Here is a 144179-nt window from a genome sequence, read left to right on the forward strand (position 1 = left end):
TTCGCTACTTTGCCATTGATTTCTGGTCACGTTTCAGAACTGGTTAATGTCCATTCGGTTACCACTTAAATACCGTGTCTGCTGCAGGCATCGCGCTCGAGAAGTATTTTCTTTGTTCGAACATAAGGTAGTACAGTTTATCATGAAATGATTATTTAACTCAAAAACAGTGTTCGGAGATACTAAACTGGTTACACTGTTTTAATCCGTTCCTCGTTCGTTTTTTAGAAACTTGCAACACAACGTTCTGCTGAATGCATCGTGCACTAGTATTGCTCAGCAACTCGAAACAAGGTATTATAGCAATTTCACTGTAGGGTATTTAGGACTGGCACAGTGTGATACACATCAAGTAGGCAATGTATCTTGTTTTTATTATAGAACATGGACTGAATACATCTCGGTCATGTATCCAGAGTAGCAGCGCTTAAAATCGATTCCACTGTATCTATTTGGATCGTGTGTCGTTTTGGTATGAGGTATAGGTATAAGGTATGACAGACATTCCCCCATTGGCAGGGGCGTAGCTAGAGCTTGTGGCGCCCGGGGCTACCCCTCAGATTGCCGCCCCTTGGGGGGATGGGGTGGTGCTGGGGAAAAAGGACGGTGAGCACTTGAAAGATGTCCGAGTCTCCGAGGAGACACGCATAGTATTGCTGCTAACAGTTACCTCGATCATCAAAGTTACATTTAGTTATTTATAAAGTTTTATATAGCGCGAACTTGAACCCGAAGGATATCAGAAAGCTTTACAATTTGAGGCTAAGGTAACAAATCATTAGAACAGAACATTAGTCTAACATGGGGAATCTAATGGGCATTGAGATGTTTGTTAGAAATGGGGGTCTCTAGTTGGCAATGGCTGGCCACTGTCCAAGTGGGGACCCTTCTTCCTAGGTCAGAGTAAGGGCGCTACACCCTTTGATAACCCCTGCTCAACCCTGTGGTAACATAGCACGAGCAGCTAGGCTTATCTCAGAGGCAGTGTGTAAAGCATTTATGATCATACACAGTAACACAGTGAAGAACACTACAAAGGGACACCACACAAGTAGTTATAAAAAATACGTATCAACGGCGGGGGGAACACATGGCGGCCGGCTAGTTAGCGGGTCGCGGATGTCCGGAGCAGTGGTGATGCCGGTGTAAAGGTTGCAGTCAGTTTCTTACAATTCCAGAAGGCGCACTTACTTTGGTGCACGTGAGGACTGTTGCGGCTCCAAAACGAGTTACCGGGCGATCCTGGAGGCCGTTTGTCGGCCGGTTGTTGGAGTCTCGCAGCGGATGGTGGAGAACTCGGCTCTGCAGGCTGCCGAGAGTGAGGGGGCGGAGTCGCGTCATTCGCCGGCCGGGAGCTGGGAGAGAGCGGCTCAAGGAGTTAGTAGGGGATGCCGAGTACTGGCAAAAATTGGAACGCCAACAAGCGGAGGTAGAGGACGAGGAGTGGAAGTCTTAACTACCACCCCCCCGCGCCTTCTTGCTGGGGAGAAAAGCTGGCGAGGAAGCTGAGCAGCAAGTCAAGTAGGTTGGTTTGAATACTGAAACTGAACAAGTAAGCAAAGGGCTGGAAGCAAGGGGTAAAACAAGATATCAACTGAGGAGTAATAGACTGGAGGGGCAGGACGGTCTGGTGGGTCTAAGTAAAATAGATAAAACTGAAGGGGATTTGAATTCTAACCCGATAAAGTTGCAGAAAGACACTAAAAAGAGTGTGGTAAAAGAAGAGGTTACCTCTAAGTCCACTTCTTATAAAACTAAGGATTCCCCATCGTGGAAAGAAAGAAAAAAGAGACAAAAAAAAAAGCTGGTCTTAAGCCTTCAATAACCCCTTCGCTTAATTCATATTTTAAGCCAGTCCCAAGAGTTTTGGTTTTGAAGCCTGATTCTACTTCTCAAACTCAACCTAGGGTTTGTGAGTGGGCTGAGTTGGCTGATCACTCACTGAGCTCTGTAGAAGAGGAACAGGAACAGGACTGGTCGACTCTCTCAACACCGAACCCCTTCCAGGTGCTTGTAACAGAGATGGAGTTAGATAAAGGGGAAATTATTAGTTTGGATGCGGAGGCATCCATTGAGCAGGGATTTCAATCCCCTTTACCAGACACACTAGCTGAAAGTTTAACTGTTGTCTCAGCTGAACTGGGAGATGATGTGAGAGAGGACATATCCACAAGGCAAGATGATACTATGATTAGTGGAAAAATGCTGATTTCCTCGGAAGAATCTGGATTAGGACAGCAAGATGGATCAGTAACGATAGATGTGTCTGTTATGGAGTTATTAAGGAAATTGGAACAAGATATTCATCTAGGATTCGAAGCCTCCAAAAGAAATCAGGAGCGCATAAGTGCCACATGTACATTATTAGAAGATAAGATCGACAAATTAAGCACACTTACAGGAGAGATGGAGTCAGAGATGAAAGTTGTACAAGGAAGAGTTTTGGATAATCGCAAAGAGATAGAGAAGTTATACGCCAAGGACAGAGAATTGGATGAAATAGTGGAAAGGTTGGAAAATATGCAAAGGCGCAATAATTTAAAAATTCTTAAAGTTCCAGAAGGAAAGGAGGGTGCGGATATAAAGAGTTTTGTAGTACAGCTACTGAAGAAGGAATTGCCATTAGTCGAAACAGAGGAAATGTTGATGCGAGATATTCAGCGAGTGCATCGCGATCCTTTTAGGTTGAACCCAGACCGCGCTAAGCCAAGAAAAATTTTGATTAATTTTGGGACATACTCGCTAAAAGAAAAAATGTTGTCACTTGCTCTTAAGAAAAAGTCTATAATGATAGACGGAACGACAGTGGATATCAGGTCAGATTTGTCTCCAGCTACAGCAAACAGGCAATGGGAATTAGGAAAACGATTGATACCTTTAAGAGAAATAGGAGCCACAGCCAGCTAAAATTTCCTGCTTTTTTAAAAGTAATGTGGCAAAACAAGATGTATACATTCCGCACAGTTGAAGATGTAGACGCCTTTCTGGATGTTACTCAGGATGGATAAGAGTAGAATACTGACTATGTATATATAAAATAGCAGCAAGAGACATCACCACTGCGACATCCACTGGCCTAGGCCATGGGAGTTATGTTTGGGTGTTCCGGGGAGGGAAAAGGGTGGGGGGTAGGTAAAGTAGGTTGTGTGGGGAGGGGAGGGGTAGGGGTGCTGGAGGGGTTGGGAGGGGGTGGGTCAAGGGAGAAAATAAGAAAAAATATTCCTCAAGAGCTGCCTTATTGTCAAATAAGTAGAAGGGAAATATGGGTAGTGCATTATGAGCAGGATTACTAATAAGGAGCTAAGGTTCCTTACATGGAATGTGAATGGTCTCCGGGTTAAATCGAGGAGATTATTAATTTTGAAATATCTAGAAGATTCACCAGCCCAGGTGATTATCCTACAAGAGACGCATTTAACTGAAAAGGAAAGTAAGGAGATATTTAGTACTCAAAAGTGGATTGCAAACGCTATTTTTACATCTCAAGATTTGGTTACAAAAGGGGTGGCTATTTTGATTAGGAAAGGAGCTGATCTAGTAGTTGAAAATAATTTAGTAGATAGTAGAGGAAGATGGGTGATCAGTAAGTTAAGACTGGCGGGTGAAGCGCTTGTTATAGTTGGTTATTATGGCCCGAATGTGGACGATCCAACAGTTTTAGAAAAAATTGAAGGGGAGTTGTTGGAATTTTCAGGTAAAATTATTATGGCTGGAGACTTCAATACAGTATTAGATCGCAAGCTGGATAGAACTGGTAATGATAGGGCAATAGTAAATAGCAAAATGACAGCAAAGGTAAGGTCAGTTATGGCACAGCAAGGGCTTTGTGATATTTGGAGATTTAAAGCTGCACAGCAGTCAGGATTTACTTTTTATAATAAAAAATACAAGCATAGTTCACGGATAGATTTTTTTTTGGTGGACACTAGGTTGAAAGAGCGGGTTACAAGTGTAGAACATATAGGGGCACATCTATCAGATCACTCTGCAGTGAGTCTAAACTTAAGTTTAGAATTAGAAGAAATGAGTTCTGTCTGGAGATTAGACCGAACAATTTTAGCAGATGAAGAATATCTAGAAGCTCTTAAAAAGGAGATACAAGTTTTTTTAGAGGTGAATGTGGGTTCAGCTAAGGAGGATACAGTATGGGAAACTTGCAAAGTGTTTATGAGAGGGAGAATGGGAGCTCAGGGTGCGAAGAAGCGAAGACTGTATCATAGCTTAGTTACCAATTTAGAAAAAGAGATTCGAAATTGTGAATCTAGTCGAACTGCCCAGGGTGGTAACATTTCAGAAGAGTCAGTTAAGAATAAGCTTTTAGATTTAAAGATTCAACTTACGGCAGTACTTGCTCAAAGAGTTGAAGAAAGATGGGAAGCTAGTCAGTTGGCACACTTTTCATATGGAGAGGGATGTGGCAAGTTATTAGCGTGGAAAGCCAAGAAAGACGTCATACGTAATCAAATTAAAGAGATTAAGAAATCGGGCACAGGTCAAGTTATAACAGAAAGGAAACAAATTGTAGAAGCGTTTCATGATTATTTTGTGAATGTGTACACAGAGGATCTTTGTCCAAATAAAGTTGAGATTGAGAGTTGGCTACCCTTAGTGAAATCACTTGCAGTGGATGATATGTTGGAGTTAAATAAAGAATCACTCAAAAAGAGGTGATGAAAGTGATCAAGGAGAGTAAAAAGGGGAAAGCCCCTGGGCCAGATGGCCTCCCAGCAGAAGTATACAAAGTTTTAGGAAACATAATTGTTCCCACATTATGTCATTTGTATAATACATTTTTTAGAGGGGAGGTAACAATTCCAAGATCATGGAACGAGGCAACTATTATTTTAATACTTAAATCAGGGAAATCTCCAAAGAGTTTGGATGCTTACAGGCCTATTTCACTCTTAAATTGTGATTATAAATTCTTCTCTAAAATCCTAGCGGACAGACTCGGTAAAATTATTCATAAACTGATCCATGAAGATCAAAGGGGTTTTATCAAGACGAGATACCTAAAAGAACTTACTTACTCATTGATAGGAATGATAGATTTAGCTTCCAATTATGAATACCCCTTGGCAGTGATCGCGTTAGACGCTGCCAAGGCCTTTGATCGAGTTAACTTTGCATACTTAAAATCACTCCTGCATTATCTCAACCTAGGAGACAAATTCACGCAATCTATTTTTGCTTTGTATCGTGCACCAACATCGCGAGTTCTGGTTAATGGGACTCTCACACTCCCTATTAGAGTAATGCGGGGCACCCGGCAAGGATGCCCTTTATCACCCTTGCTTTTTAATTTATATATAGAGCCTCTTGCCTGTAAAATTAGAGCTTCAGAAGAGATACCCCCTTTTGTTGTGATGAACTGGTCAAAGAAACTTGGATTATATGCAGATGATATTATTGTTTATTCTTCAAATTTGGTTGGTTCTTTGGAAAATCTAGTCAAGATAACAAAGGATTTTGGTAAGATCTCTGGTTACCAGTTAAACCAAGACAAAACTGAAATAATGACCTGGAATCTTAACACAGGAGGGGTAAAAACCACAGCAGAAATGAGATATCTTGGGGTTAGGATTACACAAAAAAATGAAGATTTGGCAAAAACTAACTTTGATAGGGTGAAAAAAGAAACTGTTGATACCCTAAAAGGATGGATGAATTTACCTCTTTCAATATATGAACGATCCAATCTTGTAAAAATGGTGATTGTACCTAAAATTACTTTTTTGTTCGAGACTATCCCGTTGGGTTTTAAAAAGGAATGGCTGGTTAAGTTACAGAGCACGATAACTTCATTTATTTGGGCGTCAAAGGCCTCTCGAATTTCATGGAAGAAAATAAGGAGGAGAGTAAATAAAGGAGGGTTGGCGGCCCCAGATATACAAATTTATGCATGGGCTTTCTGCTTAAAAAATTGTAGTATGTTGTTGGGTACCCTTCTTATTTCTCAGATTGGCGAACTGTTTGGAATATTGCTGAAAAGGTCAGGATATCATGATTTTAGTTTTTTGTATAAGTTTGCAGACCCTACATTTTTTAAAAAGGTGAGACTTAAGACTATGAGAGACTTGGCTGAGATATGGCATAAAATTAGAAAAATATCTAAATTGCCCTATTTTAGCTATATGGCCCCAATATGGGAGTCTCCTGGTGCTCCATCCTGGACAAAAGATGCGCTAGCTCTACATCTGAAAAAGGAACCTGCTTTGCAAAGGTGGAAAGATTTGTTCCAAGATGGCAAACTTATTTCATGGGGTTTTTGCCAGCAAATGTGGGGTCCAGTTTTTTCAAAATATAAATATCTACAGATCCAAAGCTGGGCAAATCATTTGGAAACACAGATCGGAACTGAAAATGACTTTGAGCTAAAGTTGGAGACGGGGATCTTTAAGAAGGAAGTTTGCTTTCTGGTATTGGCAAATACTAGAAATGGAAGATGGACCATTTGTTCTGCCAGAGACCCTGTGGATGGATAGCTTGCCAAGGATCGCGACAGAAAACCAATGACAAGTAACTATGTTCATGCTATATAGTATTGTTAAACCTGCAAACCTAAGGCGAAACCTTTTATTTACCATTCACAGGGCATATTGGTCTCCGTATAGACTTTCTAAATTTAAAGATGGAGGAATTGTTGGATGTCCAAAATGTAAAGCTCCAAATGTGGATGATTTGCATATGTTTGTGTCCTGCCCTAAAATCAAGTAATTCTGGATTGATGTAAGTAATTCTCTCTCCAAATCTCTGAACCAACGCATTGAGGTAAGCCCTGAATTAATTGTTACGGGGAGATATGATTTAGAAAACAGATTTTTGAATAACAATGTTAGACTTATGTTTTATGCTATGTTGCTAGCACGTCGAGAGATATGTAAACTATGGGTCTCACCACTTAGTCCTAGTTTAATGGATTGGATTTTAGCTATGAGGTGCATGGCTAAGCTTGATATGTTAAACCGTTCTAAGAGAAATAGAGGATTTTGGATACCCTTCCTGTTATGCTTTGGTTGAATTATTTTTATGTTAAAGTCCGATGATTAAGCCTGTGCCTGTCTCGCTGGTATATGGATTCTTTTCAGGACGATAAATAGAGATGGTGGAGGACACACATGTTGGGTCAGGTGGTCAAGAGGGGTAGTTCAGAGGAAGGCCAGACTCAAGAATATGTGTTGTCTATGCCCCATTACTCTAAACCAGCTTATGAGATAAAACAGCCCAGTGGTGGACCAAGATAGAAGTTATGGGTGGCAAGGTGGCAAATGAGGATTAAAAAAAAAAAAGAAAAAAAATACGTATCTTTATGCATAGACTTAACACAAGACCAATAACGGTAATGTCATCAGTCGGTGCGAGGTTCCCAATTTTAAATAAAGGTTTACAATTTGTGATGCTTCCAAAATTGCAAATTGGAAATTGGTATTAAGAAATGGCTATTTGGTAATGATGAGACTTTAGACCCTAATATCTGCAAATTCAGAAACAGTTATTTGCTAAAAATTGCTATTTTTAAAATTACCAAATGAAGTTTTCTAATTTTGGCTCTACCTCTTTTGATGATTTGCCTAATGTTTATAGAATAGTGTCGCTGCTGCACCACTCCAACTCATGTAAACAAATCAACAAATGCTCATCCCTAAACTTCGAGTACTTTCTGTACTCCCTCTCCAACAATACGAACATCTTCATTTTGAAGCATGTTCCTTAATACACACCTGAACCCTACGGGCTAGATTTTCTTAAGTACTCTCTCCCTTTACCAACTTTTAGTTTCAGTCAGTCTACACTTACATTTATTTCTGCACAGAGGGAGAAAACTGTGAGCCGTGGAGGGCATTGGAGTTTGTGTGCTGAAAACTGCTCAAAGAAACATGATCATACAAGGGTTGCCACAGAAAACAAAAAAGTAGATATTGGAAGTTTAAAATTCTACTTTGAAAAGCTTTTGGCCACACCACCTACTTGCTAACAGAAATTTTCATTTTCTCGCATACGTACTTCTTAAAATGTTATTAAATACTAGTCACAACCTTATATTGACTTCACTGATCATCACATTGCTGTGTCCTATGCCTCAAACAGCAAGATGTATTTTAACAATGCTGCAATTTGTTTAGTTGGCTAGAGAGTAAAACACACTTTTAAAAGGGAAAGGGTAAGGGGGATAGAGTGTTTCTTTTGACATGCCTAGTTCACACAATGAAATAAGGACTGTGTTAGAATACACGCACGACCTGATCCCCTGCATAGCACCGATTTAACTAGTAGAAAAGTAGTCAAAAATAGCTATCTTGATTGTATAGATAAACGGAAATAAAGTGACAGCGTACTACTTTTTTCTCTTGAAAAAATAGCAGAGACCAATTTGCCCTCCCTACATATTGAGCTACAAAATCATAGTGCTGTCAACAAAATCTTGAAAATCTAAAGCGTTTCAAGTAATAAAAAGATAATTAAAAAGTCGCAAAGGGTCGAGAATGCTTCATGGGCCAGTTTCAAAACCGTGGTGAAAGCAAGGCTGCATAACCAGAGCAAACAGCTCAGAGCCCACACGTATGACAAACAACTAAGACAGTGTGTGACAGTATTTAACTTTGCAGTCTAGAACTAGAGCGCCGCCGCCCGCCCTACCTACAGTCACTAGTGTGTGTCACTCACAGAGGCCGCCCCGGCCGCAACGGGCCTCGGCATATGACAGACTCAGTCAGTGCCGGCCGCCTCAGAAAAGGTGCCGCCTGGGGCGGATCGCCCCCCCCCCCCACCCCCCCCACCCCCTAGCTACGCGGCTGCCCATTGGTATGTAGCACCACTATAGTGCTCACAGTTATTTAATAGGACATTCATTTTGTTTCTAACACAGACTATTGACTGAATGCACTTTGGTCGTGTATAAAGAGCAGCATCATTTATAATCCATTTCATCCCACTGACTTGGATCGTTTGTCTCATCCAGTCTATTCTGCATTAACGCCTGGCATCTACATCGGATATGGGCACACACTCTATATGAATAGAACAGTTGCATGGAACAGGTATGGCATATTTTCGTCATCTTTCTGTATCATGAATAGGCATTTTATACATGCATAATAATCACGCTAATATTTTCATTCAGCTCATTGTTTGCTGACCTGGCCTTCACTCGCAGTGAGGAACGTGCAGTAGTGCTGATTTGTACTTCTTTACTCCTCCATATCAACTAGGTATGTGATAGTGATTATCAGTTTTGTTCTGTACCTACAGTATTCTATTCTATAGGCCATCCCCTTTAATATGGACGTAGCCTGTTGATACAGCTAAGATTCCAGATCCTCACTTTGTCGAATTCCTAGGCCTTTTCCCTTAGCATATTGTTCCATCAATTCAGGGATTCATTAACATCCTCACGGTAATTTTGCGATATTTCAGTCAGAATAATTAAGGTTTTTTTCTACCCCCAATATCCCAGTCCAGTAAGAGGTATCGTTTGAACTAAGTCTTTTCCCCACTTCCCTTCCCCCCCTTGCCTTGGTGTCTAAAATAATATGAGTGCAATGTAATTGTGCATCTTTCCACATGTATTGTCAGAGACAGTGATATGATATATGTTTTTTATTTTAGGAGTTTTCCCCTGATGAAGGGTACCTAAAGGTCCCGAAATGCATTGGGCAATGCCGAAGACTACATACGTGATGAAAAAAATGGAGACTTTATTATGAACTTTTCTGAACATGAACTGCTTCATGCATTTTGGTTACAGTATATATACTTGAGTATTGTGGTTAGTGATTGTCTTACAAATAGACGCTGATTCATACATGTTCACAATACTAAACAATGATTGATTGTGTATCATGAGAAAAATGGTATGGTTGTCTAATACAATTAACTTTACAGAATAAACAACTTGTTTTTCACTTATGTATCTAAATCTTGTTATATATATATATATATATATATATATTTTTGATCTAAGAATTGAACAATAGACAGGAAAATAGTTTTTTCTGCTGGGAACAGTGCGCACTACTGGTAGTTTCTTAACTACTGTCTTTTTAGTTTTTTACATTGTGTAGCCAACACAATTCTGTAGTGTAGCACCCCTTGAATAGTGTGCTTCAGGAGTGATTTATTATACAGAATACATGAGTGCACCTCTGCTCATCCTTTTTAGCTCCTATGATAACCCCATACTCCGGCCCCAAAGGTAGCTACAGATAAACATTTTGATTTATATAAAGTTACACTCACTGCTACCGGCTTATGTTCCACTTTGCAGGCAAAACGGAAAAGCCCCTCTATTATTCTACTAGTCCGTTTGGCCCTTACCATAACAAGATAATCCCAGTTTAATGTATTGTTAAAACATTACCTAAGTAAGTAAAACTGGGCACCTTCTTGATAGTTTTTCCCTTCACCATAAATTTTGTGTTTTTTTTCCCTTCACCATAAATTTTGTGGTTTTAGTTTTCATTGGGCCACAAACAATAACAAAGGATTTGCTAAAATGTACTTTGAGGCCCAAGGCTAAAGTAAAATCGGTGAAGGCGGTGGGGACTTTTTGTAGGCTTTTGGCAGTCAGGGTCATTAATACTGTATCGTCAGCATATGATAGCAGGGGGACCAGTTTGCCATTTATTTTTGGAAAATCCAGCTGCTGTTTAATCAGGAATACCTCTAGAGCATTTGTATATATAATAAATAGAAAGGGGGCCAGAATACAACCCTGGTGGACCCCATAGGAAACGTGCGAGGCTCCCTGTTGGACAACCATTTCAACTATCTGAGGAGAGACTGTATTTGTTAAGGGAGAAAAGGCAATATTATAAAAAAAATAGACCCACACCTATCGAGTCAAGATAACAAACATTACCCAGAGAATAAAACACCTAAGTGAAACAAAGACTATGATGTTCATGATGGAAATATGAAAGATTGTACACTGAACGCAACCTAGGAAAATTTGCGCTAAAACAGATTCCTGTGGGACATATAACCATTGTATCAAAGAAGGTCGTCTATGGGAAAATTATGATAAGTTACAGCATTGGTTCCACTTGAATCTTTCTAGGAAATACCAGGTTGTAGAGAACACTGTGCGATAATCTGGCGGGTCCTGAGGAAGGTGGCTTCTACTGTTATCTACTGCCATGAAAAGCGTCGACCATGTCTTTATCATATCATACACTTTGTAGTGACCCTGGCTTTGGGCCTTTAGACTAGAACCAACAAAACGCGGCAACTTGCACAGATAATTTATGGTGTGAATGTGTGTGAAGTATGCATGTATGGTTTGATTGTTAGTTGTTCTCTACCTAGTCATATTGTGTTTATTATATGAATTTGTGCATCAATTCTCATGTTGCCCAACTATGTACATAGGCAATGTTTTTTTGTAGTTTTTAAGAATAATAATGTATAAAAAGGAAAAAATAATTCAAATGACAAATAAAAAGAGAATGGAAATAAGTAACAGTTAAATTTGTGTTTTATTATGTCTGTGATAAAATGTAAGAGGTTAGAACCCTTAATTAAATAGAGCGGTCATGAGGGAGTGTATCATTTGAGTAGTTGTTACATGTTATTTCCTTCCCCTCTTCTCCCTGACCTATGAATTAGTACTTTAGAAGGGGTCCCATCACTTTCATAGGGCCCCCCTAGTAGAGGCAATCCGCCTGGTCTTCTCTCCTCCTGGTCCAAAGCGAACCGCTACAGATGTAGACTAAACTTACGTAGGAGGGTGATGAGGGGTTCGTCAAAACCCATTTCCCCCATCAACGTCCATAGCTTCCCCTACTAACAGTGTCAAAAGCACTGGACAGGTCCATGAAGGCCAGGTGAATCGAACCCCACATGGCCCTCATGTACTTGCCCATAATCAGGAACAAATTAAGACACTGTTCGTTTGTTCCCATCCCCCTTCTTAAACCATATTGAGTGTTGTCTATCACTCCCGAGGAATTTGTCCACGCCTCCAATTGTGCCAAAATCACCCTCCCCATTACTTTACAAGTGGCATCTATTAAAGAAATAGGCCTGAAGCATGTGGGCTCATACCTATTTCCTTTTAAAAAAAATTGGTACTATCATTGCTTCCTTCCATGAGGATGGTATATGGCCAACTATTACCGCTTTAAAAACATTAAGTAGTAGAGGTGCCCATAATTGAAGATTACTTTTAAGTAAATCTAGGGGAACCTCTTCTGGTCCTGGGGCTTTAAGTATTATGCCATTAGCTATCGCATCTTCAACCTCACTTAGAGAAAGGGACAGTTCATTGGCAGATTGTAAATTATTAACTGTCTCGTCCCTTTGTTCTTGTATTAGTATGTCCCGAGGATTTAACATTTTTAGAAAATGGGCATCCCAGGCTTCACCTGTTATGGTCGAATTCATGCTCCTGGCATCAGTAGAGAAGAGCGGCCGGTTTATAACCTCCCAAAAACTCTTGGAGTGCTTAAGGGAGCTGGCTCTCTCTAGGTCCTCCCAGGCTTTTCTTCTTAATTCGTTTTTTCCTGGAATTGATTGGCTTTTTTGTAAGACTGTCTCGCTAACTTTACCTAATCCATTTTCTAAGGGACCATTTACAAGGCTTTCCTGAGATCTCTGTGCGCCTTGAAGCACTCACCTTTAAACCATCTATTTTCTGGTAAGTCCCGCTTTCTAATTGGCTTATTTAAATTGTTGTCCACATTTGCACAAATTGATTCAAAAGACTGTATTACCATGTCTGCAGGAGAATCAAAAGTTAGGCAGGTCATAAAATTACTTTGATTTTCTTTTAGAATGGTCTCCTCAAACTGCTTTGAGTCTACCAAACTCCATTTCAGCCTTACCGCTTGATTACGGTTGTACTTTAACTGACGTTCATCCCCTCTCACCTATCAATTACGTTTCTTCCTTGCATAGTCTAACTCCTGTGAATGTTTGGCCTCAGTTGCATAGAATACAGAACTTAGGGCCCGATTCAGATCATAACAAACGGGTCCTCCACCACAACAGAGACAGACATCCCGTCCAATCAGATATCAATCCCATAGTATATATTGGGATTTATATTTCACCATTGTGACGGACGAAACCATCCATCCAGATCTAAATGGGGTCCTTAGTTTCTGGACACAAGAAAGGACAATGATCAATGGCTTGGTCGGTTGTTTATCTGTTACTGTGTCACCAATGTGTACACACACTGCTGTCTGTGTTGTTCCTAAATGTGTATAATGTGTATGCCTCTCACAGATGTTTATGAGAAACCAGAGTAGCTTACATGTACACTTGTGAAGGAGTAAGACATCATCCAAAACAGTCACTTGTAATAGGAATTATTATGTAGTAATGATTCCCAGCACATTGTGAATATGTATAGAACCTAAAATATTGCCATTGAATCTGAGGGCATTAGAAAATCTGTCTCACTTACTCACTCGTGTGTTAGTAAGAAACCAATTTACCAAGGTGACATCTGGAATATCCACTGTATCATGATTGCATTTTATGCTTTATCTTCTGTATTAGGGCTAAGACTAGATCATTCAGGATAGGAAAGGATCATCACACCTGACACATGAAGAACTAATGGCCTGTTAAGTATAAATGTCCCTCTTACATCCAAATAAACACTCATGAGTAACTAGTGTTTAGGTAGGCATGTGTCTGCTGAAACCTGTCAATTGGTAGTGAACACAAAGCAGGTGGTATCTTTTTTCAAATATTCTTGTACTAAACACTTCACTATACACATTGTGACAAAATTGCACCTTAAAAAAAACTCTTCTGTGTTGGGCATGCATAAATCTTCATGTACATTTCAAAAATAGTTGCTGTAACAAAATCTTGTTAGTGTGCATGTTCAACTCACACTACAACTTACCCCCTTGTTGTTGCAGTTGGGCTCTCAACTGCCCATCAAGCACAGCATAGGCCGCCACAAGAATGTGGGCCATTGGGGGTGGGGGGGTCAGTTTGTGGCCCACACACTTCCTACTCTGGGAGGAGTGGCTGAGCTGGACTTCAGCTGACTTTTGGGTCCAGAGATGGAGGTTTTCCCACCTTTTCCTGCAGTAAATGCAATGAATTCTGTGCCACTTGTAGACCCCCAGGGGCCTGGTGATGGCTTACCAGATGCATTGCTTCTGATGGGCATACCAGAAAAGGACTTCAAAATTTGGGTTTGTGACTTTTTGAATGTATACAATGATGTCACATAATTTCTCTACAGCATGACTTATAAGTTAACTACCTCATGTGCATCTTCCCATGCTGACCAAAACAAATAACTAAATGCAAACTTTTGAAGTGCCCTGTTAACTACCCTCATCCCATGTCACTTTCTACACACACAAGTCCAGCACAATGACAATATGTAGGGCAGAGTCACCTACATTTTCAGTGATGTGAGCTATTTCAGATCACTGCAAAAAATTGTGAGCTATTCACAGGCAAGCAACTTGCACTATGCAATGTCTGCCATGAATGTCAGTGAGTGTGAGCTCTTTGAGAATGTATGGGCTAACATTGTATGGATGACAGAGTCTGTGTGGCAAAAACTAGTGGCACAGGGCACACTTTTTCCCATATGTGGTACTGTTATATGGATGGCACAAACACACATTTGTATGTCTGTTTGTTTTGGGGGAATATGAAGGTCCTCTGTGCTGTAAATTTCCCCAAATCAAAAGAACATACAAATGTTAGTTTGTGTCAATCCTATAACAGTACAGGTGTTCCCTGTGCCACAAGACTTTACCATACAGACTCACTGTCTGCACTGTCTGACAACTGTCCACTTTTTCCCAGTGGCCAGTAATCGCTGTGCCATCAGTGTTAGTGTCAGTCCTTTTTTAGAAGTGAGATCTTTCTCCACACTTCAAAAATATCACATCTAACAAAGGACTGTGTCTTGCATTAGCATGTATGGCACAGTGACTACTGGACACTGGGAGTAAAGGGCCTGCAGTTTGGAAAGGAAACACTTCTGAATAGGAAGTGTTTCCTCCAGAAGTGAGGTAACTCTCCATTTCAAACATCCTCCATAACCTTAAAATACAGGGCCATTGCTCACACATACCTCTAACTTTTGTTGTAAAGGAACCAACTCTAATGACAGCAATACCTCTGCGTTTCAGTGCTTTGCATTTGTGACCCAACCCCAGCCTGGCCCAAGATTCTGACTGAGCACTGCTCATTGTCAGGCCCTGATTTGAGCAGCATGCTGATCATGATGTCACAAAAATACAGCCTACACTTTACTTTCTTGTGAAAAACTGACCTTTTACCCATTTAATGACTGATGTCAAAGATGTATGCCATTCTTGATGGGTCTTAGCGCTAACGAAAGCTACCAAACCATTGTTTTGAGACCCCTGATCTAGGCTGAGGGTCTTGTGGCGCTATACACATAGTAAACAATTTAATTTGGCAACTACAGAAAACATTTACATGTGCAGTTGTAGTCTATAGAATGAATTTTAATGATATACATGAAGTGACATCAATGCATTTCATATTTATTCAAAAGTTAACATGAATATATTGCTACATGTACAGCCAAAAATGTTACTTTGGCTTTGAACACACAACTCGGAATACTTAATAGGGCATTTTGCTTTTTATGGGAAAGTGCTTACAAATCCCCCACGATCATTGTCTTATGTAAGGAACTAATTATATGCCAAAGTATAACAGTTAGACAGAGTCACATACACATTTCAAACCTGTACCTGTTCCTCTGGTGGGCCATAGAGTTGGCCATACAGGAAACAAAACTCCTCCTGCCAGCTTCTCCAGCTCCTTAGGTGTGAAGACAGGGGCCCTTTCCCCATCTTGTGCCATATTAGCCCCAGAGGTCAGAAACAGCAGCAAAAGTAGAGGTCTGTATGGCTGCAGTTTTAGGAAGCAAGTTATTTTTTTCCAAACCTCTGCGTACATGTACACAATGGGCACGAATGACAGAAGTGATGGCCACAGCAGTTGTTTGCTTTCACACACATTAGCCTATGGATGTGTCCGTCATGGGGTAAAACACCCATTAGGTGCTCCAGTTCCACTGCGGACGTGCACATACAAATGTCCTGGCGTAGAGGTCAGGCAGCAGCTATTTTAGGACTACAAATAATTCTTTAGTGATGTCACCACCACTCAATAAGGTGGCTACCTTTTTTCCACATTTAAAAAATCGGAGGACTGTCATTTTTTTTAAACTACATTTGTGTGTTTGGCTTTAGTGTTGTGACATGCGAGAGTAGTGCAGTGTTAACACCTCCGTTGATGCTATTATAGGCGTTTTCTTTAAAAAAAGGATGTGTACATTATACATGACAAATGTATTATATTCAATGTTGAAAGACGTAAAGGACATTCAGATGTTAAGTGATAAACAAATATTTTTTACATTAAACAAATTAAGTAGAGAAACAAATATATGTTGTGCACACCATGACATAAGCGTGAATTAGCAAAATTGTACATGTGGAAAATGTCCTGAAAATTTCATAACTTTTTTCAATTGCAGACATTTGAACGATAGGAGTTAGGGACAGCCTCAAATGTACCACCCATTTCCAGACATGGCTACCATGGAGGAAAATGATATTATAAAAAAGTACAGAATAAATAGGCGAACTATGCTGGATTTGTGTCATCAGCTGAAACCTGATCTTCCGTTGCGTAACAGAAAAACCACAGCTATTACACTAATTGTCAAAGTAATGGCAGTTCTACATTTCATGGCCACAGGATCATTGCAATACACTGGATGTCACAACATATTTTCAGTGGTGTGCTACATGGTGTTCTTGTGTCACTGATGCGACACCTCAACAGCTTCATCAAGTTCCCATTACATGTGGATTTAGCTAATGTGAAGGGGGACTTCTATGCTTTGGGTCACCTGCCACATGTGATTGGAGCTATTGATGCCAAACATATTGCCTTACTGCCAACAAGCACCAGGGAACAAGTCTACCACAATTGGAAACACTTTCATTCACTCAATGTGCAAGTTGTCAGCTTACCTGATTTGTACATGTCAAGTGTCATGTCCATTTCTCTGGATCTGCCCATGATTCCTTTGTACTATGGAACAGCGGCATACCCCAGCAAATGTCCCAACTTGGACCTGAGAGGGCATGCTTGTTGGTAATTACAATCAGACATGACACTGTTTGGGTACTCACAAGGTGAGTCATCTGTAATTGTGAAACATATTTAGTCTATTTTATACATTTTCATTTTGGTGACTCAGTGTATCCTAACCAACCATGGTTGTTGGCACCGCTAAGGAATCCTAAAACACCAGAGAAAGTCTACTGCAATAAGGCCCATGGAAGAACACAAAGGACAGTTAAGCAGGCTTTTGGGCTCCCGAAGGCCATATTTCTCTGTCTGGACAAGACTGGTGAAGCCTTCCTGTACTCAACCAATAAGTTGTCCCAAATCCTCATGGCCTGCTGCATGTTCACAACATCACCTTGCGACACAATATCCCATACATTCCATAGGATTGAGAGAACACAGAGGCACCGGGTGCAGATTTTGAAATGGCAAAGAAGATGATAGTGGGAAGAGGAAGACGTTGACAAATTCTTCACCTTAGTGTAAGTATACATCTACATATCGAGACATTTCGCTTTTTGTTTTTGTTGCAGAGTTTTATTTAGTGCAAACTTGATCCGAATCGGGTGTCAGAGCACTTTACATAGCACCAGTTACGTTACAAGATTCGAGGTCGACCACCCTAGCCGTTAGGCCAACTCCTCTCCCCAAGCTTCAGACAACTTTTAAGCTAATGAGCAGTGCAGTCTGTACTGGGCATTTTAATGAGAGGGCACAGTTATGAAGTCCGGGCCCAAGATGTTTGTTCCTTAAAATGTTGACACATTGACTACTTGGTTCATTTCAAATGTTTCTCTTTGATTGTTCTTAGAAAATGTGACCTCAAAAGTACTAATTTGCAATGTGTCTAATGTGTTATGCAATTATTATGTAATTTCTTATTTCACATTTTTTTAGGATCCTCGCCATGTCATCTTCTTTTTGTCATTTCAGCATTTGGACATTTGCTGTTATAAGCAGCTGTTGCTAAGTACAAAGGAAAAATGGTTTGATCCTGTGCCACACAGACACAGACTTTGTGTGTACATATCTTGTACAGCGACAACATGCACAGTGATTGAATGGAAGTTTTTAAGACTGCACTGGACTTGTTTCCTGTTGAATGGTCGTACCAAGCCAATATATGCTAGTCAATGTGCTCTAACAACATGTGGTAGTCAACTCAAAGCATCACCATCAACCTTGGCAACATTTTATTTTTGTTTTCTTTTAGTAAGTGAGTGAATTTGTTGATCTGTATCGTCATTGATACAAGGACTTTATGTAGCACACCACTGAAAGTTAGTTGTGACAACTCACCAGACACTGCAACAGTGTACTGGAATGATCGGGTGACCACAAAATGTAGTACTGTCATCACCTTGGTGTCATAGCTGTGGTATTTCTGTTGTGTGGTAGAAGATCAAACTCCAGCTGATGACAAAAGTCTAGTATAGTTTGCCTATTCAATTTGTATTTTTTTTAATGTTCCTTTCCTCCATGGTGGCAAGGGGTGGAACTGGAAATGTAACAAAAGCATTGAGTATCCGTGTTATGTATGGGTTGTTATGTTTAAAAAAACATGTACAGAAAAACTGTTTTAAATGGAATGAAATACTGGTTGATGATTTTCTTGTATTTGCATTCAGTTGTCATGGTAGAAGTCCTTGCTATTCACTTATACATATACAAGCCTTTTGTTGTAAACATTTTGAAAAGTATGATGGAATGTAGTACAATAGCATTTATATGAAACAATAACTTCAACACCAGTCTTCTATTTTCTTTATTTGGTATTTTATTGCATAAATGGAATTGAGTCAAAAACTGCTATGAACCTTTTTTTTTATTTTGCATATTATTTTATTCTTTTTTTTTTTTTACATATTTTTAATAATGACATGAAGGCAGACTTAGAGTAAAATACAGATAAAAGAAAAACCGTCGTATAATAAAAAAGAAAAGCAGAGAACTAAAAAAAAAGAAGAAAAGAGGTATATTTTGGCAAGCAACACAAATTAAATCACTTAAATACAATGAATTCAATATGAATAGCCTTGTGTACAAAAAAAAGAAGAGAGCAACATGGAATAATATCCGATACAAGATATATAACTTCAATTTAACAAACAAACAAACAATTACATATGCATCTTCCTAGACAAATTCTGCCCATATTTTTTTCACTTTGCATAATGCTCTTAAGCCCCTGGATTTAGCTAGTGCACAGTCCATTTTATATGTATCTGTTATGATTGCCCACCACTCCGCCATCAAAGGTGAATCCTGTGTGATCCATACTCTGGCCACTGCGAGCCTGGTGCAGGCCAGTATAATGCTGATAAGCTATCTTAAGCGAGGATCGCACATTTGTGGGCCCAATAGTATATGTCTGGCAGTAAATGATATTGATCTGTTCAATTTGTGTGAGGCGGTCTTTTCCAAGTTTCTCCAAAATGTTAGTAATGCTGGGCAAGAATATATCATGTGATCGAGATCAGCAGCAAATAGACCACATTCAGGACATCTAGTCCTATCAATACTTGAGTTGTTAGATGTCCATTTTGAGATACGTGCAGGAGTGTAGTAGAGAAAACAGATAGTCTTGTATGACTGCAATCTTAAGCTAGATGAGTGAACTAATTTACAAACAGAATCAAATGCGGAGGAAATATCATCAAAACTGACATGAGACTCCAGCTTCTGACTAGAACATGGAGCTAGTTTCCTGCAGTCATCATCAGTCTGAAATTTAAAACTTCTATATGCAGAACTAATCAATGATTTATTCCTATCTACATGGATACACACACATATATACACAAATCCGACAATGTATTGATATTGAGACTGCAAATGAAATAGTCTCTACTTTGATAGTATTTTAAGCACATGCTCTCTGCAACTTTATAGAGCATACTAAGCCTCTCAAATGTTAAAAACCCATTACTATCGTACAGATCCCCCAGATTTTTAATACCCAGTTGAGTCCATAATCTCCCCCACCATCGTGAAAAATTCCTGCTAGAGCTGGATTATCCCACATAGGCAGTCCGGGATGGTATAACGACATTTGAAATTTACTTACAATAGCTCATTGGATCAAATGTGCGATACAAAAACATTTTGGATTCAGTTCCCAGCATAAATGTGTAGTAGAAAAATTGACCTTTATAAGGGAGTATTAAACTAGGGATACGACCTATAAAAGTCGACCAGAAATATGCTTTGAGATCAGGAAATTCAAGACCCCTTTATCGTAAGGTAATTTAAGTATATTAATTGCACACAAGCTTTATTATAGCCCCAAATAAAGCTGCTTAGTGTGCCATCTAAACGTTTAAAAAAATATTATTAATGCGAAATGGAATTGATCAAAATAAATAGATACATTTGGGGAGGATCTTCATTTTAATCTTGCCTATTAAACTCAGTGGGACTTTGTGCCATTTTTTTTAAAGCAATAGCTGTGTCTTTTAACAATATTTCATAATTCAGTTTAGCTATCTCTTCTGGACAAGCAGAAATGTTTATACCAAGCTAAGTAGCCATTTTACAAACTCCTTGGATTTGACCCTTTGGTTTATAGTTCATAATAATTTGCATCTTATTAGTGTTTAATTTGTATCCAGAGACTAAGCCAAATGACCCGTTTATTGCTTCTTCAATATTTGTCGACAAAACCGCAATATCGTCCTCGTATAACGTCATATTAAGAATATTTGGACCAGATATAAATGGTATTATACGCAATTTTTTTTGTATTGCAACTAAAAACGAATCTTTATTTTGGCAAATATTTTTGCATCAGTATTTATTAAAGAAATTGGTCGATAAGACACGCATTCATCTGATTTTTTTATCCTTCTTAAGAAAAAATATAATTTGCGTTATGTTCCATGATTCGAGGGCTTTCCCATCTTCTCCAATATATCTGACTACTTGACTGAGTGTAGGAACTAGTTCTTCAGTACATAATTTGTAAAGCTCAACCAGGATTGAATTCTCCCCTGACGCTTTACCAGAAGGTAAACTGGAAATTGCAGCTTTGATGTTTTCTTGGATAACTTCCATATTTAATATGTGTTCTTGATTGATATCGATTTGGTTTAGTTAATTATTCTGCAGATACATAAAAATATTATCGAAATCCGGTTGGTTTTCAGGGGTGTATAATTTCTTATAATATCTAGCAAACTGTTCTTATATTTTAGATGGGTTATTATATGTCTCATTGTTCGGACCATTAATGGCCTGGATTGTAGTTTTAGCCTTATTCTTAAGCATGGGCTGAAAATTCGTTCCGCTCGCGGAATTTGTGGATTTTCTGCGATTTTGCTATCTGCGAATCTCACGAAATCGTGGTAAAATCCGTGAATCAGCGGGACGATTTTCCAGCCAAGCACTTTCAGGGTTACAGCAGCAGGTGCAAAAGTTGAAGCTAATTTTTTGTAACCTTTTACAAAACGGTTACAAAGAAATTAACTTCAACTTGGGCACCTGCTGCTGTAAGCCTGAAAGTGCTTCCTGGCGCCTTGTTGCCTACTTGCAACTATTCTCTGACCCTGCTCTGACCCTTGAAGCAGGGTCCAAGAATAGTTACAAGTAGGCAATGAGGCACCTGTCACGAAAATTAAACCTCAACAGCAAGCACTGACAGATATAAAAGCAAGCATTTGCATTGCAATAGATCTCGCAATAGGAAAGTTGGAGCTATTGGTCTTGTAAATGACAATTTTTTTTATTTATGTGTTGGTTTTGAAAATAGCTAAATTAGTAGCTTTGTCATTTACAATGCCAATAGTTATAACTTTCGCAAATGAGACCCCTATAGCATTTGTAATGCAACATGTTTTGTATTTACGTGACTTAGATGTATTGATATTACAAATCACAATGGCTTTTAATTTTTTTGAATAATTAATACTTAAATAAAAGTGATTTTAATTTATAATGGCAATAGCTTAAACTTTTGTAAATAACGTTTGTGAAGATTATGTTCAGTGTATTTTATTGTGACGAAAATCCAAGAACAGAAGTGAAATATTAACATCTTTTTGTGACATTTGTAATAAAGCTTGAAACATTGAGAGAACATATTTGAACCAGTTGTTGTTGAATGGTTGTGCAGATTGATGCTGGGGTGGCGCTGAGTGGTGCTGTGGTGGTGCTGAGCGGCCCTCATCCTCCTGGACCTCTCAGCAGCGTTCGACACTGTCTGCCACCGCACCCTAGTGAAGCGCCTCAGCAACATCGGAATCCGAGAGAAAGCACTGGAGTGGATCATCTCGTTCCTCGCCGGAAGAACCCAGAGAGCCCGCCTCCCTCCGTTCAGAACCGAGGCCACCAAAGTCATCTGCGGCATACCACAAAGATCTTCACTCAGCCCAACCCTCTTCAACATCTACATGAGCCCCCTCGCAGCCATCGCACGCCAACACAACCTCAACATCATCTCCTACGCCGACGACACCCAGCTGATCCTCTCCCTCACCAACAACCCCAACACCACCAGAGCCAACCTACATGAAGGGATGAAAGACGTCACCGACTGGATGAGGAACAGCCGCCTTAAACTGAACTCCGACAAGACGGAAGTCCTCATCCTGGGATCATCATCCTCCGCCTGGGACGACTCCTGGTGGCCCCTGGCCCTGGGCACCGCTCCCAAACCAACGGACCATGCACGCAACCTGGGCTTCATCCTGGACTCCTCCCTGTCGATGACCTGACAAGTCAACGCTGTCTCATCTTCATGCTTCAACACCCTGCGCATGCTCCGCAAGATCTTCAGATGGATCCCCACTGAAACCAGGAAGACCATCACCAAGGCACTCGTCATCAGCCGACTGGACTACGGGAACACCCTCTACGCCGGAACCACAGCCAAACTTCAAAAAAGACTCGAACGCATCCAGAACGCCTCCGCACGACTCATCCTGGACATCCCCAGACACAGCCACATCACCGGACACCTGAGAGATCTGCACTGGCTCCCCGTCAGCAAGAGAATCACATTCAGACTCCTCACCCACGCACACAAGGCTCTCCACGACCTGGGCCCCAAGTACCTCAATGACCGCCTGACCTTCTACACTCCCACCCGCCAGCTACGATCGACCAGCCACGCCCTCGCCACCGTACCACGCATCCGCAAAGCCACCGCCGGAGGAAGATCCTTCTTCTACCTGGCAGCCAAGACTTGGAACTCCCTCCTCCCCACCTTCGGCGAACCCAAGACCATCTCTCTTTCAGGAAGCAGCTCAAGACCTGGCTGTTCGAGCAGTAACATACCCCTCTCCCCCAGCGCCTTGAGACCCTCCCGGATGAGTAGCGCGCTTTACAAATGCCATGATTGATTGATTGATTGCTGAGTGGTGCTGTGGTGATGCTGAGTGGTGCTGTGGTGATGCTGAGTGGTGCTGTGGTGATGCTGAGTGGTGCTGTGGTGATGCTGAGTGGTGCTGTGGTGGTGCTGAGTGATACTGGGATGGTGCTTAGTGATCCTGGGATGGTGCTGAGTGATGCTGGGATGGTGCTGAGTGATGCTGGGATGGTGCTGAGTGATGCTGGGATGGTGCTGAGTGATGCTGGGATGGTGCTGAGTGATGCTGGGATGGTGCTGAGTGATGCTGGGATGGTGCTGAGTGATGCTGGGATGATGCTGAGTGATGCTGGGATGGTGCTGAGTGATGCTGGGATGGTGCTGAGTGATGCTGGGATGGTGCTGAGTGATGCTGGGATGGTGCTGAGTGATGCTGGGATGGTGCTGAGTGATGCTGGGATGGTGCTGAGTGATGCTGGGATGGTGCTGAGTGATGCTGGGATGGTGCTGAGTGATGCTGGGATGGTGCTGAGTGATGCTGGGATGGTGCTGAGTGATGCTGGGATGGTGCTGAGTGATGCTGGGATGGTGCTGAGTGATGCTGGGATAGTGCTGAGTGATGCTGGGATGGTGCTGAGTGATGCTGGGATGGTGCTGAGTGATGCTGGGATGGTGCTGAGTGATGCTGGGATGGTGCTGAGTGATAATGTGGTGGTGCTGAGTGATAATGTGGTGGTGCTGAGTGATAATGTGGTGGTGCTGAGTGATAATGTGGTGGTGCTGAGTGATGCTGTGGTGGTGCTGAGTGATGCTGTGGTGGTGCTGAGTGATGCTGTGGTGGTGCAGAGTGATGCTGTGGTGGTGCTGAGTGATGCTGTGGTGGTGCTGAGTGATGCTGTGGTGGTGCTGAGTGATGCTGTGGTGGTGCTGAGTGATGCTGTGGTGGTGCTGAGTGATGCTGTGGTGGTGCTGAGTGATGCTGTGGTGGTGCTGAGTGATGCTGTGGTGGTGCTGAGTGATGCTGTGGTGGTGCTGAGTGATGCTGTGGTGGTGCTGAGTGATGCTGTGGTGGTGCTGAGTGATGCTGTGGTGGCGCTGAGTGGTGCTGTGGTGGCGCTGAGTGGTGCTGTGAAGGTGCTTAGTGATAATGTGGTGGTGCTGAGTGGTTCTGAGTGGTGCTGTGGTGGTGCTGTGGTGGTGCTGTGGTGGTGCTGTTGTGGTGCTGTGGTGGCGCTGAGTGGTGCTGTGGTGGCGCTGAGTGGTGCTGTGGTGGTGCTGAGTGGTGCTGTGAAGGTGCCTAGTGATAATGTTGTTTGGCTGAGTGTTATGTTAAATTAATTTATTGAGCGCACTAACACCATTAGGTTCCTTGGCGCTATACAGAGGGAGCAGGGAGGAGAGATAGAAAATAACATAACAGAGGATAACAACTAATTGTACGCTTCAGTGAAAAGGTGCGTTTTAAGGGAAGATATGAATCTGGAGTAGGGGGAGGACAACTTAAGAGAAAGGGGTAAGGAGTTCCAAAAAGACGGGGCTAAGAATTAAAACCTAAGGCCGCCGTGTTTCTCCCGCTTGAATCTAGGGACAGAAAGTAGAGCCATTTGAGATGACCGAAGGGTGCGGGAGGGAACATACTGATGAAGCAAAGAAGAGATGAAGGAGGGGCCGTGGCCAGTGAGGGATTTGGAAATGATGCAACCAAGCTTAAATTTACAGCGGGCAGAAACCGGAAGCCAGTGGAGACTTTTTAGAAGAGGTTGAACATGTTGATCTCTGGGCTGATGGTATATCAGGCGGGCAGCCTGATTTTGGATCAACTGGAGTCTCCTGAGTTGGTATGCAGGAATGCCTACGTATAATGCATTTGCGTAGTCAAGCCTGGACATGACTAACGCAAGCAGGGCCAAAATAAGGGCATCGGTGGTAAGTAGGCGAGAGATTTTGCGTATTTTCCTGAGCTGGAAATGGCTGGAGGAAACTACAGCGCTGATCTGGGGTGTCATAGATAGATCGTTACTTATGACAACTCCCAGACTTTTTGCTGAGTTGACGGGACAGGGGGGGCTGCCAAGACTGGCAGGCCAAAAGGAAGAGTGCCAGGGATTGGAGGGTCCCCCGACAAGCACCAGCTCGGTCTTGTCGGGGTTCAGTTTCAGATGGTTTGTGCCCATCCAATCACTGATGAAACAAAGGGTGTTTTGGAAAGTGGAGATGGATTCATCACCGGAGTCAATAGTGAAGACCAGTTGAATGTCGTCCGCGTAGTTGAACGCGGAGACATTGAATCGATGGAGGGAGCGGATTAACGGTCCAGGTATAAATTAAAAAGGAGAGGGGATAAGGAAGAGCCTTGTGGGACTCCACAGGTCAACTCGACTTGAGAAGCAGAAAACTGGGACAGCCTGACAGCTTGATGGCGATGGGTCAGGAAAGAGCGCACCCAGTCCAGGGCAGTACCCTGGATGCCAGCCTCTCTGACACGGTCGACCAAAATATCATGGTCGACCGTGTCAAAGGCGGCCGACAGGTCTAGAAGAACCAGAGCCTGACAGGTGTCGGCGCCCATGCGTAGTTCGTCCATCACAGAGAGGATGACTGCTTCTGTGGAATGCGCAGGTCTAAACCCAGCCTGCTGGGGGTCCAAAACACAAGAGTCTTCTACAAAAGAGGTAAGGGTTTGAGTAACATGGGACTCCAGGCTTTTGCTAAGGAAGGGAAGGAGGGAGATAGGGCGATAGTTGCTCATGATGGACGGATCAGCCGTAGGTTTTTTCAGAATGGCGACCACCTCTGCCTGTTTGAAGGATCCCGGGACCACCCCCGTGGTCAAAGAGTTGTTTAAAAGGGCTAGAGGGGGTCCGGGCAGGAAGTGAAAGCTTCTCGCAGGGAAGAGGGGGGGCAGCAGTCGCTGGGAGAGCCAGAAGAGACTTTGAGCAAGAGGGGGAGAAAATTATTTTTTGAAATGAGGGGGAACTGGGTTAGGGTATGGGTGTTGTGGTGAAAGGGGGTACTGGGGGGGGGAAGGGGCAGATGAGGCGTGAGCAGAGATGCTGGTTTTTAATTTTAACAATTTTGTCCACAAAGAATTGATTCAGGGAATCACACTGAGGCTGGGAGGGGAGGGGAGCAATGGTGACTCTCGCCGGGTTAGATAATTCCTCAACAATAGAGAAAATATCTTTGGACCTATTAGTAGAGTTCAAGATCTTGCTGGAAAAGTAGCTGGATTTAGCCCGGGCTATAGCAGACTTGTATTCCCTCAGCTGAGAAGAGAAGACAGCTTTTGTCTCGGGGGTATATCCTCGACGCCAGCGTCTTTCGGCCTGACGGAGACTGAGTTTCAGTGCCTTGAGTTCCTCGGTGAACCACCTATGGGCGTCGTGACTGCGCCGCGTCTTAACAGGTTTTAGAGGTGCCACCGAGTCAGCGGCGGAAACAAGCCATTGGGTGAGGTTATCGGACTGAGAGTCAATGGAAATGGTGGGTCCCGTGATAGAGGGGGCAGATGAGCTCAGGAGGGAGGTAAATTTATTGAGGTTGGCCTTGTTCCAGTTACGTGCCAGAAAGTTAGATTCTCGGATGATATTGGCCGGGGGGGGCTTGGCAAGGGAAAAAGTGATAAGTAGATGATCTGACCAGAGGCAGGGAAGAACAAGGGGAGTGGAGATGTCTAAGGAAGAAGTCCATACTTGGTCCAGGATATGACCTTTAACGTGCGTGGGTGTGTGTATATGTTGGGTACAATTGAGGCCCAGCATGAGGTCAGAAAAGGCAAATGAATCAGAGGTTTCATGAGGGTCCGATGGCCAATAATTGAAGTCACCGAGGACCAGAACATTGGTGTTGTTGATGGTCGGCTGCGAGATAAGCGCTCCAAACTGAACTGAGAAGTTTGGCATAGGTTGGGGGGGCGGTAAACTAGGACACATATAAGAGAGGACCCAGGTTGCTCCAGCCTGAGTACAAGACAGTCGGTCATAGGGATGCTGGGGGTGGACACAGAGGAGAACCGAATTGAGTGCCTAATGATGGCTGCAACCCCGCCGCCCGCTTTGCCAGAGGGGCGGTTGGCTTGCAGTATGTAATATCCCGGAGGGATGGCCGCCAGGATATCAGGGGAGGAATCATCTGTGAGCCAGGTCTCGGACAGGAACAAGATGTCAGGCTGTTCCGATCCTAAGAGATAGAAGATGTCAGTTTTATGGCTGACCAGAGACCGAGTGTTAAGGTACATCACAGATAAGGGGGAGTTAGGGGCAAGTCCCGAGGTAGAAGTGCCTGCCAGGTCCGGGGGCCTGTGAATGGGAGATGGAAGAATGATCTCGGGGAAAGATTTCCTGGGTGCGGGCAGGCCGCATACAGCGTGCTTAACAGAGGGCTCGGGGGGAGGGAGTACGGACTCGTGAAGTGAAATAATGGCTGAACGGGGATAAATGAGGCGGGGGGCAGAGTGACATGCCCCGTGCCCCGGCCTGCCGCGGACGGGCGCAGACGGGCTTAACTCAAGTGCAACTCCGGCGCGCCTCCGTCGCGCCCGCTGCGCTCGTCCGCTGCGCTGACACATATTGGCCGTTTAAATAGGGGCGGGACGAGGGTGGAGTGTCAGGGAAGCTTCATGCAGATTGAAGCCCAAGCAAAGATGGCGCCCGCTGCCGCTGGGAACCAGCAATTACAAACAGCCCCCAGCCAGCCGCTCACCTCTGGAAGCAGAAACTGAAGTTAGTGACCTGCACAACAAAAGGTAGGGTGAAATATGCAATATTAAAAACAGTGCGCTAAAAAGGCGCCGCCGCTCGCATTCAGCGGGGCGAGATGCAAGAAATACGAAGAGAGGCTCTCTCTCGCTCTCAACTCTCTCAATGTCTGCAAAGCAAGCCCTCTGCCACCAGGCTGTCTGCCAAACACTGACAGAGGAGTAAAACGCGCTCCTAAATAGGGGCAGGACGAGGGTGGAGTGTCAGGGAAGCTTCATGCAGATTGAAGTGATAATGTGGTGGTGCTGAGTGATGCTGTGGTGGAGCTGAGTGGTGCTGTGGTGGTGCTGAGGTTTAATGTGGTGGTTCTGAGTGATAATGTGGTGGTGCTGAGTGATGCTGGGGTAGCGCTGAGTGATAATATGGTGATGCAGAGGGCAGAAAGGCACAAAAAGCAGTCTAACAAAGGGCAGATAAACAAGGGAAAAACGAGTCTAACAGAGGGCAGAAGGGCACAAAAAAACAGTCTAACAGAGGACAGAAGGGCAGAAAACAAGGGAAAAACGAGTCTAACAGAGGGCAGAAGGGCAGAAAAAACGAGTCTAACAGAGGGTGGAAGGGCAGAAAAACAAGGGAATAACAGAGGGCAGAAGGGCACAAAAAAAGAGTCTAACAGAGGGCAGAAGGGGCTGAGAAACAAGGGAAATAATTAGCCTAACAGAGGGCAGAAATGCACAAAAAATGAGTCTAACAGGTGGCAGAAGGGCAGAAAAACAAGGGAAAAACAAGTCTAACAGAGGGCAGAAGGGCAGAAAAACAAGGGAAAAACGAGTCTAACAGAGAGCAGAAGGGCACAATAAATGAGTCAAACAGGGGGCAGAATGAATCCCGCCCTGCGTGTTTGTCCACAAAGATGCCACCGTTTTGTGCAATACCTCTACTCAATTGGAGTACTTTCTACTGTCTAATCAGTAAGTGCTCCCTCGTTGGCTAAATGTATAGGGACAGATTTCCAATAACTGCCAGCTCCGCCACCGATGGTCCACCGCATTTACAATGCGGCGCATCATGTGGCAAAAACGGCACAGATGCGTCACGGATCTGTGCCGTAAAAGCAGTGCATTGCTGGAGCTGCTTCGCAAGCGTGACACAGCTATACTGTAGCTGCGGAAAGGGCCAGAAAATGTGTCTCCAGTGACCATGTGTGCCTGTGCCTGTGTTACAGGTACACATGGTCACTGGAGACATATCTTCTGGCCCTTTACGCAGCTGCAGTGTAGTAAAAGCACTATACATTTACCCAATGAGGGAGCACTTACTGGATTAGCCAGTGGAAAGTACTTCAGGGCAAATCGCAAAAAAATCTGCCATTTCGCGGGAAAATTTGCGTATTCGTGTATTTTTTTTGTGATTTCGCGGGGAAATTCGCGGAATGCGAATTCGCAAATTTCACCCATGCTCACTTTTTCTCTGCTACCTTATAAACCAATATCTTCCCCACTGTTTCCCCTTCTTCATATTGGGAAAGGCGATATTTATTCAGTTTTGCAAGGCTTTTTTCTCCCAGTGCCTGTTTTAAGTCCGATTTAAGGCCAAATAAAGTATAAATTAATTCATCAGAATTGGTGCCTTGTAACAATGCTGTTGCCAGTTGATTCTCCACAGTTAGTAGTTTCAATATGGTGCTATCCCTATCCTTTTTATTTTGCAAATTCTGCCTAAATATATATTGCTGAGTAAAGCCCCTAATGCTAGCTTTTTCGCAATCCCAAACCATATTACTCGATGTTGAACTAATGTTAATTACCAAAAAATCTGTTATGTGGGCCTTAAGTGTTGATATGAAATCCGTATTAGGTAATAGATGTCTTGGGAACCAGAAATGACGGGGTTAGGTTTCTTCGCTTGTATTTTAAAAGAGAGGATAATAGGGTTGTGATCGGATGTAACCCGCGGGCATATCTCTATAATGCTTGTTTCCAGAATATCGTCAGATGCCCATGCCATATCAATACGTGAACACAATTTATGCACAGCAGAATAATACGTATAACCAGCAACATCAGGATATAATGCCCTCCAGGTGTCTTTGATATCTGCTCTAGTTTTACGCATCCTTTTAAATGCCCCGTCTAGTAGTGTCAATATTGTAATCCATAATACAATTAAAATCACCAAATATAAGATGCTCCCCTTCCGATCCATGAAATTCAATATTTATTCTATCCATAACAGAAGGGTCATCTATATTTGAGCCATAGACCACACAAAATGTGTATTTCCTATTTTCTATAGTTAATTGTGCAATTGCCCTTCTCCCATTTTTATCTGTCAGAGTTTTGTTTATCTTTGCCTTAAATTATTTATTCTGTAAGATAGCAACTTCCCTAATTGACATGTTTAAATTAGAGCTTACAACAATATTATGACCTAGTTCCTTAAGTACATTTCGATCTTTACGACAAATATGTGTCTCAGACAGTAAAACTAAATGCGGGCTATACATCCTTAGTTCCTCCAATACTAAACGTCGTTTATTTTTACTATTCAGCCCTGCCACATTTCAAGCTAAACACCTTATTTTATCCATAGTAGTATCTTTTGCACTTTTGTCTGACCAATTCCCTTCAGCCATAACAAGGCACAAAAACGAAACATAGATCTACTAAATATCTTATTCAAAACTCGCCTCATCTCAGTTTTTTTAGTTTCACCCCTAACCCCTCCTCCCACCCCTCCCCACATCCGCCCTACCACCCCCATCCTCCCTCTGATTCTTCGTGGAGGAGAATTCCTCTCTCTGATCAGCTGCCGTTGATTTGGGCAGCCTTAAAAGTTACAGCAGGTCCGAGCCCGCTCTCCCAAAAAAAGGGGAGGAAGAAAAAATATCCAAGCCAGACAGACGTCCCTTGATCCTAAAGCAAATTCTTCAGGATATTTAAAGGAAAAGAAAGAAGTAATCCTTTTACAGACAATTTATAGATCTATTAACAATATCATATGCGATTCTTAAGCGAGCTAAATCGTGCTAAATCATCTTGTATAGCGGCATTTTTATTTACAAATATAAATATATATATAAATATATATATATATATATATATATATATATATATATATAACCTACTGGCGGTCGCCAGTAGGTATATATAGTTAGGACCTAGTTTCCATAGGAAATCCACAACATTCTATTGGGAATAACTTTGGCGCCGGTCGAGGAATTTGCATGCAGTTTTCCAAAATTTAGGCCAGCTCCGCTCCACTCCTTCCCTGGAAGTTTCGGGGGGATTGGTCATGCGGGGAAAGAGAAAAAAGGGGGGTCCCAAAAGGTGTTTTCCCCATGTTAATTTCCATAGGACGTTCAGACACGGCTACAGCCCGAACCGCTGAATGGAATTACACCAAACTTTGCAAAATTGTAGGGACTGGTACGCAGAAGTGCCTTTTCTATATTTGGTGAAAATTGCTCCAGTGGTTTTTACGAAAATTAACTTAAAAAAAATGTATATATCTATATGTGCGCTTTGAGCGCTCAGGGTACGCATACCGGTAAGCGCACCCGGCGCGCCATGGAAGTGCGCGAGCGGAAAGCTGATTGGCTCTTGGGTGTCTTTCAACATTCCAAACAGTCCGGATAGTCCGCCATCTTGTGTCTTGGTAGAATCGAGACACAAGAGGTGAAAAAAATGGGGGAAATGATTAAAAGGGGGCAGGGTAGACACCCCCTGACCCCTTAGGTTTTCTGAGGGGGGCCTAGAAGGACCCTGATGGGATTTAAATTTTCGCGGGGTAAGCGCTGGGTGCGTTCCCAAGTACGCTTCCAGGTACGCGTACCCTGAGCGTACCACAGGGAAAAACAGTGAAAGAAAATAGTGTAAAATAAGAATTTGGAGTGCTTAGAGGTAGCGTAGCTCTAACAAGAGCTGTTGTGTTATGTGGGTGATTTAAGTACCTACAAGCAGGTACCGATGCAGAGTCTAAAATTCAAGAGAAAGACTCTGTTCCCCTCATCTGAGAAATGTACACCGTCTCCTCTGTAGATATCTTGCATGTTGTAATTGCAAGTTATTGTGGTATATGGAACCCATACCATAGTCACTCAGGAAAGCAGAAACAGATCCTTCAGGGACCCCCTGAGAAGGCCTAGGGTGTCAGGGGCACTCTACCTTGACCCCTTTTCACATTCTCAACTAATAAATTTCACTCTCTTCTGAAACTACACAAAATGGCGGCGATAGGGTGCATCAGAGACAGACAGTGAGAGCAAGGAGGCAGGAGATGAAGAAGAGATGTCAAATACACATTGGAGAAAATATAGTGGGAGAAGGGAAGTAACTATGAGTAAACTTACTATGTAACACAAAAATGTTGAACTCTATTCTGTAAGTCGCACTTTATACCACAATCACTTTGCTACTACCTCATAAATTACAAATAAAAACAAATAATGTCTCAAACAATTTTTAATTTCTAAATATAAATTTATTCTTCTGAATTTTCATAATTTAAAAGAACTAGTAACATGTTATGATCAGGAATTTCCTCATCAATCACATCATCATGAATCTCCTCATCAAAAGTCTGCAGAGATGACAGGAAGGGGCGGTGAGGTCCCAGGCTCACGTGCTGTGCATGCCCCCTGGCCTCTGCAGCATCCCACAGCTGCTCAGATAAAAATACCTCAGAGCTGCACAGTGACAACAATTCATCCAGTCCCCTGTGAACCATACTCTTGCATGACCCAGGCACAGAGAGTGAGGATGGCAGGCAGCATAATATGTAGCGTGGAGAGAAAGCCCAGTGAGTGTATTCACTGACTGTAGCGATCTGTGTGTAGCCTGTCCTCAACAGGGTCAAATCAGGGCAGGGCTGATGCTGCGTTTCATCCTTCCCTAGTTGACAACAACAGCATCGCTAACTTTGGTAATAACAGCTAATATTATTATTTAAAAAGAGACGCAGCTGTCTGTGTGTGTGTCGGATAGATCATGACACCCACAGCAGAATGTGGGTGTAGAATGTGCTATGTGTCCCAGAAAGCACAAATTCGGGGGTGTTTCTGGCAAAAGTTAAAAATCCAAGCGCTACCACTTGTGGGCTGATTCCGGGGTGACAAGAGCAGTTAACAAGTGTTGGGGTGCGTTGTGTGTGGAGGCAAGGATGTTTATCACCTGTTGTAACTCCCCACATCACGGATGTTGACCTCTGTAATGCAGCCCAAAGCCCATCCACACCCTAGAGGTCTATACAGCTTTTTTTATTTTTAATTAGCAACAACAAGCAACAGTCCGATGTTCAACGTCTGCTTTAAAGTTTTATTTTCCTTCACGCTTTTCTCCACATGTAAAGATCATTTGCAGGCAATTTTAACCCATGTAGGTTTTTTCTAGCCAATTTCCTTTTCATTTTTTTTTTTAAGAGTTTTTTTACGCACAATATCGCCTGGATGGACGGAGCGTTTGAGCAAATCAAACACTCACCCCCAGTCAACTGATCTGGGTTTAATCCATCATCATTTTTTAGCTCACTCCTCCACCCCCGTTCATACATGGCCATATGCCTTTCCTCACTGGTAAAGTTCCCTACTCACGAAGGGGGTCATATCCTTGATGGGATTTTTACTAATTTGGAGGACCTACATGTTACCGAAATATTCCCCCTCACCTGGTCAGATCACTATGTCGTAATGGCTTCATTTATCACCCATGACACTGGAGCGCTTATGGCAAGTGTCAGTCCTCGCCAGACGTATCTGGCCTGGAACGACATCGACAGTGACAGTCTAGAATCACTCCTGACCACCTCTAAACCAATCCTCTCACATGACCCAAATACTGCCATTACTCAATTTAATGAGTGGGTGGGATCCGCGACCTCCGCTTTGGTCCATACCAAACAACGCTCTCGCAACAGATCCTCCCCGTGCTCCCTGGTACTCCGAGACCTTAAGAACACAGAAACAGTTGTGTAGAAGGTACGAAAGGTGTTGGCGTAGAGACTATTCTGAAGAGGCCAAAACCAAATACAAAGAAATGGTGACCAAATATAAAATAATGATAAGTGAGGCCAAGAACAAGTTTTACTGTGAAAGAATAGAACTCTCTAAAAATTCCAACAAGGCCTTGTATGAGACCACCAAACAGTTAGCAGGTGACTCGCCCAACTTACACCCTCCCAACCACTTGGTGATGCGCTGGCAAAATTATTTTTTAATAAAGCTAATAATATCTATGCAGCCTTCGCTAACGGTGTTAAAACCACTCCTAAAACCATCTCTGAGTTGGTTTGTATCCCCAGGACTAGCCCATCGCTCCTCCATTTTGCAGAGGTTTCCACAGCCCAGATTAGGGACATTATGTCCTCCATTAAAGCAGGCTCCGCCCTTGACCCATGTCCTTTCAAAGTATTATCTTCAGTCACTGAAGTGGTTCTTCCTGTTATTACCACCTTTTGTAACATCATGATTACTACAGGTACTTACCCACTTACTTTGAAAAAAACTCTAATAAGACCTTTGCTGAAAAAGCCAAATCTCGACATGGATGAACTTAAGAGCTATCGGCCCATTGCTAACCTCCTAGTCTTGGCAAAGATTGCCGTAAAGGCTTTGAATTTTCAACTTTCAGCCTTTATAGAGGAACATCACTTATTGGATGATTGCCAGTTTGGCTTTCGTCAATACCATGGGATGGAGACGGCCCTGATCAAGGCTGCGGAGGATATTAAAGCCATTCGGGATGCTGGGGGAACAGCAGTCCTTATACTGCTGGACCTGTCAGCAGCATTTGACACGGTCGATCATACCATCTTGATCGACCGTGTCGAAAGCATGGGCGTTCAGCAAAAGGCCAATACTCTCCTGGCCTCCTTTTTGGCAGAAAGGACCCAGGTGGTTACCATAGGACGCTTCCAGTCTGCCACCCTATCACTGCCATGTGGAGTACCCCAAGGCTCATCCCTGAGTCCGACACTTTTTAATATATACGTGTCGGACCTTGCTAATATCATTCGAACCCATGGGATGAGCCTTACATCCTACGCTGACGACACCCAGCTGGTCCTTGCCATCAGGAATGATGGCCAAAAAATTGCTGACGAATTCAATCTGGGCATGCAAGCCATAGGGAATTGGATGGCCTCCAATTGCCTGAAATTGAATTCTGATAAGTCCGAAGTAGTTATCTTCGGAAACTTGACCCCGGAATGGTCCTCCCGCTGGTGGCCGCTGTCTTTAGGTCCCCCCCCCGCACCTGTAAGTAGGGTGAGGAATCTGGGAGTCATTTTTGATGACCGTCTTACCTTCCTCCCACATGCTAATCAGATTACCTCCTCTGCTTTTTATAAGCTACGACTTATAAGAAAAATTCTCCCCTTCCTTCCGGCCTCAGCAGGCAAAACTCTGATTACGTCCCTGCTACTGTCCACCTTGGACTATTGCAATGCTCTATTCCTGGATACACAAGAAAGAGTTCTCAATAAAATGCAAGCCATCCAAAATGCAGCTGCCAGGCTTTTGGGAGGTGTCCCCAAATTTCACTCAGTGTCAGGAACCATCAGAGAACTCCATTGGCTTTCTATCAGGAATAGAATAAAATTCAAAACTCTTTGCATTGTTTACAAAGCCTTGCATAACCAGGGACCAGCCTTTCTTACTCAAAATCTTATTCCTTACCGTCCCCTTAGATCCTTGCGATCTTCTAACTTACATGAGTTAGTGGTACCCCGTACCAAACTGGTGTCATGGGGTAATAGAAGATTCCTCGTGTCAGCACCCAAACTCTGGAATACTCTACCACTGGCCATTAAAACCAGCTCGTCTCTTTGGTCTTTTCGAAAGCAACTTAAAACCTGGCTTTTTAATCAGTGATCCCCCTCCCCTTTTTGGCTGAACACAGCAGATATTTTAGCGCCGAGATGCCCAAGGGCCTTCGTTCGCGCTCTACAAGTGCTATAAATAAATAAATAAATAAATATGCAAATCAGTTTGGCCTTGTGCCTCATGGGAACAGTCCAGCCCGAACTGCCAAGCCATGTCTTCCCTGGACCGGAAACAAGCATCCTGGGACCGGTTTCAGGGCATCACCCTTCTTCAGCCAGGCTAGCTTGAATCCAGTGGCACAGTGAGCAAGGGACCCACGTGTGGGCATACACTGCCAACTTAGGGCAAACAAAGCGATACCAAAGGGGATGATGGACAGAGCGTTTGAGCAAATCAAACACTTACCCCAAGTCACAGATTTGGGTGGAATCCATCATCGTTTTTTAGCTCACTTCACCACCCACGTTCAGACATGGCCATATGCAAATCAGTCTAACCCTGTGCCTCATGGGAACAGTCCAGCCCGAAATGCCAAGCCATGTCTTCCCTGGAGCGAAAACAAGCATCCTGGGACCGGTTTCTGGCTATTCAGCCATCATCAGCCAGGCTAGCTTGAATCCAGTGGCAAAGTGAGCAAGGGACCCGTGTGGGCATACACTGCCAACTTAGGGCGAACAGAGCGATACCAAAGGGGATGATGGACAGAGCGTTTGAGCAGATCAAACACTTACCCCAAGTCACTGATTTGAGTGGAATCCATCATCGTTTTTTTAGCTCACTTCACCACCCACGTTCAGACATGGCCATATGCAAATCAGTCTGACCCTGTGCCTCATGGGAACAGTCCAGCCCGAAATGCCAAGCCATGTCTTCCCTGGAGCGGAAACAAGCATCCTGGGACCGGTTTCTGGCTATTCAGCCGTCATCAGCCAGGCTAGCTTGAATCCAGTGGCAAAGTGAGCAAGGGACCCGTGTGGGAATTCCCTGCCAACTTAGGGCAAACAAAGCGATACCAAAGGGGATGATGGACAGAGCGTTTGAGCAAATCAAACACTCACCCCAAGTCACAGATTTGGGTTGAATCCATCATCGTTTTTTAGCTCACTTCACCACCCGGGTTCAGACATGGCCACTTGCAAATCAGTCTGACCCTGTGCCTTTTGGGAACAGTCCAGCCCGAACTGCCAAGCCATGTCTTCCCTGGACCGGAAACAAGCATCCTGGGACCGGTTTCAGGGCATCACCCTTCTTCAGCCAGGCTAGCTTGAATCCAGCGGCACAGTGAGCAAGGGACCCACGTGTGGGCATACACTTCCAACTTAGGGCGAACAAAGCAATACAAAAGGGGATGATGGACAGAGCGTTTGAGCAAATCAAACACTTACCCCAAGTCACAGATTTGGGGAGAATCCATCATCGTTTTTTAGCTCACTTCACCACCCACGTTCAGACATGGCCATATGCAAATCAGTCTAACCCTGTGCCTCATGGGAACAGTCCAGCCCGAAATGCCAAGCCATGTCTTCCCTGGAGCGAAAACAAGCATCCTGGGACCGGTTTCTGGCTATTCAGCCATCATCAGCCAGGCTAGCTTGAATCCAGTGGCAAAGTGAGCAAGGGACCCGTGTGGGCATTCCCTGCCAACTTAGGGCGAACAAAGCGATACCAAAGGGGATGATGGACAGAGCGTTTGAGCAAATCAAACACTCACCCCAAGTCACAGATTTGGGTTGAATCCATCATCGTTTTTTAGCTCACTTCACCACCCGGGTTCAGACATGGCCATATGCAAATCAGTCTGACCCTGTGCCTCTTGGGAACAGTTCAGCCCGAACTGCCAAGTCATGTCTTCCCTGGGGTGGTGGAGTAAGCTAAAGAATGATGATGGATTAAACCCAGATCACTTGACTGGGGGTGTGTGTTAGATTTGCTCAGGTGCTCCGTCCATCATCCCTTTAGTATCAATATCGACTGTAGGCAGCAGTTTCTTCTACACGTTTTCCTTCCGCAACATATTGTTGCAGAAGAATCCATTTTCACCAAAATCCGGCGAAGCGTAGGTCCCGAAGTCCGGACAAGCTCTGGATGGCGTTATGGTTGCACTGACCCTCAAGAGGTCCTTCTCCGTCACTGCGCTTTTTTGGGTTGTGGTAATGTGAACTGCCAAAGCTGAGAATAAAGAACATGGAACTGGAAAGATTTTTGGTAATGAGGTTGTCTGTTGTTCCTGCCACTCTCCCCTCATGCACCTATTGGAAAGTCGCTCCTATCCATGTTAAATACCTTTATGATTTTAAATGGTTGCATTCCTTAAACCATTTGCAAATACCACATCCAGGTCCTTTATTCAAAGTTGTTCTTTTTAATTCGGGGTAGAACAAGAATTGCCACAGCTCCTGATTTCATGACCATGTTAAATTAAAATGGGCGTGACTTTTAAAAGACCCTATGTTGCAGGCTATTCGCACTGGTTATCCAGGTGGTTTTTACCAAGAAACTATGCATTCGTGCTGGTAAAATTGTCTGTCCATTAACAGTTGGTATTGCAGTTTTTCTGTAATGCTTAAGTCTGATGTGCACTTTTCAATGTTTAAAAACCGCTTTCTGCTACTTTGCTTAAACAAGCTGTCACCGTTGCTCCCCACACAGCACTGGAGGGAGGGGGAGGAACAGCAGAGAAAGTGGGGTGGGGGTAGAGTAGAGTAGGGAGGGGAGGGGGAAACAGAAGAAGCGTGTGACGACCCATCAAATGACGGCCAGGAGTGAAGTAAAATACTTACTTTACTCCTGGCTGTCGTATGCCACACTTCACTACCCATCACCCTACCCCTTCCCCACCCCACATCGCTCCCACTGCAAGCCACCACTGCTTATACAGTATTAAAGCTTGCAAGAGAAGCAATGTGGTGAAAAGACTTAGGTGCCCAGGGTGTGTTGGTGACTGTACGTATGAAAAATAATGTGCTTACAAGTACAGCTTTTGGTGTTCTAAACCCAGTCTGGTAATTGGCAAGCTATGTGTTTTGGTCACCTTCCCATGTTAAAAGTGCTCTCTCAGGTGCAAATAAAAACAAAGATGACAAAATACTTATTAAAATCTTTAAACTTCATTAAACTTAAATAGAGTTGTTATTTTGGTAACAGTTGTTTTCCTAAATTCTGTTGTGGAAAGAAGACTGCTTATTCTCGTTGCATCTGTTATATAACACAATTTTCAACTAGAGGACAAAAAAATCACAAGTGGAAGTGACAAAGTGACTCATTCAAGTGTATTGCATGATTTTATCTAGTTTATTTTGTTTAGAGCGTTCTAAGAACATTTTGGTTTATTTTGTCACATAGACTATGTACAAGTTGTATCTTTGGACTCATAGACTCTGTTAAAAATGGCATCCCCAAGTATTGTCCTTCCCCAAATCGGCACAGAGCACTGGAATTGTCCCTTTTCAATGCATTAGTTATTTTAGTAATTTATTCCAAAATTGTCCTTTAAATGCACATTTGATTTAATCTTTTTCAAAATTTTCAAAGGGCAGGAGAATCTCCTATCAAATCCTTACTATGAGGAAGGCTCCCTTGCTTAAATTCAGATCGGATATTACATCGGACTTTTAGCAGTGACTAGTTGAGGGTGTAGGTAGAGCTAGTAGAGTAAGTGGGTGGAGCCAGTGGAGGAAGTGGGTGGAGGCGGAGAATAGTAGGTGTAGCCTCCGACTAACATTTGAGGACCTGCACTTCATATTTTACAAATTAAGCACTGGACAGGGGTGTATTTTGAGCTTTACTCAAACAATTTTTGCTCTACTTTTATGATTTAATCCACCATGACTGACAATTCTGTCTTTGTAAATGGTTTTTTTTGGGCCAGGAATTATGGAGAAAATTACATTCTTAAATGATATAAAATGAACACAATGGAACAAACAACATTTAAAAAAGAGGGAGAAGAAACTGGGAGAACAACACAAAAACCTGCTTGTCTTTTGAGAATGAGCTTCAGTATCATAGTGCTGTGCAATGGCAAAGGATCATAGTCTGAAATTGTGTGTTTTATAGTGTAGTAGCCAGGTGGTCACAATTGTGCAATTTCCATCAGGTGTGTGATGCTACCATCACCACAACAGCCACAGTAGCAGTACAATTCTCTGACTCCCGCAACAGACTCACTCCACCAGCAGACCGCCAGGCCAACTGTAATATCTAACTAGGCTCGGTACAACTCTGCTGCCCTACCAGCGACAGTGTACTATAATATTCCCCAACATCGGAGTTCGCTGCATCGACTGCGGTGAGCCACGGCTCCTGTGGGAACAACTCTGGCGGCTGCGAGTCATCCCACCTACCTCTATATACCTCTGAAGGTCTACCTTTAGTTTGATGGAGTACTGGGGATTGCAGTACTCCCATCAAGATCTGAATCAGGCCCCTAGTCTAGTGTTGGCCACTCCCCTCTTTCCCTCCATGACCAGACTGATTCACGTTCATGTGGACAAAGTAGGATTTATAGTGGGGAGCGATATGGGACTCAACATCCGTATCTGGGGGCACTAGAGCGCACACAGCAAGATGGTTGCGCATTAATGCAGCTCCCAGTCGAGCCAGCAATCCGACCAATTCCTGTACCCCAACTAGGCAAAATGACCCATCTGGTGAAGTTAAGTGCCACAAATTATGCTGACACTGATTGCAACGAGTGTGGGCCCTGCTATACACCCAAAGAAGGCGAAACAAGAGAGCTGAAGGGCCGCAGATAGGACAAAATGGTGGCCACAACTTGTAACGACCGGATTCTTGGACCTGATGGTATCAGCTCCTCAGAGCACCTCCAACCCAGTCGGAACGTAATCACCTCCCTCCTTAGAACGTATTTACAATAGGTATATATATATATATATATCTTGTACCTAAGGATGGGGAACTAGCAATATACATGCATAGGTTTTCTACAATATTCCACTCATACCAGTTAGTCTCATGGCAACTTAGGCCCAGACTAGTCTACCCTAGGGCAGTTCTGATTAGTTACCATTGCACACTGACCACAGTCAGTGCTCGCTCGGCAAGTCGCAATCCTGCGTGCCTACACACTAGTCTGCAGTCCTAGTGCTCTCTTCCTCACAGCCCGGTCCACAATCCGGCGGACCTAAGCACTAGTGTCCCCCCTAGTGTTCTCTCACTCACAGCCCGATCCGCAATCCGGTGGATCTATGCACCAGTCTCCCACCTCGTGTTCTCATTAACGCCGCTTACCAACGACGATCACTCTCCTATGAATACCTTTGGAAGGAATCTCTCATTGGCTACTTGGGATATGATACTACAATAACAGGAATTACCATAACTTGCCAAATTAAAGCATTTACCATCTATTCTCCACATCAAGGGGTCCCTCTCTCCCTCATTGCTCAGTCACCTCTTACCTGACCGGGAATTACATCCGTTCATGAAAACAATGCCTGACTAGAAGACCAGGTTACCCTGATTGAACAAGAATACGAGGCACATGTTGGTTCACTAAGAACTGGGGTATTTTATTACAATGATCATAAAAACACAATACTATACTATAACATATATCCTGCAAAGAAAAGTGAAAGGTTAGAATGTGCACACTATAGGTTATGGACAGACGTCACCTTATGAACACGAAGTCGGGGTTCGGCAGTCATCTAGGTTCCCTTCTCGTCTGTGCCTTGGCTCGTCTTAGAATCACACCTCAGCAGTCACCAGTACACGTCTGCACCGCTATGCTCTGTCTTCTCTGCTTTCCTCCAAGTCACTGGAACCTTCCTTTTATTAGCTGCTCTCTCTCTCTCTCTCTCTCTCTCGCTGTTCTGCACTATTTCTCTCTCCTCTTCAATCTTTCTAAGAGAGTATCAGCTTCATGATCTTTCTCGAACTTCAAAATGGCGACTGTCTGCCTGGAAATAATTAATGGCATTGATGCTAACGGCTAGCTGCCGCCTACAGACTGACTGACTCACAGCCTCACGCTTTTGCTAATATGGAAGCTTGTCCTTTCATGGAAAGTTACGGCCAGTAACCTGCGGCCCACCAAATTCTTGGACCTCCCCGTACCAAGGACACGTTCCCAGCCGGCCGGCCTGATGTTGTGTCTTCGGAGTGGAGAAAAATACAGTCTTTCGATAAGGGCCAGCCTGAGCCGGTTCTCTCCAAAAGAACAACACTTTGAAACTAAAGCATTACACTTGACCTAGAAGCATCTCAAGCTGCCGGGGCAGAAAGCAAGATGGAGTCTCTCCCGTTTGAGGCCTACAAGGCCCAAAATAAGCATAACTCCATTGAAGGTATACTAACACTCTTTCAAAAGTACGGATTATCACTAATACTAATGAATCTATCCCCTAATATAAGTTTATAGGCCCTGATCTAAGGAAAAGGGTACGAAAGTGCATTACTGTGCCTTATGAATAGGCCCTGTCTATAGTTCTAATCCTTGCACTAGACTGATAATAGACTAGAGTCACATCCAATCATCCTCCCTCAAAGGAGGGCCGAAAAAGTTGGTCAGAACACTTCACCCTTGACTTCAGTCTATTAATCATTCGCTATATGGAACTAACATCTGTGGAAGAATAGTAGGAAACAAAGCTAACTGATCTATTCCTCGTGCCGAATCTACAGTATTGGAGTAGGGAAGGAATGCACTGAATAAAGCAGCAAATAGCTACTAAAATACTAATAGAAATCATAATACCCCCTAATATCTGTCGTAGGGAATGTAAGTCAGGTAACCAATTGAAGAGCCAGTCAAACCAACCCTGATCAATGTGTTTTCTAACCTCCTCAGTCAAGTCATGAAGTTTGTCAATATGAGCTTGAATAGACTTAGTTTGGTCAGAGAGGTTGAAGCAACAAAGACCTTCAAAATCAGAGCAATCATGTCCATGTTTCAACAAAAGGTAATCAATGGCCGCACGATTTTGTAAAATAGCACGGCGTTCACCCTGGGCATCTAATAACAGATCCGATAAAATTGTAGAAGTTTGATTAATTGATTTGACCATCCAACAGGCCATTTTCCCAATTGATTTGGCATTATAAACAGCCAATGCTGGGACACCAATAATGGAAATAGCTAAACTAAGGTATTCGGATTTAGAATAAAGATGCAGGGAAGTATCACAGTCTTCATGTAACATCATAGCATCACGAACAATACGGGAATAGGTATTGGGATGTGAGGAAAACATTAATAAACTCAGTCTAGTGATGGCACACGGGCCTCCGGAAATATTTGCGGGAATATAGGGCCAAGAGGTATTGCCACAAGAAAATAACCAACCAGAAGGTAACAACATTGTACGGTAATGGCTAGGGGCAACTACTATACTTTTACAGGTCATATTATTTTTAACAGAAGCACATGATATCGGGGGTCTTCGGGAACACAAAGTTCGTTCATGAGTCGAAAAAGAGGTGGCTGCTTTAAGTTTCAGTTTTACACATTCAGTAATTGCATTAGGATCACAAGTCAAGAAAAAGCACAAGTCGCCCTGCGTGATATTATAGGTAGTGATCTGAGAATGAATTGGGGGAATGGAGTCTGAAAGAATAGTACATAAAGGACAATACTCGTAAGCGGCAAAATCGCGGAGAATTACATTGGGTCGGGCATTTGATATATTAAAAATATGCTTCAAAGTCTCTATTGAGGCGGGGACAGCAACCAAGCAGGACGCTAGAATATCAGTTACTGAACGCATAGGTGCCAGGCAAAAATGCGGAGAATTAGTAACTCGTTTAGCCAGAGTTGTCCAAAAGTTCGATAATGAATCCCACGCAGCGAAGGAACGCGGTACTCGGGTTCTTGAATCAACCAAAGTCTGTGGGTTCCCTCCTCTCCCGACGTAGCAGACCAAAAGGAGTCCAACGCCGGCACATCCCGCAGCAGCAGTCCAGAGAATGATCTGAAAGAAAATCAAATACAGGCATTATTCATTCTCGTAGGTAACATTTGTCAGCCGGGACAGCTTCCCAGCTATCTTTCCCCTGTCTCATTACCAATATGGTATTTTCATGACCGGTTGCAATGACTTCAGCTTGTTCAGGGGGATTTTTAGGCGATTGCACCCATATTCTCGCTCCAGGATTGTCCGAAGAGCCAAAGCCTTTCTGGCCTCGCACAGTTAGCAACGTTAGGGCAGTGCCTTTCTGAATCTCACCACTGAAAACAGGCATAATTAACAATTGAGCAACTCGGTCAGTCTTTTGAATCGATAAATCAACCTCACTGCTGTTCAGCAGGAGAACCTTAATCTCTCCCTGATAATCGCTGTCAATCACTCCTCCGAGTACTTGAACGCCTTTTAAGGCCAAGCCCGATCTAGGGGCAATCAGTCCGAAATTTCCAGGTGGTATACAGACACCAACGCCTGTTTCAATAATGATTCGATCTTTACTTTTAAGAACAGTATCATTCATGGCATGCAGGTCCAAGCCTGCGGAACCTGGGGTTGCTCTACATGGAGCCAGGGCTCCGGGGGAAATTTCCCAGTACATAACAGTATTACCAATGGTGTTGGGTTTCGCATCAATATTTGGGGGAAACAAACGCATTAAAGGAGATTCAGCATTCAGAAAGGGACGATTGTTCAGAATCAATAATGCTTGAAACAAATGATCTCTCCTATTTTTATACTTATTGTCAGTTAATTTTCGCAATTGTTCTTTTAGCAAACCATTCATTCTTTTAATAAGGCCTGATGCCTGTGGATAATATGGAATATAAAACACCCATTCAATATTGTTTTCTGCACAAAATTCCTGTACCAATCTTCCACAAAAGTGGGATGCATTGTCAGATTGAATTTGAAATGTAGCGCCATAATACAATATAATTAATTCCAATGTTTTAATGGTATTCACTTGGGTAGCTTGTTTGCAGGGAAAGGCCACTAAAAGGCCACTGTAGGTGTCGACAATTGTACAAACATATTGACAATTTTTGCTCATAGGGAGCGGACCAATATAATCAATCTGCCAAATTTGAGTGGGCAATTTTCCTCTATGTAAATGACCTTTAACAATTTGTGGTACTTTTCGTTGTCTAGAATGTTGACAGATGGGACAATGCAGAATAGTATCTTTAATGTAATTTAAAGGAATATAAATTCCTCGATCGGCGGCCCACCTGCTAGTGGCTCTCTCTCCAAAATGTCCTGCTTTCTGGTGGGCCCATTTCGCCAATCCCGCCAAATCAGAATCTTGCATGTCCACCACTGCCTCAGCAATTTTAGATTTCTCATCTGCAATGTTATGAAAGAATTTGTCAAGGGAGTCTATCGGGGTATGAGCATCCACATGAAAGATTGTCACAGTACTCTGTGGGAGCATTTCCCAAATTTCTTGCCATAATTCTTTTCCCCACAGTTCTTTTGAATGCAATTCCCAATTATGAGAATGCCAAGTTGGTAACCAAACCGCCAGTCCATTAGCCGTGGACCAGGAATCAGTAAAAGTATGACATGTGCCAGGTAATTCTTGTTGCAAAACTTGGTAAACCATCCATAAACCACACATGTTTTCTGTCCTCCGCGGACAAATCATCAAATGGCTTACCCCACTTGACAGGAGATTCCTGTACTACAGGTACGGAGCAATCACTCCCAGTCTCATTCAATGGCACCTGCGCCACTTGCTCATGTAATGCTGCCACACCTTTCGGACCCACACGTGCCCTGTCCTGAATGTACCATTTCCACTTAATCACACTCGCCTCTTGAGCATGTCCAATTCGATGAGTTTTCTGCATAATAGGAATTTCAGGTCTCAAAATTACATCATGACCCAAAGTCAATTGCTCGGTATTCACCAGAGCCCAATAACATGCAAGCAACTGTTTCTCAAAAGGTGTATAACGCTCACCAGCCTCAGGTAACTTTTTAGTCCAAAAACCCAATGGTACTTTTTGTCTGCCTTGCTTTTGCCACAGACTCCAATTCGCATAAAGACCTTGCACGGACACATTCAAATCCACATCACCCTCGCACACAGGCCACAGATCCAAAGCATACTGAATTGCTTCTTTTGCCAAATTAAACACATTCTGTTGTGGTTCACCCCATTCAAACACATTCTTTTTGCGAGTGACTCGATATAAAGGAGCCAGTATCTGACTCAAATGTGGAATATGCTGATGCCAAAAGCCGAACAAGCCTATGAAGCTCTGGGCTTCCTTCCGATTCCTTGGGACTGCAAAATCTAAAACTTTTTGTTTAACCTGCAGGATCACCTCTCTGTGACCTTCATGCCAATTGATACCTAAAAACTTTACATTTTGGGATGGACCTTGTAGATTATCAGGATTAATTTCCCAACCTTTTTCACGTAAGCACTCAAGGATTTGATCTAATTGGGTCTGAACTTGATCTTGTGTTTCACCTTGAATCAAAATGTTGTCAATATAGTGACATACCTGAATTTGTGGATATACAGATACTTTGGACAAATGTTCCGCCACCAGCCGGTGACAGATCGTAGGACTGTGTACATAGCCTTGGGGAAGACTTCTAAACGTCATTTGACGTCGATTCCATGTAAAACTGAATTGTTCCTGACACTCGGGGGCAATCGGAATTGAAAAGAAAGCATTAGCAATATCAATGGACGCATACCATGTACCTGGATGCTTTTGGATTCTTTCAATTAAGGTAATAATGTCTGGTACCGCAACAGTCAAAGGGGGTGTATGTTTGTTCAGCTCGCGATAATCAACAGTCATGCGCCAAGAATTATCACTCTTGCGCATGGGCCAAACGGGATTATTCCAAGCAGAAGTAACCGGAGTTATAACTCCTGCATCAACCAAATCCTGAATAGTGGCATTAATCTCTTCATGGCCACCTGGAATACGATATTGCTTCTGAGAAACAACTTTCGTAGCTTGAGGGATTTTTATGGGGGGCATTCGTAAATGACCAACCCGTACGGGTCTGGACAAAATGTAGTGTTTAGTTCCAAATTGATAACAGCCGTCATCTAAATGCAAAATCATTCCTTTTAAAATGTCAATTCCAATTATGTACTCCAAGAGTGGTACAACTAATACAGAATATTCTTTTCGGGGAATTCTGCCTATTCTCATTTCAAGTGTAGTTTGCACTGCGGGAGTTTCCTTTCCACCTAAACCAGTAATTGTGAAAAATTGGCCCTTGAATTTCTTTGATTTACCATGAATAAGAGTGGCCTCCGCTCCTGTATCTACCAATGCTCGGGCCCTTTGGATATTACGATGTTTCCAAAAAATTTCAATATCTACATAGGGTCTATTGTCTTTGTGAGCCCACCTGCGTACTGGAGCTTGACCTATTTCCTAGTCATTCTTACTGCGTTCTGTCAACCAGGACAAATCAGGGTAAATGCTCTCATGTTTCTTGGGTATCAAAACATCTTGGTCATATCCATATCCATTACGAAATGGATTCTTGTCATCTGCATAGTACTGTGAATTACGATCGGAAAGCCTGTGTCGATCCTCCCTTCTCCTCAACTCAGGGGACTGATCCCTTTCATCTCTATATCTGTTGTAGCCACGATCATCTCTCCCCCTTTCTCTTTCCCCCTCTCGCCCCCTCTCCTTCTCACGATGAGGGGACACATCACGTTCATATCGCCGATCAGCACGACGATCAGAATCAACTCGACGCTTGTCATCACCACTGTCATCAGAACACCCACGATCACAATCATTCTTACGCACACGCCGGGCACCCTCCTTCCGATCCAAACCACGCTTGCGAAACATGTCCCACAAGCGATTATTAGGCTCACCATCAATGTCCTCCTTTTTCACACCATCATCCAACAGTGCAAGAAACATATCACGTCTAGAGAACTTATAATCTCCGGCAGTACGACCCTCCGGTCTGGACTGTCTCTCAGGTTTAAACCAGTCACGTAACTCACCAAGCTGACGAACAGATTCAAGCACCATAGATAAAGGATTGCCAGTTTGATTAATCAACAAAGTCATCATAACCTGCTTATAAGCAACAGGAGAAGAACGGATAATGCGATTCCGCACTGAAGATGTCAATAAACCATCCAACAACCTGTCAGCAGTACTGAGAAAAATCGCAGTTTTCATCACCTCCTCTTTCAATCGCTGCGCCGAATCGCTCAAAGTATACCACGGCTTGTCATTGACAGGCCAGTCAGAATCAGTAGGGTATTTATGGTTACAGCCATCAGTCGCTAGCTGGAGTAGACTAATTTGGCCAACACCATTAAAATTTCGAAAATGATCTTGTACAGTAGAATCGGAACTCAAAGAGCAAAATCTCACCTGCATCTAACATGATACCTGCAGCGCCCAATTCATAAAGGCGCACCATCCAAGTAAGTAAGGCCTCACCAGGCCGTTGTCGAAATCGTTGCAAAAAGTCACTAACTTCCTGTTGAGTAAAGTTTTCAATACTATCCATATGAATACCATTTGGATTACCAGGAGCCAGTTGTAATTTGCGTCAAAAAACCGGGTGTGCAGAAACCTCCGGACGAGCATCCGAAGAAACCCGATCCATAGATTTAGAAGAACCATCAGGACGAGATACGTCATCAGAATGGGAAGAGCGACCACGGCCGCTAGAATCATCATTTTTATCACAAGAAGTAGATTTACAATCACGTCCGGAGCGAGAAGGCTCGCGCCTATCAGCCTCCTCAGCCGAGGAGCCAGAATCATTCGAGTCCCAGATATTACCATCCCATTCGTCGGGGTTCCAATCCAGTCCGGTTTCGCCACGACTAGACGCACTTTCCGTTTATAAACACGACCACGACGGTGTCTATACTTATATTTCGCAATGCGAACAGCAGCCCTTTCGGCTATAGTCTGATAAGTTTCAAGTTTTTCGGCAAGCAATTTATTTTGACATCGCAAAAGAGTATGCGCATTTTGCACCTCAACAAACTTCTCTTCCATATCCACAAATCGTTGCTGTAATTTCACAAATTTCTCATGAAGAATTCAGTATGCAGTTAAAACAATCCAACCTCTGCGTCCTAAAATAGGAAGCTCATCACTCTTCACTACCGGTGCCTTCTGCAAGCAAGAAACCACATCAGCAGGCTCTGCCTGCTCCAAACAAAAAGTCCAATTCTCACTCAAACCAGTAGAATCGGCCCACTCACGGGCCAAGGCCTCGTAAGGCGTTGATTCCCAGCCGGGAATTTCAACAGGCAATTTAAAAGTAGATTTCGATTTTCTCGAAAACATTTTAGCACACAAAAAAGATATACACAATTATCAACAAATAATATACAAAAGAAAATACGTACGAGCCAAGCGCAAACCAACAAGATTAAAACAATACAGCGCACACAGTCTTCGTAAACAGTTTGTGACGCCAGATGTAACGACCGGATTCTTGGACCAGATGGGATCAGCTCCTCAGAGCACCTCCAACCCAGTCAGAACGTAATCACCCCCCTCCTTAGAACGTATTTACAATAGGTATATATATATATATCTTGTACCTAAGGATGGGGAACTAGCAATATACATGCATAGGTTTTCTACAATATCCCACTCATACCAGTTAGTCTCACGGCAACTTAGGCCCAGACTAGTCTACCCTAGGGCAGTTCTGATTAGTTACCATTACACACTGACCACAGTCAGTGCTTGCTCGGCAAGTCGCAATTCTGCGTGCCTACACACTAGTCTGCAGTCCTAGTGCTCTCTTCATCACAGTCCGGTCCACAATCCGGCGGACCTAAGCACTAGTGTCCCCCCTAGTGTTCTCTCACTCACAGCCCGATCCGCAATCCGGCGGATCTATGCACCAGTCTCCCACCTGGTGTTCTCATTAACGCCGCTTACCAACGACGATCACTCTCCTATGAATACTTTTGGAAGGAATCTCTCATTGGCTACTCGGGATATGATACTACAATAACAGGAATTACCATAACTTGCCAAATTAAAGCATGTACCATCTATTCTCCACATCAAGGGGTCCCTCTCTCCCTCATTGCTCAGTCACCTCTTACCTGACCGGGAATTACATCCGTTCATGAAAACAATGCCTGACTAGAAGACCAGGTTACCCTGATTGAACAAGAATACAAGGCACATGTTGGTTCACTAAGAACTGGGGTATTTTATTACAATGATCATAAAAACACAATACTTTACTATAACATATATCCTGCAAAGAAAAGTGAAAGGTTAGAATGTGCACACTATAGGTTATGGACAGACGTCACCTTATGAACACGAAGTCGGGGTTCGGCAGTCATCTAGGTTCCCTTCTTGTCTGTGCCTTGGCTCATCTTAGAATCACACCTCAGCAGCCACGAGTACACGTCTGCACCGCTATGCTCTGTCTTCTCCGCTTTCCGCCAAGTCACTGGAGCCTTCCTTTTATTAGCTGCTGGCTCTCTCTCTCTCTCTCTCGCCGTTCTGCACTATTTCTCTCTCCTCTTCAATCTTTCTAAGAGAGTATCAGCTTCATGATCTTTCTCGAACTTCAGAATGGCGACTGTCTGCCTGGAAATAAATAATGGCATTGATGCTAACGGCTAGCTGCCGCCTACAGACTGACTGACTCACAGCCTCACGCTTTTGCTAATATGGAAGCTTGTCCTTTCATGGAAAGTTACGGCCAGTAACCTGCCGCCCACCAAATTCTTGTACCTCCCCGTACCAAGGACACGTTCCCAGCCGGCCGGCCTGATGTTGTGTCTTCGGAGTGGAGAAAAATACAGTCTTTCGATAAGGGCCAGCCTGAGCCGCTTCTCTCCAAGCGAACAACACTTAGAAACTAAAACATTACACTTGACATAGAAGCATCTCAAGCTGCCGGGGCAGAAAGCAAGATGGAGTCTCTCCTGTTTGAGGCCTACAGGGCCCGAAATAAGCATAGCTCCATAGAAGGTATACTAACACTCTTGCAAAAGGACGGATTATCACTAATACTAATGAATCTATCCCCTAATATAAGTTTATAGGCCCTAAGGAAAAGGGTACGAAAGTGCATTACTGTGCCTTATGAATAGGCCCTGTCTATAGTTCTAATCCTTGCACTAGAATGATAATAGACTAGAGTCACATCCAATCATCCTCCCTCAAAGGAGGGCCGAAAAAGTCGGTCAGAACACAACTCTATACTGAGACCTCCTGCAATGGGAACTGGGAACCATGGCTCCTCAGGTACTGATAGCTGTGGTGTGAACATGAGGAGGTTATCTGAAAGTCAAGGGACAGCCATGAAATAACGAAGCCTTGAGAGCAGGAATTTAACGACTGTGCGACCAAGGTATGGCGTTCGGGATGACGCAAAGGCTGCAAGGTACAGCCAGAGTGAGCATGGAATTAGACTCAGCTGCCGCATCCCTACGATAAGAAGAGCCGATGGAAGCAAGGAAATAAGCTTTGGAAACAGCCAAGCTGCTGTCGTCTTGATGAGGCAGTGGGGTCGGGTAATTTTCAGGGAGGGGTATTCAGCGTATGCATAGGTGAGGCCGGGGCTGCCAGATCGCAAGAAGGCCTTAAGTTGCAGCCTGTGGGCCCAACGAGAGAGAACAGACATGAACCGCCGATCCCCTCTGTTCCTGCTGCTGACGCCCTGTGCTCGGAGCTGAGTGGAGCAATTCCAGATTTCCGTGCTCGGGCTGATTTCCACGTTCTACGTTCTACAGCCGCTGCCGCCGCTTCGCTACCTCGCTACCCGCAGCCTAACAGACCTGCAGCCAATACACCAATACACCCCAGATCGATGGGTCAATGGATCACAGGCGCGGTGTAGGCTGGATGTAGCGGAAAGCAGTTACCGGGGATTGAGGTCCTGCTCCTTCCTGGTTCTGCCACTCAGCCACTCGCAGCACATCAGCAATCTAGGGCCGACTTGTTCCTGCTTGCTATGCTGCTTTGCTACCGGCTCTCTCTAGGCCCGTTGCTGCCTGTTGCGGGCCCCTGTCATCACCATCCGATATTTCTCGCCATCTGCTATCTGCCGTTTGGCCGCTTTACTGACTGCCTCTACCCTCACCATTTACCACCCACAGTGTAGGGGCAGCGGCAGCAGAGGCGGCAGCGGTGGCGGCTGTCGCGGTCTGAGGGTCTGTGGGTCTGCCAGGGATAACATCGCTGAGATGACATTGAAGGTTGTGGAGGCAGGGCAGTTTCGACATGGTTGGCCCACACCCCACCGCATCTTGCGGAGAGGGGCAGTGAGCTTCCAAACAACTGAAAATTGACAACTGTCCTCACCTCACCCTCCACCTCTCCTGACTTCCTTGGGCTTCACTAGCTTTTTCATCAGCCCCTTATCAGCCTCTTGGCCACCCCCGGTCTGGAGTGCAGTGCAGTGTAGCCCATTGTGAGATATTAGGGGGGGGCTACGCTGAGGCAAAGGCAAGGCTTAGGTCTTCCCTACTGGACCGCTGGACTGCTGGACTGCTGCTTAGGCCAGCTTGGAATCGCCTAGAGAGCAGTGAGAGAGGAGGAGAGGAGCGTGACCAGCAGCCGGTACCCCACCCCTGTGGCAGGTACCCCACAGGTGCAAGGAAGAGTGTGAGGAGCGTGTCTGCTACATCAAGGTCTGGCAGCTTCTGTAACTAAGACACCAGCAGACACTCTCACTTCCATTGGCTCAGCTTCCACCTGGAACTCCTACCTTTACAGCACATACAAATGTATTATGTCACATGTTAAACCAGACACAGTCCACAGAGCCAGTCATGAGAATAAAAGTCAAAGTCAAAGTCCAATTACAAACAACAAGGTAAAGCAAAAGCGAGCATAGAAGAGTCAAGTGGCCCATGAGTGGGGTCAGTATCTATTAAAATAAGCACAGAAAGCACAAAAAGTATCCCAGTCATGGGGACCACAAGCACTTGCACCAGCACCTGCTCTGGCACAAACTCTCCTACTAATGGCGATGACGTCAGTGCAAAGCCAAGAACGAGAGAATCAACTTTTCAGCAACCAGTTATCCCAATGCAGTTACCAGGAAAACAAGGAAGACAAGGGAACGGTGCCCTCATAATCATTGCTTATGAGTTTAACTTTCCAACCCAAAATCTACACAAAATGTGATTCTTTGAAAGATCCTGGTACAGCAATATTTTCAAAAAGCGCGAATGTAAAAGGGTTGCAATCGCTATTACAGCCAGAGAAGTTTGGACCAACCCACCAGCCAACTAATCAACCAACTGTTCAGCCAACCGATCAGGCTATTCCTATGTCACTTACCACATCATTTGAACCCCAACCCCCACTTCACCAATTCACTAACCAAGTTGAAAATCAAGTCAAAACCGACCAAAGAAGCGCATCTATGACAGACAACCAGACTCCACCAAAAAGCACCATTGATGCTAGGACAGCTGGAAATGTCTTTGAAGAGGAAATAGGGGCAAGAGTTGTAATTGATACACTAGGGGTCACGCCCCAGAACCAGCTTACAGATTGATTGGGAATGGCTCTCTTGCTGTCTCCTAAAAACAGCTTCCCACTCCAGCAGCAAGAATTAAAGTCAGGCGTACCAGGTGCATCAGATTATCCGGCAGTCTCCCACAGATCCTTTGCCAGCAAACCATCAGAACGCCACACAATTTCGCCTTATGAAGACTTTCATATATCAAGCCCAGACTTGTCCTTCGTGGCCTCACAAGAATGGGAGGAGTTTGTAATTTCATATAATCTAAGCCCTGCTCAAAATAACACATCTCCTATACCAATTAATACGCCATTGCAGGAAAGAAGCAATCTCAGCAATACCACGCCCATCAAATCATTTTGGGTAGCAATTCTAAACTCAATGCAATATTCAACAACAGCTTTACAATATCAATCGCATAAAATGGACTTACAGCTTACAGTCCTTCAGGTCCTTCAGACCCTGTCTGATTTTACGCCAGGGATCAACAAAAACTATCGGAGCTCAATAATCTAATTAAGCGGGGACAAGTGCTGCATGGAGGCCAAACCATTCATCTTGAATGCAACTGTGCATCAATAATTGATAAGCTAACAACACTACCAACTATGTTAGGGAATCTTCTATCAGAAATAAAAGGCACTGCTCCACTGCCCCTTACATCTACAGATGGTCAGCACAAGGTGGGGCCGCCTCGTCTGAACCCCAAAAAACTGAACCAACAGCAATTAGCTCTACCAATACTGCTGTAGATATTGACGCCACACCAACAATGGCCCCAATAAAAACGGCTCCTCAAATGAAAACCCTACACCTCGGAAAGCTCATAATAAACAAAAAAGGAAGGGTCGTATTAGGAAGCCACTATCTCTTGCTTTAAACACATTAAGTACACCACCTGTCATTGCGGTTGAACCAGACCTTAATTTTGAAGAAACCAGTTTCTGTTCCGGCTTGTCTGGCAGGTTGGATCATTTCACCGTAGAGCCCCCTACAATTACGGCTGTCACCTTGGGGCCCCCATCGAGTCCAGCAAGAAGGAACATCCCAACAGTGAATTAGAGGCAGGAGCTAACACTAATAGCAAAAAAAACAGCAAGAAGGAACATTCCAACAATGAAGGAGAGGCAGGAGTCAATATTAATATGAGAAAACCAGCAACTCCGAAATACATCAAGGAACATCAACCCAAGGGGGGCACCATCCAATGCAGTTCACTTGTCAAAAAACGAGGATCGACAAAAACAGTTGACAGGGGGCCCTGTAAAACAAATATACTCACCCAGCAAAACCAAGTCTCTATCTTCCCTCCCGTCAACCTCTCCTAATTCTGTCAATCAAGGAGTAGAACAGTACAACTTCCTGAAACTAAGGCCTCACTTACAGGACAAAACCCCTACTTACAGAATCAAGGAAAGTACAACAGAAGAACCGGTCAGCATCACTCTCATTCCTGAATATGAATCACGGGAAAGAGATGATATATTAAACAGAGGGAACATTTTACGACTCTTAAACTCTGTCCTGAGCCTTGGAAATATAAACTTATCGGACCTACTTTCCATAGAATTCCTTCCAAATAATAACCGCCAGGGCCCAGAGGTGACGAAGACAAGATGGAGCTCAAGTGAAATTGCAAACAAAATCAAGGAAGAGGAAAGCACGCTCAAAAGCACTGGGGTATAAAAATGGCAGTCGAATCGAAATCTCCTTATCCAACTCTGTTCTTAAAAGCCCAAATCATCGCCCCAGACAAAAATTACCATTTCAGTATTTAGAGGGGCAAAAAGAGGGGCATGAAGCAGAACCCCTAGTGAACCCCCTACTTGTATAGAGGGTTCTAATTTAAGCAGAAGCTCAGGGCCATTAATTCCAAATTTAAAACCGGGACCAGAAGCTCGTTGCAAATAACACGCACATTACTAACAGATTGTCCAAATCGACATGAGAGTGATACCCCACAGATAGTTCTACTTGTGCAGGGTCAAATTAAAATCCGCATTTGGAACATTAATGGCTTGGCAGCCAAATTGGTTGATTACGAAGTAGTCAATTACTTGAAAACATTTGATTTAATACTCCTCCAGGAAACCTGGGAAGATAATGCCAAGGAACTCAAAGGGTATTCCTCCTACTTTGTCCCGGCTACAAAGGACTCTAACTTTGGTCATTGGTCGGAGGGACTAATGATGTTGTCTTCAATAACCACAATGGGCTCAATAAAGCCCATAGAAGCAAAAATTACACTACCCAATGCAGGTCAGACAATACAGATAAAGCTCAAATTCAACAATACAAATCAAGACGTTATAATAATTAACACCTACGTGCACCCCAGACGAAAACAAAAATCTGTAAAGGAGCTATCAAATGTAATAAAACGGATATGGATGAGCAAGACACCGACCACATAATTGTTGATGGTGATTTCAATCTACGCCTTTTGGGTCAAGCCAAGATGACCGCCCTGTGCATGAACTTACATCACTTTGGGGGATACCGAATCAGGGTCAAGCAAACATTAGCAAACCTTCAAGATGGGCCAAATATCTGCTGCAAGAATTAGAACATTTAAATCTGGGAGCACTGAATGGCCGCTTCTTGGAGGATAATCCACCATTTGCTACATTTCATTCCTCAAAAACTTCCTCCTATTTAGATTACAAGTTTGTAACACTAGCCATGTTTGATAAAATAGCAACCTTTAAAATAGGTGACAATGTCCAGAGCGATCACCTCCCACAGGAAGTATTGTTGAATGCGAGGCCGGCTGCTATACTGGATACCTGGAACCCGATTGCTATCGAAGAAGTCTCTAATTTAAAGCGTTTAAGGTGCAATGCCAACAATATTGAAGCTCTCCCAACCTCTGCTAAAACCTTATCTGAAAGAGAAAAAGAAACTGGTACCACAATTGTAACTGCATGGGAAAACTTCATTAAGACCTTCAGTGGTAATTATGCGAGCAAATCAAGACAATCAGAAGACAAATTAATAAAAGTGAATTCCAGTCCGGAAACCAAGAGCCTCAAATGCACCACAAACCAAACACTTCGACAACTGCGAAAAACACCAGGGAACTTGGAGATGCAGTCGACCCTTTGACAAAGGAAGGCACTTTTGAGAAGGAGGAAATGGAGAAAAATAAGGCAAAAGAATAATGAAACGTGGGCTAAATTATTGCATGATGCCAAGCAACATAACAGCGCTAAATTCTGGCAAACAATCCATAAGTTAGAGCGACTTAACCCCCCAGGAATTAGTTCCAACATAACATAGGCCGACTGGGAAGATTACCTCTCCACCCATTTTAACAACAAGAAAGGGGAATCAAACAAGGAAGCAGGCATCGAGGTACCGTACAGCGAATCCCCTAACAAGGGAAAAGTGACACAAAACTGTACAACCAAAGCACACTTGGTCGACAGCACTAATATCCACAAGCAACAGGGGATCCTGTCGGCCGGCGATTTAGACTCTACAGACCCCACTGAAGAGGAAGGATATTCTCCCATGGAGAAACAGATAAAAGGCCTAACAACCAAGGGTAGAGATATGGGAGCGCCCGGCCCAAACGGGATCCCACAACACTGTATAAACACGACGCCAAGGGTTTAAACACCACAGTCACCATTCGGAAATCTTGAAAAGGATCTATTATTAGCCCAAATTTTAAACAAGGCAAAAGAAATGATAAAATAGTTACCGACTGATCGCCCTTCTTGACATAGATGCCAAATACTACGCCAGAACAATTTTGGACAAGCTAACATCCTGGGCTTCAGATAAGCCATTATCCCCATTAATCAAACCGGGTTTTCTAGAGGCCAAGGAACTAGAACTAACATATTGGCCGTCACGTTGTTAATGGATGCAACCAAAGTTTTAAAAATGCCACTTTTCCTGTGTTTTATTGACTACATAGCCGCCTTCGATGATGTTGACCGTTCCAAACTTTGGGGAAAACTGGAATCCAAACACACTTTTGGATCGGCTAAAACAGCTGCATACAGACACATGGATCAGGGTTAAACTAGGCACAGGGTCACACAGCTCAAAACGAATCATGACCTCGAAAGACCTCAAGTAGGGGTGTGTCCTTGCCCCAATCCTTTTTAATATCTTTTCGGCCGATCTGCCTGGGGAGCTGGATAGCTGTGTATCCCATGCTCTAAAACTGGGAAACAATCTAATGTCAAACTTGCTATATGCTGATGACCTGGTTTTAATCAGCCGGACACCAATTGGACCTATCAAATGCAACAAGCAGTTTTTCTAACCGGAACTCCCTCAAAATAAACCTCAAGAAGACAAACATTATGGCAATTAACTACCACAAAAAGAAGATCAATAGCTGGTTCCTTGATGGCCAACTTTTGGATCAAGTGCAAAGTTACAAATAACTGGGAATACTAATGGATCATAAAAGCTCATTCAAACTTCAGCTAGAATCCATGCAAAGAAAGGGGATCACAACGTATTCATCACTGAAGTCACTGAAGAGACGGCTTCCCGACATCACGCTTGATCCTTTTTTACAGGTCCTGAGGGTCAAATTGCTGCCGACATTGACATATGAGAGTGAGGCTCTAAAAGGTAAAGATGCAGCAGTTTTAGACTTCATAATAGCCAACTCCTACAGAGCAATTTTCCATCTCCTAAAATATGTCATCCAGGCTCAAATCCGGTTAGAATTTGCGATCCAAAGACAAACGGTGGAAAGAAGGAGTACCTACGTTAAAAGTTGCCACAAAATACGAAGTGCTGAGGCAGGATCTTTAAACTCCCACCACTGGTAAGCCTTGCACAATCAAGAAAAATGTCCAGCCAGGGATTATCTGTGTGACTCTATTGATTTACTGGGCCAGTCCAAACTCTGGGTCGTTCCAACGGATCACCTTTCCTTCAAAAAAGCAGTGAGAAAAACAACATCAATGCTATTTGTTTCAGAAAACAAAGCAATTCTTACTAAAAAGGCACATGGCTGGATAGTACTTAGCGACTACATAAGGCCAAAACCCCAAGCCTACTTGAGTGACGGAATTAAGATAAGCAGAAGGGAAAACTTTCTAAGGCTGCGCTTTGGGGTAATTGGGATAAAACCCCATCTTTCACCATCGGAAAGGAGGCACTCTGACTTGTCTTCTTTGCAGAAGTGGGAAGGAAGACATCACTCACGTAATCTGCAACTGTTCCAACTTAAAGGACATAAGATGCACCTTGTTATGTACCTTTTTTAGGTATTACGGCATCCGGTCCTGTAGACAGGTAATGAAGCTTTGCTTCAATCCCATTGACGTCCTGCTTAACTGTCGGTTAACAACATTTTTTGAGATGGTGACTAAGAGACTTAAAACCCTGTTGTTATCCGAAACACGCTAAAATGCTTCTCAAGTGCAATATTAATTCCCTATCTTGTTTTAGTTGTACTTGCACTTTAATCACCAAGCCTCTAACTTGGACAATGAACCTTGTTAAGCTGTGCTATCCGACCTTAGAAGTTGTGGTAGTCACTGCCAGTTAGTACTATATTGGACGTAAGAGTTTATGAGAATCTCTTTTAAAACAGCTAATTGTATAAATTAGAAATATGCAATTGATGACCTTTTTTATATTATGCGGCTTTTAATTGCTTTTAATTGTATTCATCAGTGTACGATGGGAATCTTTTTGTCATGTATTTGTAAAGATTTAAAGTAATCAAGCAAAATAAAATATTATCTTATCTTATTTTATCCCTCTGGTAAGACGGGCTGCTTCTGATAGTGGGGTGGCGGAGGACACTGCCCCACTGCTGATATATTGCTGAGGCTGACTGTGGGGACACAAATATTGCTGTGAAGTGACAGGCTCGATTGGAAGCAGCAGGAAGGGGCGCAAAGACCCGTGAGGTGTCCGTGGTCTCTGCTGGTGATATTAGCCTGCTGAGTGAGGCAAGAGCGTAGGATTCGGCCCAACATTTTGCAAGTCAGCGAAATACGCACAACGGCCGTAATATTGTGTGGTATATAAAGGTAAAGTGATTGTTAAGATATTGTGCGCCACATCACTACATTGCAAGTGTGCCTGCTGTAGCTCCATTCAGTACACAGGGCAGTACAGATAGTTCTGCAAAGGATTGTGCAAGATGGGCAAACGGGATAAATTGCAGCTGCACCTTACAGTCAAAGTCAGTAGGCCGAGACCTAGTCAGATTCCACTCCTATGTTGCAGTCCATGCTACTTGCGATGCAGCATAGTTAGAGTCCATCAATGGGAAGATTGATGATGTGAATCTGCGGATAGACAATATGGCAGCCAAACAATTTCAGAAAAAAATGTTAAACATGGAAAACGTGCTTGCAGTTATACAGGCTAAGAACAAGGACCTGGAAGAGAGGTGCAGGAGAAATAATTTAAGGATATTAGGGCTTCCGGAGTCAACAAACTTGGGTAAAATAGAGCTGTTAATGGAAAAGCTACTGCAAGAGATTTTTGGAACTGATAATCTATCCCCAATGCTGGTAGTGTGATTCAAAAGGGATAAGCAGCACCAGGAAGAGAGAATGTGAAATGTATGTTTGTATAATGATGTTACCCATATGCTAACAAAGGGGAGAGCAAGGGATCGTGTTCACTGAGAGTGAACGGAGAGTACTCATGTTCCCCTGTGAAAGGACTAGATAAACAAAGAGAGGAGTACCATCAATTGAAGGTCAAAAGTGAGATTCCTAATGTGCTGGTAGAATGACAAAAGGAAGGAATTTATCCTTTTGTTAAAAACCCCTCACTCACCAGCCTAGTGGTGACATGCTTCATCATCGAGGTCCACCCTAGTGGCCTAGCGTCACCAGGGTGTGCTACAACACCTGAATTACAGTGGAGCAGGTTGTGAATGTAAGTGCTATTTTTGGTCACAGAGAACAAGGATAGGGTGTGCCTTTTAGGGGGCACAGACCGTCCAGTTCCCTGTTTATCCGATCCTGATGAAAACCTGGTATATCCCAATCACGGTTGAAACATGTAGACCAACACACATATAAGAGATACTCTGGGCCTTAATATACCCTCACAGTATGTCACCTCACCTTTTTAACATTGTCCAGTTACTTGTCAATAAAATGTATCTTCCCATCAAGTTAAACCAGGACAATTTTTACCACGCTTTTTTTCTGCACTTACATTCACAACCTGCTCCACTGTAATTCAGGTTTTGTAGCACACCCTGGTGACGCTAGGCCACTAGGGTGGACCCCGATGATGAAGCATGTCACCACTGGGCTGGTGAGTGAGGGGTTTTTAACAAAAGGATAAATTCCTTCCTTTTGTCAGTCTACCACCACATTAAGAATCTCACTTTTGACCTTCCATTGAGGGTACTCCTCTCTTTGTTTATCTAATGATGTTACCCTTCAGAACTTGTAAGATGGGTGAGGACGCTTTGTTGAATATTAGATTAGCTTAACCACCTCCCATTTACAATAGGAGGCAGAGCGCACTCTTGTGTTCCCAACCTGGAGTACTCAAAATGTTTTTGTGGGTTAATTGGGCATTAGGTTGTTAGGTAACACAGATTGGGTTGGCTTTAGCAAGGTGGGGGTACTGAAGTGGGTGGAGGGGTTGTTGGGTTTGGGAATACATGGCAGATTCTGGGGGGATTGATGTGATGTGCTTTTTCTTATGCTATGGCCGCAGCAAAATGTCTCATGGAATGTAGTGTGCAAAAAATAAGATTGTGCTGATCTGGGTGTTGGCATTAAGTTATTAACTCTAGACCCAATTCACAGAACTAACTTAAGACAAAATCCTAAATGTACTACTTTTGGTATTCACAGAACGTACTTACTACTTTTGGTATTCACAGAATGCATGTACTAAATTTGGTATTCACAGAATGGATTTATGACTACTAACTTTATGTCTGCGCTTGGACCGGAGATTCTGGCCGGTGGGGGAGATTCCTGCCCTGTGCCGGAGATTCAGGCACGGAGGTTGAGATTCTGGCCCGGAGGTAGAGATTCCGGCCCAGTTGTGGAGATTTTGTCCGGAAACTCCGCCACCGGGCCGGAATCTCCGGCCCGAGTGCAGACGTAAAGTTAGTAGTTGTAAATCCAGTTTGTGAATACCAAATGTAATAAGTGCATTCTGTGAATACTAAAAGTAATAGGTACGTTCTGTGAACACAAAAAGTAGTAAGTTTAGGATTTTGTCTTAAGTTAGTTCTGTGAATCGGGCCCATGGAATGTACAGGGGCTAAATAACCCCCAAAAAATCTGTAATGTGCTAGCCTTTTTAGATAGACAAGACAGCTGTGGTAAAAATGACCATACCACCAAAGAAATTCTAATTTTTTTTAAATTGCAGTGTGCCCCGGTAGCAACATACGGGGCGGAGATATGGGGCCTGGGTAAATCACCCAGCATCCAAACCGAGGAAAATCGCTTTTGCAGGAAAATCCTGGGAGTTCCTATTTCAACTTCATAGTATATTTGTCATTGTGAATTAAACTTGCACTATAAATTGGATTTTATAGCAACCAGACTGGCCCTGTTTTGGCTGGCTATCTGGAGGAATAAATCGGCCCCTCTAACTCATGAAATATAAGAGAGTGTCTCATCTGTGAGAAAGGGATGACAATCCCTTGGCTCTCTGGAGTTTTCAATAAATTGAGCAGTGTGGGTAAAGGCCATCTTTTTATCGACCCCTCCAATATTGTGCCTATAGACAAAAATGAAACAAAGTTTGTACTGTATGCACTTTATAGTAAAGAGAGACTGGAAGGGGAGCTAACCAAATCAACCGTCCAGGCCTATGTGAATAAAGATCTGTACAGGCAAAATGATGGAAAACTCTTGAAATAATTTCTGTACTGTAGTTGCTAAATAACATGTGATTTGCGTTTGTTTTTAAATGTAATTTGGAAATTATAATCATTTTATTGGGATTGTATATATGTGATTGCTTTTATGGATTTGTTGAAATTCGAATAAAGATTTCAAATCTGATCTGAATCTGACTATACCACCTAAGCTTCTCTACTTATTTGTTAACGTCCAAATAAAACTTAATGTAGCATTTTCTGAAACACTGCAGTTCTGTCTGCTGTTGTTGGTGTGGGCAGGTAAGAAACCGAGATCTAGCCGGAGCACGCTGACCTTACCATTCAAATGTGGGGGTTTGGAGCACCGGAAATTATGTCTGTATTATCTATGCACTCAGGCACTGTTTTCCCACAAAAACATCTACCACATCTGACAGTGAAGGCGGCCACGGTACATACAACACCATTGTCGTCTAGAATATTATATCCCGGTGAGGGAAGTTATGGGAAGGAAATGAATCCAGTCGGATGTACTGTCTGGGCATGGAGCACAATTGGCGTGCATGCTGGGAGAGAACTCTTATACGCATCAGATATGTCCATTGATGCCTACCCGGGAATCTCGGTGGCGCAAGAGCGCGGGGCACTGGAGGTGCTGCAGTCAGTAAGGATTATCAAGCTAGAAGATATGTACAGAAAAAGCACTTTTATAACTCTAAATGATTTCTAAGCAGGACAGCCAAACAAAGCAATGTATGGGTTTATATGTGCCAGGCTGCGTGGGGAGATGCACTCATTAAGCACCACTTTCCGGCAGGAGCCAACTGGGTAAAAGGCGCTACATGCTGTGTTGAGTAGAGTTGTAAGTAGGGGACTAATCACTAGAATGTGTAACGAATCTCAACGTGTGAATGACTGGCATTTGTGGGCACCGGGCATTTCCCCGGTGGGCTGGAGGGGTGGGGGCCGGTTTTGTGGCCGCAAGGGGCCGCTTTTCTTACAGAGTGCCGATTTTGTAGCAGCGCTGCAAACTCGGCCCTCTGTAAGAAAAGCGGCAGCAGTGCTTTGCAGGTAACATACAACCCCCTCCCCTCCCATTACCAGGGCCGGTGGAGAAGCAACCTTCCAGGGCTGGATGCTGGTCTCAGTCCGGCCCTGAATGAATGGTCGGATTATTCTGCATTAGATAAATGGAACTCGCTGCTTGCATCCTCAATGCCATGGGAGGGTTGGGAAGTCTGCTGTAAGCTAACCGGGAATTTGACCGCTAACTGTAATCGTTGTATTATTCATTTCAAATATTTGCACCAAGTTTACTATACCCTGGCACATTGAGGATGTTTGGGCTACGAGAGGACGCCAGATGCCTCGATGTGGGCAGGATGGGGCAGATTTTATACATCCAGCGTGGGAATGTGCTGTGATAGCAAAGTTTTAGCTGAGAGTGGTACAGAAACTGATTGAAGTGTATTCAGAAATGGTCAAATGCATGCCGGCGATATGTTTACTGTGGTATCTAAAGGGACTCAAGACGTGCAACTGGCGCATTGTTGCTATTGCCACTCTATTTGCTAAGCGAGCTGCAGCAATGCATTGGAATGACAGGGCTACTCCAACACTGGATACATGGATTAGTGATCTTGTTTTCTGTAAGGAACAACTGAATTTGTATGCAGAGGAGCTACCTGAGGCCAAAGAGGGTAGAGACTTTGGGCACCATTTACTATGTACCTGCTTAGTCACCCAGATATGATCTAAATGAGTGGAGTGTACAAAAAAAATGCCAATCAAGTTTAATGGGATGCTGTTAACAAATACTGCACTGAATGAAACAGTTGACTGGGTAATGTTTTGTATCTTTTTCCTTAAGGGTCTGCCCTGTGGGATTGGGCTTGTGTGGGGGGTAGAGGGCGGGAGTTGTTATAAAAAAAATTGCAATGTAATTGGTGATTGTAATATGTTGCTATTATACTATGAGACTACTCATGGCACTAATTGTAATCTTAATTTAAAAAAACAACCATAGGCTACTCATTTTATTGGATGATGGCACAGTAGATAAACAAAGAGCAGAAGTCATGGTGATAGACATCAACAAAGCTTTTGACAGTCTGAGCTGGGAATTCCCCTATCAAGTGATGACAAAGATGGAGTTGGAGCCTCACTCTGTATATTTATTTATTTATTTATTTCTGGTATTTGTAGAGCGCGGCATTCATCCCAAGGGATATCAAGGCGCTAAAAGAAAAGGGACTACTGAGGTTATGCGGGAGGGGTTAGTTTTTGGGGAAAAGGTGGGTTTTGAGTTTTTGCCGGAATTGGAGAAGGTTTACAGTATGTCTCAGATCCATCGGTAATTCATTCCATCGTTTGGCCGCCAGGTGAGAAAAGGCTCGTCCGCCTGTCCTTGTTTTATAGATACGCTTAGGTTTTGCTAGGGCTGAGTTAGTGGATCTTAAGTTCCTGTTTGGAATATAAAACCCAATTTTCCCTTGCAGGATTGTAGGGCCTGTTTTGTGGAGGGCTTTGTGCGCGTGACAAAGTAGTTTGAATGTGGCACGCTGGCGCATTGGCAGCCAATGGAGTTGTTTTAGACATGCTGATGCCGAGTCTCGTTTGCCTTTGTTGCATACCAGTTTGGCTGCCTGGTTTTGCAGAACCTGTAGACGGGAGAACAGCTGCTCATTCATTCCTTCGAATAGAGCATTGCCATAATCCAGGCGGCTGACTAGGAGGGCCTGGGTAATCGTACGACGACAGTCGAGTGGGATCCAGGTGAAGATCTTGGCGAGGAGTTTCAGGATTGCAAATCCCTTACCCCAAAGTGTGCGTACATGATCTTTCATGGATAGTACGTCATCCATCATAATGCCAAGGTTTCTGGCGTATTGTTTCGGGGTGGGGGCTGTTCCCAGTGACGGTGGCCACCATGTATCGTTCCACGATAGTTTGGCTCCTCCAAACAATAGTATTTTGGATTTTCCGGCATTGAGCTTAAGGCAGTGGTTACGCATCCAATCCGCCATTTCGGAGAGGCAGCTGTGGAGTTTGTTTCTGGTTGTTTCTGATCTTTCCGATCTTTCGTCCATGGTCACCATCAGCTGTGTATCGTCGGCATATGAGCAGATGCCGATGCCCCACTTTCTTCCGATGTCGGCCAGAGATGATACGTAGGCATTAAAGAGAGTGGGGCTTAGGGAAGCCCCTTGTGGGACTCCCCAGCCAATGGGACGGGGTTCTGAATGGAATTGGCCCATGTGCACTGCTTGGGTGCGGTTGCTCAAGAAGGATTCAATCCATTGTAACGCTGTGTCTTGTATTCCTTTGCTCCGGAGGATGTTTAGTAGGCATTTGTGCGACACCGTATCGAACGCTGCCGACAGGTCTAACAGTATCAGAGCCACCGAGCCCCCTTGGTCGGTGATGCATCTGACACTGTCCGACACTGCCAGCAACGTAGCCTCGGTGCTGTTGTTGGATCTGAATCCGGTTTGGGTGGGGTCCAGAAGCGAGTTGTCCTCCAAGTATTTGGATAATTGTAAGTTAACCATTTTCTCCAATGCTTTGGAGAGGTAGGGGAGCTGTGAAATTGGCCTATAGTTCTCAGGGTTGAGAATATCGGAACCAGCTTTCTTCAGGAGGGGAGTTACAGATGCGTGTTTCCAGCAGTCTGGAAAGGACGCGGAGGCGAGGGACTGGTTGAAAAGTTTGGTAATGAGTGGGCATAGAGTCGGTGCAATTTCAGAGAATACAAAGTGCGGGCAGGGGTCTGCAGGAGAGCCGGATTTTATTGCTCTAAGGACTGTTAACACTTCTTCTTCGGAGAGTGGTTGGAAGTTGGATAGACGTGGGGAGTTGCCCACGTCTAGGAGATCGTTGTCGTTGTCGGATGTAGATGGACGTACGTCAAAGTTATCATAAGGGGAAATGGGATGGGAGGGGGTGAAGGTTGAATAAATTTTATTAATTTTTTCGGAGAAGAAAGTGCTATAATAAACTAGACTCCTTTACCTGAAGCCTGTGGCATGAGTAAAAAAAAGCAGGACGATCTCTGAACTATATATGGTGGTGCAGGGGACAAGACAGGGATGCCAGCTTTCTCAATTGCCTTTTGCATTAGCAGTGGAGCACTTGGCCTGCAGTGCACGATCAGGCATATACTATCAAGGCCTGGAGGTCCGGGGTTCAATCCCAGCATACTGCTTTATATGCATATGTGTAGATACGGACCTATTGGGAGCGATGGGTCTACTGGAGCACTTAGGGTGTCAGGCCTACGCATAAATTTGCAAAACTCTCACCTGCTCCAATACTGTAGGGATATGCCTCCGCTTTAGGACCTAAAAGGACTGAGATGGGAAGAGACAGGCCTGAAGTACTTAGGTGTTAAAATCTACTATGACCCTCGTGACCTCCTGAATAGCAATGTTGGGGCCTATGTCCTAGCATTCCGTTCACGCAAACCGCCATGCACACTGCAGTTCTTACTGTCTGATTTGGGGCTAGCTTAGTTGCTGCGCTAAGCCTTCCGAGGCTTCCACCTTAATTGAATTCCCTCTGTGCCGGAGCAGCTGAGGCTCAGGCTTCCAGAGTGCTGCCAGTAGCAGGAGCAGGAAAGCTGTGGCGTCTTGTAGACTGGTCGCCGGGCTGCACCGCCATGAACAACAGACTCCGACATACCTACCCACTAAGGAGGAGGCTCAGGTATTGTAAGGCCTTACTTGGTGGGTGGATGAGAGGGGCTTGTGGAGGTGGGGGCAATGAATGGTGCAAGTAATTTACTCTGCCAGGGCATGGAACTCTGCAAGCTCTGCCCAGCCTTAATAGTAAGGCCAACAACAGTTCCCATTATAGCTACATGGAGGGAAGAACTTGTTAAATGGGCAGTGTTTGAGAGTGAAGTCCTGCTCCAAGAAGTGAAGAAGGGGCGCAGTAGGATTGACAGACCTCGCGCCTGGGTACCTAGTGGACTGCTTGAGGGACCCCGATTCGGATATACCAATGGGATCCCCACAACCTGAAGGCAGATTAGAAGGTGGGCTGTTTAGACATATTTTGTACCCTTACATTGTAGAGGTTAGGACGATGTGTGCATATCTGTCGGACAGCAGTGATGTCATCAATGATGTCATTTGAGATGTCATCAGTGATGTCATACATGATGTCATACAACATGTCATAAGTGATGTCATATGTGAGGTCATAAGCAGTGCATGATGGGTTACAAGTTATAGTTATCTATGATAACCATAACTGGTGAATTTCTGTGTTTTTTTAGATCCAAATGTTAATGTTGTTACTGACAAATTCACCTAACTATAAGATTACTTTAACCTTTTTTCCAGTGAATTGCTAGGGTTATTTAATGTAATGGAATATTTAATTACCATACTTAAATGTAACCATACGCAGCCAGGTCAGGCAGCCAACCCTATACTACACATGGCTTTCAGCTTTGCCCTCTCCCCAATGCTTGTTAGGCCCTAGTAGCCCCATTCCCAGGGCCATTTCTAAAAATTAAATTGAGGGAGCCCACGCAGCCCATCGCCCGTTCTACTATCGGCCCCACGGACCCCATCCCCTGGGGGCACTTATTTAATTGAAGCAGCCCCTCTCCCCGAGCCTCTTTAGGCCCAGGAGACCCCATGCCCTAGGGCTATACCTATATCTAAAACTACTTCAGTGCAGGCAAGGAAACAGATCAAAAGTTCAGTCCCAGAAGGGCAAGCATGGTTAAAGCATGTTTGAAGCTCCCACCTGCTGGGAGCAGACTTGTTGTTTGCTCTTGCTTGGCATGTGTTTTAAGAATGCCTAATAATCGAGAGGCAAACGCAGAGTGGGCACCCCAGGACAAAGCTTGCGAACCGGCCTGGTGATGAGGTCCCTGGAGCCCCTTCACTTAAAATATTTGGCCATGGTGTAGGCTCCATGTGGCCTTTTAAAGGCTCTAGAGAGGGGCTAGGAGGCAGTTTCTCCATTTTGCTAAACTTCAGCCCCAGGAGCGTTCCCCAAGGCCATTTGAGGTTCACAGAGGGGGGCATCCAGGCCTCCTCCCCATATATGGAAATTTAAGCCTCAGGGGTTGCCCCCTGGTGCCTCTGGAGGCTCGGAGAGGGGGCCAAGCAGCCCTCTTCCCCTTAATGAATACAGCCCTGTGGGTGGGCTCCCTGGGGCTTATAATTCTTGAATGAGGCCAGGCCTCCAATATTCTTTTTAATACCGCGAGAATCTCAAGGGATCACATCATTTTATGCTGATTTTGTTTTCTTTTTTGGACCTGGGGAGTGGAATGATTCAGATGAAAACTCAAACAATGTTCTCATGCAATTTGAGGAAATATCAAATAGTAGATGTTCATCCAGAGTGAGTAAACGACCATCTTATCGTGTTGATTAGGTTTCGTTTTTTTTCTACTTTGTTTTTAGGTAAAGAGTGGAGGTGTGTGGTATTGCATTTCATTTCCTCTCAATGGTTTCTGTTCAGTAGCAGAATTGTAATATGTCATAAGTGTGGCTCAATGGTTAGAGCGGAAGACCCTGATGCAGAAATCAGGCCCAGGACCAGGGTTCAATTCCCGCCTCAGCGGGTCTTGGGCTCAGTTTCCTCGGACCTGTTAATTCTCGCCTCGGTGCCTATTCTAATCATGGGTCCCACTCTACAACTCTGGGCAATAGCTTGCCTAATCTCCACAATGGCCCCAACAACGATAGGATGCCTGGCTTCACCTTGGGGGTGCCCAGGAGTGGGCACTTCACAGGGAAAGGCCAGGAAGAGTTCCTCAGTGGTATTAGTACAATTGCAGAGATGCCTCCGGGTAGTCGTGCGCTATACAAGTACCTCTACATTTACATTTATATTTACATACACAGAATGTTACAGATGTAATGCATCTATGTCACTGCATTCGTTATGAGATTTGTATGTAAACCCGATCAGTACTGTAGTGCCCTGCTGCTGCCTGCTTGCTCACGGATGGGATTCTCTAAGGAATACATTTAAGAAGAAATAACTTTTCTGTGTCCAGTCATTATTACAGGAATGTTTCACTCGCGTAGTTGGCAGGATGCCTTTTTGGGAATCCCAACATGGGTGGGAGATTTCTTTATTTGAAGAAAATTTGAATTTCATCAATCAAGCAATTTAATAATTTAAAAGAGCTATAAGGATTGACTTTTCTCATCTTCATGTTTTCACACAAATTAATTAGGAAGTCTTTATTTAATTTTTAAGAACATTCATAATTGATTTCTTACTGGTTATTTAAGGATTGGGAGCTTTGCCGCATAGAAAACACTCTTAGTTGTTTTGTGGATACTAAGCATGTGTATCGATGCAGGCTCTCCTTTATTGACTGGGTAAATCTTACGTTAAATTGAGGAGGTGTTGAGAATCATCATCAGAACTTTAAGATCTGAGCTTCACTTTAAAACAACATGATAGTTATGTAACTGTGCATAATGTAATGTTCGTCTTATGCTCCTTTTGATGTCTTTGTTCGTCTTTGTCAATCTGGGTGTGTTCAAGCCTTGGTTGTGTATCGGCATCGGCAATTAGTCGTGCTTTGACTGAAAATCGGTTAAGATTGAAAGTAAACACTAACGTACCTTTGGGATGTTTTCCTCCGATGTTGGACAGTGATCGCTGCAGTAGAATCTGAGCTCCAGGTCTCTTCTGTACACGTCAGTCGTCTTGGAATTTTTTCCCTTGTTTTTTAAAAAAAAGGAAAGAACAAGAGGCTGCAGTTTAGCTCTCTTCAACTTCAGATTGTCTCATCTTTTGATCGTCGTGCGCACAGCATTTACTACGCTGATGCACACAAGTGTGTGTATATCTACGCTGATACCCACAGCTAAGCATGGGCGGAAAATCCATTACGCTCGCGGATTTTGCGGATTTCGGTAAATTCGCAATCCGCGAGATTTGCAAATTTCCCGCAAAATCCGCAAATTCGCACGCAGCAGATTTTTTTTCTTTGCGGTGTAAGTTCGCAATTGCGAACATGTAGGTGCGGCGGGCAGCAACAATCTCGCACTCGCGAAATTACAAAAATTGCAATTCCGCACAAGAAATCTACTAGCAAGCAGCATAGACCTTCTGAAAATGATTATTTTTATCAGAATAACTCCTCAGGTTGACATTTGCCTGCACTTTTTTAGATTTGAGGCCTTTTGATTTTCTTTGGATAACTTTTAGATTAGAAATCAACTTTCTCATATAAGCTTGGTGGGGCATTAAAGTTGCTGTAATGCTGCTCTGCAGAAAAACGAGTTTTGCAAAAGTGAAAGCAGGTTCAAAAGTTCAAACTCATCATTAGTAACCGTTCCCAGAAGTGCTTCCTGACAAGGGCCCCTCCAAAGTTCAGTTGCTAGTTGCAACAATTGTTCAGTTGCTAGTTGCAACAATTGTATGACCCTGCTCTGACCCTCACAGCAGGCTCATAGAATAGCTACAAGTAGGTCACAAAGGTCCTGGAAAAAAAAATTGCACTGCAAGAGAAAGCAAATTACAGATAAGGATGCAGGTGCCAGACTGGAATTTTAAAACAGTGACACATTAATAAATCAACCCCAAATTAATTCATGTCAGTTGAAGCAGGCAGGTGTGCTTGCTTTTTCCCCCCATAATCTACAGTGATGATGAACCAGAGGGTGGCATGGGTAAAACAGAGGGGGGCAGGGGTGAAACAGAGGGTGCTGGGAACCTATGATGATGAACCAGACGTAGAAACAACATAATCGTGACCGTTGCGAGCCGACATGTAAGTTCGCGATTGCGAACTGTTACAAAACCCTTGCGAACTGTCAGAAATCCTTGCGAACTGTCAGAAATCCTTGCGAACACAAAAAATCCGCAAATTCGCGAGAATTCGTGGATTTTGCGGATTGCGAGTTTGCAAATTCGCAAAATTCGCGAACGCCAGATTCGCAAAATTCGCCCATGCTTACCCACAGCACTTGAAGCTCAGTAAGTCATCTTGTGTTCTCAGCATAACGCGTACAGTATTGATTACGATGATGCGCACAGCAGTATTTTCAATATTGTGAATCTTCATATTTCAAATGCAATGTACTGATGTGCACAGAATTAGCAAGAGGGATTGACATATTTATATAAATAGAAAAATTTCACTTTAAACATGTCACATATTAAGTTTATTAAAAAATTGACAGTGTTTTTCAATGAAATAAAGATTATTGATCAATCGGGACACAGACTGACCAGTGGCTTTTGTGTCCAGTATAGTTATTTGAGTAATTATCAGTACTGGCACTTCTGGTTGTATTGATGTTTGTGGGCTCAGCCTTACTGATTAGAGCCATACCCATTGTGGTTCTTACATATTAAGCTCAGCGCTGATGTGCACAGCATTTATAAAATTAACCACCTCCACATCATTATAAAGTTATCACATAGGTGCATTGGATGGTAGTAGAAGATATTTATTATTTGTGTAGTCGAATTAAGATACACCAAATAATATATGTTCTTGCATAATTAAGTGTAGTGTCTAATCTGATGTATTATTCGAGTCACACATTTCCTTTTACAGTTAAGTATAGTGCATCATCATCTTCTGATAAAAGATATTCATTCACCTTTACAGTAGTAAAATTTTAGGTATTTGACATGCAGAATGTTTCTGCTGCACCGTTTTTTCTCACTAATGCAGGAACTCCACCTATACAGTCGAAAAAATTGAATGTGGTATTTGAAAGGTATGCAACGGTGTGTGGACCTTCATTGAGTGCTGAAAGAAAATCTTCATTATTATTACACTGTTTAGGGTTGGAAATTTCAGGATGTTTTTGACCATTTACCGGAGTTATCTATGGAAGAATCAAATGGACTCAATGATTATTAAATTTGGATTAGGAAACTTGACAAGCATTACTTGCCTAAGGTTAACACCATTTTAGAAAGATATATTTTCGCAAAAAAGAATGCAAGGTGAGGATGAAACAGTGGAAAGTTATGTGACTTATTTAAGGTAGCTTGCATCTTCGTGTAAATGTGATACTTTGACGGATGAACGGATTCGAGATCAGTTAATGTTCGGATACAATATGGAAAAGGTCAGAGAAGAGTTGTGACTATGTGATATCCAACATTGGACGAAGTTCTCAGTGTAGCTAAAAGGATCGAACATTCATTAAAGTGTGTGGCAATTTCAAAGAAAAACTCAGATAAAGAATGCAAAGTGCAAAAAGAAATTAAACGCAAGAATAAAGTAAGTGTGAAGGTTACAAATTTTAAGAGTACAATATCTAACATTTAACAGAAAATTGGTAGATAGCTGATGTTTCAGGTGTGGCAGAATGGGACATTTGGCTAACAATAAGAAATGTCCTGCTTTAGGTCAAACATGCGTTAAATGCAAGAAGAAGGGTCATTTAAACTCACTGTGTAACAGTAAACCTGTATCTAAAGTTAAAGAAGTTGAAATATATGACAGTGAAAATGGTGAGTCACTCACGGATGATTATGAATGTGGTCAAATCAAGTACAAGTTGTAAGTGTAGATAAAATAAAAATTGTCCTTGTGATAATATTTTAGTTGAAGGAGCTAGCACTAAAGTTCCATTTGATTCAGGTGTGAAAATTATGATAATATCCTGTGGATTTTATATGGAGAGTTTAAAGGGGAAGGTAAAGCTCTTGAAACCCGATATAAGCCCACTAGCATATGATGGAGAACCCATTAAACTTCATGGATATTTCCTAGGTCTTTTTGAGTATAAAGGTAGATTCATCTCGGGAAAGATCTATGTTTCAAAGAATGGAGATAGCATTATCAGCTGGATCCATCAAGGTGAACTGGGGGCTTTCCTTGATCCTACTGCTGATCCTCCTATTCAAATAAAAAACTCTATGAATTCTGTTGTTATTGGTCATGATGGTGATTTTGACTCTGGTCTTAAGAAATGTTATCCTAATATTTTTAGAAAGGATTTGGGTTGTTTAAATGGCTACGAGCATAAGATAGTTCTAAATTAGCATTCTGTGCCAATATGCTGCAAGGTGAGAAATGTTCCTCTTTCTGTGAGAAAGGACATGCAAAGAGAAATTGATGATTTAAGGGATTGGGGCATCAAAGAAAAAGTTAAAGGCTCTGAGTGGTTGGCCCCAGTTGTAGCAGCATGCAAGTCGAATAGGGATCTGAGACTTTGCATTGATTTGAGGCAGTAGGCAGTTGAACACATGTGTAGTGATTGATAAATATCCTTTGCCGAATATAAATGAACTATTGGTCTTATTGGGTGGAGTCTAAGTTTTCAGTACAATTGATCTTACTTCGGCATACCACCAAATTGAATTAGAGGAATGTTGTAGGGATTTAACTTCGTTCATTATGCCCTTTAGAAATTGAAGGTTTATACATATGCCTTTTGGATTAGTTTCAGCATTGTCGGTCTTTTAAAGAGTCATGGAAAGTGTTCTTCATGGTCTCACAGGTGTTTATGTATACCAAGACGATATACTGGTTTTTGGTGATGATAAGTGTCAGCATAATGCTCATTTAAAATCAGCTTTAGAAAAGCTGTCTAATCATAATTTGACTATCAAAGTTGAAAAATGCAATTTCAGGACAAACTCTATAGATTATGTAGGTCACAATATCACCAGGTGATGTGGTAAAGCCAAAGTCTGATCTAATTATTACCATCCAAGAAATGTGTTCTCCTTCAAACAAGTGTAAACTGGTGAAATGTTTAGGAGTAGTTGAATACTATGCTACATTTGTAAAGAATTTTGCGGAGTGTGCTGTTAACATGAGGTATTTTTTAAAGAAGGGCGTAGATTTTCAATGGACTGATTGCTGTGAGAAACACAGAATGTTACAGGGAGTCCCCGGGTCCTCTACTGGTCACCAGCAAAAAAAATTCACGTTGCTGGAAGCCAATCAGAGCATTCGCTCCCGCAAGAGTCTGACTCCCTCGGGACTAAGATGGGCCAAGTGGAATAAAGCTCCCTGCGCCAATCAAAAAGATGCATGTTTAAATGTGAATTCAGCAATAGTCTCTTGAAACACTTGGGGACCCAACTACCTAAATACACAATTCTTTTTTTTATTTCTCAAAAACTACTGAACAGATTTACACCAAATCACACAAAGCACAATCTGCTGAAGATATAGCTTCATGTCAAATCCAGAGTTCAGGGTATTCCATTCAGCAGTTTGCTGTAGCTTATCTAAGTTAGTCTATTGAAAATACATGAAGATTTTGCATTTTGCCCCCCCCCTATTCTCGCTCTCTGCTTGACAGATCACACACACACTTTCCAGGAAGCAAATGGGGTAGATGAGGGAATTATTAGGGTTTAGGGATGTGTAGGGGCACATGATGATAAGGGTATTTTTCGTCTTTATGGGTGGGTAGGGACATAGGGTGGTATGGGTGTTTGTAGGGGTTTGTATGGGTATGTAATAGGGTGGTGAGGGTATTTTTAGGGTTTAAGGGAGGGTAGGAGCATAAGGTGGTAAGGGTATTTTTATGGATTAGGGTTAGGTAGGTATATACGTTGGTAAGAGTATTTTAGGGTTTAAGGGTGCATAGGGGCATAGGGTGATGAGGGTATTTTTAGGGTTTAGGGGTATGGGGGCATATGGTGATAACGTTAATTTAAGGAGGAGGGGTTTGTGGGTTCCTCCACTACAAAAATACAATGAATTTTAAAAAGTCGGTGAGTTTGGGGGAGGTAAATATATATGTATATATGGAGAGAGAAAAAGAAAGAAATGTAACTTACTAATTTTAAAGATTTTATTTTATATTGTTTGTGGGTGTTTAGGAGGAATACCCAAAGCCCAACTATCAACTGCACCCAGTCATTTGACAAAGAGACAGGCTGCAGGCACCAAACGGCTAAGGCAAGAAAATGCCAACTTTCTAAAAGCTGCATTTTCAAAATCGCAAATGAAAATATCCTTCACCATAAGTTAGTAGTTTTCATAATAATTTCAAAGACATCAAACATGAACTGGTTGCCTGTTCCCATTTGGATATCGCACAACATACAATAAGGTAACTCCAATGTTATCCTAATGTGTGAGCACCTAATTCAAAATTCAAAATGTGTGAGCATCTGATTCAAAATACATAGGGTTTATTCTTTGACTCATAGTATCTGTTCAGGTAATAAAACTGAATGAAAAGTTAGCACATAATGCCTGCCCACCTCTCACGTGAGCAGGTCCATACCCAATGAGGTAATCAGATTAATGTACTCCTCTATAGTTGGTGCCCTTAGAGATAATAATTAATTAGTGCTTTAGTCTAATGTGACATAATAAAACACATCAGACGTCTCTCGTGAAAAAACTTAACAACACATAACATAAAACATATAAACACGTAATGTTCTTAAAACATCTGGAACATACTTATGCTTTGGCAATACTACACCTCAAAGTCTGCCAGGGTAGAGGGGCTTGTAGTTATAACATAAAGAGATATAGAGCATTGTAGTTAACTGTGAGTGAAGAGAAGAAAATAAGAGAACTACCAGCAAAGCATAATGCTGTGTCTTGCCCATAACATGGATGGCAGATGCTCAAAGGAACAGAAATAAAATATATATAGTGCTTTGAAATATCCAGATGAACCTGTTGAGGAAAAGGAACTTACTTCGTCAAAGCACACCTCCGTCTAATAACACCTACTGGCACCCGGGTGGACCACATATTAGCGTGTCTGTCTCCTGGTGCAGTTTAAATAGGAATGAAACCCCCAGTCATGCTAGTGTACCAAGTTTGACTAGACCGTGGAAGTTAAAGCAGAACTAAAATGGGCTCTAATGTTGACAATACACACGGGCCATCTTGGGAGGATATGAAAGAGTTCCTCGGTCTTGCCCCCTCACATAACTGAAGCAGGTACTAGTACGGTTGTCAAGATTATCAAGAAATCAAATTGATAACACAGAAAGTTAAAATAGGCAAACTATAATTAGTCATGAAACCAAAGTATGGCCGGGCCGAGTGTGTTGGAAAATCAGCCATTCCTCTTAGTTAAAAATGGGGCCATTTTTGGAGGGGTGAAATCATTATTCAAAAGTATCCTCCTACTATCTGGCTGTTTAGGACAGAGGAAAATGCTACGGTCAGCGTGTAATAGTGGACTGAAAATTAGGGGTGGGCGGAGTTTGCAGAATGGACTATCGCGGAGAGGCACGGAGATTGACAAATTCTCCGTGCCTCTCCGCGATATTTTTGCCTCCTGCCGGCCTCCCGCTTCCCGCCCGCCTATTAATTATATTTTAAAGCTGGAAATAAAGTTAAAAGAAAACTTACCTTATTATTGCGTCGCAAACTTCCCGGTTCGCTTCTTCTTTGAAACTGCGCATGCGCGGGAGCCTGCGCATGCACAGTTTGCACATTACTGCGCATTACTGCTCCCGCGCAGTTTCAAAGAAGAAGCTGGACCGGGAAGTTTGCGGCGCAATAAAAAGGTAAGTTTTCTTTCAACTTTATTTCCAGCTTTAAAATGTAATTAATAAGGCGGGCAGGAAGGCGGGTGGGAAGCGGGAGGCGGGCGGACGGCCAATTTCCGTTCCGCTCTGGATTGTGCAGAAATTTGTACAATTTTTCCGCCTTCTTTGCAGAAGGTGGAAAGTGCAAATTATCGCACATTCCGTGGGCGGAACGGAAATGTCCGCCCACCCCTACTGAAAATCAGAAAAAAGATAATAAAGATATACAAAATTAAATAATAATAAAACGGTTGTTAGACCGGCAAAAATAAAAAAATGGTCTCCGAGAGGCTCATTGTGGGGCCATATTGGATACAAAAGGGTGATGCCAAAGCTGATGTATTGAAAATATAAAACTAGAAATTAAACATGAGGGCCCACGTGGGGGTCCACTTGTAGGAGAAATGTTCATAAAGGGCACAGTTATACTCAGTTTTGACGAGTGTTCACTCAGTGTTTGTAGCACAACGGTCATGCTGAGTATGAGACCAGTTGGCCCTTGATGGTAGCATGAGTTTCTGTTTTTGAAAAAAAAAGAGGTCGAAAAAAATGAACGAAAAAGATGCAGTATCTAGCGTGTTATAGATGTATTATCAAGGTTCTTCAAAACATTCATCCAGCTTGATAATACGGTTAGGGGGCTGAATGTGTGATATATAGGTAATGTGGTTCATCTAGTGAAGTGTTCCCATGGAATATTGTCATTCAGGCCTGCCGTGTCTGTGTTCAATTTATACACCGATCTGTGCTCCTTTTCCAATACCCTCTGTTCTAGGTTATCGCAGTGTTTTATGTGTTTTATGTGCTCTAACTTTGAAATGTGCTGTCATTCTGGCGCTGGCTCTGTGGCATGTGATGTTGCTACGATGCTCACATATCCTTGTGCTGACCTTCCTAGTGATCATGCCCATATAGTGCAGATCACAAAGGCACGTGATCATGTATACTACCCCTGCGGTGTTGCAGGTGGTAAATTTTCATAATTCCCACGTTATTCCTGTGTTGAAGGTCACCTTTTTTGTGGTAGTAGTTAAGTGACACACTCTACAAATCCCTTATGGGTGATGGCCTGTTGGTAGTGTACCAATCACCTGTTGGTTGTTGTCATTTTTAGATGGAGGTTTTGGACGAGTGTGTACCAGGATGTCTCTGAGGTTTTTCCCACTACTATGTGAGAACACAGGCTTTGGGATATTCAACTTGCCACTGTTGAGGATACGCAATGTTTATCTCGGTAACCCTGTCTGAAGCGATGTTAAAAAGTGTGATACATATGGGTCTCTAGTCTTTCTCTTTGGCTTCCTTCTCATATGTTTCAAGGAGTGCATCCCTATGATTGTTTTCTACTTTTTTCTTGGATTTATTGATTTTGGTCTTTAGATATTTTCTCTTTTGGAGTTTTTGGGATAGATCCAAGGCCTGAGCGTTGTAGTCCCTCATTTCAGAAAAGTTCCTCCTGAGCCTGAAGACCTGGTCAAAGGAGAGGCTCAATTTCAGGTGTCTCAGGTGAAAATTGTTGTATAGAAGTAGACAGTTCTTAGCAGTTGGTTTAAAATGTGTTGTTGTCTTGAGAGCCCCTTCTGCAGCATAGATGTTTAGATCTATGAAAACCAGTTCTGATCTGCTCATGGTGTGAGAGAATGTCAGGTACGGATCCTGTGGATTTAGCCTCTCAATGAAGTCATTGGCTTCTGATTCATTGCCATTCCAAATTAGGAGGACATCATCAATGTAACTTTTCCATTCAATAATTTTTTGGCGATGTGGGTTATTATCGGACAAGATTTTGTGTTCTTCCTGGTGGAAGCAAAGGTGCTGCCCATGCTGGTCCTGTGCTTTTGTTGGAACAGAAGTTCCTCAAATAGAAAGTAATTTTCCGTCAAAGCCCACTTGCAACATTCAAGGACTAGCTGTTTTGGTGTATGATAGGTCCATTCTGCTCCAAAGAGGACCTCTTCTATGATGTGTAGGGTTTCTTTGTGAGGTAAGCTTGTGTACAGGCTTGCCACATCGAAACCAATAAGGACATTGCATGTTGGGTTGAACTGTAGGTCTTGAAGGAGGCAGAGTATTCCCTTTGTGTCCTTCAAGTAGGTGCTTTTTTTTGTATCAGGGGGCGCAAGAAAGTGTCTGCAAATTTTCAAAGTGGCTCCAAAATCGTTTCTATCCCAGAAACTATTGGGTGTCCTGGGGGTTTTTCCAGTGATTTATGGATTTTGGGACTGTGTAAAAATAGGGTATGACTGGGTGGGTATTTACTATGAATTCTCCTACCTTCTTGGTAATCCAGTCATGTGCTAACGCTTCTTCCACCATGCTTGTAATTCCAATCCATAAGCGTTCTGTAGGGTCTTCTTTGATCCGCTTGTAGTTCCTTTCATCTGTGAGGAGCCTCAGGCATTCTTTTCGATATGCTTCTGTGGTTTGTAGGATGATTCCACCTCCCTTATCTGCCTGTTGTATTTTGATATTAGTGTTGTTGGCCAATTCTCTGATTGCTTCTGGTTCCATCCTAGTGGTGTGGAATGTTTTGATAGTTCTAGGATCCATATTGCTTACGTCCTTCAGAACTGCCTTCTCAAAAGCAAGGAGTTCTTCCGGTAGGGTAACTGTTGGGGGTGTGAAGGTTGATTTCTGATGTAAACCAGTATCCCCACTTTGGTTTTCCATTGTCATTTTCTTTTTAAAGAATATTTGCAGCTTGAACTTCCAAATAAACTCATTCAGCTCACAGCTGAGTAGAAACTTGTCAAAATTCAATGTAGTACTGAAAACCTATCACACCAACTCAGAGTATTCCACAAGAACACAATCTCAAAAGTTAATCCACAAAAGTCAGATCAGATTAGAGTAAATATATAGTTCATTTAATCCCCAAGGCTATTCTCCAAGTCCAGCCAACACGTGTTTCGTCGAATGGGCAGGTACCCACGACTTTATCAGGGCTGGTATTCAATTCCAGATAGATTATATGCCTTCTGGCTGGTTATAATTCCGACCCAGCCTAACACGGCTGGGTTGATAATTTCTTTTTGGGAACTTGGGTCTGTTCTCTTGGTCGAACTTCACATCGGTAATTAAATATATAGCCCAGTATATGGCCAGGTACAACTTGTCGGGATCCAAAATATTGGTGAGATTAAATTGTAGTTATTCATCACGTTGGTTGTTGATGCGATTATCGTTTCCCCAGCTTCGTATTATGAAGTCCCGGGATATCTTCTGCTGCGCGTGGAGCCGGTCTCTCCGTAATACGGAATATATAGCCCAGCATATGGCCAGGTACAACTTGGCAGGATCCAAAATATTGGTAAGATTAAATTGTAGTTATTCGTCACGTTGGTTGTTGATGCGATTATCGTTTCCCCAGCTTCGTATTGTGAAGTCCCGGGATATCTTCAACGAAACACGTGTTGGCTAGACTTGGAGAATAGCCTTGTGGATTAAATTAACTATATATTTACTCTAATCTGATCTGACTTTTGTGGATTAACTTTTGAGATTGTGTTCTTGTGGAATACTCTGAGTTGGTGTGATACGTTTTCAGTATTATTTGGGATCTACGGATCATTTGTGGAACAGGATGATGACCCATACCTAGGCACCCAATGACTAAGATATTGAGATCAACAAATAGGGACATTGCCGATATTTGGTGCAGCGCCACAACCATTCAGGATCATCATCCCCCTGTGTTCTTCAAAATTCAATGTAGGTACAAAGCCTAGTACGTTTTCCAAAACCGTCAGTTGTGTTGTTGACAAGGTAGTTCCTGACAAGTTAACAACTAAACTGGATTGTTGCTGGTTGTCAGGTTGTTCGGTAGGCCCATACTCCTCGTGTTCATCCTCGTTGACTCCAGCAGGTGTGACCATTGTACCTGTGGTCATCTCTTCATTCTTCCCCTTCGTATCCTTTTTCCTTATCCTAAAAAAGGAACCGATGATCCTGATTGATCCAGTTGAGGGGCTGACTCCCAGTAGGTATATGTTTGTGGCTGGTAATGTGGGGGCAATAATAGAAAGGGAATGGTGTTGGTTGGTATCGTTTCTATCCATAAACCTGTCCTCCTCTATTCCTCATCCTTCCTTCATGATTGCAGTGGCTCCTTGTGTTATTTCTACGGCCCACACTATTGTCAGAGTTATCAGAGCCTGTGTGAGATCCTTTGGTGCCAGTGTTATACCCTGGATTTCTTCCTGACCAATGGTAGGCATCTCTGGTGTACGGATACACCTTGTCATGGTTAAACTTTTTGGCATCTTTTAGGGTTACCTCAAATTCTGTCATTGTTTTGTTGAGTTCTTCCAGTCTTTTCTTCAGCTCTGTTACTGTTTGGAAAGTTTTCAGACAAACCTCTAGTGTGTGTATTTCGTCTTTCATCTCTTGGGATAAGCGTGCTGCAATTTTTATAATGAGTACTAACCAATCTCTTGTACAACGCCAAGGGATTAGTGACCACTCTTTTTTAAAAGATGTGTCCTGTTGGAAGATGAATGGCTCACTGCGTACTATTAGTCCTCTTGGGGCTGCGTTCACCCTCAAATATTCAGTCATGGGGTCATGATGACTGAGTATTTGAGGGGTAACATAACTTTCACCATTCCACGAACATTGCACTACACATTTCTTCTAAAAAAAAGTGCTCCTACGTTGTTCCGCAAGTCACAGGGTTCCTCCCTCTCCCTGCTCCTATTCAATCTGTACATCCTGCCACTGATATCAGATTTACAGAGTAGAGACATAGCTATATTTAACTACGCTGACGACATCTAGCTCGTCTTTACTATTGACCCCTCCCCATCCGCAATTGAAACTTTCCAGTCCACCATGCGTCCATCAGAAATTGGATAAACATAAGCCAACTAAAATTAAATCCAGACAAGACGGAGCTGGTACTCACTAGGCCATCACTTAATCCCTGGAACCATAACTTTTGGCCACCTGTTCTGGGCTCCACCCGTCCCAGTCAGTGCGGTCAAAAGTCTTGGTGTCACAATTAGTAGCGATCTCACCCTAAAGACTCAGGTTAACTCTGTAGTCTCCTCCTGCTTCTTCCACTTACGCAGGATCCGAAAAATCAACAGATTACTTTCCTTTGAGGCCCTTGTCAATGTCATTTTGGCCTTAGTCATGTCACAAATCGATCATTCCAACTCCTTATATGCGGGGATCCCTGTCTATCAGCTACAGCGGCTTCAACTGGTGCAGAACCAAGCGGCCAGACTCATACACGGCCAACCTAGGTCGCACCACGTAAAACCCTTTCTGAAAAGTCTTCACTGGCTCCCATTTGCCCAACGCTGCCTCTTCAAACTAGGCTGTCTGATCCACAGAGCTCTCTCATCCCATGGGCCAGTCTTTATAGCTAACATAATTCAGTGCTACATCCCCCGCTGCACCCTTCGTTCTGCCAGCTCCAATCTCCTGACTCCCCAGTCCTTCAAGCTTAAGAAACACGGTGGACTTCGATTCACGTTAATGGCACCCCAGTTCTGGAACACACTACCGCCCGCACTACGTCAAATTCAGTCTTACCCTATGTTCAGGAAAGCTCTTAAAACATGGCTGTTCTCCCAGGCCTACGATCAATAACTTACACGCCCTGTCTGTCCACGCTCCCCTATACTTAACGCCAAGAAACCGTTGGTGAACGAGCGCTCTATAAAATCTTATTATCATATCATATCATATCATAGCAGCACGCTCCAAGCAGCAGCTGATTGGGACGGCCCCAATAATGAAGCATGTCAACTAGAGGCAACCCTGGGTGAGTGAGGGGACTCAAGAAAAGAATTTTCTTTTCTTTGGACAGGGGCCTTGATTTTTTCGCGCATTCAGCAGAATCCCTATTCCCTTGGTTAGGTTTTTTGGATCTGAAATTTACAGATTTTTTCTGAACTACCTGTATTACAGACAGGATTGTTGTTGGGCAAAAAGGGACATTTCTATCAGTACTGCAGAATGCAGCACATGCGGGAAGATGAAATTACAAGGAAAAATAAACATATTTCTCTTTTTAAGCCTCACTTGGAAAAGCGTAATATTTTGATGCGTTTCCACGTTTACAAGTCTTTGTGAATCTGGGAAAGCACAAAAAGCATGGGTGGATGCATGGAAACGCTCATGCTCTACCAATGGAACGCCTCCCAAGTTCAATTGAAATGAAACGCAGCGTAAGCAATTGCCTTGCAGTCAATTTCTTGACAAAGTCATTGAAGGCAACGAACATCAGGCCATGTGATGCTTTGTAAATTTTAATGAAGCTTTTGTGTTGTTATCGTATCACCTTGCAGGATGCAAGCACAAGGCAAAGGCTTCATAGATATGGACTGTGGGCTTCATTGAAAAAATGAGAGGATATAAAAAACGGACCTAGAAAAACACGTACACAATCAAACACACAAACACACACACACACCTGTGTCCATGTGTCCAAGAGAATTGCCTCCTTATCTGTCTGCAAGGACCCTTTTCTCCCTCTATTTTGCGGACACAGAAGGCATGCTCCCGCCTCACACTCTGCAAATGCAGCTTCCTCCTAATGGTGTGGGATCTGACGCTTTGTAAAGTGCTATGTGTCTGCCTGGTTTCTTCCACTGTAAATGCTGTAATATGGGCCAGTGAATCTCAATGTACCGTCTTCATTAATTATCTGCTATGCCAAGGCTATCAATCTCACTTCTGCTTTGCAATTTAATGGTGGTGTTATAGTCAATGTTTAGGGAGTGAATGGATCTTCACAGATAACAATAATTATTAGCAATGAGCAACTTTGTTTTACAGGAATATTGATTGTGCTTGTCCCACAGAACAAATCGAGGGTGATGGTGGTTATCAAAGTGAGCATCCCAATGCTTTTCCAGGGATCTAGGCAAGGGGCATTTGTATCAAATTGCTGTTTTCCTAAGGAGAGAAATGGCTAACATGCAAGTAAATAGGCACCATTCAAAAATTGTTGCTGAATAGTTTAAATAAAATATTAGATCTATGATTACATGAATGTGTACGAATTTTGAGGTATCCCATGTTCTGCCATTTCTATCAATAATTATTACCAATAAATATTAATATTAATACTATTATTATTCGCTTTACAATATGCTTAAGAATATGTTAATATCTCCAATAAAGAGATATCTGTACAAAGAGAACGTGCCAGCTACCGCACATATATGTAATTAATTTATTCTTGATAACTTGTCAGAACGAATATTAAAGATCACAGAGAAAACATACCTCTTTTAATTTATTTATCATTGGACTATGAGATCGTGCGCTATTTTTCCATTCTACCTCTGCTGCAATAATTCACGTTTCCTTCCTCAAAAGCACTTGAGTAATAATCAATTAAATTAAATGAAGTTTCCACGCCATTGGGCCGATGACTCGGAAATTATCTCTGTTCATATCCAGGACACCACTCAAATTAACTCGAGCACTGCTGAGTGCGTTTCCTTGACACTTGTACACGCCATTTGCCCATTTAGCTAAATGTTATCATGCTGTGGAAAATTGCATAGACACTTCAAAATATTGTTTATAACCTTCACAGAATATGTGGGCCCTAGAAAGTAATCCACCATTTACAGTCAAGAATAACTGATAGAAAGGAATTTCCTCACACAGTTCTTTGTGAAATGAAAGACTTGTTGAAAAGTCAAACATTTATGCAGTTCATTACCAGCGTTTTTATTTTCTATATCATGAATTAGGCCACCAAGGTCAATGCAGCCACATACATTTACTACTTACAAACCCTGTGAGGAAAATAAGGTGAGACTTGAGCTTTAAAAACAAGTATTCGTTATTTTTTTTACTAGTTTTCGTTGTTGGAAATGTGTGCTGGTTATCAATCACAGCTTAATGACGTGCTAAATCCTCATCTTTTCAAGAGGTTTGCATTAGGCCAAGCATTTCAAAAAGTGACCCACTCATTCATCAATGTCGATTCATTGAAATGCTCAGGAAAGTGGACATGGCATAATGCACCCTTTGACCTATATGACGTGATCTTATGTGGCCTTTGACCCTGAATCTTCCTAGAAAGTGATGTCAAAGTACCTTAAACCTGATGACAATATTTAATATTGCCTAAGATAGATAATAACTGCATGAGTGATATAAGAACGCAACATAGACAAATATTTATTTTAGACATCATCTATATTAAGGTGCTGATATGATATGTCAATGAAAAATATACGTGATTTGTAGTAAGAGAGCATAGTGATTTAGTCTGACATCTTCTAGGGATAAAGAATGCTGGTGGGGGGATTCTAACCCCTGAGAAAAGTTGGGGGAAAACGGGCTCTAATAGAACAAACACCATACTGAGACAGCCCTTATCATGGCTACATATGTCATCCCAGCCCTAGTTGACAGAGGAGAGACTGCAGCTCTGATGCTCCTAGACTTCTCAGTATCCTTCGATATGGTTTCAAACCCCACACTCATCACAAGGCTACACAACATAGGCATCCAAGGAGCTGCTCTCAGAGTGATCACCTCTTTCCTCACCGAAAAACACACAAAGTTAGCCTTCCCCCCTTCACCTCCTAACCTATAGAACTCATCTGTGGAGTACCCAAAGTATCCCCGCTGAGCCGCACCCTCTTCAACACTTAACCACATGCATGCGGGGGTTATTTTTGCGCTGTGCGGCTTTTTTCTAAAAACCGCAATACATGACGAGCTCAGCTCGTCATCCGCACACGACCACCGTGGCTGATGACGAGCCGAGCTCATCATCAGCAGCGAAGGGGTTAAATAACACTGCTGCCCAGCATTGCCAAAACCCACAAACTCCACATCATATCCTATGCCAACAATACACAGCTCATTCCCTCCCTCTTTGAAGACACCACCATCACCAAGTCCAGCTTCTACAATTGTATGACAGACATCGCCAACTGGATTGAAAACAACTGCCTGCTGCTCAACACGGATAAAATGGAGGTACTTATTTTCATAAACAAAAGCTCGCATAGGACCCAACCCATGGGCCCACAGAAATTGGACCTACTCCTACCTCTAAGTGACCAGGCTAAGAGCCTCGGCATCAATCTGGACAGCAAACTAACCATGACGATCAGGGAAACTCTGCCTCCTCCTTCTTCTTCATCCTCTGCATGCGTCATAAGATATTCAAATGACAACCCTAAGGCACACAACGCACCATTACTCAGGCCCTCATCTCCACTCAACTGGACTACGGCAATGCTCTCTACGGAGGGATCTCAGATCACCTACGATGACTACAGACCATATAAAATGCCACAGCCTGACTCGTCCTGGATCTCCCTAGAAGAACCCACATCACCCACTACCTCAAGGACCTCCACTTGATCCCTGTATAAAAAAGTGCCAGTTCAAGCTCCTTACCCATGCATAAAAAGCCTTTCACAACTGCGTACCTGCCTACTTGAACCACCTCCATCAGCCCACCAGACACCTCTACTTTGCTTACCTTTCTCTAACCCTCACCCCAGCATCTGATGGAGCAAATGCAGAGTTTTCTCTTTCTCCTACCTAGCAGCGATGACATGGAATGAGTAACGTTTCACCTTTGAACCACCCCATCTCTACCAGAATTTCAAAAGTCCCCGCAGACCTAGCGATTCAGCTAATCAACTTGACCCTGCCAGATCCTGGAAACCCTCACAGGTGACAAGAAGCACTCTACAAGTATACAGAGTGATTGATTGATTGATAAAGTAAAAGAATCACATTAATTGAAAAGACACTCATTAAATCTTTAAGTCCTTTCAGGGTGTGTCAAACTGAAGGAACCTGACAGTCTCCATAAGCTGACCCCATTTTGTGGTTCAAATGCTATGGGTGCCCCCCTTATGTCAAAAATTACTTTCATTCCGAGGGCCAGGTTACCCTTATGTCAAAGTTACATCTAGTAACCTGAGGGCAGACAAGGGCGTCAATTTACGAAAATGTCAGGAGTAGCGGAAGTGACATCTCATACCCTTGGACTCAAGACATCACAGCAAATTACATCATCATGACCCTTGACCCTGGATCTTCCCAGGAAGCGATGCCACATGACTTTTCATGTGCTCACATGACATGAATATAATAAAGGCTATAGAACATGGAACAGTACTTGTAACCTAAAATATTTATATCACCAAAGACCACAGATTAATAGTTCCCTTGTATGTAGCACAATTAAAATAGCATTATTACACCATAGGGAGAGTGAAAGAAGAGATTTTAAAACAAGCATAAGTTTTAAAGTTAACATATATGAATGGATTTATACTTTATATTACATTTTGCCTAGCTGTCAATACATTTTTATTCCCAATAATTTGCAAGGCACTATCATGTGTGCAACGCACAGAGGAGAAGATTTTATTCACACACATTATTATTCATGTATTAACAATAGTGGCACACAGCAACAACTTGTTCAAAAATGTGTTTATTTCTTTTTTTTTTTTTTGTCCTCATCTCACCAAAGACATTAGTAGATTTAACAGGCTGATTTTTCAGTTCTTACTGGGCGCCCTTCAGCTAACTGCATCTGTCTAGGCCAACCAAGCCTTTCTCACGTTTTTGAGGATAGGTGTAATCATAGGACTCAGCATCTGGGCCTGTTTTTAACCATTTATCAGCCACAGGCGGCGATCCCATCTTAACAGTGGGAGCCAAGTATTTGATGAGTTTCCCTCTCTGCCATCTTGATCTTAACGGGCCATATTGAGGGCGGCTTTGGCCAATCCTCCCTCACCGGAGGAATTACAGCCTTCCATCTTATGCATATCTCCCTCCTTGCCAATAAGATCAGATATAATAGCAAGCCCATTTGAATCTGTGAGAGAACACCACTGGTTGAATCGTTCCTACCAAATATCACCAAATGAAGATCTATCTCTATATTACTTTCAAAAATAGATGTTAAGGTATCTCCCACATTTTTCCAAAAGGAAGTTAACTCCGGGCATTTAAAAAAAAATATGAATATCATCGGCGTTGAGGAGTTTGCATCTAGGACAGCTTGGCCCCAATGCTGGGGCAAATTTGGCAATCTTGGCCGGGGTATAATAAAGCCTGTTAATCACGAAAAAGTGATTTTTCTTCGGACTGGCAGGCTTTATATATTTATAAAATAACTTGAGTGATAGTTCAAATAATTCTTCTATGCCATTTCCTAGTGGTGTTTGATTCCAAGCTGAGATTTGGGAGGGGGTCTCTTTTTCCTTTGCTTCTAAGTTTCTTGTATACCAAAGGGATATTTCCTTCTTTTTATGCCGAGTGTCTTGTAACACAGATTAAAGGTCCCAGTTCCCAGTGATTTCTGCAGCTTCTGACTCATACCATGATCTTAATTGGAGAAACTTGAACCTGGAAAATCTTGGGCCTATCTTAGCTTGTAAAACCTCCCATGGAAGAATCCCATCTGAATCCACCAATCCGACCACCTCATAAGACCAGCCCTTTTAATCGGAATAGCCAAATCTATCACTCATAAAAGAGGGGATCCCTGGGGAATTCCAAATTGGGGCTAAGTTAGAAAAATAGCCTGTGCCCCAGATACGCCTAATTTTATACCAAGTGGTCAAAGCTGTCTTGAGAACCTTAAGGCGAACCCTATTGCATTACTCTGGTTGGATCTATCTTTAACAGGGTCAAGCCTAATGTTAAAGTCACCTCCTATTACCAAGAAGGGGGGGGGGGTTACCATAATCAGGCTATCTTGTAGTTTAAGTAAAGAGGCCGTATCATCCGTATTTGGACCATAGATAGATGAACAAGACATTTCCATCCCCTCAAAATCTAGAAGGGCTATGATCCATCTGCCTGATTGATCTCTTTGAACTGTCTTAATCCTGCAGGGGGCCCCTTTCTTTACTACAATTGCTACCCCATGACTGCATATTGATTTCTGTGAAGAACAGAAACACTGAATCCACAGAATTTTAGAGAGTATGGTCTGTAACTCAATTGGATTTAGACAGGTTTCCTGTAGCAGACACACCTGTGCTGGTGAAAGTTCTAGATATTTTAGGACCAATCTTTGCCTACACGGACACCTCAATCCATTTAGATTCCAAGAGACAAAACAGATCTTGCGACTCCCTTTTATTTTATCTATCATAGGCTAAAACGTCTTTTACTAAACTCTGATAATGCTCGTCCCTACTCTGCTCCCCACTCAGTGCACTCCCCCTCCAACCTCCCACCAGCCACGGCCAGTAGTAGGTGTAACTGCAGGGCGGTGACGTAGGGAGTGGGAGGGGCAGGGTGGGGGGTTGTAATGTATGGATTACGGACTATAACAGGTAAGTAAACATATAAATAAATAAAACAAATTTTGTTGCGTGCACTGGATCGTATTTGGTGATGCAGTGCACACAACGAAATTTGTTTTATTTATTTATGAGTTTACTTACCTGTTATAGTCTGTAACTATACATTACAACCCCCCACCCTGCCCCTCCCCCTCCCTATGTCACCACCCTGCAGTTACACCTACTACCGGCCGTGGCTGCCTTCCACCCCCTCTGTGCCCTGAATAAACCCCATGCCACCCTTCCCGATGAGGAACCCTCCCTTCCAATAGGCAACGCCTTTTCGGACACTGCTCCCTCAGGCTATATTTCATTATTTAAGACCTAAAATGTATCAGGGCTGCTGAAAACCATGCTCTCAGAAAAAAAACCTCCATACTCTTCCTTGCTTCCCTCCCTGTTTTTCATGCTGAATTTTTGCAATAAGGGTGTCAACTTCATCTGTTGAGTGGATCATATGCATACGATTGTTCCACATCACCTGCAATGTGGCTGGATACCTCAACTGCGCTTTGGCCCCGAGACTCTTTAACTCATCTAATCTTTTTCCCAACTCCCACTGTCTTGTGGCCGTTATGTGCGAGACATGGACCTGATAGAAAAAGAAAAGACAGTTTGATCCGAAAGAGAAGCAGAGGCAGAGATTACCCCCGCTTTTAAAGCAGCTGTCAAGATAAGCTCCTTTACAGAGTATGAAAGAAAATTCACCAGTATTGTGTGGGGTTTCTGTTTTCCCAGGTTTCTTTTAAAGGGGTACCTATGAGCTCTTTGGATCTCATAGTTAGGATCAATATTTGGATGGCTCTTAAGGACTGTACCCTTCAATAAAGTGATCAAGAACCCCGTTATGTCTTCCCCCTTCCAACTCTTCCGGCACATTCAGGAACTTCAAGTTATTTTTCCTCGAATGATTTTCTAATCCTTCAACGTTGTCCTTTAATTCTTTGTTCTGGAAGGAAAGCTTTTCCAAACGAAAAGTTGTGGCCTCTACTGATTTTTTCAATTTCAGATTCTCTTCTTCAATTGGCTCAGTCCTTGCTGTGACTTCCTCTAACTTTTTAGCCAATACCTCACAGGATAACCGGATTGCAGCCTGGTTTGCCTCTGAGACAGAGAACCTATTAGCTAGTTATGCTTAGTTTGTTTCAGAGACTGTAAATCTAGATGTCATCTCATCCTTCATGGCAAAAAGTAAGTCTGCCAAGGAGCATGTATTTGATGTTAATACACTTACATCATCCGGTGCAGGCGCCATATTTCTATGCTCTCCAATCTGACCAGCCAAAAGCCCCCTGTCTCCCATCTGCGCCCCTTGCGCCAGAACCTGCTCCGCCTCATGGTCTGACCCAACCTCCTGTTGGGGGTCTTGTTCCGGACAGCTCACCCCCTGTGCTTGGTCCCGAACTTGATCAAGGTCTTGAGTTAGATATTCCTGTTCCCCCTAGAACAGAGTATCTGTTAGTAAGACTTAACCCTGAATGAACCACCAATTCTAGCAAGGTGGTCTCAACGGGTTCCGGGCACTGGGGGGTATTGTTTTGGTTTGACTGTGCCTGCTCATGACCCTTCGCCGCGGTCGTCTTCACATTTAATCCCAATATCAACGGAGTGTTAGAGGTGGCATGGCTTAACAGCAGGGGTTGAGTATAGGATAAGTAGGAGAATAGTGGGAGGAACATGGCGGCTGTAGTGTAGTCAGCCGTGGGATCGCTCCCTCGGGTTCCTGATGGCAGCTGCTGAAACTGGGGCTTAGATGAGCACCTAATTACCTGCTCTTTCAACGAACGAGCTCCTTTCTGTTTTTCTGTCCTCCCCCCACCCCCATGGCCATTTCTCGGCGATGCAAGGGGACTTGCTGGGGCTGCATGCCGAGTTTCCTGAGGCTGAGCTCTATGCCTCGGTTTTCCCGTGCGGGGGCAGAGCCGTTGTAGAGAAGCCGCGCTGAAGGGGGAAGGCAGCGGCATGTCAGTGAAAATGTAGCGGTCTCCATTGCCTGCAGTTTCGGTCTGCTGGAGGAGGAGTGTCTCAGCTAGAGCGGGATTACATCGGCTCCGGGCAGGTGGGGGTTACTTGGTCTTGGCGTAAAGCTTTGACCACGGCCCTAAAGGTTGTGAGTCATATTACTGGAGGTCGATTGGCTGAGAGTCTGATCTGTGGGTCTCAGACAGTCAAAGTAAGTGCCCAGTTTCTAAGTTCAAGCAGCGCTGAGGTGGGGACTGGGAGTCTCATTGACTGTCTGTAGAGGAGTCCTGAGACACAAGAGGGTCCATTCCCCCCCCCCCCCAAAACCGAGTAGATACACAATGCAGGCGAGGGCAGCACATTTAACAGCTAACAAAGTGCTAACCCAATCTATCTTGTTGCCACAATAGGTCTTTTCAATGGTAGTAGCAGCAGAAGTCAGAGCCTCTGTATCAGGACAGCGCAAACAGGGGGTGGGGACTCCTGGGTCTGCCTATTGTACAACTCTAAAGTTAAATCACAAAAGGGCAAGGCGAAACTGCGAGACACGAAAAGGCTATTAAAATCAAAAATTACCCCGTCTTTGAAAACCTTTTACCAGATCATGTCTCTTTCCTCAGCAACTAAATCGTCCCAGTCACCATCAATGTTATTGAGCTAAGGCGTACCTAGTTCTAGGTCTGAGACTATATCACCAAACCTATCTTATAAAATGTGTTTATTACATTAGAAGAGTGTGAACTGAACTGCTGATATTGTTTATTTTACAAAACCTAAATGTAATGTCCTGGCTCCAGTGGAAGCAGGAGAAAGTAAACAATGCTCATTAGGACTCTGTTTTCATTCTGTTCTTGTGGGGCAGCAGGTGAATTCTGAAAGTGTGGAGCACAATAATTGCCCTGAATTGTAGTGAGGGAGAAATCGTGGCTATCCCCCCCCCCCCCGGAGTAAAATAATAGTCATTAGTGCAAAAAAGAAGAGGATGAGCTCTTAGAGTGTTTTGATGTACAGTAGGATCTCTATCTGAGAGATGGGTGTAGTTGGGGTGTGCAGAGTGTGGCCAACTGAACGTAATATACCCAAACTATCTCATTGTGAAATAATAAGCAACTTTATTAGGTGTCCCCAGTGGGTAAATAAAAATTAAGAGGCGAGTGAGTACCTTCAATCCAATAGTCAAAAAGGAGTTGACGTGTTTCTTTCTATTAAGGGGCCAATTCCATTTCCAGTTGGAAATCAGACCGACCACCTTGGACCAGGAACGGAGTCTGACCGACACATACAGGCACCGTACGACCCGTGCAGTACAATGCAATGCCCGTGACCTACAACCGACCGGTACGGAATACAAGCCATATGACCGAGCCGTACAGAAATCAGTAATTCGGCCACAAACGGGACAGGAGCCGCACCGACCGACAAAAACCAGGAATGAACCCCAGCCAGACGTACCCACGACGTCCGACACGCACAGTACGATGCAATGCATATGAAGCCAGACCGACTCACACTGAACCCAAGCCCATGACCGACACGCAAAGAAAAAAGGTACCTGAAGCGAGAGAGACCTCCGCGACCGACTCTTATGTGACACAGAACGAAGTCAGTGTTAAAGACTCAGAGAAGCCCGCACGTGCCAACATGAGCGTCCGACTTGGTCCGAAGGACGTCTTCTACATGCCCACAAAACACAAAGGAAAAAATAAAAAAAAAGGACAAATCAAGCAATGAAAAAGTCAATAAATATAAAAAAGTGTAACAAAAACACACCCACAACACCACCTATATATAGGCTAACATCCCCTACCATGATCCTTTGCAAACACCACAGACCAGCCAGCACAGAACAACTTCAGACAGCAACCACAGACACACTCACAACTCACCCATCACACAACCTTCACACCATCAGCACCCCTCCAAAAGCACTCCCACACACTCCCACACACACCTAGCAAAAGAGACAACCACCCACCCACCCTCACTTTGAGGAAATATAAATTTTATGGTCAAGTAATGTTCCCTAACGTGTACCCCACCGTCTCCATGTACCAGCTTAAAGTGCATGTAACTTCCCTCCTGTGCCAGCTATGAAGACGCAAATACATTTGCGTCCAACGTTAACATGTCCTCTTTCAGACCCACCCTGAATGGGTTGAATGCTCCGTTCCTAAGTATGCTATGCCAACGTCTTTTTGTGGTGTACTTTACACGTTTTTCAGCTCTGGCGAAGTAGGCCCTGAATTCTGCCATCGAGCCTTTTTTCCTGCTTTCTGACTCCGAAAGCCTCAGCCCAGGCTGTCTCTGTACCCGTGACCTCTGCTTTACTCCCTGTGCGGCTCACGGCGCTTAGCTCAGCCTGCTGCCTGCCAAGACTGTATTCAACCTTCGAATTATCTGTTCCGCTCCTCGAAAATGCATTCCTGCCTACTAGTTTAAGTAAACATCCCCCCAGCTGCAGAGCAAAGGGCCCGGCCTCACTGTCTCCGTGCAAGTAATTCATAGCCTCTGTTACCATGGTAGGCCCATGCCCCTTGCATTCTCATGTAGACACTTAGGCGCTTATACACGCACTCACAGTCAGTATAGAATAGCTTCTGCCCCAGAGACCTTTTCCGTTTAGATAATATGGTTCCCAAACATCAGATATCAGATATGATAGAAGTACGAGTTGATCTGACATGCCAGACTTCTGTCTCTTTCCGCCAGTGTAAATGTCAAGTCCCCTGCACCCTCCAGTTTCACGTCAATCACACGTCATGCAGCTGCGCGCGCATCCAGGCCTCAGATTTCTGCTGACATTACAAGATTCTGCTTTGTGCCACCCACTTGTGACACCTACCTGTGACGTTTCTAGCACACACCTCTATGTTCACGCCTAGTTCACGCCTTCCAATTACGTATCACTACCATGTGGATGCTGTTATCTTGTTTCTCTCAGCTGTTACGCCTACTGTATTGGTTTCTATAATGTAACTTAAGTATATAAGCTATGTATTGTCAATAAAATATTGCTCTATCCCTTCCTGCACCCCAGTGGTGTCAGGAACCCGATATCCGGTCTGACCATTCCTTTTTAAGGAATAAAACCCCTAAGAACTCTAACACCACGGACTCTGCCTCTTTCTTTCCGATTGAGTTATTATTGATTAAGTACTTACCTGCATAGAAATTAGGACGGTAAATCAAATCCTAACACACCCACACACACACATCACTCCCCACCACCACCCATCACCATGCCCCCTAAGACAAAATCCACAGTTCACAGATATTGAGTTAGAAGTATTGGTAGATGAAATCCTCAGAGTGGAGCCACATTTGTTTGATACAATGGAACAAAGGAACCCCATGTCACAGAAAATAAAGATGTGGGCGAGGATTGTGGACAAGGTGAACGCACAAGCACCAATGTTTCGCATAAAGACCGACATCCAGAACAGGTGGTATGATGTGCGCAGGAGGGCCTAGAACGTCATCCGCAAGGACCACAAGTTGACTAATCACACCGGCAGTGGCCTTCCTGCCAAACCAGTATACTTCAGGTCCTGGGAGGAGAAGGTGCGGGACATGCTACCACCAGAGAGCGTCCATGGCCTAGCAGACATACCAGAGCCTGGTGAGTACACAACCAAAATACTCAATAATATGTCACAATACACATACATCCACGTTTAAGGGGACAGTGAAATCATGCACTGATAGCAAAGGCATAGTAAACAAAAGCTAATCAGCCCAAGAAGTGTATGATAGTCAGACAAACACAATACCCGCCACATCATAGTAATTTGTAACTGTGTCATTACATGTACAAACCTACCAACAAATAGAGCAAGGCAGTAGTACTAATCTAAATAAACACTGTCAGACATTCTTGCCACCACAACCACTACCTCACAGTGAAGCTGACTGACAGAAAGGAATAGTGTGTATGCTGGTGAAGTGAGTGTATGGGAACTGGCCACCAACAAACAACAGGACTGTACTGTCAGCCATCTTGTCAGTGCAGGCACACCCCCTCAGAGGGAAGCAGAGTCAAATGTGAACAGGGATAACACTCCTGTGATGGCCCTTGAGTACCAATGGCCATGTACAGTGAAATCCATACATGAGCTGGGCATGCACATTGAAATGTTTCATGTTGGCTGGACAGTGTGCAACAACAATATCAATCTCTGTCTGTGACGACTTAAGACAATGCAGTGTACAGGCACGCATCCTGACGACCGTTGCAAATGTCATGTATATATACCATTGATACCAAAATCAAGGAGGGGGGAATGGTTCACTTGTCCTGTGCAACCCGGGTCTTTACGTATTGTGTTGCCTTCATTGAAAACCTCACATAGGTACACAGGCGTAGTGCAGTATATCTTGGTTTTCCGCCTCAGTGTACTATTGCAGCATTATCATTGGCTCTCCATTGCTGCAAATATGCTGTGCCTCCCCCTTGAGGTAAATTGGCTTGTTTGCCAGTAGTGTTTAGAAATGAAAATTAAGAGTGTGTTTCAGTGCTCAAGTGCTGTGAGTCAAAATCCCTTACATCACTCAAAGGCTAGTGTTAAATGGTGAACATTGTGATGTACGAAGTTACAAACAAAGGTGTTGCATGTGTGGATCCAGCTATGTTCACTGTTGGTCAACATGTTTCAGCCCCATGTGATCCTAGAGGCTTTTTGTTCTCTGGATACTACTGGGAAAGCAGCCAGTCTTCCTCCAGGTGAAGGCACAGCATATTTGCAACAATGGAGACCCAATGATAATGCTGCTACAGTACACTGAGGCAGAGAACCAAGATAATCCCGCCCCATGCCTGTGTACATATATGAGGGTATTTAGTAAGGAATTAAAATAAGTCAATGCCCTGGTTTCACAGGACAAGTGATCCATTCCTTTTTCCTTGATTTTTTAGTACTAACCATTGCAAGCTGAATGGATCAGTACCTCTTTCTCCCTCCCCATTGCTAAATACAAATGTGAACCATTGATACCTGTAGTAACATAACCAACAATGTGTGTCTCTTACAAACACAGGTGGTGCTGGGGACACATCAGCAAGTGAAGAGGAGTCCCTGTCCCAGACTCTGGTGAAGGATGAGCTCTTTCGTGTGGATCTGGCTCTGTCCTCTTTGGATGACAAAGAACAACCTGGCACCTCCGGTGTGATTCATCATGCAGCCCCAGCAGCACAAACATCTGCACCCATGCCTACAACATCTGGCAACAGACCGAGCACCCTCGCCAACACGGACAGACCTAGGACACAAAATTCAAACAGCACAGGGAAACCAGCCACCCAGGAAGCTATGGACAACACCACCAGTAGCAACACCCAAGGGGGCCCAGACTTACCTGGGCGTGCCACCGCAGGTCCTGCCCATGTGGTTAGGGGTGGTGGGAGAGGGGTAGACAGAAGTCACGGCCTGCAGAGGGGTGTGGACTGCATGATGATCCCCAACTGCTGCTCATCATAGATGCGTACCGGATAGCACCAAAGGATTTGGCCAGGTAGTGGGGATCCTCAAGGACATGCAAAAGGAGCAGGCTGGCCACCATGCATGCATGGAGGCCAAGTGGGACGACCTTACTGCGGTGCTTAGGGACATATTGACTTGTCTCTGCCAGATCAGCACAAATTGTTATTGTTATTGTTATTGTTATTGAGTTTTTGTAAAGCGCCTGAATCACCCAGGGACATCTCCACACCTCCCTGTGTGCCCACAATATCTGTTGCAGCAAGCTCTGCAAATGCCACAGGGAGGGAGGATGAATCTGGTGGAGAGTCCGATGCACCGCAGACGCCTGCACTTGAGGATCCACCCCAGAAGAAGAAGAGGGGTTGTCGGAAGAAGGACAAGTGAGACACTAATGTCCATGCACATCCCCCAGGAACCCAGAACCTGTTTTGGATTTTGGCCTTTGTGTGCAAAGCTTTCTCCTTGTTGCACATGACATGGAGGGTTCATGTTGTTCTAATGTAGCAGATGAATGTGGACTTTACTCTGGATATTTCATCTACCAAGACTTCAAACACATCTGTGAACTTTGGATTCCAAACCTTATGTACAGCACCCACAATCCTGTGCACTATCCCCACATATGTATTTAAATAAACTCACTATTACACTATACTTGCCTATGTTGTGATTCAAACTTGGTATGTTTCATGGAGATGATGATCTGCCGAAGAACACAGTGTATGCCAACTACTACAGCAGTAATATTCCCTTTATGTGACTCATGTTGATGTGACACATATGAGGGAGACACACCGCTAGGGCACCACAAAACATACTCACCATGGTCATGTGACACATTGCCTACAAAGATGTTTCCCAGAAATGCAGTGAAATGCACAGACACCACACCTACCCACAGTCAGTGGTAACAAGCCCACAGGTAACATAAGCAAATGTCAGTCAGATGTGTGAAGACAGACAACACACATAACTAAGTGAAGCACAGGTTCATTACACATCAGCAACAAGTTTATTACACAACAGTTGCAAGGTAATTCCACATGACAGTGGGCACATGGTCACCAAGTGTTGTAGAATTGAGCTTCAGGGGTGTGTGGTACATAGTAGATCAAGCAACAGGCAAAATACCTTGGGAAGGAGAGATATAAGACACAGTCAGAAGCAAACCAGAACACAATAGAAATGCAAGATATGCACAAAACATGTCACAGGAAACCTACACAGAAACAACACTCTTGTGGACTACAGACCATCTGGCAGGACACATCACTGCATGCATCCAGTCAAGTACCAGACAGACAAACTCAAACAGCAACTGAGCAGCACCAACACATCTCAGGCTAACTCAATACATTGACATAACAACCCTGTAAACTCACATTCAGCTGAAGAAGTTGTTGATGAGCTTTGTGCAGACGTCACCCTCATCATCAATCATCACTGGCATCGTGGCCCAGGCCAGGATCCTCCACAGGTGGCGGATATAGGTCATCGTCATCCTGTGTGAGAGACAGCTACTTCTGCACTGCCATGTTGTGTAGCATGCAGCATACTATTATAATCTTGCACACTTTTGCAGGCTCATATGGGAGGGCCCATCCGGTCTTGTCCAGGCAGCAGAAGCAGCTTTTCAGGAGACCAAAGGTCCGCTCAATCACTCTCCTGGTTGGACCATGTGCCTCATTGTAGCGCATCTCGTTCCAGAGGGGTGTCAGCAACCAAGGCATGTTGGGGTATCCCGAGTCACCTACATACAAAGAATTGCACATTAATTGAGTCTTGTAAGAGGGTGGGATACAACATTGCCAAACACACAATGGTAAACAGTACACACCAACAAGCCAGGCTTGATGGTTTGGCATCCGTGACATCATCACCGCAATGCGACTACTCCTCATGATGTAGGCATCGAGCTCAGAACTGGGGAATCGTACACACACATGTGTGATACACATGTCCGGTAGACATACCACCAGAGCATTGATGGAGAGGAAATGTTTCCTGTTCCGGTATGTCTGCTCATGTGCCCGTGTTGGTATCAGGGTCACATGTGTACCATCAATTGATCCAATGACGTTCGACATCCCCCCCAGTCTATAAAAAGCATCCTTTATGTCAATGAGTTCACCAGGGTTAGGAAACCTGATGTACAAGTCAAGGAAATGCAACATCCCCGCCAAGACATCACAAAGCACATGGCTGAACATAGTTTGTGACATTTCACCAGCAGTAGCCACAGTGTACTGGAAGGTACCAGTAGCAAAAAAGTACAGGGCTGCCTTCACCTTCACCTTTGGGGTCAGTGCTGTAGGGTATGTCCGGCCAGGAAGGAGATGTGGCGCCAACTGCTCCGCCAACTCCTCAATTAGTAGCCTGTTGAAGCGGTACCGTTGGATGAAATCGCGTTCCACCATGCTTTCAAGGTCTGGGAACGTTCTCTGGACAGCTGGTGCCCTGCAGTACAGAGATGGGCAAATTAAGATTTTACATTCCTCCACCCATGTGGCACTCACCTTGCAAAACATCACATGATACATCATAGCAATACACTATGAACTGAGGTGTGTGCTGTTGGGTATGGACACATATGTCACCTACATTCCCATCATCTCACATATCAATTAGACTTGTGTACATAAATTCCATGGAGTGCAATGACAAATCATTGGGCTGTGGCACAGTACCTATGTACTGCTGTCACGTACAAAACACACAACACATTGACAAGTGAGGACTGATTTTTCACAGGCATTACAGCTCCATGACAGGGAGCTAGCCATGGTCCCTGTATTCCCACATGGACACTGGCATGACATCGCGTATCATGTACATCCCGCAAAAAAGCATGAGTCCCACAGGTAGTGGCCCCTATGGTCTCTGCAGGCCATACATGGACGTCTCTGAGACACACACACACCATCAATGTTGATGCACAAAGCACATGGTGGAGACTGACTCCCATTAGGCACATGGAACCTGAGACATCTGAGACACAACATGCCCACAGACTGGTGGTGTATATCATAATTGCGGCTATGGGTCTCATTTTGATGTACACACCATCCCACCCTGTTCTCAGGGTATATGTGACAGGTCATACACTTATCTAAACTGCTACTGTGTCCATGACTCATGCCCATAACCGAACAGTTGCACATTACATTGGTGAGGCACACAACACAAAAAAGGATTCTGTCCCCACGAACCCATGCCCAGCCTGGGAGTGGCTGTACCAAAGTGCCACACCAGAAAACAAATCTTGCCCCCCCATACAAACACAGGTAATGCAGCCTTACATGCCATGGGATAAAGTGTGGCACATGCTGCAGTGCTGTAGGTGTGCCCCTGGCAAGCTATTCTGGGGCATATTACCAAGGGTCTCATTGCCGCTTTAGCTGGAATTTTTCCCGCTAAAGCGGCGATAATTTAATCGCCCTATTACCTAGCTGTCGCTAACAGCCAATAGGCGATAGCGGGCATTTAGGGGCCCACTTTGCATGTTAGCGATAATTATTGCTAATGACATGCAAAGTGGGTGTGCCAAGATGTTAGCGACTGGAAACAGTCGCTAACATCGCAATCCCCTATTACCAACTTTTGGAAATAATCACGCTAAGCGCGATTATCTCCAAAAGCTAACGCCTGCCCAGAGCAGTTCTTAGCCATGTTATCCAATGGTTGGTGGATAACATGGCTAAGAGCATTTGCGCGGTAATGCATGAATATCGCTGACTTTTCAGTGATATTCATGCATTTCGGCCGATTTTTATCACTTAGGAGATAAACCTTAATAATATCAAGGCTCCTAAGCGATAAAAATAGCCGAAGCTTGGCGATATAATTTTGGCCGCTAACCAAGCTTAGCGATATTTTTCGCTTATGCTTGGTAATATGCCCCTCAGTGTGGAATCCGTCAGCAAGTCACACCAATGTGAACCGACGCGGGTGACTTCAACAAAGACGCGTCGTGCAGTTGTGGTTCGAGACGTGAGCAAGGCTTGGCCGTTGACTGCAATGTGAACAGACCCGGGTGACTTCTACAGAGACGCGTAGTGCAGTTCTGGACAGAGCCATGTGCACTGCTTGGTCATTGACTGCAATCTGAACCTACGCAGGTGACTTTAATGCAGATGCGTCGTACAGGCATGGACCGAGATGTCCGCACGCATAGCCATTGAATCGTATGGAGACGGGTGCGTGTGGATTTTCAAAATACGCGTCCTACAGTCAGTTCACCGAGCCTTGCGCACTCGTTGGCTATGGACTGTTATGGAGACGGACGCAAATTCAAAAGTTGTACTAGTCGTGCGCTGGAAATTTAGTTGGATGCCTACAACAATGTTGCAATCTTAGGGTGTCATGAAGGTGAAAATTTGAATGATGCGGAAGAGTCTTACAATTCCATGGATTGGAGAGATTCATAGAATGCAACCATGTTGAACCTATCAGGAAGGAGACATGGCACAGATTCTGCCTGTGCAGGACTTATTTAAGGCTGGCAGGTCCCCAGAGAGCTCACTTGCCTGCACTACATGACCACATCTCTGCTACCACTGCTGCTGTCTCTGCATCCTCTGGCTACTGCAATGGTACATACTCTGGAGAGGGCCCCAGCCTTTATATAGGAGGAAAACCGGGCCCTGCTGGATGGGGTCCTCCCACAGTATTGCAAGATGTATGGGACACCAGGGGAGCAGGTGAGTGTGCAGTCCACTGTCTACCTAACTGTGCAAGTTGTCTGAATATCAGTAATAGAAGTGTGCACAGCGGTGGGAAGCATATGTACTGAGTACTTTCAGCACCCAAAGTGTGTAGGTACATGTGATGAACAGGTGTCCTGCTGCAAAAGGGCAGTAATGCTAGTTTTTAATTCCCAGGCAATGTTACCATGTTAGACCTGCAGCACAAATATCCATTTCCATTGGTGCCCTACCTGTGTACCTCTTTTAGCTTTGTGATGACTACATATATTTTCAACTGTGTGCGGCACAATTATGTGGCATGTGTGGTAATGTCCTCTTCACTTTGTCATCCTCACAGGTTGATGCCCACCAGAAGCAGGAGATCTGGCAGACCATCGCCTGAGCAGTAAGATCAGTGGGGGTCTATAAGCGCCGGACTTGCAGCTGCCAGAAGAGGTGGCAGGACCATCGGGGCAGGACCCGGAGGATTGCAAGGGTCCAGCTGAAGCTGTTGCTGCCTTGCCGTAGGGGCGGACACCGGACCCTGACCACCCACATGCTCCGGAGTCTGGTGATAGTCTTCCCTGACCTGGATGGGTAACTGAAGGCCTGACAGCAGCAAGGAGGGGATAAGTCCATGCCCAATTTCAGAACTATGTCTGACATGCTATTTGCAATCTTTTGGCCTGGTCATACTTCCTCATTACATTGGTCTTGTAGTCCCGGACTCATGTCCCTCAATTGTTTAATGCACACTCCTTATTTGATCCACAGTTGTGGGCCCTACAGTCTGTTACTTTTTCACTTGGGCACTGTGTCCCTGCAGTCAGCTATGCTTAAGGTTCTAGACAGCGTGTGTTACTGGGACTCTGATATGTGCTTCGTGGGTGGGTCAATTGTTTGCACAATGCCTGATCTCTGACATGTGTTCTGTGTGTGCCTTTGAAATGTGTTCCAATTGCTGGTCTGACTCGCCACACGTGTCTGGGGTATTTAAAACACACCCATGCAGCAGGTTAGTCCATTTAGTGGCCTCAGGAGTATGTAAATCAAGTGTGTCACACTTGCCCAGACACCTGCCTACTGTCCAGGCCTATACACTGTTTCAGGTTTACCTGGGCAGTCATGACCACTCCAGGGCATTAGGAGACTATGTACTCACACTCCTGTGTATCAACCTACTAATTGTGCTTAGTGAAATGTGCCATCAGGTGTCTGACTCTATGTCATTGTGGTGTGGCTTCCTTTTTGGGACAACTGTTGTGTCCATAATTTTTAGTGTCAGCCGGACATCTGAGATTTGACTATAGGAGACGATAACAGTGCGCCATATAGGTGTGTGATCCCTTGACTGTGCACAATGCTGTATGCAACAGTGAATTTCAGGCAGCTGTGTTTCATTCACAGCAGACTGTGAGGTGCTCATGTTCATGGAGTTGTGTTTGCAGTCACTCATTTGTCTGATTTTTGTGATGTGGGGTCATCACAGTCCATAATATGTTTTTGGCAGGGGACGGACAAGGCACTTGTCAGCTGCAGAGTTTGCTTTGGCCATGACCTATGATTGTGACATAGAGCAGACTGTTGTCCGGATGCCCAGCCCCTATGACGTGGCAGTGATGACTGACTTACCATGCATGCCTGGGCCGGGGCATTGAACTTGCTAAGAGGGATCCTCTATTGGAGTCAAAGGTGCTACATTTACCCCATTGTGTCTTTGACTCTCAGGACGTGAGGACATCATTGTGTGTGGTGCTGCTAGACATCACAAGCATGTCAACTGAGACTCTGGCCATCCATTTATCCTGACACCTGTACTGAGTGAGTGACATGAGATGTGATGTGTGTGTATAGTAACAAACTTCTACATGTCCACTTGCATGTCCAACAACTGTGTAGGTGGTGCATGTGTGCACATTGGGGTATTAGCAGACAACATTCAACAGATATATGGGAGCAAGTCCAGGAGGGATATGGGTGCCATGGTTGATGGTCAGACTGGCAATTGCCCTATGTAAACCAGTGTGGGCAGTTTGAGCAATGATCAGCTGACGATGCCAGAACTTGCCCTGTGATGTGCTGTAATCACTGTGTTGTGTGCAGTCAGTGGAGGCAACTAATGTGGGTTTTGTTTTCCTAATTCTATCTAGATACATCCACGAGCACAGGAGGGGTTGACATGACACTTTGAATAATATCAATAACAGACAACATAATGTTGTTTATAACGCAAATATGAGAAGACAACTGTGAGAAGCTGGCCTGGTATATGGTGTGCACCACACATCATACTATGTAGAATTGGCCACATGGTGTAGTTTGACATGCTCGATGGAGACAAAGTGTTTATCTTAAGAATCAGGAAGTGGCGGCAAGATAACAGTTTATGTACCCTGTAGTCCAAGATCCGGCACACAAGCACGGTATGATAGGCCAAACTCTTTTTTAATTTCCAACTTCTCTCAAACGAGACCTCCAATTCTGGGAATCTAGCCAGAATCTTCAGGCTTTGCGTCTGTAGCTGGCGAAAGAGATGTGTGAACGTTTTAGCTTGATCGAGTGTCACAAAAGTCTTGTGAGTCCTGTAAGATAGCACAATTGTTATTAGTGTCAAAGGTTGTAGCAGCCAATATAATGTCTGTAACATCATGGTTTGGAACATAAATCTTGGTTCCAAAAAGTACTTTGTCTGGGGTCTGAAGTTTTATGAAGGTTATTAAAAGCTTGTTGGACTCCATTTAGGTGGTTGAACTAACAATGCCCATTACCAAACATTCTAGCCGTTAAGGACTGCTTTAAGTCACGGTTTATTTGTTTCTGCAACAATTTGCCCTCGGACCTATATATAGAAGAATAATGCACTTGCACACCCAAGGATGTCAATAAATCTCTGTACGCTTTAGAAGTGAAAGCCGGACTGTGGTCTGAATGAAATGCACAGCACGCATAAATGTTAAATGTCGTATACTTGTAAAGCGCACAGCTGCCCCAGCAAAGGAGCGTCCCGGCGCTGTATACCGCTGGGGAACCCATCCTGGCTTTCCCTGTGAGATGGTCCCTCCTGGGCATCTCCAAGGTGAAGACAAGCATCCCCGGCGCTGATGGGGCCGTTAGTAGAGATTAAGAAAGCTATTGCCCAGAGATGCTAAGTGGGACCCATGGTTGGAGTGGGCCCGGAGGCGATAATTATCGAGTCCGCTGACCATGGCCCAAGACCCTGCCGCATCGGGAATCGAACCCTGGTCCCGGGCCGACGTCTGCCTCCGGGTCTGCTGCCTCTAACCAGTGAGCCACACCATTCCACACACATAAGTACTGATAAACACTTGCAAGTCTTTAACAACTGTTTGAGCCTCAGCCGAGTGATGTGGTCAAACCCAAAGTTATCTAGAGCAGGAATAAACTGCAACCAAACTAAATTTGAATGTACTATCTGACATCAATGGAGAACAATTATCTAGGTAAATACAGCTAAAAGGCTTGTTGGAAATTAAAAATTTGTGTCTGGGGTGGATGAGCTATCGTGGAGTGTTTAATCTGCTGTCAGATGTCACAACAAAGGACCTATTTTTTGACCTGTTGGTATCAATCTTGCCACCAATAACGTTGCTGTAGCAGCACAATTGTTGCTGCAACTCCTGCATGCGGTAAGCAACAACTTTATGTGTCACTACAACTAAAGCGTGTCTGTGGTCTTGGTTGGGAATCAAATGATCTACAACCCCAGGAATTGTTACAAAAGGAACATTCTGATCATTTAAATGAGAAGAGTATGTAGAAAGAAAACCCTTTGGTAAAGAGGTGCTGTGCTTCATTGTATTCACAGCTGTCAATATATCATCATCTTTGGGACATTTAGAGCATTTAACTGCTTCTACTGTAGCTATGGGACTTGCATATTTGGCTGCTTCATTAGCGAAAGATTTCCCTACAGCGTGTGTTACATTGATGACTCAGTGTATGTACTACCTGGGGTTGTGTCAATCTATCATTAAGGTCTGCCACTTTAACCCAAAGCAATTGCATTTTGTTGCCAATAATTTAGATTATCATTAACGGACTGTACACAGTAATACGGATCACACACAATAAGTGTGGGGCATTGAGGATCCATATTTTCAAGTGCCAGAAGCAAAGCCTTCAGTTCAGCTAACTGCGCAGTGCTGTCTCCTAAAGACTGTTTGAGGTTGGAAAATGCCATTCAACATAAAACCAATGATGATGGCTCATGCAGATGAATATTGCTGCTTAAGACCTATAGCAGGTTGAGCTGAACTATCAGCATAAAATAATGTATTTATACTGATCAAGAGGCAGGACGGTAGAGGGTAAAGTGTAGACATGCTGATACTGTAGAAATGATTGTGTCTGCAAAGAACGGTCAAAGACAAAGTCCACATCAAGGGCTGTTAAGGATGTAGCCCATTGAATCCATCTAGGATGGAGGGCTTTCGCGTTAGGGGTGCTGCCTTTGTTGACTGCCTCTAAGGCTGGCACAGGAGTAACAAGAATAATTTGTTTCTCTTGAGCAAGTGGCCGTTCCTTAAGGATGGCCATCGGCACAGCAGTCAATATTTTTTCAGTGGAAACCAAAGGCTTTTTCGCTCTGGAATATAAATGTGATTTATACGCTATCTGCACTGTTTCACCTTTGTTAAAGGTTATGCATGTAAATCCAATTGCACCTGGTAAAATTCAGATGACTAGGTTTGTGGTATTGACACATGTATGCAAGTGGCGTATTTCAAGCAAGTCCGATTGTGAAGATTGAACTTCATCTGTGTTTTCTGATGTCCAGCATGAAGTGGAAAAATCGGGGAGTATTAATGCATAAAGAGGTTTTATGCATTGTTGCATATTCAGGTTTGAATGTTCTGCCAGAATTCAAAATTCCTAATGGGGATTGCAATTTTTTAACTGTGTTTGGAAGTAGCAATTGGCACACTTCTCCGAAGAAAGAGGGGAAGGACACTTTCCCTCATGTGTAAGATCATATCTCAGGAAAAGAGTACTTAGAAAAGCTCAGCAAATCCCAATATAATGACATCTATTCTGTTCAAGTGGGGATTTAAGTCATTGTCTATTAAGTAGCTATTGTCTACGTAGGACAGAGCATCAAGGTCAATGTCATAAAGAACTGACACTATTTGTGCCGCAAAAACTCCCAGACTATTTTATAGCCCATAGGAAGTCATGCATAATGCATTTGCACTGCAAATGTACGTGTATGACTATTTATACTATGGTGACTTCTTCCACACTGTTGAGGAGAATCACCACCCAACTCCATTTCAGGAGGAGGGTTCTCTCTGGCACATTTAGCATTCATCGCTGCTACTTTCTTTTTTGGAAATGGGGCTTTACTTTGAGAAGTCTTGTCCTGCTACTTTATCTTCATGCCAGACAAATGTTGTGTCTTTTTTTTTTTCACATACTCTTCTTGTCTACATTCGGATAAGTTTGCTCTCTCATTCTGCTGGTCAGATGATTCCTGAAAAGATTGAGTAGAACGTGTATTAAGAACCTGATATCTGTCTGGAGTCTTGATTTTAGTATAATTACAAAATTGTATTGCCTTTCAGAGGACTATGTGGGTAGAGAACCTCCTCAAGGTTTACCTTCCTATTGCTGTTTAGATTGATCCCATTTTTTTTTAAGCAAACTCACAGGCTGGTCTGGCATCCTTGTCAGCGGCTCAGCGCTAGGTTTGCAGTTGGTGGTACTGTAGGTCTGGTTCCCAAATTATTGTGTCCTAATGATGTATAAAGCAAACATGATGGATTCAACCCAGATACGTGACTAGGGGGAGTGTCTGAAAAGTTTCAGCGCTCCGTCCATCATCTCCTTGTGTTTGCTTTGCTCTCCCTAAGTTGGCAGGGTATGCCCAGACGAGGGTCCCATGCTCACTTTGCCACTGGATTAAAGCTAGCCTGGCTGATGAAGGGTGTTACCCAGAAACCGGACCCAAGATGCTTGATTCCGGTTCAGGGAAGACCTGGCTTGGCAGTTCGCATGGGACTGTTCCCCTGAGGCACAGGGTCAAGACTGATTTGCAGATAGCTAGGTCTGAACTGAGGTGGCGAAGTGAGCTAAAGAATGATGATGGATTCAATTGGCCCACCCAAATTACCATAGACACCAGTAACAAAGTAATCGGGGCAACACTAACTCAACAGATATATGGCATAAAACAGGTCATGGCTTTTGTTTCCAGGGTACTAAAAGGAGCAAAAACTCGATACTCAGTCGAATCTACTTGGTGGTCAAGCATTTTAAATGGTTCTTATGGGCGATACGATTCAGCATTAGAATGGACCACAAACCCTTGATTTTTGCATTCACCACCAAAGGGTCAGATACGACAACACCGAGAATCTCCTGCTGGGTGCTAAGACAGTAATGTTACAGCTACAGAATGATGTATGTTCTGGGTTCAAAAATGTTGTTGCAAAATAACTTTCACTTAATCTACTTAACAATGACATAGGGAACAAAGAAAAAGCCTATGAGGAATATGTACTGGATGTAAAAACAGCCAGTATTAATTCCAATGAGTGGGAACATAAAATCAACAAGGATGATGAAATGATTACTCTTACCACATTCATTCAACAAGGTTGGCCCACTGATAAAAAATAAATTGCCCAACTCCATTGCAAAGTATTAAGAAGCAAGTCTAGAACTTAGTGATTCCAGAGAATTAAGCTGTTGAGGAAAAAATAATCCCTCCTTGTGGAATGACAGGGAAAATAATTGACCTTGCTAATGAGGGCCATCTTGGACGTAGTCTCACAAAGAAAAAAGTTACGACATACTACTCATGGCCCAACAAGGACACTAAGCTTAAGAATGTGGTGGAGCGTTGTGTTCACTGTGCCAATAGTGGAAAAATCCTTAAAATCAAAACACCTCCTTTGCCACCAGCTGAGGTCCCATGTAGACTATGGACAAAACTGCCATTGGATATTATCGCCTGTTAGACTTGGCATTATTGGAGTAAGTCTCCCTTCCATTTTTATGCTGTTGCCTCATATGTTTTTGCTTTCTAGGTGCTTTGCGCGCTTTGACACTGCTGTTCAGTGCCAAAGTGCAAGTGCTCCCTTTGTAAATTGGTGTGATAGATTAATGATTCTATGATTGGCGGATTTGATTTATTTGTCAGACACTAGGACCGTGCACTATGTGTGCCCAGGGCCTGTAAATCAAATGCTGCTGGTGAGCTTGCCACACTGATTGTGCCACCCACCGATACAGCTTGTAAAATGTGGCTCGGCGTGCCATTGCAGAGCCTGTGTGCAGTCTGGGACTGCCATGTCGACTTGGCAAGTGCACAGTCCCTAAACCTTCCCTCCGCTTTTAAACATGTTATTCACCCGTAAAGTAGGCCCAAGGCACCCCTGTGGGCAGGGTGCATTGTATATGAAAGGCACGACATGCCCTGATGTGTGTGGCATGTCCTTCTGATAGTGAAATACTGCCAATTTTGTTTTTCACTATTGCAAGGTTGTCTGTTCCCATAGGCCAGAATGCACAGTTAGTTTATAAAATCTTATAAACATAACTGACCCTAGGAACAAGATAGGAAAATAAAGTGTAATATGCCTGAACTCAGAATGTTAAAGTGTATCTTTTAGTGATGGTGATTTTTACATTCTGTGTTTTGAAAAAAACACTTTTAGAAAGTGGGTAATTTCTTGCCTAACCATCCACTATGCCTCTGCTAGGTTTGTGTATTGCATGTCTGGCTTTTGGATGACAGGGGGATGGAGAAGGCTGTGGCTCCAGAAGTCTGATGAGTCAGGGCAGGGCTGAATAGGCCTGGGTTGCATTTGGAGTAGGGGGAGGAGATTTCCTGTTCATCTGAATAGGCCTGGTCTGCCTTCAACAATGCTGTTTTCACCTCCTGCCAGGAAACTGCACCAGTGAAGACAGAACTGGTTTTGGCTGCGTAAAGACACTCTCTGCCTTCAGAGAACAAAGGATTTGTGTGTAAAAAAATAGGGTCCCAGACTTTTCTATCACTTCTGAGAATCAAGAGGAACCTTTGCCAAGGAGAACAGCCGGAGAAGCTGAGGAAGAATACTGCCCCTTTGCTGTTTGCTGTCTGGGGTTGGCCTGCAGTGGCTGTTTGCTGCCAAGAAAAGGAGAAGGACTTTGATGGTTTTTTTTGTGTGAAATCTGTTTTATTGTTTTAATGTTTTAAAGAAGTTACAATACAAAGATACGTGTGTTCAAGCAGTAGTAAACCGTATAACATGTCATATCGGTATGGTACATATACGGTTATATGGCATAATCATACTCTGAGGATCAAGGGCTCATTGTTCATCGATAAGACAAGGTAACAGTAGCCCCAAGTTAGTGAATATAGTCATATTTTGTGTCCATCAATCAGATGTAAAAAAAATTAAATAAAGGGGGGGAGAAGCTGTGGAGAAAAAAAGAGGAAAAAATGCAGGTCAACGATTGCGAACATTTGGCTGCAGTTATCCAAAAGAGTATGCACATTTTAAACTGTCTGCTGTTGCGTGCCTTTGCACAAGTTAACGCACTACACAGATTGTATGTATTGTATTATATTGTATGTCGTATTTGTAAAGGGCGGCTATCACCCTACGGGTATCTTGGCGCTATAGTACGTGAATCATCAGTCAGTGGAAGATGCCAGAAAGAGTTTTAGAGAAAGAAGCCCTCCTAACTGTCAGGTTCTAGGGAACAGCCACGTTTTAACCTATTTCCTAAACTGCAGAAGATCTTGAAACTGCCTACTTTCCAACGGAAGGTTGTTCCAAAGTCTGGCAGCGGCAGAGCTGAACGCCCTGCCTCCTGATTTGGATTCGCGTATTTTTGGAGCTCTCACCAAACAGGTTGTGGAGGAATGGAAGTACCTTGATGGAGAGAATAGCATTACTATTTGCACTGTGCTAGGAGGTATCATAAGTTTAGAGTGAGAAATTAAAACTTAGATTGCAATAACTTAGAAACAGAAGAACACATTACAACCTTAGTAAATGTTGTTCAGCCCTTTAAAGTTCTGTTGGAAGTTGTGTGTTGTTTACTCACCACCGGAGACTATAAACTGCCATTCCCCCTATCTATAGTTTGTATTGGCCTGTGTGTACAAGTAGTGTGCGATACGGCAGGGAAGTAACGCAGTGTATCCACCACTCAGTATAGAGAGTGTCCCAGCATGTTGCAATAGGGATCTTGTGCAGTCCCAGTGTTTTGTTGCGCCAAATGGTGATGCTCTCTGCCTTCGCCCAGGCAAGCATTGAGTTCTGCCAGGTCATTAAAGTGAAGAGGTTGGACCCCTTCCAAATCTTGGTAATGAGCCACTTGGCTGTTATTGTGAGAAGTTGGTCTGGCATATGCTGTCCACTAGTTATACTGGGCACCTTGCACCAGTCCAAACAGCCCCTTAGAAGTGATAGGTTAAAGACAACCTATATTGAAAGCTATCATAGTGGTAGCTATGGAGAGCAGCCTTCAGGCTAAGTTTTGAAGGAATGTAAAGCATTTTGTTTTTCCAGTCTATAATCTCTTGAATGACTAAATGAAAGGAGAACCACATCAGGTATATATATAAAATATATGTATTTATTCTAAACACACTCTACTAGTCTCTTTATGAGATTAGAGGTCAAAACACATAAGTTACACTTAAAAACACTCAGTAAATTAGCACAATATACGTTGAGCCCTAGGGGTGGACCTAAACATATATTAAGAAAGTGGTATAAGAACCACAACTTGAATGGACACAAGGCCTAGAGCCTATAGGACCACTGGGACCACAAGGAACCACCCAAGGTAGTGACACAGGGGACCCACCGGGCATGCGTGCAGTGTGTGAACACAGCCACGAATCACTGTTAGCTTCTATGGGAAAAGTCGTGGTTGGAAATTTAAAGATTAGGGACACTTAGGAGAGGACTTTGAGCAAAGCCCTTTAAACTTAAGGGGTTTTAGGGCCAACACCCACGGGAGCACGCGAGTACTTGAGTTACCTCACCCAGGGAAGCCGGGTGCATAGGTGCCTTTTAGTGTCGAGAATCGTCGTCATTTTCAATGACGATGTGCTACAAAGTGCTGCTGCCATCTAAGTGGAAGGTGTCCGGTGTGATCCAAGCCTTGATCGAAGTTGAGAAGAACCTGAAAGCAGAAGGGACAGAGTCTGGGTCACTTGCCAGTGACCAGGGGCATGATAGTCAAATGCCCACTGATGTTGGGTGATTTCAGGTGAAAGAGGTGAAGCTTGACTCTTCTCCCATGAGGACCAGGAGGCATTTATGACAAACTGGATCTGGTATCGAGCTGTCCCATTAAGGATGTTGAGTGCTGCGCTATCGTTGACCAAATTGGACCCAACAAGCCTTGGCAACAGCAACCCATGCAGAAATTAAAGAAATGCTTCAGTGTGGACCAGCAAGGTCTGAGGGACTCAGCACGTGGCGGAGAGTCAGGGCAAGTCTGGAGCAACCAGGAAAGCCCAAGGAATATCAGAGTTGCCTTCCTAGGGACCCACCAGTTGACCAACCAGGGACAGCGAAGGAGTCTCAAGTGGAAATGCAAGAAGCGGGCTCACAGAACACTTATGGAGTGCAGACCCACAATCTTTGGTGCAAACGGTGCTTGGGGCTTGGGATACAAAGAACCCAAAGCACGACTTCAAGAGATGTCAAGAAGTCAATGCACTTGTAAATGAGCACGTTGTCCAGGAGTTCCGGTTCCACGTCAGTCACAAGAACTGAGGGTATCAGCTTTGCTGAGGACTCGGGTTGGCCTCTGAGAAATCTGGAAATCTACCTCTGGTGTTGCAAAGTTGTCAGCGTCTGGCAGAAGCTTCGGAGTTGCAGACTGGCAAAATGCATCTTTGGTGCTTGCCAAGCAGGGGAGTCACTCCTTGACCCCAAGCGAGATTCTTCCATCCTCTAGTCTTGAGTAGAGAGTCGAAGTTCCAGGATTCAGTTGCAGAGTTTCATTCAGGTGTAATCTATAGTCCTGTTGCCAGGGGTTCCTTACTTATACCTAAGAAAGGGGTTGGACTAACTCTAGGGACCCACCTAGAGGACGGTTTGGAAACAAGGGTGGTTACACCCATTTCCGTTGTCCAACTTTGTGCCAGAGCAGGGGCTGGTAGCCCCTGCAACTGGTTTGAGCTGGGCTATGCACAGGGACACCAAATGTTCCCCTAGTGCAGACTTTAAAGCAATCTCAGACTACACCCACCCAGCCCCAATTCACTAAAGCCTGTCTGTGAGGTGGTTACACCTCCCTGTGACAGGAAACCTATTGTCCAGGCCTCCCCTGCTGGAGTTTCGGTCAGCACCAGGAGGCCAGACCCGTGTCTATGGCTGCAGCATCCATTTTGTGATGCCAGGGCTCTTTAAAACTGTTACCGGGTAGACCGGTGTGTACATGTCTCTCGCTCTAGAAGGGTCGAATTCTACCCCCACCGCCAGGACTGGCGGCGGCTAGAATTCAAAAGTGTTTGACACCAAACACAACATGTTTCCGTTCAGCCATTACAAAGTTAGCATTTACCGTGAGGTTATAATGACCTTAAGAGTATATGGTTTGACTGGGTCACAGAACAGCCTCTGAGAATAGGCTTTGAATGCTGCAGAGGGGCCCAGCTCATGCATGGGCACCCTCTCACACAAAACCTAGCACCCTGCCTTCAGGATTGATAAGGCCTGCCATAGGGCTGACTGATAGGTTTCTATGTGCAGTGATTTAAGGTAGATATAGGTAAGCTATATCTTAGTAAGAGGTGCATGCACCACCTTCCCCAGGTTGCAGTAGCAGTCCTGTGGTGTAATTTTGGAAGGTTTCCCTGGAGTGGCATAATACAACCTGCCGCCCCTGGTAGGGCTCTGGGGTACCTATGCCCTTAGTACCTAATATACTATATACTAGGGACTCAAAAGAGTACCCCAGTAACCAAACTGGATATAACCTATATAACATGGAATCAATTTAGAGAGGAAGTAGCTAGGCTGGGGTCCTGGATAGCAGGGCCCCAGCCAGACTAAAGTCAAAAACAGTGAGACGTAAGCAAAAAGTGGGGGTAACCATAGGAAGCAGATCCTACTCTCTTACACAATCCCCCGCTAACCACAAGGACATTAAACTAACCTTGACCAGTTGAGTCTTCATGTTCTAATTGGAAATATCTTGAGAGTTCATCTCCATTAGCATTGTTACTCCCAGGTCTATGTTCCGCTGTATAGTCCATCCCCTGTAGGGAAATGGACAACCTCAAAAGTTTGGGGTTTTCCCCCACCATCTGTTTTAGCCATAAGAGGGGCTTTTGGTCAGTCTGAACAGTGAAGTGAGTGCCAACCAAGTATGGCCTCAGCTTCTTCAGAGCCCAAATCACAGCAAAGGCCTCCCTCTCAAGAGCTGACCAACGTTTCTATCTAGGGGTCAGCCTTCTGCTAATAAAAGCTACTACCTGGTCCTGATCTTCATCATTCAATTGTGATTGATAACACAGCCCCTACCCCCAGCTCAGAGGTATCTGTCTAGACAATTAATTATTTGGAGTAGTTAGGACTTTGCAGAATGGGAGCAGTGCACATGGCCTGCTCAGGTCATCAAATGCCTTTTGACAGCTGACTGTCCACTAAATTTTCTTGGGCAATCTCTTGGATGTTAAGTCATGCAGGGGTGTCACAATGACCACTTGACAAATGTTCTGTAGTACCAAGTCATGCTCAAGAAAGCTCTGACCTGAGTCTGGGTAGTTGGAGTAACCCAGTCCATGATGGGCTGGTTTTTACTCTCTATTGGTTGGACCTGGCCTGACCTCCACCTACAAGGTGGCCCAGGTACCCAACCTGACTCTGCCCTAACTGGCACTTAGTAGCCTTGATAGTTAGGCCTGCTTTCTGTAGGGCTCCTAAAACATTTCTAAGGTAGACCAGGTGATCCCCCCAGGAGCAGCTAAAGACAGCAATGTCATCTAGATATGGTGACTATAGTCTTCCAGGCCTGTTAGAACTTTGTTCGCCAACCTTTGAAAAGTGGCAGGTGCATTTTTCAAACCAAAAAGTATCACCACAAATTGGTATTGGTAGAAAATGCTTCCTTATGCTTGGTATCATCAGCTAGTCTGATCTGCCAGTAATCAGATAAAATGTGCTCAGAACCTTGGCTGAGGACAAAGTATCTATAAGCTTATCTGCTCTTGGTATTGAACGGGTATAAGTCCAAGTGACTGCATTGAGACCCCTGTAGACACAAAACCTCATCTCTCTCTTACCACCCTGGGTGTGAGGTTTAGGTACCACGACCACTGGGCTAGGCCAAGGGCTATCTGAAGGTTCAATAACTCCCAATTCCAACATTTTCTCTACTTCAGTCCTGATACAGTCCCTGAAATAGTCAGTTTGCCTGTAAATCTTATTTTTAACAGGCAGACTGTCCCCAGTGTCCACTTCATGAGTGCACCAGGAGTCTGAGAGAACATATGTCTGAACTGATTGAGCACCTGTCTGCAATCAGCTTGCTGCTGGCGAGTGAGGTTGCCTGCCAAAGCTACACCATCCACTAACCCATCATCAGGAATCTATGAGAGCAGGTCAGGGAGTGGAGCACTCTCTTCCTCCTGTCCCTCATAAGTAGCCATGAGCAAGCCCATGTCGGCCTTGTCAACATATGGATTCATTCTGTTGACAAGAAGCCCCCTATGGGGGCTCTTGGGAGTTCCAAGGTCTATCAAATATGTAACCTCTCCCTTCTGTTCAACAATTGTATTGGGGCCACTCCATATGTCCATGAGTACTGCTGCTGGGGCCACAGGCTCCAACACCCACACGTTCTGTCCTGGTTGGTAAACACTCAGCACAGCATTTTGGTCACACCAGTCCTTTTGCAATTCCTGGCTAGCCTTAAGGTTTCTGGTTGCCTTTTTCATATATTCAGCCATTCTGTAGCGGAGACCAAGTACATAGTCCACTATGTCCTGTTTAGTGGGTTTGAGAGGTAACTCCCATCCCTCCTTTACCAGACACAAGGGACCTCTTACAGGATGCTCAAACAGAACTTAGTTCAAAAGGACTGTAACCAACCCTCTTTTGAGGAACCTCCCTGTATTGACATAAAAGGCAGTGCAAAAGGATGTCCCATCTGTGCCTAAGCTTTTCTGGGAGATCCTTGATCATGCCCTTTAAGGTTTTGTTGAACCTTTCAACTAAACCATTGCATTGTGGGTTATAGGGTGTGATGAATTTGTAATGCACTCCTCACTCCTTCCACATAGCAGTAAAGTAACTAGACATAAAGTTTGCACCTCTGTCTGAAACTATCTCCTTAGGAAAGCCCACCCTTAAGAATATTCCCAAGAGGGCCCTTGCCACCACAGGTGCTGTAGGGGTCCTAAGGGGAATGGCTTCTAGGTACCTTGTGGCGTGGTCCCCCAAAACCATGATAAATCTGTTCCCAGAGGCTGTCTGGGGATCCATGGGACCAACTATATCCATCCCCCCTCTTTCAAAGGGAACCCCCCACCACAGGTAGTGATATCAGGGGGGCCTTTTTTGTACCAACTGCCTCACCGCTGGCCTGACAGGTGACACAGGAGTGACACAACTCCTTAGTATATTCAGACATGCAGGGCTAATGAAAGTAGGGCCAATGAAAGTGAGGGACAATCCTGTCCCAAGTCTTGTTTTGGCCCAGGTGATCTGCTAAGGGAATATCGTGGGTTAGTGTTAAGAGGAAGCCCCTGAACTTCAGAGGTATAACTAACCTCCTGGCTGCACCAGGCTTGGGGTCTCTACACTCTGAGTACAGGAGTCTATCATCCCAATATATCTTACGGGTACCACTAGCATTCCCAGTAGCTTCAGCAGCAGCCTGCTATCTGAGGGGTTCTAGAGAAGGGCAACTCAGCTGTTCCTGGCTCAGATCTGCTCTGGAAGGGCCCCTGTCCCCAAGAACTCAACCTGATCAGGCTCAAGCTAATCTGGGACAGTTCCTTCTTCAGGACTAAATTCATCTCCCTCAAGAGACTGGTCTGTACTCTGAGTCAGGGGGGAAGGCACTGCCTTAATGCTACTGCTCCTTTTCTTGGAAGATACCAGGTCCATTATTCTTTGACCCAGGGCCTGTTCAGTTTTTTTACTTTGGCCTGTGACCTAGTAACAGCAAACACATGTGCAGGGATATCTAACATTTCTGCAAGGGTTCCTGAGCTCCACTTCAAACCAGGCATAAGTCTCTAAATCATTGCCAAGCAAGCACTCAACAGGGAGGTTTACACTTACCACAACCTTCTTGAGACCAGATATGCCTCTCCAGGGGAAATTAACAACTGCCAGGGCATGGCCAGTCCTAACATAACTAGCATTGGTCACTTGGTACATTTCACCAAGTATGATCTGCTCAGAAGCCACAAGGTCTTGTGTCACCATTGTGACACTTGCCCTTGTGTCCCTGAATGTGCCGCCATAAGTGTGGCAGGGTATACTCAGACGTGAGTCTCTTGCTTACTTTGCCACTGGTTTCAAGCAAGCCGGGCTGAAGAAGGCTGGAATGCCAGAAACCGGTCCTCGGAAGCTTGTTTCCGGTCCAGGGAAGACATGGCTTGGCAGTTCGGGCTGCACTGTTCCCATGAGGCACAGGGTCAGACTGATTTGCATATAGCCATGTCTGAACTGGGGTGGCAGAGTGGGCTAAAGAACGGTGATGGATTAAACCCAGATCTCTTGACTGGGTGTGAGTGTCTGATTGATTCAGAAGCTCCGTCCATCACCAACCCCTTTTGTACCGCTTTTGGCCGCCATAAGTGTGGCAGGGTATACTCAGACATGAGCCCCTTGCTCACTTTGCCACTGGATTCAAGCAAGCCGGGCTGAAGAAGGCTGGAATGCCAGAAACTGGTCCTCGGAAGCTTGTTTCCGGTCCAGGGAAGACATGGCTTGGCAGTTCGGGCTGCACTGTTCCCATGAGGCACAGGGTCAGACTGATTTGCATATAGCCATGTCTGAACTGGGGTGGCAGAGTGGGCTAAAGAACGGTGATGGATTAAACCCAGAACTCTTGACTGGGTGTGAGTGTCTGATTGATTCAGAAGCTCCGTCTATCACCAACCCCTTTTGTACCGCTCCAGGGTAACTAAGCCCTTAGTAGCTAGTGTACCACATACTAGGGACTCACAAGGGTACCCCAGTAACCAAACTGGAGTGAACCTATAGTACATGGAATCAATTTAGAGAGGAAGCAGCTCGGCTGGGGTCCTGGATAGCAGAACCCCAGCCAGACTGAAGTCGAAAAACAGTGAGACATCAGCAAAAAGTGGGGTAACCATAGAAAGCAGATCCTACTCTCCTACAATTATCAGCCCCACATCTAGCAATCTTGAGGTAACCTTTGTAGTGGGAGTTCTGTGAAATTTGTGCAACAGGCAGTCATGTGTTAGCGTTCTGTCTGTGCAGGTACATCAGAGAGAGGCCACTTGGTTCCAATAGGTATCCACCCGGGCATGCCCCATAGCATGTGGATTAAATCAGCCCCCAGTTCAGTGCATCTCGGAAAATCAGCATCTATACAATTGAAGTATTGATACATTTTTGCAGGTGAGATACGCCCTGTGAACAATGAAAAGCTGCATTTGCCAGAAATGCAAATTGCGGGTATGTATGTCGGGCTTTCAAGTGCCCAAGCCCATTTTGTATCTGTAAGCTGGTGTCTCAGATCATGTTCCCACTTATGACGCAATGGGTCGAGGCTAATTGCAGCATGCACACTCAGGGAATCTGCAAACCATTGTGTCAGGTACCTACCTGACCCCATAACATGCAAGTATTGCATGGGAAAATGTGTCTGTGGCTCCGCAGTCATGTCCCCCCTCTTAGCCACGAGTAAAATCACCAATGCACGATGAATCAGAAATTGGCCAGGCGGGATGCGGGAGCCCATCTTCTTCTACCATGGTTATGTATGGTAAAAGTTCCCCCTCCTGATATAAGTCTCCAAGAGTCTGAATGTCATCCTCATACCACCTTCTACGTATCTGCGTGGAGATTAGTGTGCGGCCATCGGGGATCCCTACCAAAGGTATCGCTGGGGCATAAGGGGTCACCTTCCGGGTGATATACAGGCTTCTGTCGGAGCACATTTAGGCTACATCAAGTAGGAAAGGCACCATTGGTCTGGAGCGTGCATCTGGGTGGAAGAGGCTGACTAAATGCTGCAGTGGATAGGGCGCACGTGTAGTGGCTTTATCTGTGCAATATCAGTTTGAGAGCCAACGTGCCACCCATTGAAGTTGTGAAGCAAGATAATAATGCTCAAGACAAGGAACCGCTATTCCCCTCTAGGCCACTGGCTGGTATAGTTTCTTCTGCACCATCCTATATCTGGCGTTGCCCCAGATAAAATCTCGAATTTGTTTTTCTATTGGGTTGAAGAAAGAGGCTGGGATGTAGACCGGCAGAATTGCAAATTAACATAAGAGTCTCAGTAGCACTATCATTTTAGTAAGGGCAACCCTGCCTGTTACAGATAATGGTACAGTACCCCAAAATCGCATCTGCGATTTGAGGGACGTCACCACCCAGCTGAAGTTCCCATCAACAAGATTGTCGGTGCGGTGGTAGATTTGGATGCCTAAGTAGTGGAACGTGTCTGCCGCCCACTGTACCTTTTTACCGCCCATAACGAAATTAGGGTCCTGGGGTCCCTCTTTAAATGAGTAAATACAGGATTTATCTACATTGATAGTCAGCCCAGAAAACTCAGAAAATTCCTCCAGTAATTGTTTAAGACGGACAGGGGCACGGCTGATGTCTCTAATGTAGATGAGGAGGTAATCGACATATAGCAACACTTGATGCGTGGCATATCACAGGGACACTCCATCACCCAGTCTGCCAATGGCTCCATCGCGAGCACAAACAGGAGTGGAGATAAAGGGCACCCCTGCCGTGTACCCCTTTGTATTGGAAGAGAGTCTGAAAGGTAGGGTTCCACTTTGCCTCTGACTGTGGAGGTGATGTAGAGGAGACGTGTCAGTTGGATGGACACTGGGCCCAGCTCGAATTTCTCGAGTACCATAAATAGGTAACTCCATTCCAAGGAATCAAAGGCCTTATCCAGGTCCAATACAAGACAACCCGCCTGGGGCCATGCTTCTGCTGCATATGCAGACACCCTGAAGAAGCACCGTAAATTGAGGGAGGTACTACGAGAAGGCACAATTCCATTTTGATCCGTATGGACCAGTGACGGAACGACCGGTGTCAATTTATCTGCTAACAACTTCCCTAGAAACTTATAATCAGTGTAAAGCAGAGCTAAGGGCCTATAGGAGCCCATCTCCGTAGGATTTTTATGAGGTTTCAACAGTGATATCAGGTGCACCTCGCGCATAGAGGGTGGAAGATGCTGGGACTCTAATGCAGTGGTGAAAAAGGTGTGGAGAAGCTGTACAAGGGAGACCCGGTATGCTTTATAGTACTCTGCTGGTAGCCCATCAGGGCCTGGTGACCTTCCAGAAGCAAGGGATTGTATGGTGTCCCCAATCTCTTCCAGTGTAACCTGTGTTTTGAGTGCTTCCCTATGTTCTCGACCAACCATGGGCAGCTGCAAAGCGTCCATGAACCCCTCTAGGTCTCGCCCAGTGACTCGTCTATGGGAGCTGTATAAGCTGGCATAGTGGTGTGTCAAGGTGGCGTGTATTCCACGTTATATACATAACATCGGGCCTGTCCTTCCCCGCAGCGTCCTAATGGCAGTGTGAGTGTATTCCTGCTGTATCAGCCACGCTAAGAGCCTACCCACAGCAGTAGCGTGTGTACAAGCTGTATGTGCAGTATAATTATGGCAGCGAAGATGCTTCATCTCTTCTGCATGCATAGAGCACAGCACCTCAAGATGCCTTGCATCCCTACCCGAGTCTCTCCCTCCTTGTGCGACAGGTTCAGGGGATAGGCCTCAGTTCCTTTCAGGCTGCCTCCAGCAACGGGTGAAAGGTCGCAATCCAATTGAATGTGTGAAAGAATATTAACAAATAGAAAATTGACCTACAAAAATATTGATACAGAAATATAGAAGAAAAAAATATCGAGGTCCAATCTACATAATGGTAAGTACAAACATATCCAGAAAAAAAGTATAGTTGTCAAAAATATCAAAGTTAAAAATGTCTTTTTTTAATGTTTTAATAACAATGTAAACTTAAGTAAATAATACATACAATTAAAAGAAATATAGTTAAACATATTAAAACATATTTAAAAATAGTAACTTATACATATAATGTTAAAATAAATTAAACATATACATATAAATTAATATATATACTTACTCCACATAGTGCAATATTAGGGAAAGCGCTGGATAGAGTAGGGGTAAAAATTACTTTTCCCACTCCAGTGAGTGCAACAGTAGGGAAAGCGTTTGATAGCGTAGGGGTAAAAATTGCTATTCCCACTCCGGAGAGTGCAACAGTAGGAAAAGAGCTGGTTAGTGTAGGGGTAAAAATTACTATTCCCACTCCAGTGAGTGCAACAGTAGGGAAAACGCTGGATAGCGTAGGGGTAAAAACGTACTATTCCTGCTCCAGATGGTGCAAAAGTAGGGAAAGCGCTGGATAGCGTAGGGATAACAATTACTATTCCCACTCCAGTGAGTGCAACAGTCAGGAAAGAGCTGGATAGCATAGGAGTAAAAAATACTATTCCCACTCCAGAGAGTGCAACAGTAGGGAAAGCGCTGGATAGCGTAGGGGTAAAACTACTATTCCCACTCCAGTGAGTGCCACAGTAGGGAAAGCGTTGAACAACGTAGATGTTAAAAATAACTTACTTATAAATGAAATAAATATTGTAATTAAATAATGATTAATTAATACATTTAGAAAAAAACTACAAATATATCAAAAATAATAATTACTTTAATAGTATTAAATACTTTTCACCCTATTCCCCAATAAACACACAACACAATCCACATACAATTTCACACAATTAAATTAATTTTCAATTAATCAATAAAAATCAATTCACAAATATTAACTAAATACTTTTTATCAATAGCAACAAACAATATGTAATAAAAAATGAATAACCCTTTAGTAATTAATTAACAAAAAAAAATTAATATTAATACCTATCAACAATATTTAATAAAAAGTAAGAACACATTAATAATTAATTAACAAAACAAAAACATATCAATGCAAATAAGTATTATTTAATACAAATGATTCACCACTTAATAATTAATTAACACAAACATTAATTATCAATACTCCATTTTTCTTAATTAAGTACTTAATTACAAAGAATTTACTTGTTCACCCTATTCCCCTACCAAACCAACAACCCATTCCAATAATAAATTATTAAAAATAAAATAATTATCAATTAATAATAATTAATTACCAATTAATAATTAATTCGCAATACATTATTTATTGATGACAATAATTAAACATGAATAACTACTTAATCAAAAATATATTACTTCCTACCCCATTCCCCTATAAACCCAGAACCTGCTACAAAAATAAAACACAAAATGTAAATTAAAATGAATTAATAATTCCTAAAAGTTAATATTTAATTTACTATAATTAAATTACTTCCCACCCTATTCCCCTATAAACCCACAACCTGCTACAGTACTAAAACTCAAAATGTACTTTAAAAAAAATTACTAATTTCTAAAAAATATATACAAATATTTAAAACAGTACACTACTTAACAGAAAATGTAGAACACATACATATTAAATACATACTAAAATGCATAACACTCATGTAAATATCAATAATATTAACATTGATAATTTAACTATTGATATTACTAACATCGATATTTGCAACATCAATATTTCTTACCTTAACTTCGATGTTCTGGTTTTAGATAATCTTGATTTTGATATTTTGTCCCTACGATATTTAAAACTCAATATAACTGTGCTTCGATATTTAAAAATTTATATTTTGAATGTCCACCAATCCAATCAAGCCATAACAGGCACCGGTTCAATGGCAGCACAGCAGTCGAACTCCCTCTCAATGCAGATGCGTAGCGGCCGTGAACTGGCAAAACACATCGGCCAGTGCCACACGATCAGGGCCCGCGCTGCCGGATTGTTGGGGACAAGGTCTGGGCACCAATGTGATCACGGGTGACTTTACACAGCCAGGGCCGCGGCGGCGACGGGGCGAGAAAGGATTGAAAATGCCTCCTATAAGGTTTGCTCGCACAGTGGCAGCACACCCAACCGGAGGACAGCTCCGCAGCCACTGAGACTGTCAATCAGTGGGCAGCATGTTCTCCCATCTGCTCCAGAGTTCTCCAGGCCGCGCCCCGTCACAGCTGCCATTATGGGCCAGGATTGTGCCTAAAGGTTGCTGCAGGGACTCAGCCTAACCACAGTCTGGTGTTAGCTGAAGACTGCAACTTTCTCTGTCGGATGGGTTGAATGGCAGGAGAAAATCAGGATAAGTGAGGGATTCGGCACAGAGCCTCATAAAGTCGCATCCACCATGTTGGCTCGCTGACCACGCCCAAACTTTGCTGTTTGCTTTGTCACCTGCTTGAATAAAAGATCTCCAAAGGGTTGAAACTAAACTTGCCTCCTGTGCTGAAGTCTCAGGGACACAAAGACTTCACCACCAGCTCCCCTGAATTTCCTTGCAGGGAATTCCAACCTGGAAAGAGGTACCTGCTGCTGTTTAGGACCTCTAGAGACTGACATCCGCTGGTGATAATGTGCTTTAAAAATACAAATAACATAACAGTTAGAGCTGCGAAGATAAAGCAGCCTCATGAGCTTATGTTCAGAATTCATGTGAACAAACTGCTGACATGGTGTGAAAGAGTAGCAGTCAGATAAACAAAGTCTACTTTTAAGGAACTTAAAACAGTATTGGCAGGAGACAAGAACTGATAAAGCTGGAACGTGCCCTGTGCTCTCATCTGGTAAAAAGGGTCCTTCGATCACATCAGGCTCTACAAACAAAGACAGTAGTAAAGGGAAAACAAAATAATGGAAATCACTCCGACCGAGCCGGATCCGGGGTGTTTTCCGACCGATCCGGACTCCTTCAGTCCGACCGAGCGAGTACGATGAGGCCGTATGCTGTCGGACTCATTTTGGTCGGAGTCTCATTGAAGTCAATGGGAGCCGGTTGTACATGGGCTCCCATTGACTAAATGGGTACGTTCTGAAGAAATGCGCCCCCTACAGTGGGTACGCATCAATGCAATCCACACCGTACATGCCTGTGTTGGGGAGACCCAGGGGTCTCCCCCTGTGTCTGAGCCATAAGGCTGCGGGTAACAGGGGGTCCGATGCGGACCCCCAAAGTCCAGCTCCGGGAGCTATTGCGAGCTGGAAGCTCCGACTCGATCCGGCTGTCTGAATCGAGCATCGAACTGGCTCGGTCGGAATGCGCCTCCATTGCACGCCGCGGTTAGCTTACAGCCGAGACGTACGGAGAAGTCCGGACCAGGAAACGATTCGGACGGAGATTTTGCGCATGTTCGCATCGTACTTCGACGTCCGGGCTCGTGTACGAACCGGATGAAAATTCAGCCTCCGAATGTGACCCGCTAGTCCCGAACCGGATTCGGAGCCCTTCCGACCGAGATCAGAATCAGCCCCTAAGTGTGAAGACGTGCTCTTTGTGAAAAGGCTAAATACAATCACTCGGAGTGAAGCTAACCAGTGGCTGAAGTAGGTTGACCAATAGCCCCATGCTATATAATGCAGCAGGCAGAAGCAAAATGTGAATGACACAACTGACCAATGGATGAATGTATCATACATACAATTCTAGTAAAAAAAAAAAGGTCTTGGATAATATGTGAATGTCCATGGGCAAGTACATTTGCTGTTACCGACGATGACACTGCACCCCAGTCGAAATATGAAAATTGCACCGTCACTGAAATCCTGTTGTTAGCATATACAGCAGAAAACAGCACAAGGACAGTGCCACATCTCTCCTGCCTAGTGCACTTCTATTACCAGAACACTGAAACACTGAAAGTATGCGTTGTTTTAAATCCATATATTGCGTATGAAAAAGAGAAAGCAGACTCTTGGAATAATGAAACCCGCACATTTTTTCAGGAAATGCCTAGCAGTTTATTTATTTTTTTGATTGTGCAGACTCCACTCAAACCGGATTCAGGGATCTGTAAAAGGAATATGTGAGGGTATGGGATGCATGTGATAAAACTACACAACTCAATATATTTCATACTAGCATGAGTGCAGAGAAACAATTTGCAGAGCGTCGTATAAGGTGTTGTCATAACTGGAGTAAATAAAACATTTACCTAAATTTAAAAGGATGACATTAGCATAGAAACCGTAATCATTGCAGCATGTCTACGTAGATGTGCTGAAGGGGATTGCCATGAAAGAAGGTGTATGACATGAAAATATGGTAAGGAAATAGCCTGATCAATGCTAACCTTGTGATATGCAAATGTCTGGAGTATGACAAATCCTATCCAAAAAGATGTCAGCAAGATAACCCTGAGTAAATCTGAGCGGTAAGCAAGAAGGGTAGGGGAAAGTAGGGTAAAGGTAGGCGAGCTGTATAGGTATATCAAGAAACTGAGGATCACAGGTGGGTCAGGATATCCTAAAGTGAGCTATCAGGAATCACTGGGCAACATGACCCATCCCTTTCAGCTTGTTTTATATGGCAGCAGATGCATTAGGGTGATATCATGCAAACCGCTAAGGTTTCCGCCTCTACTGACTGTAACCTGCAGGACACAAATGACCTCAAATGTTGCATGATATTTTTCTGCTGACTGCAGTTGTAAATTGATGGGGGAAGTGCTACAGGAGAGCCATATGTCCAGTACCTAGTAAAGCATTCTGATTAATGAGGCACCCCCACTCACAATAACACGTCCCATCTGTGATTTATTTTGATGCTAGCTGCAAAGTGACATTGATATATGTATATTTACTGCAGCTAATATACTACCGCTGTCCAGAGCCTGCATTTCCACAGCTAAAAGTGAAAAAATCCTGTTTAATGCATGAAGAACACTGACAGGTCAATCCACCAGGGGCCGCGTGCACTAAAGGTTTTTTTATTTGCAAATTCTTTGAATCACGCTTTGGATAGCAAAACACCTTTTCACAATGTATGGAACCTGTTTTAAGAGTGAGGAAGGCGCTTCTAACTTGTGAAAGGGGTTTTGCGATACCTTCGGAATTGTAAATGTGAGATTGCATGAAAGAGCTATTCGCATCCTCTTCGTGAGTCACAATGTAATGTAACAATATTTTGTGACCTCAGTTGCAGTTGCAAACTATTGAAAAGTTACCACCTCTAAACTCGAGGTGGTAACTAATTTGCAAATAGGAACTATCATCCCGACGGGGCAACTTTCCTTTTGGGAATCATGTTGATGTACTCAAGCCGAGCAGGCATTGGTCCAGCTCCCCAATTGAAAACATTTCGTTTAAAGTGTCACTTGTCTCTTAATTGGGCATTTGCTGCTTTACAAAAAATGTTTCCTGTTTTGAAAAGCCCTAGCCAGGTTAGTGGACTGCTGCCTATTGCAGGCAGTATCCACAGCCATTTTCAAGGCCTTGCAAAACGACAACTGCCTAAAGTTGTTTTTTTGTTTCCTATTCAAATCAACATTTATTTGCATAAATCTCATTTGAAACTACATCCACATTCAGAAATCAGGTGGTGCAGTTTGCACATCGGGGGCACACCAGGTACCATATGTTGTAAAATCAGACGATTGGAAAGTGCACCAAAATGAGTAATTATCATATGCCATTACTAACATCACAATCAGAACATTTCCATCAATACTGGAATCAGACTCGGGTTTGAGGTGGAATTGTGTGGAAAATCATTCCCTCGGCTAACAAAAGATGCTACAAAACTGTATAAATGGCGAGTGTGCGCTGTAGAAATGCTGACTAAAAAAAGAATATTGGTTGACAATTTTGCAAATTAGAACCACACTCTAACATTGAACTTGTTCGTATAAGGAAGATTGCCATGATATAGCAAGTTTGGGTCACATGTTTGGCAGCATACTGAGGTTTACACAGCCTCTGACCATGTGACAGGTGGTCTGTATACACAATGGGATGTTGGAACCAACAGAAAAAAAACTATTTTTCCAAGTCGCACGTGTGCCATCTCCAGATTGACAAAACACTTTTCTATTATTTAACACTGAAATGTTACAGTACCTGGACTCTACTAATTTAACAGGTATTGCCAGACATGGGTCCCTTGCTCAATTTGAAACAAGCTATAGCTCACTGATGGGACCGAAGCATCCCGGAAACATTCAGAGGTTGCTTGTGTTTCCATCTGGAGAGGACATTATCTGGTAGTTTGGAATGTATTGTTCCCATAGAAGCAAGACTGAGGATGATTTACCATCTCTGCCTAAACTGGGCAAAAGGACAAAAAAACAATTGACAGAAATACTACCGGGTAATTACCAGAGGCTAAGACTAATACTAGGAGTGTGCAACCTTCCTGTAAATTGCTTTCGCATAATTATAAAAACTTCTGAAACAATATGCATAATTACATGGAATGCAAATCCACCATTTAACCCTTTATTTAGTGCAAAATCTATTCTTGTGTCAATTTTTGACAAAATAATGCATTTCCTGCTAAAAAATATTGTGAAAACACAAGTGCCATGAGCAACTGCCATTGGTGTTCTGGGGGCATATTACCAACAACTAGCAATAATTATCGCTATGTTGGCTTAGCGGCAATAATTTTACCGCCGAGCTGCGGCGATTTTTATCGCTTAGGAACCTTGCTATTATCAAGGTTTATCTCCTAAGCGATAAAAATCGGCCGAAATGCATGAATATCGCTGAAAAGTGAGTGATATTCATGCATTACCGAGCTAATGCTCTTAGCCATGTTATCCACCTACCACTGGATAACATGGCTAAGAACTGCTCAGGGGCAGGTGTTAGCTTTTGGAGATAATCGCGCTTGGTGCGAATATCTGCAAAAGTTGGTAATAGGAGATAGCGATGTTAGCGACTGTTTCCAGTCGCTAACATCTTGGCACGCCCACTTTGCATGTCATTAGTGATACATTTCACTGACATGTAAAGCGGGGCACAAGATGGTCGCTATCTCCTACTAGCTGTCGCTAACTGGTGTTAGCGACAGCTACATAATAGGGAGATAATTTTATCTCCGCTTTCTTGGCTTTTAAAGCCAAAAAAGCGGAGATAAACCCCCTTGATAATATGCCCCCTGGTCTTTTGTGTTGTTCCTGAAAACTGGTGGTAAAGGTTTGCCACTAATGGAAGAATGTCACTGTCATGTCTTTTAGGAACGTCTGATCTACGGATACCCCATTTTACATACATCATCCCACCCACACGACTATAATGATTCAAAACAGGTGACCTTTTACCTAATAGCTTGCTCCCGTCTCTTCCACACCAGGCTCTCAATCTTCTATCTGAATCCCTGTACCTGACGTACATAAACAGGCATGGCAGATTTATTCTGTAGAAGGGTCACCACTTTTTCTCATCCTTGGCCAAGCCAGCTGTGCATGATCACACTTGTTTAGAAAAGCCTCTGTGGTTGTTCTCAAAACATTTATGATTGTTTTCAAAACTTCCATGGTTGTTTTAAAAAGATATCAATTCACCCATTTTTACAATTCTAGGAAAAACCTTGGAGTGACCACTTTAGTATAAAAGACCATCAAACCCCCCTACAAATTAGAGGAGAATTCCTTCCAAGCTAAGACTGGGGTCATGCATGCCCAATCTCCGACAAGTCTGACATCCCATGAATGTTGTCATCCTCAACGCAGAGACGGGGTCCTTCATTCTCAACCATCAGGTGAGGGAGTTGGTTCTTCCCTAGGATTTTCTTGGCTGCCCATACCTACACCTACACATCCAGGTTAGGCCAGGTACATGTTAGCAAAATTAGCATTATTGTAGAAATGTACCTAATATTCACTATATTGATACTAGTGATTTCTTTTGTATGCTTCTGTCTCCTGATTGTTGCAGCACATGTGTTTAACATAAGGCTGTTTCTGGACCAATAAATTATTATTGAAATGTCCTCATCTCCATCCTGTGTGTTTTCTGCGAGAAAGAAAGCACGAGCATCTCAGCGGAAAGTACTGTAATGTTTTCTGCAATGCCTGGGGAATCAGGGTTGTCATGTTCAGTGGTTGTGAGAGACTACCTACAACACTGTAGAATACAGGGGGTGGTAGTGGCCCTGTAGAGCTAGCTGTTATAACAGCTGACATATCCTGCGGGGATGTTTGGAAGCGGTTGGGGCACTAAGCCCTCAGTTTAGGTAATCTAAAGCGTGCATGCCCTGGAGGATCCTAGGAACTACACAACAACATACGTTTGAGCACTTCATCCAACCTCTTTTTGTTTTCCTCAATTATTCAGTAGGTGCCTCCTCAATCTTTGTGGCCACTGCCAGGACTGCACAGGACAGATGAAAAAGATGTAATGACAGATAATAATAATAATTTGGTATTTGTAAAAAGCAAACTAATCACCTCTAAGGGCTGTAAGGCGCTGGGGGCCATTAGGAAGATTAAGCGAGCTATTGCCCAGAGTCACAGGGTGCTGGGCTGAACTGCCACCGGAGATCGAACCGTGAGCCCTGTACTTCAGAGTCAGCAGCCCTGGCCACTGGGTCACACCTCTCCCTTGCAGATGGTAAAATCCTAAACCTAGAATAAAATGTTTATTTACAGAAAGTAATGCACAAAGCATGTTGAATGATGTTGCTAAAGTTGTGTGTCCTCCTAATATACAGTAATTCTTAGGTTTCCATCCAAAGGCTGCAGTGGAAGACACAACTATTTCTGCAAACCTATGAAGTAGTGTTGCCTAGTAATGTCAAATTACATGTTAACTCAGCTCCCATGCTTCCCCTGCTCTTGGAGCAATCATCAATGACAAAAGGAGACTATAATAAAACATTTCAGTTTAAGCTGAACCATCTGAACCCTAGTACACCAAATATCTTACAGACAAATGCTTCATCCACAGACTGGGAAGATAATGAATGAAAAATAGAACCTCAGTTGGCCTCATGCTACAGAAGTCCCTTTGCGCCTGCCTGACATTCCTACCCCACATAAAACAGTAAAGTGCAATGCCCTCAAAGCAATGTCCTATGATCAAGTCTTATCTGTGTTCTTCATCAAACCTCTCTCTGGAGAAGTTCTCTTACCTATGGTTTGCAGTTTTAACAGCACCCTCACTCAAGTCATATTTCCAGAAGCAAGAACAGGCAAGATCCTCCCTCTCCAAAGAAACCTACACAAGACCTTGATGATCTCATCAACTCCTAGATCTATGCTTATCAGTAAGATTTTTGAAAAAGCAGTTTACGCACAACTCCAGGATCACGTTAACAGATTATGCACTACTTCAGGATCAGGAAAACACCAAACATCCTCTGCATATCTACAAATCTGGCTTTACGTCATGCTGCAGCATAGAGACTATAATCATACACATTATAGACAATACTTTCCAGACTACATATGAAGATGTCCCCTTTTCCCTGTCTGCTGTTACTGGACCTCTCAGCTGCCTTCAGTACCATTAACCATCACACCCCCACTTAAACAGGATTATTCACTGGCAGCATCCTTCAAGGCTTCTCCTACCTTTCCAACTGACGCAAATTAGTTCATATGGGCACCACCAGGTCCTTTAACCCCTTAAGTGCTGTGAACGTTCAGCGGACGTCGCGTGCACTACCTCGGTAAGGCTGCGCACGTCTGCTGAACTTCGCGGCCCCGCCCGCTCAATAGAACGTTCCGCACTGGGGTGGAACGTTCGGCGCGGAGGAGTGGTTAAGATCCATATTATCTGCAGAGCTGGCCATTGTTTTATACTGTTACCTATCACCATCAATTACTGCATGGAGTACCTTGGGGATTCATACTGGACACCACTGGAGAAGCGTGGCTCAGTGGTTAGAGGCGGCAGACCCGGAAGCTGAGACGACCGTGGACCAGGGTTGGATTCCCCGCCTCGGCGGGTCTCGGGCTCAAAATTCCACAGACTCGACAATTCTCACTCTGGTGCCTACTCAACTCACGGGGTCACACTCTGCGACTCTGGGCAATAGCTTGCTTAATCTCCACTACGGCCCCTCGCGGCGGGATGCCTGGCTTTCACCTTGTGGACACCCTGCCGTGATTTCTCACAGGGGAATACCAGGACGGGTTCCCTAAGCAAGCGCCGGGACGCTTACGGGCAGCTGTGCGCTTTACAAGTCCAGCACATTTACATTTACATTCACTCTCACCCTCAAGGATCAGGAAATAAAAACAGCCTGGTAATAGCTGACTTCTTTTGTCGAAAGTGAAATTGTTTTATTCACAAAACGGCTTTAGGACTGCTGTTCAAGTCCTCGTGTTCTTACCCTTGGATGGTGGCAATGCCCTGCTCTATAACCACCCAGAGTCCACACTTATACCCTTAAGGGTACTCTACATGCCTCAGCATGTCTCAATGAGGTCTGATTAAATATCATGACATCACCCCTATTCTGATGCACTGCTACTGGCCACCAATATCTTCAACATCAGCTGTATTATTTACAAAACCATCGCGACCAGCAGCCCCACCTATCCGAATGATAATCTCACCATCACTCTTCGCTCTCAGCACACCTGCCGGCAGGAAACCATTAGACTGGACACTAAGTATAAAAGAAGAAAAAATAAGGCAACAGATTGCTTGCATCTATGCACCATCCCCATAAGGACCAGCCCAACCCAGCTCCTGATCACGAACGATTTGAAGATGCACCTCCTTAAAACACTATGGTCTAATTCACAAAGATAAACTTACACTTTTGTGTAGGTTTACGATTGTTTGCTATTCACAAGGGTATGTTACTATTAGTATCTTTACAAAGCGGAATCTCCACTCATAAAAAGATCGGCCAATCCTATCTTTTATGTGCAGAGGCTCCACAGTCATAAATATACCACTAGTAAAATACATTTGTGAATACCAAACAATCATAAACAATTGTAAACTTACACAAAAGTGTAATTTTACCTTTGTAAATCCATACCCACATCAGGACACTGTAATATTTCCTCATGCTAGCTTCCTCCCAAATACCATTTTGACTGTATCCTTTGCTTTGACTTTGTACAGTGCTCCGGTTCCCTTTGGATAGGTTTGATCAATACCTAAACTACATACATACATACATACATACATACTGTGTTAGAGGGTAGGCAACTACCATGCTCCGCAACTTCTTGTTAGCACTTCTTGCTTCTTCCCATGATATTTAGGGAATGTTTACTACTCCAGTATTTTAAGATAGGGAGCATCAACATGTCTGGGATTATGATTGATCCTAGAGATTTTAAACAATATTCTTTCTGCAGCTAATCGGGTGGCCTAATGAAGCTAAAAGAAAGGAAGATGAAAGTCAGATTGGTTCAGGATATATGTGTGTCCAGACAAGTAGTGAACTGTTTTGCCATCTGTCCTCCATTGTTATGCCTACCTCTCGACATTTTTCATCACTACATTGTATAATGGGTACTAGATGCATTTGGGTCATGGGACATGCTTCCAGGCTTTCAGTAACTTTTTATATGACATATGTTAAAAATGTCAGACAGTACCATTGTTGTTCCTTTTTGAAGAGTGGATTGTCATTATATAATCAGCAGTCCTCTTATATACGTCAGAGAGAGAAACACTCACATTTATTAATTTCTTGCTCCAGGGTCTTAATCTGTCTTTTTAGGACTGTCTGTTCCTACATTTGATGACACTTTACAGAGTTGCATCAACTAACTAGAAAATTGAAAACAAAACTAAGTAGGGCACATTTACACAGTGATCTGTTCACACAACACTTAAGATTCAATATTATTACCTTGGGGTGCTGGTCAGAACCCACAATTTATTATGAAAAACCCAAATGTATAGGAGGTCCCACATTTGTGGCCAATAACTATCTGAGATACTGATTGGTACTTTGTATTGATATAGCCCTTAAATGTGTACAGAAATGTAAAAAACAGACAGCTCAGCTTACACAGGACATTTTGAATGACTTGACTCTCATCAATTCATTGGAGGTGTTGAGCATACTAGAGAAACTGACTTAATATTTTCACCCAACAGAAGAAATTAGTCAAACTGATGAGAGACATTACGAATTACAATAATCACATCAAATACTCTTAGCTGTCAGATGATTACTAGGCTCAAGACAGCCAATTAAGAGACACCATTTCAGAAAAATGGTACACAAAAAGTTTGTGGCCTTTTCTGACTTATCTGTTTTAAATGGGTCTGACTTTAAAACAACAACCAGGTACAAGCTCTTCCTCACTCCCACAAGGGCGACCTGCAGGCGAATGCCCTGACTTCCTCCCTTTTTCATACATAGGCAGTCAAGGTATTGACACAGGAAGAGGGGGTAGAGTGAGGCTAAGGAAGGGGCAGATGAAGTGGTGGGGATTACTACCCTAAGACCATCACGGGGTGAGGAAAACTTCTCGGTCCCAACTTCTGGTGAATAATAATCATCCAGAGAAATCCTCCCATTTTTAATGTATCTAAATATACACTTTCAGGGGCTCTCTCAGCTGAGCTTAGCAAAGGTCTCTCATTTATTCCACCAACCGACAAAATGCACTCACATCATTCTGGTGTTACAACAATTCTTTTTGAAATCCACTTTTGGTAAGGTAAGATCTGCAACTCTGTATTTATATGGCTTTGTACATACATACCAGGACAGTTTTACAGCTTTAAGATTTGTTCTCTCGTCCCTTAATTTGATTCAGATTCAAATTGATTTTGACACCGTATTTAGTTGGTAAGCCTCAGTGCATGGCCATTCATACATTTTGATAACCCTTTCTTTTTGCAACTTTGACTGATTTCTCCCTCTTCTATTTATTCTTTGTAGGATGGAGGGTGCTACTAAATTACCGCCACAATGAAGACCCTTTTTAAATAATTACCAGGAGTCAAAACAGTGACTAATTAGAAAATTCGGACTGCCCTTTGCATGTTATTGCTTCACTAAGGATTAATAATTAACTATACAAACATCCATTAATATAAACTACGCAATTCGCAGCCATTTGTTTTACCATTACATTTTACGTTATTTTGGCTCATATGTTCCCACTTTGACCTCAATAAATGAGCACTATTTCATAGCATTTCATGTGTATTTTTGAAGCACCGTCTTGAATGTTGTTTATACCCCTGACGTCCTTGAGGGAAGCCACCAACCAGGAACCAACCACCCCATAGACTAACTTGGACCCCACAACAAATATCCTTGCTCAAATAACCACATCATTCACCAATGAGGATATCGTCAGACTACCTGAGAGCGTGATCTTGCAAACAAAATCTAGCTGCGGATCACCCTCCACTACAGAACATACACCCACATATACTACTAACTTTTCTGACTCAGTTTGGATCGCATGAGTCAATGAGTTAGTCACAGGCCTATCCCATCTCAAGGCTGAGATGCAAAACCTATCAATTATCACAAAAGAACTATTAAACACACACAGAGCCACCAACGCCACTGTGAATCAAATTAGTCTACAAACTAGTAAATACCTCCTTAAGAGTTCACAACATGAGGCCACTAGTCAGAGTAAGTTGCCTTCCCCATCTTGGCATAGGCGAGCAATTGGTGACCTATCCAACAGTGACATAGAGGAACTCTTCAAATCCTATGCCGAGGCAACTGATAACAGTAACTTGAAAGGTGGCACTATCCAATCCATACAAACCAACCCCTTCAGAGAACCGACACACAACAACAGGTCCATAAATAGAGAAAACCTCACAAATGTCAATATAGGGCAGACTACCCCTTCCCATTCGAATAGCAAGAGGAAGTGTGCACTCATTAATTGCAGATCCAGTAGCAAACATGCTACTGACATTTTCATCCTCATTCTAGAGAATGATTTTTACATCATTGTTCTTACCGAAACATGGCTAAATAGTTCCTCCTCTCCTATCCTTGATCTACTGGTTCCTCCCAGTCACAATTTAATCCAGCTGGACAGAAACGGGCATCCCGATGGTGGGTTAGCTTGAATTTATCATAATACAATCTCAGTCAAGCAAGCATAATCCATCGCTCTATCCTCCTGTGAATATCTTTGCATCAATATCTCTGACAATAAGCACCTCTCCAGCAAGCTTCACATATTCTACCACCCCCCAGGTTAATAACCAGGATTTCATCGACAAGTTAATGGAAGTCATTTCATCCAACAACAACTCACAACTTAAGCAGAAACTCTGCTGTAAACGGGCGGAGCGTGCTTGGAGAAGACACTATCTGGAATCTGATAAACTGGCTTACAAGGAAGCCCTTCAAGAATATAAAACGCAGATATGGGTGGCCAAAGCAAAGTTCCTGGAGGATACCTTGACTAAGGCCACGAACAAGTCCCAGGCATTGTTTAAACTTGTCAACAACCTATCCAATCCTTCTTGCGCTGCTTCAGCTATTCCGGCATCTCAGGAGTTATGCGACTCCTTGGCCACCGCCTTCGAGGAAAAAATTAGGAACATTCTACTTGCCCTTTCGGACTCTGGTCAGACTACACCGTTGGAGCCTTCCTCTGTAGAATTGGCCAGCACAACGACCCCAGAAGTTTCTGGGGCAGAGTCAGGACAGCTCTTGATGACCTGTTTTCCTATTCCTTCCTTGGTGGCAAATGGTGTCTCTTCTGGCTCGAAACGCACTGAAAGAAGGAGTGATTCCACTCCTCGCCGGGTGCACAGCTATAATATTCTAGGCATCACAAAATATGCCACCAAATGAGTCATTTGTTTTCTTTTCTTCTTCTTTATTTTTCATCACAATCATCAACGTTTAGTTTCATTCTTCTTATTTTTACATATTTTTGCTCCTGTCACAAGGAGGAACGCTTACACTTTGGCTGTATTCTAAATGAGGCAGAAATGCTAATCCAAGCCTTCTTCTGCGCCACGATAGCACGTGTAAGTTTTGTTCATGTCCATAAAATTCATATACCCAATGCATTTCGGGCCTTTTTGTTTGGCCCTTCGTCAGGGATTATCTACAATGCAAAATACATGATTAAGTCTATGTTTTACTCGATGCCATTACACCTCAAATACTAATAAAACATTTACCAAAACAACGCTGTTTCATGAGCTAACGTTTTCCCGCTAATAAACATAGCCTAATGCTACACGTTGCCATGAGTAACTCCATTCCCTTCCATGCCTTTCCATCTTTATGTCCTTCCCAGATGCCCTAGAACCTTCCGCACCATCATTCAATCTCCCCTTGTCACCCCACCAAGTTCCTCCTTCCCATATGCGCCTCTTTCCACATACCGCTGTTCCATTGTACAATACACACTCCCCCACTCTTTTTCGCCATTATTACATATGCGTACCTGTTCACAAAATGCCTGCATTCTCGTTCTTTCGTCTGCTTCCACATCAAAACGATGTTAAACTCTTTCACTCCATACTGTGAACCCGCCTCCTTAAACCTGACGTTTTTCCCGCCTCTCTATTACCTGTTTGTGATTAGTCTGTTTTTTTCTATTCGCGCTGCTGTTTCACCCTCCCCATTCAATCACCGCCTACAAACCCCATAGTGCAATTCATGTGACAATCTGAATATCCGACATCCTTAATCCTCACTCAACCCTTCCGATATTCGACAACCCACAATGTACTCATCATTATTACCCCGCCCTCCCGTAGATGTCATCCTCACGTTAGTCATTTGCCTCGGTATGCGTGGTGTCCCCCCCCAAGTATTACGTATTCTCGTTGCAATAACAATAATAAAACATGTAACAATAATAAAACATGTATAGTTCTCTATATGCCATGCTTGATTCATGAATCTAATGAAAGCTGTTGTGAACAACTGGTTAAACCATCGTCCTTCTTGTGACATTTTTTAATCCTTTTGTCAAATTTTATCACGTTTCTGCGATGGGTGCTCCGAAGTCTTTGGGCTGAAAAATGTCGAACTGCACTGGATGAGGGTCATGGTGCACACCTTCTTTTCTTTCCAATTATGTTGTATTTGTCTCTTTTATTCTCTCTGTCGCGTCTGGCTCCCCACTTGATCCTATGCCCCACAGGTTTTGGAAGGTGTTTCAGGCTGAGCTCTTTCCACCGCTCCATTTCATCTGCTGTCAGTCACTTGCCACAGCTAAGGTTCCAGATAGTTGGAAGCTGGCAGTGGTTTCACCCCTGCTAAAAAAAAGCCACCTTGGACCCTTCGAATCCGGCCAAATATAGGCCAATTTCGCTTTTGCCATTTTCTATAAAAATCTTGGAGAAATTGGTTACAAGGGTCCTGTCTAATTTTCTGGAAACCAATGCCTGCCTGGACGCGGCCCAGTTTGGCTTCAGGCCGGCCCATGGTACGGAGTCTGCCCTGGTGGCCGTGTTGGATGACCTGCGCTCGCGTGTCGACATGGCCAGAGCGGCATTTTTGGTGCTGCTCGACATGTCGGTCGCGTTCGACACAGTTGACCACGTGGTGTTACTGGGCAGGTTTCAGAAGGCCGGGGTGACTGGTCTGGCCTTGGACTGGTTGACTTCCTATCTTTGCAACAGGTAGCAGGCTGTGGCACTTCCACCTTTTCGGTCAGCAGTGAAGAATGTAAAGCAGGGCTTGCCTCAGGGATCGGCAATTAGCCCGATCCTTTTCAATCTAAATCTTCCTCCACTAATAAGTTTGATTAGGTCATTCGGCATATCTGTTATTAACTATGCCGATGACACTCAACGTATTTTTTCATTTGAAGGAGGTGATGGGGTTTCGAGGGAAACCTTTCAACGCTGCATGACTGCAACGGCAGATTGGTCACGCCACCACAGTACACTCCAATTCAATGGAGCGAAGACCGAGGTGCTCCACTTCCCCCTGGACCGGTTGCCTCGCCCTCTACCTGATGGGTTCTGGCCTTCTTCAATCTCGGGCACAGTGACTGCTGCTGACTCGGCCCGTAATCTTGGCGTCATGTTCGGGCCTAGCCTGCAGCTTGACGCTTTTGTTAATAAAACCACGGCGACCTGTATGCTCCTGCTTCGCACTTTAAGGAAGATTCTGCTGTTACTTCCAACTGCGGCCAGGACAGAAGTGGTGCATAGTACCATCCTCAGTAGGTTAGACTACTGCAACGCACTGCTTCTAGGAGCCCCTAACATCTTGGTTTTTAAGCTGCAGAGGATTCAGAACATGGCTGCCAAGCTGGCCCTCTCTCGTCCACGCTCAGCGCCATCGTCTTTGGAGCTTTCGGACCTTCATTGGCTGCCTGTTCAGCAACGGATTAATTTCAAGGCCTCTAGCCTTGTTTTCAGGGCCTTACATGGGCTGGGGCCAGTGATGTTACAAGATCTCTTCTCCTGGTACTCAGCTGCAAGACCGCTGAGGTCTTCCTCAGCCTTCCTGGTAGTTGTTCCCAGGATTAAAAGGGTGAGGATGAGCGGTTGGTCGTTCGGTTTTGCAGCTGCAAAACTTTGGAACTCCTTATCCCTGCCCATGCTGAGCTGCCAGGATTTGGCGGCTTTTAAAAAGGGTTTAAAAAGCTATCTCTTCTCAAAAGTAGTGTAGTGCTTAACATCTGTCGGTAATGTTTTGGTCACAGCGCCAGGATACCCTTTTGGGTGACAGTTGCGCTCAATAAATACGTATTACATTACATTACATTACAAGTACCACAGATTTTCCTGGGTGACTTTAATCTACACTGGAACAACTTAAACGATCATGGTGTAAGCTGCCTTAAAGTGTTTCTGGCAGAACAGGATATATCCCAATGCTGTGATAGTCCAATTCACAACAAGGGAGAGACACTAGACCTCATCATAGCAAAAACAAACATTGTATCATTAGATTCCATCACTCCATGTGATTGGACTGACCATCATACCATCATCTTCTACATCAAGATTGTGGTAAATCCAAAAAGGGGACAACCCTAAAAAATAAAGCAATGGAAAAGAAACCTACAAAATATTAACCCCATCACCCTGGTAAACCGATGCAACTCTGCCCTGACCCCCTCGACAGATATGGTTGATGTCCATGACCTCACAGTCTTTTACAACTCCCTTATGCTTGAAATCCTTGATTCTACAGCGCCCCTCCATGAAAAAAAGGCTCCTCCAAAATATCCAAACCATGGTTCAATGAGACCTTGAACTCAGGGTGACGCAAGTAAAGAGCTGCTGAGCGACTATGGAAATCAGCGCCCACCAATGACCACCTATATCACCTGAGAGTGTTAAGGAACTCATACAATAGGAAGATTCTAAAGGCCAAGGCTGAATCTTTTAAAACACAGCTGAACCAAGCAATAAACCATCCCAAGATACTATTCGAAATTGTCAAGCAGCAAATGAACAACTCAACTAACTCTAGAGAAGTAAACGGCCCGGCTACACCTAATTGTGATGAGTTTGCCAACTTCTTCAGAAAAAAGACAAAGACCATCGAACTAGACATCCAATCTAAGATGACCCTTGCACAACCTGTAGCCCAGGATACTGAATGTTACTCTCAGCTCAAGGTTCAGTTTAGTACTTCATGGGAAAGCATAAAAAACAATGCTTCATGGCACACCTTCTCGGCAATCTCTGAACAAATAATCTATAACACTCTGCTAGCAATCAACCCCTCCAATCACTTCTCGGATCCCCTTCCTCATGCCTTAGTCAAAATGTTAAAAACATCTATTCTACCCCTATGGGCAAAATTATAAATGCCTCTCTGAGACAAGGCTCCATACCGGACTGTCTTAAAATAGGGCAGGTCACACCTATCTTAAAGAAATCTGACGCCATCCAATCAGATCTCAATAACAACCGCCTTATATCCAACATTCCCACTTTGGCAAAATTGCTGGAAAAATGTGTAGAGATACAATTATGTAACCATATCGAGAATTACAACCTCCTAGACAAACACTAATCTGGCTTCCGGCAAGGTCACAGCACAGAATCTGCACTCACCCACATAATGGATGACATACTAAAAATGCTAGAACTCAACAAATCATGCCTACTGATACTTCTGGACTTATCCTCCACCTTCAACACAATTAAACATGATAACCTATTGTCCCTATTGAAACGAAGGATGGGCCTTATGGGCATAGTGTTACAATGGTTCTCCTCCTTCCTTAATAACAGAACACAAAGAATCAAGATGAAGCATTCACTCTCTCAACCCTCCACAGTCACCCTAAGCGTTCAATAGGGCTCAGCTCTATCACCCATTCTCTTCAACCTACTAATGGAACCCCTGGCGAATGCCTTGAATTCAGTGAGCATTCTATTTCACCTGTATGCGGACGACACCCAACTGTATTTGAAAATCTCTACTTCAGAAGACTTCATTTCCCTCAACGCTATTCTACAGAACACTCAAAGTTGGCTCACTGGCAACCATCTCATGCTTAATACAAAAAAATGGAATTCATTCTCATCTCCCCACCCAATCAAACTCCTAAGATAGATCTATGGTTGAAACATCTAACCTCATTTGACTGTGCTCCCCTCATCATCAACTCCGCTAAATCCCTTGGAGTCACCATAGACAAACACCTGAATATGCAGGCGCACATTACTAATGCCACCAAGGGAGCTAATCACAAGTTGCATATACTAAGGAAACTTAAACCCTTCCTCCCACAGGCTGACCTAAAAACGGCAGTACAAGCCCTAGTGCTATCAAGATAAGTCTATGGAAGCACAACTCTTTGCGGTCTACCCAAATACAAGCTCGCTCCGTTGAGGGCATCGCTTAATGCTGCTGCAAGACTGGTATCAGGAACAAAAAGAAATAGCCACATCTCTTTGACCCTAAAAGCATTGAACTGGGTGCCCTATGAGGCAAGAATACACCTAAAGGTCGCTTGCATGACCCACAAAGTGCTGCATACCAATACACCCAGTGACTTAACTCTAAAGCTGGAGCGTTCTGGAGGATGCAGATAACTGCGCAGCGCGAGCTCTCTACTTCTGAAACCACAATCCTTCCATAAAGAGAGAATTGGTTGCTGAGCTTTCTCAGGGATTTCTCCAAAGATCTGGAACTCCTTACCTCCTGGGATATGTGGAATCTCCTTTACCTCCTTCAAAAAAGAAGTAAAAATACTACTTTTGAACAAATTCATGTTCTAAGACTGAATTCTAGGTTGACCGCGAGTATCCGACATGACCTACATTTCACTGCCTACCGCTTGTATATCGATGGAGAATATTACTTGTATGTCTATGACCTCAACCACCTGAACATTTAATAACCATGTATTTTGACTACTGATCACATATGTTATCCATACACTATATACCTCTTTTGTTTGAAATGATGATCATCATATGCTTGCATACTACCTCATCTGTTTTGTTTAACAACTGTATACTGTAAAACGCTCTGATACCCTCGTGGGTCACTTTCGTGCTTTATAAAACCTTATAAATAAATAAATGTTATTCTAACTAAATGTGATAAGGTTAGGTATCACATTCCAATCCAGCCTGTGCTTATCTATTTACTATATTAAATACCTTAAGGGGATTGATTCCCAACACTGTTAATATGATATGTTTTAAATACATCCGTCAGAACCATTGTAGTTCACACTGGTGTTAACCCAGATTCTGTGGAATACAAGAATTCCAATTGCTTTTAACAGTATATTGCCTTCCATGGGTTGGCGTTCTTAAAGCACTATAAGAAAATTGATTGTTATAAACGAATGCCAACACTGGCATATGGTGCCATTGCACTTTCAAGCTAACTTACCTCCTGGCTTGACAAAGAATAGTGTAGTAGCTAGTGCCATATTTTCGGTCTCCCATTATGCACTGGTATAGCACAAATGTAACCTTCTGAAACAACAGTTTATGATCCTGACTAGATCTTTGTCATATTGTAAAAAGGTGAAGATGGCACCTTGTGGCTCCCTTAGGCATTATATATGGACTGGAACAATCACTTGAATCAGACTTTATATAACTTGGAGGCTGAAGACAAATGGAGACTAAATTATCTAAATAGGCAAAAATGATGTCTGTTCACTCAGATGTGGGCGATCTGGCTAAAAAGGTCAATGGCAGTTGGGCAGTTAAGTTATACGACCCCCTGCAACTGTCCAATTATCTAACCTACCCACTACCACTATCAAAGTTCAAGAAACATCAACTGACTGGTTAAGATTTGGTTTGATTCCCCTAAAAGGTTACCGTTATAGAAGACTGAAGGGGGTCTCGGCACGCTCCTGCTGTGTGTGTGGCTATCCAAAGGAATCAGTAAATTCATGTAGTTTGTATACGTGGAAAAATCTCTGTTTGCAGGAAATTCTGGCTGTGACCAATGTTCAGAACTCTCAACATCCACACTTGTAACAAGGCTGCTGAAGGCTTCTGAAAGGGAGAGCCTATACAGTTGGTAGCACAATTTGTTAAGTTCTTGAGGCAAGCCTACAGAGGCCTTGACTGTTCTGACCTCTCATAATGCCCAATGTGCCCCTTAAGATTGGGTACAGAACAGGCCAGCCACCCATTTATATATCTCATCGAATTCCCTCGAGAATCTTACTGCTTAATTCTTGATATTGGTTTTAAACTGGCTAGTAAATATGCTTTAACTTTTTATACTCTTCTTTTCTTTTGGGAAGGAAGGTGAGATATGTTAATCTGTCTGTGCATAACATTGATTCCAGGAATCTTTTAAGCCTGTTTTAATGTAATTTTATCATATTTTGATGATGTATTTTAACTAAATTGAGGTTTGTTCTTTTTAGAAAAGACCTTTGAATTGATACCTCCTTACTCGTGATTTTTATATTTCTACCATCAATCATTGTAATTTCGCTTCTTGTGTGATTTAAGCGCCTTTTGTCTGATGCACTTTAACTCAAATATGATTTAACTATCTAAGAAAATACCCTAGCACTGATGACTGAACTCTTTAAATTGGCCTCGATGTAAAAGACATGGCAATATTGTTGATATAATTCCTTAGCAATGTTTGCAGGAGAAGTTGTTTTTAATATGTGGAATGGTCTTTCCATCTTGTTATCATGTTTTTTCTAAATCCCTCCGATGGTAGTGTGTGTTGCAACTATTGCAATGATTTTAATTAATTGTGTAAAATAAATTACTTTATTTGATCACAACTCATGAGTACTTCATCATCGCATTTCATGTGTATTTTTGGAACACTTCCTTGAATGCGGATTAGAAGTGCAAAGAATATTATTCTAAGTACATGTGATGAAGTTAGGTATCACATTCTAATCCAGACTGTCCTTATCTATTTAGTATATTGAACACATAGAGGGAATTGATTCCAGACACTTAGTAACTATGTACATACCGTGTTTTAAATAGTTCCCTCTGAATCATTGTAGATCACATGGACAGTTAACACAGGTTTTCTGGAATAGAGGGTTGCCCAATTGCTTTTAACAGAATATTGCTTACCATGTGTTGGCTTTTCCTGAAACTCACATTAGCTTGTATCTTATCTAGTGGTTTTCCTTCCTCTTCAAGTGTTCCCCTTCCCATGGAGCATAGCTTATTTGCCATCATTATCATTGGTCGACTTGTATCTGCCACTGCTCACATTCAGTAGACTATATTTTTCCTTTTTCATTGAGCACACAATGAAAAGTATTTTTGCCTTCTCCCTAGTGTGCTGCTTCTCCCCTCAAATACCCACTGTCTGGACTCTCAGTGATGCTCTCCACCCCTCACAGTTTGTAAAAGTACACGGACAGGAATATTTCTAATGTGGTATGACTAGAGAGCAGACTTTAAGGGTTATTTTTAGCTTCATCTTTTGCTTTCCATATTTTGAATGGAAACAGAAGTACATACATACAAAGGCTTTTGTGGCGCAGGAGGAGAGTTCAGCTACTACACTAACTTAGCTGAGATGAGGCAAAAGGTGTACTTAGCATGGCTGAAAAGCAGATATCTCTTCTCCTAGAGTCCAATAAATCTGCTTCCTGGGCTACTGCAGAGGCCAAGTGGCTGAAATTTTGTTCAGTCCTGTAGAAAAAAAATTAGGCATTGGCAAGCGATTTTCTTTAAATGCTGACATTTTCTCATTTGTATTAAATTCTGTTAAGAGGTTCAGGATTAAGTATTTGAAAAATAAACCATGCCATTTATAAATATTGAACATTTTGAATTCAACCTTAAGATATATTACCTTTTCCTCCAGTATTTTAATTGTTTAATTTATTTTTATTTAAAAAAATACTTTACAAACAAGTTGTTATATTTAGCCTGTCTCTTTTCTGTCTGTGGGTTTTTATTGTCACTCACATGATGTCACCACCAGAATCTTTGGTGACATCATGGAGTGTTGGGGGCTTGCCCTGGTCTCTACTGGCAGTTGGCACCAGTCAGGTTGAGTGACAAGGAGGTCACTCCTGGTGGGTCTTCGCTATATCTTTATATTATCATCTTAATTATTTCACCTAAAACCCAACCTGAATAAAGTAACCTAAAATATACTTGGCTTGAGGACTTCTATTTACAACATTTTTGGCGACGTTTGGACAACCTGGAAAGAACTTACAGCGTGTGAAGGAAAGAAGAAACGATAAAGAGCCTACAGCGTGCAGGAAACATAAAGGAAGAGTCTGTCTATTAAAAGATCTTGGAAAATAATATTGAAACTACTGAAACTAAGAGAAAAGAAGCACCTTGGTAAGTCCCACCAGTGTCCATGGTAATCAGGATGGCCTGCAAACCCAGGGTCTTGGCGGAGAAGTGTAAGAGATGGAAAGAGTTGTGTCACAACCTGTTTAATACAAAAACCACAGGTGATGGACAGAATGCAGAACAATGTCATACATTCACCCCAGTACAGAGATCTGGGCCTAAATCCATCGTTTTTTTGCACTCCACACCACCCTAGTTCATACATGGCCATATTCAAATCAGTCTGACCCTGGGAACAGTCCAGCCGGAACTGCCAAGCCATGCCTTCCCTGGACCGGAAACAAGCTTCCGAGGACCGGTTTCTGTTATTCCAGCCATCTTCAGCCCGGCTTGCTTGAATCCAGTGGTGTGGAGTGCATGGGACTC

Source organism: Lissotriton vulgaris, chromosome 2_1 (genome assembly GCF_964263255.1).
Source record: "Lissotriton vulgaris chromosome 2_1, aLisVul1.2, whole genome shotgun sequence".
Taxonomy (NCBI): domain Eukaryota; kingdom Metazoa; phylum Chordata; class Amphibia; order Caudata; family Salamandridae; genus Lissotriton; species Lissotriton vulgaris.